We start from the raw sequence: 144,179 nt of genomic DNA, 5'->3' as shown, positions 1-144,179 counted from the left end.
CTGAGCAATTCATTTAACTGCTATTTGCCTCAATTTCCTCAGCTGTTAAAAATTATGACAGCACTTATTCCCCACAGTTGTAAAGATCAAATGAGATATTTGTTGTAGGAATTACATTTAAATCATTTGACTAAAATATATGAAGATTATAAAATAATGGTGGTCTCTGATTCAAAGTATTGCTCAAAGTCGAAATGACTTTCATAACTTTTATTTACAAAAGAGGTAGTAAGAATGAAAGCAGAGAAATACAAAAGGGTAGAAAAGATGTTAACCTATCTAACTAAATATTGCTCCCGTGCTCAACTCAACCAGGACTTGTTGACCTTCAACTGGAATTAAACTCTCTCTAGAAAACAGGAAGGGAAAGCCAGCTATCCACTCACCCAAGTTCCCTCCAAGAGGCAGGTCAAGACAAAGACTCAAGCTGAAGGTGACTCTTGAGGCCAACTTTCTTCTTTGAGCCAATCTTCTTTTTGAATCTGACCCCCTTCTTGAAGTCAACTTCCTTTTGGAGTCAACTTCCCTAGCCCCAGAAATTCAGGGCCTTTTATAGTAGCTTCTTGTCCCTTCCCCTCTTCACAAGGACCAACCACACCTTCCAAATTGCCCAGCACTCCCCAGGGGGCAGTATTTATGGGAATCACTTCTCACCTTCTGGAGAGGTTAATATTCATCGAAAGAGTTCAGAGATTCCTGGCTGATTGAGGTGTGAATTCTCATTTCCTGACTAAGTTGAAATGGTAGAGGGCTCCTCTATCTAGTGCTAAGAAGGGTGGTCAAGCTTTTGTTGATTCAATTCAAAAATAGACGAAGGAGAGTTAATCTGGTCTTCCCAATCTAGTGAGGAACTAAGTAGGGGTATTTAAGTTATTGTTAAGTCAAAATAGACAAAGGGAATGAAGGATTCCCTTTCACAAGTATAAACTCAGAATACACAAAGAGAACAAAGAATTTCCTTTTTACATTATAAAAGGACTTAGCTCTTCCCTTCTACTTTTCTTTGTGGATTGCAAGTTTAATAACTCAAAATTAGAAATCTGTGCAACCTTATGCTAAATATAGTAGTATAGTATTCATGACAATGGAGGTCCTGTCCCATTATGGTCTAGTCAGATCAAATCATAAGAATATTGTTCAGTTCTGAATACTGCATTGAGAAAAGTCACTGACAAGGTAAAACATACAGAAAAGGTAGCAGAGGTAATGAAGCAATTGAAAACTGTGCCATTCCAAGAAAAGGTTGAAGGAATTGGGAATACTGAACTTAGAGAATGGAAGATAGAGGATCACTTACAGAAGAAAGAACCTTATGGGTCATCTAGTCCAATCTAGTCCAACTCAGAAAGAAATCCCCACTATGTCTACAGAATTACTGAAATGATTTTTGCTAAAAGGCTAGTCTGACAGCACCACTGTCCTACTCAATAAACTCCATTGGCAGTTGTGAATTGATCCAACTATTCTGGATGGCAATTTGGAACTATGCCCAAAGGGTGATAAAAGACTCTCTGCCCTTTGATCCAGCCATAGCACTGCTGGATTTGTACCCCAAAGAGTTAATAAGGAAAAAGACTTGTACAAGAATATTCATAGCTGCACTCTTTGTGGTGGCCAAAAATTGGAAAATGAGGGGATGCTCTTCAATTGGGGAATGGCTGAACAAATTGTGGTATATGTTTGTGATGGAATACTCTTGTGCTCAAAGGAATAATAAAGTGGAGGAATTTCATGGGAACTGGGACAACCTCCAGGAATTGAAGTAGAATGAAAGGAGCAGAACCAGAAGAACATTGTACACAGAGACTGATATACTGTGGCACAATTGAATGTAATAGACTACACTAGCAGCAATGCAATGATCCAGGAAAATTCTGAGGGACTTATGAGAAAGAATGCTATTCACATCCAGAGAAAGAACTGTGGGAGCAGAAAGGTAAAGGAAAAACATATGATCAATCATGTGGTTTGATGGGGATATAATTGGGGATGTTGACTTTAAATGATCACTCTACTGCAAATATGAATAATATGGAAATAGGTTTTGAACAATGATACATGTAAAATCCAATGGAATTGCTCATTGACTCTGAGAGTAGAGAGGGACGAGGAGAGGGAAAGAAAATCATGTAATCACAGAAATATATTCTAAATCAACTAATTGAATTTAAAAAATAAACTCCACTGGCTCCCTATTGTTTTGGGGATCAAATGGAAACTTCTCTAGCATTAAAAACTCTTCACAGGGGGCAGCTGGGTAGCTCAGTGGATTGAGAGCCAGACCTAGAGATGGAAGGTCCTGAGTCCAAATCTGGCCTCAGACACTTCCTAGCTTTGTGACCCTGGTCAAGTCACTTAACCCATTGCCTAGCCCTTACCACTCTTCTGCCTTAGAACCAATACACAGTATTGATTCTAAGACGGCAGGTAAGAGTTTAAAAAAAAATTCTTTACAATCTGTCCCAAAACCTATATTTCCAGGTTTATGTACATTACTCTCACTCTATAGTCTAGCCAGATTGAAAGTCGTACTGTTTCCCATTCATATTATTTCAACTTTTCATCTGTCTCTTGACTATCACCCCTGCCTGAATAAAACTCCCTTCTTCCTCTTCAAAAAATTCCTTCAAGACTCAGCTCAAGCTTGCCTTTTACATGAAATCCTACCTCCTTCTTCTCAACTTCTTACTACCAGAGTGCCAAAATTGCCTTGGATTTCTTTTCTGTATATATACTATAAATGTTTATTAATGTCCATGTTACCTATTCCAATAGAACTCAAGCTTCATGAGGACAGAGATCTATTTTCTTACCAATAATCTCTTTATTGCCAAATCTAGTTCCTTTTCTCTTTTTTTTCCCATTTGAATAAGTTTATTTAGTCAATTTAGACCATTATTCCTTTGTTACAATAATCACATTATTTCCCTCCCTCCCCTCCACCCACTCTTCCCACAGCCAACACGCAATTTCATTGGGTATTACATGTGTCCTTGATCAGAACCCATTTCCATGTTGTTGTTTACACTAGGATGTTCATTTAGAGTCTACATCACCAACAATATGCCTTCCACCCATGTATTCGAGCAGTTGTTTTTCTTCTGTGTTTCTACTCCCACAGTGTTTCCTCTGAATGTGGATAGTGGTTTTTCTTGTAGATCCCTCCAAGTTGTTCAGGATGACTGCATTGCCACTAATGGAGAAGTCTATTACATTCGATTGTATCACAGTGTATTAGTCTCTGTGTACAATGTTCTCCTGGTTCTGCTCCTTTCACTTTGCATCAAATCCTGGAGGTTGTTCCAGTCCCCATGGAATTTCTCCACTTTATTATTCCTTTGAGCACAATAGTATTCCGTCACCAACAGATACCACAATTTGTTCAGCCATTCCCCAATTGAAAGGCATCCCTTTATTTTCCAATTTTTTTGCCACCACAAAGAGCGCAGTTATGAATATTCTTGTACAAGTCTTTTTCCTTATTATCTCTTTGGGGGTATAAACACAGCAGTGCTATGGCTGGATCAAAGGGCAGACAGTTTTTTAGCGCCCTTTGAGCATAGTTCCATATTGTCTAGGGTGATTTTAAATGGAATCTCTTTCTAATTCTTGCTGCTGAGATGTGTTGGAAATATATAGAAATGCTGATGACTTATGTGGGCTTATTTTGTATCCTGCAACTTTCTAAAGTTGTTGATCATTTCCACTAGCTTTTTAGTTGATTCTCTAGAATTCTTTAAGTAGATCATCATATCATCTGCAAATAGTGATAGCTTGGTCTCATTGCCTATTTTAATACCTTCAATTTCTTTTTCTTCTCTAATTGCTACTGCTAGTGTTTCTAGTACAATGTTAAATAATAGAGGTGATAATGGGCATCCTTGTTTCACTTCTGATTTATTGGGAAGGCTTCGAGTTTATGCCCAATGCAGATGATGTTTGTTGATGGTTTTATATATGCTGTTTATTATTTTTAGGAAAGGCCCTTCTATTCCTATACTTTCTTGTTGATTTTTTTCAATAGGAATGAGTGTTGTATTTTGTCAAAGGCTTTTTCTGCATCTATTGAGATAATCATGTGATTTTTGTTGGTTTGCTTGTTGATATGGTCAATTATGTGTATGGTTTTCCTAATATTAAACCATCCTTGCATTCCTGGTATAAATCCCACCTGATCATAATGAATAACCCTCATGATCACTTGCTGGAGTCTTTTTGCTAGTATTCTATTTAAGATTTTTGCATCTATGTTCATTAGAGAGATTGGTTTGTATTTTTTTTTCCTCTGTTTTTGACCTGCCTGGCTTTGAAATCAGTACCATATTTGTGTCATAAAAAGAATTTGTAGAACTCCTTCTTTGCTTATTCTGTCAAATAGTTTGTATAATATTAGGATTAGTTGTTCTTTGAATGTTTGATAAAATTCATTTGTCAATCTATCTGGTTCCAGGGATTTTTTCTTAGGGAGTTCTTTAATGGCTTGTTCAATTTCTTTTTCTGATATGGAGTTACTTAGATATTCTATTTCTTCTTCTGTTAGTCTAGGCAATTTATATTTTTGTAAATATTCGTCCATATCACCTAGATTGCTATATTTATTGCCATATAATTGAGCATAATAATTTTAAATGATTGCCTTAATTTCCCCTTCAATAGAGGTGAGGTCTTCGTTTTCATCTTGGATACTGTTAATTTGGTTTTCTTCTTTCCTTTTTTAAATTAGGTTGATCAGTACTTTGTCTATTTTATTTGTTTTTTTCAAAGTACCAGCTTCTAGTTTTATTTATTAAATCAATACTTCTTTGACTTTCAATTTTATTAATTTCTCCTTTGATTTTTAGGATCTCTAATTAAATTTTCATCTGAGGATTTTTAATTTGTTCACTTTCTAGTTTTTTTAATTTGAATGCCCAATTCATTGACCTTTGCCCTCCCTAATTTGTTAATATATGAACTCAAGGATATAAATTTCCCCCTGAGTACTGCTTTGGCTGCATCCCATAGATTTTGAAAGGATGTTTCATCATTGTCATTTTCTTCAATGAAATTATTAATTGTTTCTATGATTTGTACTTTAGCTAACTGATTTTGGAGAATCATATTATGTAGGTTCCAATTAATTTCTTATTTGCTACTCCATGTACCCTTACTAATTATTATTTTTATTGCATTATGATCTGAAAAGGTCGCATTCATTATTTATGGTTTTTTGCACTTATTTGCAATGTTTTTATGCCCTGGTACATTGTCAATCTTTGTGAATGTACCATGTGCTGCTGAAAAGGTGTATTCCCTTTTTTTTTTGTCCCTATTAATTTTTCTCCACATATCTACTAACTCTAATTTTTCTAAGATTTCATTCACTTCTCTTACCTCTTTCTTATTTATTTTTTGGTTTGATTTATCTAGTTCGGATAGAGGAAGATTCAGGTCTCCCACTAGTGTAGTTTTTCTATCTATTTCATCCTTGAGCTCCACTAGTTTCTCCTTTAGAAATTTGGATGCTATGCCATTTGGTGCATACATGTTGAGTACTATATTTCCTCATTGTCTATACTGCCTTTTATCAGGATGTAATTACCTTCCCTGTCTCTTTTAACTAGATTTATTTTTACTTTGGTTTTGTCAGATATCATGATTTTGACTCCTGCCATCAGTTGATGTCCGATACATTTTGCTCCATCCACTTACCTTTGCCCTGTGTGTGTCTACCTGCCTCATGTGTGTTTCTTGAAGAGATTTTAGTTTCTAATCCACTCTGCTATTTGCTTTCATTTTATGGGTGAGTTCATTCCATTCACATTCAGAGTTATGATAATCAGCTGTGTATTTCTTGACATTTTCATTTCCATTCCTAGTCCTATCCTTTCTTCTTTCACTATTTCCCTCTACACCAGTGTTTTTTTGAATCAGCCCCCTTATATCTCACTCTTATATATAAAATGTGTATTATATATATATATATATATATATATATATATATATATATATATATATATATGTAATCTTGACATTTCGTCCTATACAATTTATTACTATTCCATCTATGTATAATTCTTCTGGCTACACAGGTGATAATAACAATTTTTAAGAGTTATAAATATCATCTTTTCTTATAGGAATATAAATCATTTAAACTTACTGGGTCCCTTAAAATAAAAATTACCCCCCCCCTTTCTTAATTAACTTTCTGTGATTCTCTTGAGTTCTGTGTTTGCACATCAAATTTTCTATTTAAGTCCAGTCTTTTTTTTTTTTTAATGAATGCTTGGAAGTCTTCTATTTTATTAAATGACCATACTTTCCCTGGCAAGAATATAGTCAGTTTTTTTTTTTAAAACCCTTACCTTCTGTCTTATAGTCAATACTGTGTATTGGCTCCAAGACAGAAGAGTGGTAAGGACTAGGCAATGGGGGTCAAGTGACTTCCCCAGGGTCACACAGCTAGGAAGTGGCTGAGGCCAGATTTGAACCTAGGACCTCCCATCTCTAGGCCTGGCTCTCAATCCACTGAGCTACCCAGCTGCCCCCTAATATAGTCAGTTTTGCTGAGTAATTGATTCTTGGTTGTAGACCTAGTTCCCTTGCTTTCTGGAATATCATATTCCATGCCTTTTGGTCCTTCATTGTACATGCAGGCAGATCCTGTGTTATCCTAACTGTGGTTCCATGGTATCTGAATTACTTCTTAGCAGCTTGTAATCTTTTTCCTTGGTCTGGTAGTTCTTGAATTTGGCTCTAACATTCTTGGATGTTGTCAATTGAGGAAAGTACAGAAGGTGATCTGTGGATTCTTTCAATCTCCACTTTTCCCTCTTGATCTAGAATGTCAGGGTAGTTTTCTTGGATAATTTCCTGTAGAATGATATCTAGGCTTTTTCTTTAGTCATGATCTTCTGGTAGACCTCTGATTCTTAGACTGTCTCTCCTGAATCTATTTTCTAGGTCTTCCTTTTTGTGAATGAGGTGTTTCATATTTTCCTCAATTTTTTCATTCTTTTGATTTTGTTTTATAGCTTCCTGCTGCCTTGTGAAGTCATTTGCTTCTAGTTGTTGGATTCTAGTTCTTAAAGACTGAATTTCATCCCTGGATTTTTGGTCATCTTTCTTCTTCTGATCTGATTTTCTTTGTAGGTCATCTTTCATCTCCTTTGCCTCATTTTCAAGCTGGTTAATTTTGGCTTTCAAGATACTAGTTTCTGTTTTCAGATGATTTATTTTACTTTTTAAATTCTTTCCCCAGTTTTCTTCAGCCTCTCTTAATTGTTTTTTTTTAATTGTATTTTGAGTTCTTCCAAAGCCTGTGTCCAATTTGCTGGAGTTTCTGTGTTTTTGCTTGATGTTCCTTGTCCCTCCTCTGTTCCATTTGCTCTTTGTTCATTACCTGGATAGAAGCCATCAATTGTAATTTCTTTTTTCTATTTCCGTTGTTTACTCATATTCCCCCCCTTCCCCCCATTATTTCCACCCATAATTGCCTGTAGTCTTGTTCCTCTCATTATTTGCTGAATCTGTGGGTTTGGGCTGTTCTATCCTGCAGAGGCTTCTTCTCTGCTCTGCTGATTGACCAGGTTAGGCTGAAGGTATTGATAACCCTTAAGGTCAGTTCTTCCCCAGCAGCAGGACCTGAAAAGGAGCTAGGCTTCCTACCCTGTTGTCAAGATTGTAGCCTGTAGTGGTTGCAGCCTTTGCCCTTGGAACTTAATCAGCAAGGCTCTCAGAGCAGTCTGTGGGGTAAGTGTGTTGGAACTTGTGCTTCCCTGCCCTCTGAAGGCTTCTTATCTGCCCTACTGTTAAGATTAAACCAGGGAGGAGTTGATCTGCAGAGCTGAATGTGCCCTGAGGTCAAAACCTCAAGAAGGGGTATGTGTCAAGATGAAGTGTTTTGGCTGCTACTAGACTGCCTTCTTCATGCTTCTCCTCCAGCTGCCTCCCCACTGCCTGTGTTCAGCGTCCTGAGCCTGGCACAGCTGTGCCAGCAAGGTACTCCCTCTGGACTAGGGCCCTTGCCCACCCAGAGATTCCAACCACTGCTGGAAGCTCAGCACTGTAGATTGGGGAGAGGTCCTGAGACCTTCCTTCTTCCTTCCCCTTTAACCTGAGTGTTCAAGAATTCAGGCTTCGGTGGGGGGGCATACTTTTCAAGCTGAGTTCAGCAGTGGGTTTCCTAGTTCTGTCCTGTTTTTAGATTTGATTTTCTGTCCCTTCAAAACACTGTGGTTTTTTGTTTGTTTTTTTAAATCCTTACCTTCGTCTTGGAGTCCATACTGTGTATTGGCTTCAAGGCAGAAGAGTGGTAAGGGCTAGGCAATGTCGGTCAAGTGACTTTCCCAGGGTCATACAACTGGGAAGTGTCTGAGGCCAGATTTGAACCTAGGACCTCCCATCTCTAGGCCTGGCTCTCAATCCACTGAGCCACCCAGCTGCCCCCAAAACACTGTGTTTTTAATTGATGTGGAAGGGTATTCAGAGAGGTCTGGACTTTTGCTGCCTCTAAGCCACCATCTTGACTCTGCCTCTGATTGCCCTCTTTCAATACTCTCTTCTCTCCAAATTTTCCTAACATTGTTTTCTCCTGGTTATCCTTCTACCTATCTGGCCACTTTTCTATCTCCTTTGCTGGATCTTCCATTTGTCTTGCCTACTAATGATAGACATGTCCCAGAGATCTATTCTAGGCTTTGTCTTCTTCCTCTAGTCTTTTACTTGTTAACCTTTGATTCAATTGATTCATTGATTCAATCTTTATGTAGATGATTCTCAGATTCATTTGTTTAGCTTTAACATATCTCCTGATCTCCATTCTCATATCCAACTGACTACTGGATATCATCATCATCATATTGTACAAGCAATTGCAAAAGTTAAATTTAGTCTCTTAATAAAAGTATTATATTTTATGAGGTTTATTAATGATTATTAGAAATCAAGGATACAAAATAATAATCCATGTGCCTAGGGATGATTAGCCCATTCACAGCCTAATTACTACATGTTGCAATGTTTCATGTTGAGGACGAGAGAGCACCCGAAGTAGGTGTTGCAGTCAGTTTAAATACAAATTGTGTTCTTGCTCAGGTGAGGACCCAGGTGAGATTATAGGGAATTCTGGGAAGTACCAATGACTTCTGGGGATTGAAGTCTGGGGTTCAAATCTCCATTTTTACATTCCCACCTTTGATCATTATTGGGAAACCAGTTTCCCCAAAAGGATCATGAAAACATAATCAACTTAAAGATTACAAAAATTTGAGAAGAGAAAAAAAGAACAAAACCAATAATTGATAGATACATTGACAAAAAGCCAGTTAGGTGGGAAGTCCCCTTTGGCACGAAAGTATACATACAAATTAAATGTTCAATCAACCACACCCAAAGTTCATTCTTGATCTTCTTGTGCAGCTTGTGGTCTGGAGGCATCTTCATGGTGTCTTCTCCAAACAGTTCAGTTTCTGGATTCGGAGAGGTAGCATGTTCCTTAATCTAAAATTCTTCTCAAAAGGAATTTAAACTTTGAAATTTAAAATAATAATATTTTTACATTCCCCTCTTGAAGAGAGTGATTAAAAAACACAGGGATCATTTAGGGATGCATGGCTGAGTTGTGAGGTATATGAATCAATTGGCAAGAGAAATTAAAAAGACATCAGAAAAATCCAAATAAAAAAAGATAATTTCTGGATGAAATATAGACTATCAAAGTCTTATGTGTAAAAATTCTAAGTAAAGGAAAAATAAATCTATAACAGGTCCTTGAATCAGGACCCAATTAAAATGATATAAGCATTTACCCAGTCAGTAGCCAGGACTACAGAAAATTGCCACATTATGAAAATGCAGAAAAAGGACTAGATTATAGGGGCCAGATAGGAGCCAAATTTGAGATACTCGTCTAAGTATTTTCAAGAAGAGTACGGATACAAGGAAGGCCTATGTCTTAATGTATGTTAAGCATCACAACCTTGAGTCTTCACACTAGGTTCCAGTCCTTTGTATTGGCTTAGAAATGCATCAATCCTTCCTGGATTGGTTTCTTCTTTTTCTTCTTTCTTCTTTCTTCTTTCTTCTTCTTTCTTCTTCTTCTTCTTCTTCTTCTTCTTCTTCTTCTTCTTCTTCTTCTTCTTCTTCTTCTTCTTCTTCTTCTTCTTCTTCTTCTTCTTCTTCTTCTTCTTCTTCTTCTTCTTCTTCTTCTTCTTCTTCTTCTTCTTCTTCTTCTTCTTCTTCTTCTTCTTCTTCTTCTTCTTCTTCTTCTTCTACCTGTGTGCTCTCTTTGGCACTAATCAGGTTTAGCTTTGTGCTTCTTTGGCCCTGTGCAATGGCTCTTTTTGTATTATCTTATCCTGGAATCAGACAGAATCATTAAGCAATGTCCCATAATTTTTTTAAAACAATTAGTGGCATCATTTTTATAGTCTCAAGCTTTTGAGGCATGCATTGACATTATAGCAAATGTATTTTAAATTTATATTACTGCTAAATCAAAAAAGTTAAAGAAAATCTTAATACTGGTGACATGTGCTTCAAATATAAAAAGGAGAGAAAAAAACACTGAAATAGTATATTGCACATGCAAGAAAAATATAATAACAAAAGTTTTAAAATGAAAAAATAAAGCTTATAATCATTGACACACTGTGTCAGCCAAGAAAATATAGAATACAAGGCTTTCTCACCAAAAATAAGATCATTTCTTCTTCATATCTGGCCATGATCCACTGTGAATACAAGCCAATGAATTTCACAAAGTAACAGTTTTTTTAAAATAAAGAACAGTAGTACAAATATGTAGGTATCAATATCCCCAAAATTCTCAATAGTCCAGTTAATTACAAACACCACTATCATTTTTCACATAAGTTCTATATGGTATTTTTAAAAGCCTATGAACTGATGAATATTTGTCACAATTTTTACAAATGTAGCAAATATTTCAACCTTGGTAAACATATTTTTAAACAAAGTAAAACTTATTTTGGTCTAGAACATCATCATTAAATCTAGATATCATTAAAAAAATGTGGCAGAGGAGTCTAGGAAAAACTCAAACCTCTGTACTGTTTATGTTGGGTAAAGTGAGCTGAAGAGCTATAAATGAGAGATGCTCCTCTTTTGGGAGTGCTCCAGTGGTACTATATGCCCTCGGATTAACTTCCCAGCTCCTTGGTATGAGACTGTGATGTCCCATCTATTCACATTTTTATAAATGTGGGAGGTGGGGATTATAATTGTATTTCACTTCAGCTACTAAAATGGACCTTACCTTCTGTTAGAAGCGGCAGGCAAAATGACCAGAGACTGTTAAAAAAAATTCTAAAAATCATGTCTAAAGACCCCTTAAAATCAATTTGAGATATTTAGCTCATTAAATTTTCCAAAGGTTTTTATACAATTGTAACCAGTTCTAATGAAGTCTATCCATCCTCTATGTGACAATTTACAAATTCAAAAATAGAAAAAGCTATTTTTAAAAATGGGCTTACTCAATAATATTTGTTCAGTATAGTTATAGGGGGAAAGGCAACAGACTATAACAGTAGTTGAAACCCAGTACATAAAAACGATTCAGTGTAACAGAATAGTATTGAATGCATTAAAATATGAACTTAAAATCAACAAAATTAAATCTTAAACAAAACAATCAGTAAAATGCAATAAAATAGAGATTTTTTTTTATAAAACATTGGAGTCTGAAATGCCTTAAAAATATAACCTCCAGTCTCTTTAAAGTTCATTGGGTTTTTTATCCACTTAGATGCCTATTGTCAGAAGGCAGAAAATTGGTAAGGGGTAGGCAATGAGGGTTAAATGACCTGCCCAGGGCCACACTGCCAGGAAGTGTCTGAGTCTGGATTAGAACCCAGGACCTCCCGGCTCTAGATCTGGCTCTCAATCCACTGAGACACTGATCTGCCTCCCCATAGTGAAGGTGGATTTTAGGAATCTCAAATTGGGCCAAAGAATTGCAGGGAGTTGAAATTCTCTCCTGACTCTCTGAGAGAATTACAGGGAGTAAATTTAGATTCCTCGGGTACTTCCAATGATAAGGAACCATCTGGGGAGATAAATAAAAGGACCAGTGAACTCAAAAGATATCATTTTAAATATCCCATGCTTGTAACTTCTTGTTTGGAAAAGTCTCTTCCTTCTCTTCCTTCTCCCCTTCTGTGATCCCCTGCCCTTAGTCCACGTGGAGGCTAATTGTAGCCTAAAGAAAGAACACTCCCCTTTTTACCAGCTGGTTTTTGATCCTGAAGAAATTGGGTCTGCTACCAGCAGCCTGGGGCTATCTGGCACGGAGGCTGGAGATCAGCTGGGCTGGGTCTGGGTGGGTCAGGATCAGGAATGCTATCTGGGTCTGGATTGCAGGTGTGCAAAAGCAGGCAGCAGGAGTTGGGCTGGGCCGGGCAGGCAGGGCTGGGACCAGGTGAGCAATATTGAATCAAGAAAGTCCAAAGCGGATGGCTGCAGGCAGCTTGAGCTGATCAAGAGGCTTTTCTGAAAAGCCTTGGAGAAACGTGGCTTAAAAGAAATTTATCTAGGCTATCTTTTTTTTTTTAATTGAGAGTTTTTCCTCTTGTCCCATTTGGTCGCCAGACTGTAAGTTAAATTTAGTTTCTACTGATAAAATATTATATTTTATGAGGCTTATTAACAATTAGTAGAAATCAAGAATACAAAATCATGAGCCATGTGCCTAGGGCTGATTAGCCCATTCACAGCCTAATTACTACATGTTGCAATGTTTCAAGTTGAGGAAGAGAGATCAGCTGAAGTAGGTGTTGCAGCCAGCTTAAATACAAATTGTGTTCTCGCCCAGGTGGGGACCCAGGTGAGATTATAGGGAATTCTAGGACGTACCAACGACTTCTGGGGATTGAAGTCTGGGGTTCAAATCTCATTTTTGTGCAATTTTGCTAAGTGCTTTACAAATATTATTTCATTTGATCCCAACAACCTTGGGAGGTAGCTGCTATTATTATCCACATTTTACAGTTGAGGGTGTAATAGAGGTTCTTTTACTATGGCATTTTTTATGGTAAGGGAAGTGCTGGAACAATGACACTAGGAAATAAGGTTAGAGGAGAAACTGGGATTTTCACTCCTCCACCCTCACCCATTTCCTGTGTCTTTTTGTTGATTTTCACAACTCTTCAGAGAAGGTAAGTTAACAGCAACTTTTCAATAGATTGATTTCACCATATAATACTGTCAAAAGGGGATTTATTTTAAAGGAAAGAAGTTAGGGAGTTGGGGTAGGGCAGAGGGAATTTAAGGTTTCCCTAATCTATTATAAAGTTCAATATATGGAAGAAGTAAGGTTGATTTGTCCTTGAGGGGAAATTGTTAATAACTTGAAAAGGATCTTCAGAGCTATGCCCCAAACTTTTCCAAGGTTAAATTATTGGTCAGGAATTCAGAGCAGTGGCCTGCTGGCTCCTCTCTCCCAGTTCAAGAGAGCAGAAGTGAAATTTCCTATGTTGACTTTCTTAACTGTCTCCCTCACCAAATTCTTCACTGGAATCTTCCCTTCTCTCCCTGACTGACAGTCCTTCAAACTTCCATTCCTTGCAACTGCTTGCAAGTCTCTCTATTGTAATAATCAGTTCCTCACAAGGGAAAGGAGGCAGATATAGGTCAAGTACCTTGCCCAGGGTCACACAGCTAGTATATATTTGAGACGGGATTTGAACTCAGGACTTCCTGACTTCCCAGAACTCTTTATTTTAAATCCTTACCTTTTGTCTTAGAATAATACTAAGGATTTGTTCTAAGGCAAAAGAGCAGTAAGGGCCAGACAATTGGAATTAAATAACTTGCCCAGAATCACACAATTAGAAATGTCTGAGGCCATACTTGAACCCAGGTCTTTCCAACTTCAAACCTGGTGCTGTATTTCCTGAGCCACCTCACTACTCCTCAGCACTCTCATCCACTGCGACATCTAATTTCCCGTTGAACTAGGTGTCCAATAAATTTCTTAAATTTACCATATCCAAATTTTTTGAATTCATTATCACTCTCCTCCCCAAATTCTCTCCTTTTTTCTAACTTTCTTGTTATTGTCGAGGGTACCACCATTCACTCAGTCATCCAGGCTCCCAACTTAGATGCCACCCTCAGCTTCTCACTTTCTCACTCTCCTATATCCAATAAATTGTCAAATTCTGTTGTTTCTACCTTATTAATGTCTCTCCTGTATTTCCCTTTCTCCTTTGACAGTGCAATCATCCTGGTGTAGGCCCTTATTGCCCCACCCTTGGATTATCAGAACAGGCTTCTGGTTGGTCTCCCTGCCCCAAATCTTCTCCCTTTTCCAGTCTATCCTTCACTTATCTGCCAAAGTGAATTTTTCCAAGGCACAGACTTGACCATGCTGACTTTTCAGTAAGCTCCACTGGCTCCCTTTCATCTCTAGGATAAAATATAAAATCTCCTCTTACATCTGTAAAGTCCTCCATAACCTGACCTCCCTCCTACCTTTGCAGTCTTCTGCCACCTTACTCCTTCCTTGTACTCTGCAATCCAGAGATATTGACTTCCAAATAAATATAGTTTCTCGTGTACTCCATCTCACAACTCTATGTCTTGTCATTGGCTATTTCCTATGCCTGGTTCTCTTCATCTTTGCCTCCTCACTTCCTTTAAGTCTCAGGTAAAGTCCAACCTTCTGTAAGAAGCCATTCCCAGTTCTCCTTTATCTTAGTGTCTTCTCTCAGAGAATATCTTCAATTTATTCTTTCATTTATATTTTGTTTATACAGAAACGATTGCATGATGTTTCCTCCACGAGATTGAGCTTTTTGAGAGCAGGGACTCTCTCCTGCCTTTCTTTGTAGCCCTAGAACTTAGCACTGTGTCTGGCATGTAGGTGCAGAATAAGTTTTTGTTGACTTCCTGATCAACTGGTAAAAAGCTTTTGGATTAACCAGTGTGCATGATCTCATTGGTAGGTAACCCTCAAGAGAACAGTTTCATTGGGGATAATGAGGCAAAAAGCAATTTTTAATCTTGTATCCTTAACTATCCCATAAACCCCTTGATAGTAGGGGCCATTTCTGATTTTTATAAATCTCTTAGAACCTAGTACAATCCCTGGCACATAGATGCTCTAACCAATATTTTCCTTGAATGAATGATACTGAATATTGTATGTTTCGGGTTTCCTGTCAAATAGTGCATAATATTTTGTCCGCTAGATGGCATCACAATACCAAGACTTGATTCCATTTACAAAACGGTTGGACAGTCAGTCTTTAATTTCCTTATACCAACCCATCCAAGATGCTCACATCTCACTCCATGGCACTCCATTACTTACTAAACACAGACATGTACACACACAGAGTCCGAGTAATCTCTCTCCTCTCTGAATGCTGAAAATGTATTATCTGCATCACTCCTTTGATATTTACCCCAGACTACTTTGTACTATGATATATTGTATGAGCTCCTTGAAGGCAGGGACTAGAGTCTTAAACATCCTTCTATCCTCCAGTAGATGATTAAATATAGTAGGATCGTAATTATTTTGTTGATTGATTGACAAGGAGCAGTGAAGAAGCTATGTTGGGAAGGCAGCAGATTCAGAGAAGGAAAGTAAGGAGAAAGAGAAGAGGGGCAAGGGAGAGCTTTCTACCTAGAGTTTTGCTTTGTAAATTAATTTTTCAATTAAAATTAAAATTAAATTAATAATTTAATAATTATTTATTTAATTGTTTATTATTATTTTCATTAAATTTATTTTATTATTTTATTGTTTATTATTTATTTTATTTTTATTAACTTTTATTTAATGAAATTTATTAATAAAATAAAATATATTAAATAAAAATATTTAATAATAAAAATAAAATAATAATTTAATGATAAATTAAAATTAATAAAATATTATATTTTTAGAGATTTATTAATAATAATTAGAAATAAAGAATAAAAAGGTAGCAAAATAAAAAGCCACATGCCCATGGCTAATCAGTCTGTTCAAAATTCCCTCTTATCACCACCACCATGCTTGGGACAAGAAGCCAAAGAGGTGGGGACCCTCCACCCCACTGCCTAATATCTCCTATCTATAGGAAGTACTTAACGACAGCAAGTCAGTGGGTTCCTGGGATATGTAGTTTTTTGGGTAACAGATTTTCAATTATATAGCTTTCAATTTAATTCAATTTCATTCATTCATTTGTTTATTAAGTGCCTACTATGTTTGATGTGTTGTGCTTAGTGTTAGATCTTTCCATAAGTAATTGCAGTCCATATGAGCTGCCTTTCCCATAGAGTGTGAGCCTAAAATATGCAAAATATTTTGTTTATGAGTAGGTGGAGGTCTTTATTTGCTAGACAGATTGGTGAAATAATACCTAATCAGTCATTTATATCTTTTGATCCCTGGGTTTCTTCTCGCTTTTTCCCCCTCCCTCCCTTCCTTCCTTCCATCTTTCCTTCTTTACATTTGGATTCCATTATATCCTAAGGACCACCACTTTTCTTCCAGTTACATTTTCAGAGAGCAGCTTAGTTCCCCAATAGCTGATCAATGTGATGATTTAATTCCACATGGTTTTATCCACTTAGGTCAAGTACCATATGAACGGAAGAGAAGTTAGCTGAGAGTCTCTAGACTTCAATTTTGTCCCAGGCCCACCATTAACCTTTATTTTTTCCCCTCTAAATTATTTATTGTTTCTAAGGCAGAAGAGTGGTAAGAGCTAGTTAATGGGGAATGAGAGACTTTCTCAGGGTCACACAGCCACCTAGCTGTTCCCATAGATACTATTTTCAAGTGACTTAGCAGAAAGCTGGCATACTATGTGCTTTATCTTAATAGGTCCTTTTGTGTGTGCACTTTTCCCATTCAAAATCATCTTTTCTCTTGCTCAGAAACACGGAGATCTAGTTCCCTTAAAAATCTTTCCTTGTTTTACCTCTCTCTCTTGCACCCCACCTCTCTGTTCCTCAAATCTATTCCTTTTTTTAACCCCTTACTTTATGTCTTAAAATTGATATTAAGTATTATTTCCAAGGCAAAAGAGTAGAAAAGACTAGGCAATTGGGGTTATGTGACATGGCCAAAGTAACACATGTAAGAAATCTCTGAAGTCACATTTGAAGCCAGATCTTCCCATATCCAGGACTGAATTTCTATTCCCTGAGCCATGTAGGTGCCCCTAAATCTTTTTTTTTTCTTTAGAAATCTTGTTGGTTTTCCTCCCTTTCCTCTTCAATCCTAGAACCTATTGTCTGCCCTTTGGCCAGTACCTAGGGGACAATAGAGGAGAATCATTGGACTGGAATTCAGGATGTCTGGGTCCCAGTCCCACATCCTCTAATTGCTTACATTGGCTAGGATCCAGAGTGAGTCTATTGCCAATGATTAGAATTACAGAGTTGGAAGGACCTGGAAAGTTTTCCAGTCTAACCACTCTTGCCTCCCACCCCCCAAATCATAAATTTCATCCACAACATCCCTGACATTAGTAATTGAAGCCTGGAGCAGATCTAGAGAAGTGTTTTCACTGAAGGTGGTTTATTTTATTTTTGTGGTAGCTCTAAATATTGGGAATGATTTCCTTGATGTCCAGCCAAAATTTGAAACCCTTGTAATTTCCACCTATTAATTTTAGTTTTGTCCTCAAGAAGAATTACTCTTCCACACAATAAGTCTTTAAGAATTTGTCCCACCCTAAGGCTTTTCTAGGGGAAACACCCCTGGTTCCTTCAATTAACCCTTCTGTAGTATGACTTCCAGGTTCCCACCTGGATGCTTTATCCCACCAGATATGCTTTAATTTGTTAATTTTTCTAAATGTGACATCTAGACCTGAACACAACACTCCAAATGTGGCCTGACCAGGATCTGCTAAAACAGGATTATCAATAATTGTTTATTAAGGGTTTTCTGTGTGCCAGTCACTGTGCTAAACATTAAGAATACAAAGAAAATACAAAGAATACAAAGAAAAATAAACCAAAAAGCAACTTCTTGGGCTTACATGTAAAGGAAAGAAATAACATGTAAATAACTAGTTTTATACAAGGTATATACAGAGGGGGGTCTACATAGAAAAAAGGAATGGAAGAGGGGCAAGGGAAAGAGAACAGATTGCATTATATAGAGATAAATAGTGTAGGGGCAGCTAGTTGGTTCAGTGAATAGAGCATCAGGCCTGAAGATAAGAGGTCCTGGATTCAAATCTAACCTTAGACACTTCCTAGCTGTGTGACTCTGGGAAAGTCACTTAACTCCAACTGCCTAGCCCTTACTAGCTCTTCTACCTTGGAAAAGATACTTAGCTTTGAGTCTAAGACAGAAGATAAGGGCTTAAAATAAAAAAAAAATGAATGAATGAATGAATAAATAAATGCTGAACACTCTTCTCTCTCACTATCCTCTTCTCCAAGAGTGGGGCAGGGGAAAAAGAAAGGAAAAAGTATAAGAATTAGTCAACTAGCATTTTAAAGTGCCTGGTACAGTCCTTGCTTTCAAAGTGTTGACAATCTACTGTGGGGGCTAGCATTCAGTCAACTATGTATGAGCAAGATATATGCAGGATGCACTAGAGGTAATCGCAAGAGGAAAGCACTAAAATTAAGGATTGTGAAAAGTTTCTTGTAGAAGGTGGGATTTGAGACTCGAAGGACTCTAGAGAAGCTAAGAGGAAGTGATGAAGAGGAAGAGTGTGCCAAGCATGAGGGACACAGTAAAAAGGCATAAATTCAGAAGACAGAAAGTCATGTGTGAGGAACAGCATAATTAGTGCCCTTAGACCAAAGAGTATTTACAAAAGAGTAAGATGGGGGGAAAAAGTGGTTAGAGTACCAGGTCTGGAGTCTGGAAGATCTGAATTCAAATTTGGCTTCAGACCCTGGCTGTGAGACCCTGAGCAAATTACTTAACCCTTTTGCCTCAGTTTCTTCATCTGAAAAATGAGCTGGAGAAGGAAATGGCAAATCATTCCAGTATCTTTGCCAAGAAAAGCCTAAATGGGGTCACAAAGAGTCATATAGGACTGGAACCACCGAAAAACAAGATGTAAAAAGACTGGAAAGGTAGAATGAGGCCATTATGAAAGGCTTTGAAAGAGGATATCATTGAGGAAAATTACCATGAATGTGATAGAAATGAACTCACCATAAAAGAGAAGAGGGTAGTAGAAAAGCAGAACTTGATAAGGTATTTTCAAGAAATATACTTGAAACAAAGATTCACAGTTAAAATACGTTGGAGCAAAAGCTATTATGCTTCAGGTGAACTGAAAATAGTACTTATAGTAATTGTGCTTTTAGACAAGGGAATAATAAATACAAATTTAAGAGATAAATATGAAAACTGCATTGTATTTCTTTGCAAAATTGGCATTAAATTAGTATAAAACATAATAGAGATTACTAAATAGCTTCAAAATATTTAAAGGAAAATTAAATTTAATAGATGGGGGTTTCAATGTATTCTCTTTACCTCTATATAGGACAAGAGTGAAGTTATGTGCCTGGGCAGAATTTTTAGGAAAATTAGATATGACAGAAATTTGGCAATCACAGAATGGGAAGAGAAAGCATAATATATATTTCACATAAACAAATGTAGAAAATCAAAAGTATTTTTAAATGGCTTTATTTTAATCCCTTCCCCCCCCCCCATTTAAACATTATTTTATTTGGTCATTTTCAAACAATATCCCTTGGAAACAAAGATCCTTTTCTTTTCCTCCCACCGTCCCTGCCCTAGCCAACGCACAATTCCACTGGGTATCACATGTGTTCTTGATTCGAACCCATTTCCATGTTGTTGGTTTTTGCATTAGGGTGTTCATTTAGAGTCTCTCCTCATTCCTGTCCCTTCCACCCCTGTAGTCAAGTAGTTGCTTATCTTTTGTATTTTTACTCTCACCATTTGTCCTTTGCTTGTGGATAGTGTTTTTTTCTCCTGGATCCCTGCAGAATGTTCAGGGACATTGTATTGAACTAATGGAGAAGTCCATTACATTCAATTGTGCTGCAGTGTATTAGTCTCTGTGTATAATGTTTTCCTGGTTCTGCTCCTCTCACTCTGCATCACTTCCTGGAGGTTGTTCCAGTCTCCATGGAATTCCTCCACTTTATTATTCCTTTGAGCACAATAGTATTCCATCACCAACCTATACCACAATTTGTTCAGCCATTCCCCAATTGAAGGGCATCCCCTCATTTTCTAATTTTTGGCCACCACAAAGAATACAGCTATGAATATTCTTATACATGTCTTTTCCTTATTATCTCTTTGGGGTACAAACCCAGCAGTGCTATGGCTGGATCAAAGGGTCAAGTAGTAGTCTCTCGGTAACTGAGGATGACAATTGTCTTTGTGTGTTTCGGTGCACAAAGACACTTGTGCGTGAAGATTTAAGTGGAAAAGTCAATGCACAGAGACAGTCCCACTCTCTCGGTGTTGGAAGACTGGGTCCAGTGGCACGAAAAGTCGTTACACCTGGAGACTTCCTCAGCTGCATTGGATGGCCATGTTGTCTTTTGTGCTCCAACACGCCCTAAGCACTCCACAGTGCTTTGCTGCGTCGCCATCTCAGCCATTGAACCTTCTCGTTGGTTTCTTCCGCCTGTTCCACCGAAGCAGTCTTTACATGCTGGGTGAGCAAAGCCCTAGTTCACCAGGGGTCGACGACCCGATGGCTACCCTCCCAAGGTTTGGCCAGCCTGTTGAAGCTGTTGCCCGGGGTGTGGCCGCTGCTGTACGCTAGCAGCTACTGGGAGCCACAAGTGAGAGCTGGGTGTCAGGTGAGGGTCAGAGGCTGGAGAGCTGCCCTAGGAGGGCACAACAAGTCCTCCATACCAAAGATATTACTCCTCCCTGAGCACCCCATACACAGACAATTGTTTATCACCCTCCAGAATGGTTGGATCAGTTCACAACTCCACCAGCAATGAATTAGTGTCCCCACTTTGCCACATCCCCTCCAGCTTTCATTACTCTCCTTTGCTGTCATATTAGCCAATCTGCTAGGTGTGAGGTGATACCTCTGAGTTGTTTTGATTTGCATCTCTCTGATTATAAGAGATTTAGAGCACTTTTTCATGTGCTTATTAATAGTTTTGATTTCTTTGCCTGTGAACTGCCTGTTCATGTCCCTTGCCCATTTATCAATTGGAGAATGGCCTGATTTTTTGTACAATTGATTTAGCTCTTTATAAATTTGAGTAATTAGACCTTTGTCAGAGGATTTTGTTATAAAAATTGTTTCCAAATTTGTTGCTTCCCTTCTCAATTTGGTTACATTGGTTTTGTTTGTACAAAAACTTTAATTTGATGTAATTAAAATTATTGATTTTACATTTTATGATTTTTTTCTAGCTCTTGCTTGGTTTTAAAGTCTTTCCTTTCTCATAGATCAGACAAGTATACTATTCTGTGTTCACCTAATTTGCTTATAGTTTCTTTCTGTATATTCAGGTCATTCACCCATTCTGAGTTTATCTTGGTGTAGGGTGTGAGGTGTTGATATAAACCTAATCTCTCCCATACTGTCTTCCAGTTTTACCAGCAGTTTTTATCAAATACTGGGTTTTGGTCCCAAAAACTGGGATCTTTGGGCTTATCATAGACTGTCTTGCTGAGGTCATTCACCCCAAGTCTATTCCACTGATCCTCCTTTCTGTCTCTTAGCCAGTACCAAATTGTTTTGATGGCCACTGCTTTATAGTATAGTTTGAGATCTGGGACTGCAAGTCCTCCTTCCTTTGCATTTTTTTTTCATTATTTCCCTGGATGTCCTTGACCCTTTGTTCTTCCAAATGAACTTTGTTATGTTTTTTTCTAAGTCAGCAAAAAATTTTTTTGAAAGTTCAATGGGTATAGCACTAAATAGATAAATAAGCTTGGGTAGGATGGTCATTTTTATTATATTGGCTCATCCTACACATGAGCAGTTAATATTTTTCCAATTGCTCAAGTCTAGTTTTGCGTGGAGAGTGTTTTGTAGTTGTGTTCATATAGTTCCTGTGTTTTGTAGTGATTAAATAGTGGAAGACTTAAATTGTAGTAGATATAAGAGTGGATGAGTAAATTGTGACCGCAGAACATATGTTTTCACTACAGTGTCTTGTTTCAAATCAAATATAAGGTGGTCGCCAGGGAAATATTCCCAATTATGAATATACCCAAGTCAACTGGGTTTTATAGAGAATTTAATTCATACAATGAGGAATTAAAGAAAGAGAGAAAGAGAGAAAAAGGAAATAATGAGAAAGGGATAAGCTGGCCCTGGCCAGCCCTGGCCAACCCAGGCCTAAGCCCTAAGAGAAAAGATCAGTCAGTCCTTAATCACTCACCACAAGATCTGTCCAAGCAAGGATTCTAGTGACACCAGGCCAGCATCATCTCAGCTGCCTCCACCAGCTCAATTCTCAATCTGAATGTTAATGTGAATCTGAATGTCCCCAAGAGAGTCCCAAGAGAGACCCTTCAAGGCAGCCTTTCCCAGCTAACTGTTCCGAGGGAGACCCGAGAGAGACAGTCTCCTCAGAGGGAGTTCCAGCCAGAGACTGTCCCAAGAGCCTGTTTCCAGAGCTCTCTCCCAACAGCCTCCTTAGAGACTGTTTTCAAGAGACTGTTTTTTCTTTTCCTCAGATTTCTCATCTCCTTATATAGGGAATTTTCTCCTATGTCACCTCCCCTAAGTTCTTCCATCTACCAATTACAGTAGACGTTTTTCAAAGGACAGACCATTCTTAGTCCACACCTAAGATGGTGCAAATTTTTGAGTAATTCACACCAGGAAAGCTCTGAGTAAGTTTCTCAGCTCTTTGTTCCTTGTAAATTCACAAGTTGCTTGACCTTTATAGGTACTTATCTTAAGAAATTTTTGCCTTATTATAAGTATGGGTTTAAGTACTTTCATTGTTCAGAAAAGAGTTTACGACTTTAACTTCCCCTAGGGCAGACTTAAGTAGGTGAAGTAGAGTTCTCACATTCCTGATCTAAGTAGAGTTCACTGCCCAAATGGGGAATGGTCTTAATCCAATCTTATGAAGTAGGGTCTGGGAATTTTTAAGGTTCACAGTTTGTCTTGGGAGATAAATTCCTAAGTATTTTATATTGTCTAGGGTGATTTTAAATGGAATTTCTCTTTCTCATTTTTGCTGCTGAAATGGGTTGGAGACATATAGAAATGCTGATGACTTATGCGGGTTTATTTTGTATCCTGCAACTTTGCTAAAATTGTTGATTGTTTTGACTAGCATTTTGGTTGATTCTCTAGGATTCTTTAAGTAGACCATCATATCATCCACAAAGAGCGATAGCTTGGTCTCCTCATTGCCAACTTTAATACCTTCAATTTCTTTTTCTTCTCTAATTGCTACTACTAATGTTTCTAGTACAATGTTAAATAATTGAGGTGATAATGGGCATCCTTGTTTCACTCCTGATCTTATTGGGAAGGCTTCTAGTTTATCCCCATTGTAGATGATGTTTGCTGATGGTTTTAGATATATATTGTTTATTATTTTTAGGAAAGGCCCTTCTATTCCTATATTTTCTAGTGTTTTCAATAGGAATGGGTGTTGTATTTTATCAAAGGCTTTTTCTGCATCTATTGTGATTTTTGTCAGTTTGATTATTAATATGGTCAAATAGGTGGATGGTTTTCCTAATATTGAACCATCCTTGCATTCCTGGTATGAATCCTACCTGGTCATAGTGAATAACCCTTGTGATGACTTGCTGGAGTCTTTTTGCTAGTATTCTATTTAAGATTTTTGCATCTATATTCATTAAGGAGATTGGTCTATAGTTTTCTTTCTCCGTTTTTGACCTGCCTGGCTTTGCAATCAGTACCATGTTTGTGTCATAAAAGGAATTTGGTAGAACTCCCTCTTTGCTTATTATGTCAAATAGTTTGTATAGTATTGGGATTAGCTGTTCTGTGAATGTTTGATAGAATTCACTTGTGAATCCATCAGGCCCTGGGGATTTTTTCTTAGGGAGTTCTTTGATGGCCTGTTGGATTTCTTTTTCTGATATGGGTTTATTTAAGAATTCTATTTCTTCTTCTGTTAGTCTAGGCAATTTATATTTTTGTAAATATTCATCCATATCACCTAGGTTGGTACATTTATTGCCGTATAGTTGGGCAAAGTAGTTTTTAATGATTGCCTTAATTTCCTCTTCATTGGAGGTGAGGTCCCCCTTTATTTTTATCCTTTTAACATGATGTGATTGTAAACTTTTTTCTCTAGATTCCTTTTCATACTCAGAGAACTATCCTTCAAAATTAAATATGTAATATTTGTATTATTAATTAATAATAATTATATATTTTAATATTTAAAAGAGGAAGATAAAAATTTCAGCAAAACCAATCAACATGTTTTTAAAAATCTGATTGTAAAAACCTGTGGACTGCCATAACTTTGGCAAAGGATTGAAAAGTGTGTTATCTGTCTTTTTAGGAATAAGAGGTGGTCTGTACAATTTCCCAACATTTAGTTTCAACTGTTCTGTGGTTGTTTTTCATTCAATTAATTATAAGTATTGTTTATATTGTTTCCACGACTTTACTTATTTCACTTTGTATCAGTTAATATAAGCCTGTCCCACTTCTCTGTAGTTATCATTTGATATTCCATCATAATAATAATCCATTACATTCACTTAACACTATTTGTTTAGCTGTTCTTTATAAACTTTATTTCAAGTTCTTTGTGAACACAAAAAATATGGTTACAAATATTTTGGTGTATATGTAGCCTTTCTTTTTGTCAGTGACCTCCCTGAGTTATATGCCTAGCAATGTAATATCTGAATTAAAGGGAATTGATACTAACTTACATATTTTAAATTATTTCCACAATGGTTGTATCATTTAACAGTTCTACCAACAATGGATTGGTCTGCTTTTTTTCCCCTTGGTAATCTCTTCAATATTGACTATTCCTCTTTTTTTCATCTTTGTCAATTTGCCAGGTATACTGTCAAACTTTGGGATTGTTTTGATTTGCATGTATTTCATTATTTTTATATTCTTTTACATAACCATTAATGGTTTGCAAATTTTTTGATTAAACGAAAGTATTTTAAACAATAAGAGGAGATATAGGCATGTTTATAGATAGCAGTGATGGACTAAGGAGTCAAACTGAAGCAGGTAAATTGCTTTTCTTTGTATTCCCAGTGGGTAGAAAAGTGCCTTGACTTGAACTAAACAATAAATGCTTATTTCCTAACTTCTGTGAGAAAAATTTATATCTCTAAATTTGCAAAAGCAAAAGAAGGAAAAAATAGATAAATGAATTAGGTCTATTGCTAACAACAACAACAACCAAAAAAAAAAACCCTAGGAAAGCAATAAATAAACAACTCCCTTAATACCAAAATAAAAATTCTTAAAATTGAGGAAGAAATTAACAAAAAAAGCAAAAAGTCATTTAATTTATAAGTAAAACTATGAACAATTTATTAAATAAAAAGATGAAACCATTAACTAGTGTGTGTTTTTTTAAAAAAGGAAAACCAAATTACTTGTACTAAAAATAAAAAGGAAGAGCAATAACAAATAAAGAAGAAATAAAAGAAATTAGTAGAACCTACTTTGCCAAATTATATGCCAATAAAAACTGATCATGTAAATGGAATGGATGAATGTCCATAGAAACACAAAATGCCTAGATTAAAACAAGAAAAAAATAGAAAATTTAACTAAACAAATCTCGGAGAAAGAAATTGAACAAATGATAAATGAACATACAGAAATAAAACCTAGAACCAGGTAGATTTACAAACCAATTTTATCAAACATTCAAAAAACACCTAATTCCAATATAACAAGAACAATTTACAAAAATGGGAAAATAAGGGATATTATTATAATAGTTTAAACCTAAGTCATGGGGATTTTAATGTTAAGATCAAAATTAGTTTTTCTGCTAAAAGAATTATATTTTTATGAGGTTTATTAAAGATTAAGAAGTAAAGAAAATACAAAATAAGGAAAAGCATGTGCAACCTACATCTTGCCTGCCTGGTAGAGAGCCACATGTGCCCAGAAGCGGAAGCCGAGAGAGAGCGTAGACGGTAAGTCAGTTTAAATACCCCTTTTGCTCTCTACCCAGGTGAGGACCTCTGGTGAGATTTCAGGGAATTCTGGGAACTACCAAGGACCTCTGGGAATTGAAGTCCAGGGTTCAAATCTCCATTTTTACATTCCTCCATTTGATCCTTATTGGGAAAGATTTTCCCCAAAAGGATCATGAAAACATCATCAACTTAAAGATTACAATAATTTGAGGATAAGAGAACAAAACCAATAATTGATGGACACATTGACAAAAAGCCAGTTAGGGGGGCAGTCCCCTTTGGCATGAAAGTATACATACAAATAAATGTTCAATCAACCACACCCAATGTTCTTTCTTGATCTTCTCATGAAGCTTGTGGTCTGTGGAGGAATCTTCATGGTGTCTTCTCCAAACAGTTCAGTTTCTGGATTTGAAGAGGTAGTATGTTTCTTTAACCTAAAATTCTTCTTAAAAGGAATTTAAACTTTGCAATTTAAAATAATAATATTTTTATATTAGGTAACTTGATTTATAGGGATATGTTAAAGTAAAGAGCATTTGGAATATCCTTTTCCTTGTGGAGACTATGATTTTCATCTTAAAAAAAATTAGTGCTCACTCCACCATTCTTCTATCTCTAAAAGATATATCTATATAATATCAAATATTTTCAACCTAGAAATATGTTCATTTAGGAGTTCAGGTTAAAAGTCAATTTCCCTGATCACCCTGGATCAGAATTAGTCTATTCCTAAACTAGGAGTAGAGTGTGTGTGTGAATGTGTGTGGTAGCATTTAGTTTACTCTGCTAATTTAGTTTCTTGTCTTCAAACTCTTATTACACAAAAGACAATAATGGTTATCAAACATGCTTTTGTCAAAGAAAAAAGTAAAACAAATCAGACTAGTTATATAGATTAATGTAGACCAGAGGTCAGTAAACTAGGACATTTCTTTTTTGTGTAGATTCTAGGTAAGAATTATTTTTATATTTCATTTTATTTTTAAAATCCTTACTTTTGATCTTAGAGATGATACTAAGTATCTGTTAGGAAGCTGAAAAGCTATAAGGGCTAGGCAATTGGGGTTAAGTGACTTGCCTAGGATCACACAACTAGAAAGTGTTTGAAACCAGATTTGAATCCAGGATCTTATGTCTCCAAGTCTGGCTCTCTATCCATTGAGCCACTAAGCTCCCCTCTGTTTTTGCATTTTAAAATAATTTTACTGTATTTAAAAATGTGAAGAAAAAAAAAACAAAAACAAAAACCACCCATTCTGGCAGGCCTAACTGGATTTGACCTTCAAGCAGTAGTTTATTAACCTGGATTATAGAAAATAGAATACATAAGAGTAAATGGGCCCTTTGACTAGAGAGAGAAATTCACTCTGAGTGTAACCAAGTTGAAAATGATCTCACCCCAAAAGTCTGTTCTTAGTCATCTGGACTAAGGAATCCAGGGACATGTTTTCTCACATGGCTGTGGCTCTAAGGATTTTTCCTATCTACCATTCAAGGTTTATACATTGGTATAAAACTCTTTACTCTCTTCTCTGCTTTTCTCTCTAAATACTCTCCATCAATCAGGAGTCATACCTGCCTATAAATATGCACAGGATTGTCTTTCAGGTAAATGGTTGTCAAATCTACATTGTTTCTATGATACAAATTTGTTCTTTATACCTAAACTAGGGAGAGACAAAACAGAGAAAGAAAATTATCAGTCAATATGCCTAATGAATATAAAATATAAAAATAAAATATTAACAAGAAAGATTATTGTAATATTTCAAAAAGATTATATTTTATAACCAGTTTGGATTTTTACTTTTTGCAGATGAAATGATGGTTTGCTTAGGGAACCATAGATAGCCAACTAAAAACTAATTGAAACAACCAAAAACTTCAGTAAAATTGCAGTATATAAAACAACCCACATAAATTATAAGCATTTTTATATATTTATTACCAGCTAACTTAAGTAGGAAGAGATATAATGGCATTTTGAATAAAGAAATATCATTCAGAATTAGCTATTTAAAATATGTAAGATATTTGGAAATCTATCTACCAAGGCATACAGAGAAAACATGAATACTACAAAATACTTGTTAGAGTATTAAAGTCAGACCTGAATAATTTTATCACTCCTGATTGGGTGGTGCTAATATGGAAAAGTGACAATACTCCTTAAGTTAGTGAATTTATTTAGTGTGATGCCAGTCAAAGGAGTACATTATAGAGCAAGAAAAAAAAGTATATAATTTAATTTAAAGAACAGAATGTCAAGAATCTTAAAGGAAATAATGAAAATAGAAAACAGGAGTGGGGTCTAACACTGGTATGTCAAAAACTATAGTACAAAGCTATAATAAGCAAAACTATTTGATATTAATTAAAAAGTATAATTAGAATTTTGTACCCTAGGAGTCCATTTCCCAGAATCCCACTTTCATCCTCTTGTTATATCCTTATGTTTTGGAGATAAAGTTTCTGTAACCCCATCCTCTATGACCATTCTCCTAATAAATGTAGTCCAGAAAACTTCTCTTTACTCAGGATTTTTACTCTTGTTCTTTCTGTTTCCTCTCCTTCAAGTGATTATTAATAAATCATATGAAATATAATACTTGGAGTTATTGGATACTAATTTAAATCTTACATTTCAGAAGTCAATCAATAGGACAAGTGAGAAAATGAACATAGTATTTGATGAATAAAAACTGCTGGAAAAGCTTGAAAGTACTCTGGCTGAAATTAGATTTTGGCCAACAGCCCATCATATAGCAAGTTGTGCTAAAAATATATGAGATTTAAATACAAAAGGTCAAATTGTAAATTAGAGGTGCGAAGAAGGAAATTCCAACTACAACTATGGAGAAGACAAGAGCTCATGACTAAACAAAGGACAGAAATGACCACAGAAGATAAAATTATCTTTGATCACATGCAATTGAAAATATTTTGCAATTGATGAAATTAAAATAATGTAGTAATTAACTAGGAAAAAAAATCTTTGCAGAAAGTTTCTCAGATAAAATTCGTATCTGTAAGATATTTAAGGAACTGATTCAAATATATAAGAAGAATATCTTTTCCCTAATAAACAGGCTGTTTCCAAAGGAAGAAATCCAAGCAATTAACCAGCCTGTAAAAAAGAAATACTCAAAATCTCTAATAATTAGAGAATTGCAAATTTAAAAAACTCTCTAAGATGGTTGCCTGAATGGAAATAGGTAGCCAAACTCTCAGATATCCACTCCAGAAAGAGTCTAAAAATAACAGGCCAAATAATTGCTATTATTATATATTATTATTATAAATAATCCCAATTAAAAATGTTTTACATGATTGTACATGTATAATGTATATAAAATTTCTTTTTCAGAGAAGTGGGAGAGAGAGAATTTGGAGCTCAAAATGTTAAAAAAATTATTAAAATTTTTTTTATATTTGGTTGGAAATATATATCATATATATATATATATATATATATATATATATAAAAGAAAAAGAAATCCCAACAAGAAATTATCATAAGTGACTTCATCTAATTCAGAACTGCACAAAAAGTCAGCCTTAGGCAATAGGAAGAGGCCTGCCAGAAAAGTCAGTACCAGAATAGTCAAAAAAAATGAAAACTTCCCAGCAAATTTATAGATGGGCCAGAGATACTTGTAGGCTACAAAATCCAATACTGAGGGAAGGCAAGAATGGAAGGCTCCTCATGAAAAAGCCCAAGGGTGGTCTAAATCCACAGAATTATTCTTTGAGGCCACCAGGAGTTATAGCAAGTATTGTGGTTAAAGCAGCATTCAGACTAAGAAACTCCTGGCTCAAGGACTTAGCAATTCCTAGGGCTTTGGGCTGCCATAGAGGGTCCTAAAGATTCAATCATCTGAACCTCAAAGATCATAAAAACCTAAAATCTACCTACGCAGAAACTCAAGGAAGTGGAAATCAGCTCAGAGACCCAGATGATCCAGGTTAAGACCCAAGCAGTGTTGACCATATCACTCAAAAGCACAACAGGAGGTAGAGTCTTCCTTCATCTTCAGTTTTCAATTAAAAAACAAGGACTGGAGAGATGAGTAACATACAAAGACTCCAAACACTATAAAGAATTTTGTCTCCAGAGATACCCCAAAATTCAAGTTAGAAGGAAAAGGAAAATCTTTTTAACATCTCTAAGTAACATCAAAGGAAAAAATGGATCTTCCATTTTTCATTCAAAGGAAAAAAGAATGACATGAACACCTACAAGAAATCAATCAATTACTCAACAAATATTTATTAAGCACCTTTTTTTTTTGTGCCAGGTATTAGGCTAAACACTGGGGATACAAAGAAAAATCATAGTAGTTCTTGCCCTTAAGAAGCTCATATTCTAATGGGATAGATAGCATACACACAACTTTGTACATATAAAATACATACAGTATAAATGGGAGGTAATCTTAGAGGTAAGATTCTAGTAATGGGGCCAGGAACGGAGGGAGGCTCCAGAAAAGGCTTGTTTTAGACTTTGAAGGAAGCCAGGAAGCAGAAGTGAAGATTGAAAGCATTCTAGATATGAGGGACAGCCAGAAAATAAATAAAGTTGGGAGATGGAGACAACGGGAAATAGCAGAATAAAAGGTTGAAAAATTAGAATTCTAAGTTGTCTGCTATCACGAATAACTCGCTTGGAAAACAGGTCAGTGAGATATAATTTGAATCACTGGACTCTGTTAAAACTATGACCCCCAAATCAAAAACCTTGAACACCATACTTCAAGAAATTTTAAATGAAAACTGATCAGATCTATTAGAACCAGAAAACTATGTAAAAATAGAAAGAATCCATTTATCTTCAGAAGGAAACTCCAAAAGCCCCAGGAATGTCATAGCCAAAATCCAGAATTTCTATAACAAAGAAAGCATATGACGCAAGCATCCAGAGAAAAAGAGTTCAAGTACCAAGGAACCATCATCAGGGTCACCCAAGACCTGGAAGCTCCTACTATAAGTAAGAGAAACCTATGAATACAATATTCCAAAAAAGTAAAAGAAATAGGCTCACAGTCAAGAGCTAAGTATAATCCTATTAAGGGGAATATGGAATTGAGGGGTTTCAAGGATTCCTAATGAAAAAAAAAATAAGTAGGAACTTGGAAATGCAAATGCAGGATTCAAAAAACAACGTAGATGAATTTATTTGAGCAATTGGAAGGGGCCTAATAATGATGCTTGAGGGAGATAAATAATAAATATAAAGGATTGGAAGGTGAGTTGGTTTGTTTTAGATGGGAACTAAAAAGGAAGAATAATTTCTTCACCAGTGTAGAAATGGGTAAAAAAGTGATGAAACTTAAGTTATTTCTCATTATTGGTGTGTGAGAAGAAGAGTAAACAAACAAGGAGGAAGGGGTGGAGAGAGCTGGCATCAGATGAATCTCACTCTTTCCTCAACTAGACAAAGGACAATTGAAAATATACACCACACACACACACACACACATACTGAGTTTAGAAATCAATTGAAATGCATTGAAATCAATAGGGAAAAGGTTGGGGATAAGAAAGGGGGGTATTAAATGGCAAGATAATACTGAGGATGGAATAGTAGCAAGGGAAAAAAGTCTTTATTCTTATGACTAGTGGGGTTTCTGAGTAGATTAAAAGTTTTTTAAAAGAGAGAAATAATATGGAAATTGGGGGGAGTACCCATCAATTGTGAATGTCTTAACAAATTGGAATATGTGAGCACTTTTAGGCAAGAAATTGTTTTTTGCCTTTTTTAAAATATCTACAGTGCTTTACCACAGTTCCTGGCACATAGTAGGTACTTAATAAATTCTTGTTAATTGATAACTAAAACATTAGTGTACCGTAAGAAATGACAAAAGAGTCAATTTCAGAGAATCCTAGGAAGTATGAACTGATGAAAACTGAAGTGAGCAGAACCAGGAGAAAAAATTATATAATAACAATTTTGTAAAGAAAAACAATTGAAAAACTTCAGAACTTTGGTCACAGAAAGGGTCAACCTATGATGTAGTGTGCTACCCTCCTCCTGACTGAGAAATGATGGACTCGAGATTCAGAAAGAGATGTACATTTTTGGCCAGGGCCACTGTTTGGATTTGTTTTGATTGGCTATTCCTATTTATTGCAAGGATATTTTTCTTTTCTTAGTGGGAGCTGAGATGGAGGCAAGGGGCTGTTGCCATAGTGGTATTTCTTTATGCTCCAGTGTCTCCTGATTTGATGTCCTGTCTGGGGCATCTTTTGGTACTAGACCATGTGTTCCTGACCAGACACTGTCCTTGATCTTTCTGTCTGTCTCTCTAAATCACTTTGGGTTAGAAAAATTACTCTCTGTGCTTTTTTTTTTTTCATCAAAATTCAGTCTGGTGCATTTAAAAAGTCTTTGTCAAGAAGGTGTGTTGAGTGAGCTAGGCTAAAATGTTTCTCTCTCCTCTACCATCTTCCACTCTGCAACTCTGACATCTCCTCACTAGTAGACTGCTACCTAATAGTGGATAGCAGCTGGATCTGAAGTCAAGAAGACCTGAGTTCAAATCTAGCCTGAGTTACTAACTATACGACCATGGGCAAGTCACTACCACTGCCTGCCCCTATTTTCTCACTCCTAAAATAGACATAATACGTTTCAGCACATATTAGGCACTTGATAAATATTTGTTCCCTTTCTCTTCCCCCACAGTCTCCTCACTGAATTCAACTGCTAGGGCTGCTGGCAGACTCTTTTATTAACTCCATTTAGTAGCCTTTGATGTCTCTTCTAACCTTTCAAACCTCACAAGGTCATAATCTGGTCCACTTTGTTTCTGGAAACTCATTCATCCAAGATTAGGAAAGAGACAAAAGAAATAGAAGTCCTGGGTTCATAGCCAGAAATCTATTTATTCAGGACTGGGTAGGGTGAGAAGGCAGTCACAAGCCATTCTTTCTATCCTCCTTCCCCAAACTTCTTCCTGACTCCCAAACTGTTAGGGAATAGAGTGAGATTTTATTGGCCTGGATTTCTTGTATACAAATTTAGTTTTGCTTCAGCAATCAGCGAGAAGGTTGTTGTTTGTTTGTTTGTTTGTTTTTGTCACTACACAGTCAGCCAACAGAAAAGAGCCAGACTAAGTATACCCATACTTGTTCTGAAGGGAAGGAAAAGGCTCCTCCCTTACATATGCCTAGAATTAGGTTTATCAATCCTCTGTCTGGATGCTACCTGGTGGGGCATATTGTAGCTGCATTAAGAACCTATTCCTCATTGGCTAGTTCTTGAATAGCAAATGAAGGGACCAACCACAAACGCAGAGAACTAGTGATAAATGTGCTACCTACCTGAGGACGTTGAGGTTATAAACTTGAGGTGCAGAATGAGATTTATAGTTTTGAACATGACCAATGAAGGGGTTTGGTTTGCTTGACCATGCACATCTGATCTAGGAGTTATGTTTTCATTTCTTTCACTTTGGTGGGTGGGTGGGAAGGATTAGAAGACAAAATAGTGAGATTAGCTCACTAGAGGGGTACCAAAATTAAAAAAAAAAATTAACAAGTTGGAAAGGAAGGCCAGTGAATCATTTCAAAAAGTGCACAGAAAAGGATAGAAGGAAAGTCAGTAGGAAACAGATAAATAGAACAGCTTTGAAAATAATATGTTGGGGGTGCAGCTAGATGGTGGTTCAGTGTATTGAGAGTTAGGCCTAGAGTTTGCTTAGCCCTTATTACTCTTTTACACTATATTGATTCTAAGATGGAAGGTGCAAAAATTAAAATTAGATTTTAATAATAAAAATATTATATTTTAAAGATTTATTAATGATCATTAGAAAGCAAGGGATAAAGAGGATACAAAATAAAGACCATGTGCCCATGGCTAATCAGCCAGTTCAAATACCCACCTTACCACCACCAAGCTTGGGACAGGAAGTAAAGAGGTGGGACCCTCCATGTCCCCGCCTAATATCCCCTGTCTACAGGAAGTATGTAATGACAGGAAGTCAATGGGCTCCTGGCAAATGTAGTTCTTTTTTAGGGTAACAGATTTTCAATTATACAAGGTAAGGGTCTTAAAAAATGATGAACATGATGAAGACAGAGAAAGCCTGGGTAGACTTATGGGAACCCAAGAAGGCAGAGCCAGGAAAACAATATATACAATAATAATGATAACAATGTAAATAGCAAGAACAACTTCAAAATAATATAAAATGAATATTGGGAAAGAATAAAGAATAAACTTGACCCCAAAGAAGAGGTTTGAGATATTCTTATCCCACTCCAATCTCTTTATTTAACAAAATGGGGAATGTATGGGTATGGAACATTATATATGATATTGGGTTTTCTCTTAATGGTTTTGGTTAGTTTTTCTTCTTTTTTTCTCTCTTCTTCATTTTTTTCTTTTCTAAAAAATTCTTTGTTAAAAGGAATGATTATCTGGGAACTGAGAGAGGGAAAAAGTATACAGGGGATCTAGGTAATATAAAACCAAATTATATTGACAAAAATCCATTAAAAATGAAAACGTGTTGAACATCTCATGACTTTTGAGGTAGAGGCAAATTGTACATGGTGCCAGTTCATGGCTTCACCTGCCAGCTTCTGGTTCTGTTCTGCTGTGCATGTAGAAATGCTCATTTAATTTTGTGTTTGTTAAGCTCATAACAAAAAAGAAATAGGCCCTTCACCAAACTGGAGTGCATATCAGATGATGTTTGGCTTTCCTCTCCTTTGTCACAAGTGGAAATAGCCATGTCCCCCAGAGATCTTCTTGCCTTATTGCCCTAGCAACAAGCTTCTTTTTCTTTCTCTTTCTTTCTTTTTCTTTCTCTTTCTTTCTCTGTCTCTGTCTCTGTTTCTCCCCTTACCATGTATCAATTTCAAGGCAGAAGAGCAATAAGAAGCAGACTAGGCAATTGGGGTTAAGTGAATTACCTAGGGTCACACAACTAGGAAATAACTGAGGTCAGATTTGAACCCATTTCTAGGCCTGGCTCTTTATTCACTGAGTCACCTCATTGCTCCTTGCTTTCACTTGAGAATCAGCTGAAGAATAACATTCTTTCTTGTTGGTTTCTCTAAGTTTTGAAGGATGGAATTCTAATTAATCCTAATTCATTCAGAAGTTATTAACAGAGAGAAAGCTATAGCAGCAATTTGGATAACTAAGGCCCCTTGTTTCGATGATATATTACCCCCGTGTTGGGAAGTATGATCTGTTTCTCATACTCTTCATGGCTTTCTTCTTCCTATCTGGTTGGTTTATAGCATGCTTCAATGATAATTCACATTTTTTTCTCTTCCTTTTGACCTCCACTTGCTAATAATATGAATAATAGCTAACATTTATAGCACTTGGGTTTGTAAAGCACTTTGCAAATGTTATCTCATTTGGTCCTCACAACAACCCCAAGAGGTAGGTGCTTTTATTTTACAGATGAGGAAACTGAGTCAGGCAGAGAGAGGCTAAGTGGCTTCTTGCCCAGGGTCACAAAACTAGTAATTATTTGATATGGAATTTAAACTTAGATTTCCTGTCTCCTAGTTCAGTGCTCTATCCACTCTGTCACCTTGTTGTTGAGTCATTCAGTTGAGTCTGTCTCTTTGTGACCCCATTTGGGATTTTCTTAGCAAAGATTCTGCAGTAGCTTGTCATTTCCTTCTCCATTTTACAGACGAGGAACTAAGGCAAACAAGGTTAAGTGACTTGGCCAGGGTCACACAATTAGTAAGTACCTGAGGCTGGATTTGATTTCAGGTCTTCCTGACTCCATCTGGTGCTCTATCCAATGTGCCATCCAGCTGCTGACTGTGCTACCTAGATTCTTTAGATATTATTCATCATATTTCCTCCATCTGATTCCCGAATTTCTTCACATGAATATACCTTCTTAATATATCAGGCTGCTGGACCCCTCCTTTTCTGTTTTTTTTTTTCCTTTTGAATATAGTATACCTTTCTATTCTAGACATCTTAGCAAATTTCATTGCTACCTAAAAAGTCCAATTTGTTTCCTTGTGTTAGGATTTCTGGTTCATCTTATTTATGAATTCATTTTTTTTTTTGGTACTTGTATATAGCCTTTTTTTGCTACTGCTTCCTTTTTGGGTTTTATCCAAGAAAGTGTTGTTTTGCACATAGTAGGTGCTTAATGAAAATGTATTGAGTCTTGTCTCTTAACAATATTTGGATGTCTACAACTGCTTACTTTTCCCCTTCAATTCACAAACATTTAATAATTATCTACTGTTTTGAAAAGGTGATATACTGGTGCTCTAGTATTTGGTATCCCACTATCTAACATGCATTTTCTATTAGATTTAAACCTTGAGATTAAAAAAATAAAAATAAAACATGAAAATATCATAAGAAGCAGTAATTTCATTTAAGGCAAACCAAATAGGCACATTTATTTCTTTGAAAAATCAAATTTTGAAGTTCAAAATAGGCCCATCATTCTGTATTCCACAGTAGGAATTTAGTTTTCAACAATTAGGCATGGTTAGGCTATTGTTCCTGGTCCTCCCTTGTTAGGTTGCCATGTGTATCAGGGATACCTGTGCTAAAACTATCTACTAGTTATATTTCTCCATCACTTTGATTCTAGTTTTTTCTAAAAGCCAACAGAGGCTTATTTTCATGGGTTAGCCCCAGGGGGAGAGAGAGAATAGAAGACAAATAGAGGAAGGGAGGAAAGAAGTCCCTCAAAATCCCAAGACTTAGTGGGAGATACTGAGCAAGGGATAGACATCCCATGTAGTCAAGGAGGGGAGAAGCACTCAAGACAAACTCTTTTTTTTTAAACCTTACCTTCCATCTTCAAATCAGTGCTAAGTATTGGTTTCAAGGTAGGAGAATGGTAGAAGCTAGGCCCATGACAGCATGTGTGCCAGTGGTATGTGTGCCACTGATGGCACATATAGACCACTCTGTGGTCATTCATGCCAAGGACCCAGTGTGTCTGTCCTTGCAGCACAGAATTTACCAGAATTCCTAACTAGAAAGCTGAAGGAAGATGCAGCTGGGCTGCTCCCCTCCTCCTTTCCCCAGTAGGAATTAGTAAGCAGGTCTCTTCAAGATATCATCCCTTGCAGGACCAGATTGCCCCACTGCATTCAGAAGACACTGGTCTCTTAATTACCTTTGGTCTGAGTGAGACAGAAACAACTTCTATCTTTACTATCAGAAGCAAACAGTGTCTTTACTATACAAAGTATTTGGGGATTTGGGGATGTCTTTTGAGTTTGTACTTCAAAAATATTCAAAACTGTAGTTTAGTGATTTAGGAATAAGGTTTATGAACCTGAGGCTAGGCTAATAGCCTCTTCCCTGTTCTACATCTCTCTTCTCCAGTTTCTTTCAGAAGCAAACCTGAGCTTAATTTGCATTCTTCTTCCCCATACCTTTTTGGTTCCATCTGCATTCAAAGGGGTGCCTGCCCAAGAGAGAACAGGTGGGCTAGAAACTCTGGAAAACACCACAGTGGTTTGTCAATCTCCCAATCAGCTCTGTATCCAGATTAAAACCTGATTTCAACCCTTGACCATTTGCTAAAAAGGTTAATTTGAAGGATATCTGTTTCAGGAAGGTTGGAACAATAGGGCGAATATCATTTAAATTAAGGGTTATATTTTCCTATAAATAAAGAGTATTCCTATAAGTTGGGGCTTTTTTCTTCCCCCTCCTAGGTTTGAGGGGATCATAGCTCACATAATTAGAGGGGAGCAGAGTTTTTGTTCCCCTCACTTCTCCCTCTCCCTAAGTCTGACTACATCACCAGCCCCTCTGCCCAGCAGTCCAATGGAAGTTCTTTCTCCCTCCCCTGAGTGGAGTAAGGGGGACAAGGGCAGGATGCACTTGGTACTCAGTGGGTGAGGGGGCACAGAATGTGGTATCTGGGGGCCATTGGCCTGGCACTTGGTCTGGGGAGTAGGATGGGGGCAAGGTTTGGGGAACTAGGCAATGGGGGTTAAGTGACTGGCCCAGGGTCAAATAACTAGGAAATGTTTGAGGTTAGATTTGACCTCCCATTTCTAGGCCTGGTCTCTCTCATTCTTACTGGCCTGTAACCTTCACCCCTGGTCAGAAAAATACCATTCTCCCATTTTGAGTGAAGATCTTGGAAAACTGAAGACCTTAGTTTTATACAAGACAACTCTTAGAACTGTAGACTAGGGAATCAAGATGGCGGTTTAGGAGGAGCAATAGTTCAGACCTCTGAAAACCCTTCCTTACTTATCACAAACTAAATGCTCCTAGGGGACTGAAAATCAAACATAACAAGACAGAACTGGGGAACCCTCCTGCTGGACTCAATTTAAAAGGCATGGCCCCTCAAAAGCCAAAATCCAAAAACACTCAGTTTAGGGGGAAGGCAGAGGGAAGGTCCCAAGACCCCTCCATTCCCCCCCCCCCCACACACACACACTTAGAGCGCTAAGCCTCCAATGGCAGTGGAACCTCTGGGAAGGCAAAGGTGCTGGTCTGGAGGGTGTACCTTGCAGGCAGAGCTGTGCTAGGCTTAAAGCATCAAACACAGGCAGCAGGGAAGCAGATGGAGAGGGAGCAAAGAGCTGGCAGCCTGGTCATGATGGCTGAGACCCTCCATATTGCTCCAGTCTTCCAGGAGGTTTTGACCTCAGAGCACATCCAGCCCAACCCAGCTGAACTTAATCCCATCAAGAGTCTTCAGAGCTCAGGGAAGCGCAAGCTCCAACATCCCTCCCTGACTGACTGCTGGATTTTAATCCAATCAAAAGCCTCCAGAGGACAGGGAAACTCAAACTCCAACACTCCTCCCCCAGAGACTGCACTGAGAGATCTGGCAAAGCTCCAAGAGGGGAGACTGACAGAAAGCCCCCAAACCAAAAAAATGAGAGGAGCAAGAGCACAGACAAATACAGGGAGCAAAGAAGGGGTAAATATGAACAAACAACAGAAAAAGACGAAAGAAATTACAATTGCACAGACAACAAACTAAGAACAAATGGAACACAGGAGAAGGCAAACAATAAAACAGAAATCCCAGCGAACTGGATACAGGCCTTGGAAGAACTAAAAATGCAATTCAAAACACAATTAAGAGAGGCTGAAGACAACTGGGGAAAGAACTTAAAACGCAAGATAAGCCATCTGGAAACAGAAAATAGTGTCTTGAAAGCCAAAATCAACCAGCTTGAAAATGAGGCAAAGAATATGAAAGATGAGGCAAAGGAGATGAAAGATAAGGCAAAAGAGATGAGAGATGAGGTAAAGAGAATGAAAGATGACCTCCAAAGAAAATCAGACCAGAAGGAGAAGGATGACCAAAAATCCAGGGATAAAACCCAGTCTTTAGGAACCAGAATACAACAACTAGAATTAAGTGATCTCACAAGGCAGCAGGACACTATAAAGCAAAACCAAAAGAATGAAAAAATTGAGGAAAATATGAAGAATCTCATTCACAAAACAGAGGATTTAGAAAATCATTTGTGGAGAGACAATTTAAGAATCATTGGTCTACCAGAAGATCATAACAAAAGAAAAAGCCTGGACATAATGCTACAGGAAATTATTCAAGAAAATTGCCCTGATATTCTAGAACAAGAGGGAAAAGTAGAGATTGAAAGAATCCACAGATTATGTCCTGTACTTAATCCCCAACTGACAACACCCAGGAATGTTATAGCCAAATTTAAGAACCATCAGACCAAAGAAAAAAAATATTATAAGCTGCCAAGAAGAAGTCATTCAGATACCATGGAACCACAGTGTGAATTTTAAAAATCTCCATCTTGGTCTAGCACCCAAAATTGTGCACACACACACTACATGGGCATGTACTAGTCAATGACAAATCAGAAATAACTAACTGCCCACCTGGGCTGTCCTAAGCCAAGCTTGAGCCACCATTGGCACTTGTGAGGCACAGGAAGTGATGGAGAGAGCAGCCTCGGAAATTTGCTCACTTCCTGTTGACAGGGCTAGATGGGAGTTGGTGTGAGGAGCTTGGACAGGGAGGAGGCCCGCAGACAGCCAATAATCCTAACCTTTCCCCTTCTCTTACCTACCCCATTGAAAACGGAGCAAGTAGCCTAGAAACAGTAACACCAGATAATTTAGACAGAAGCTTATTTCCATTGAGGGAAGTACCCACCTTTAATAAAGAAGGGAACTTGGTGTCTGTAAGACACTATACACCTTTAAACCTGATGATTTAGAAAAATTCAAGCACAATGTTCCATCATTTGAGGCAAAACCAATATTGGTTATAAAAAAATTAGAAAATATATTCAGAAACTTTGACTCTTCTTGGTTGGATGTGGAAAATTTGTTAGATACATTTCTGACAAAGAGAGAGAAAAATAATGTCATCTCTCTAGCTAATAAGAAAAGCGGTAGAGGAGCTCACCACTGGCCAACTGTAGATCCACACTGGAACCCCAATATTACAGAGGATCACACAAAACTAGTCCTGGCCAGAGAAGCATTATTAAAAGCCATGAGAGACTTCTCTGATAGCCCTGATGCATGGGAAAAATTTGAACAGTCCCAACAGGAAATTGATGAGACCCCCTCCCACTTTATGGACAGACTTATTGATGTAGGAAGTACATATATGGACCTTGATTTGACCAGAGAAAAGGACATTAAACATATACGCAGACAATTCGTTAGGAATTGTTGTTCAGCAGTAAAAGACTACTTTGAAACTAGTTGTCCCAACTGGGAGTCTATGGACCTCGAAGAACTGAGGAAAGTAGCAGCATACGCCTATAAGAATCGTACAAAAAAGCCTGAGACACACAATACATCAGTGGCAGACTTAAAAAAAGAACTTGAAAGTATGATACAGGAACAATTGAAAAGTAAGGGAGAGACCATGGCCCCTTTGCAGGAATCCACAGATAGATCATTAACAAACCCCTTAATATGCCTCTTCTGTGGGAAGAGAGGCCATGCAACAATGGTCTATAGGAGCTGGCTACGGAAAAATGGAAATAATAACACCTTTAGGAATAATAACTATAGGAATCACAATGCCAATCAAAATGACAGTGCTCAAAATACAGAAAATGATAATACCCAAAAAATGGCCCAACAACAATATATAAGAAATGGAGCTTGACCATGCTACACTCAGGGTGAACACCCCTAACAGCGTGGAGGGTCCCAAAAACTGCCCAAGCATCTTTATGAAGGTGTGAAGGGGGGGTGAGGACCTTGGAATCAAAGAATGAAACCTTTGATTTTCCAGACCCTGGTATTTTAATGACAATAATCCTTTCGTGGTTGCCAACTGTTGTGGTAAAAATTTCACCTTTTAAGATTGTTATAATATTGAACAATGGCTGCCAAGGAATTTACTTATGAAATTCCTAAAATGAAACACTCAAGTCAGAATGGAGTTTATGGAGGTTTAATCACAATGGGAGTAGGGAAAAGGAGAGGAAGAGAAGGAGAGAGGAGAAAAGGGAAAGGGGCTACTCAACCTCTGACCAAGGCAGAGGGAGTTTAGGCCCAATGGGCCAAGGTGGAAGGAATCAGTCCTTGACTCACGTGACCAATCTGAAGGGAAGCTGTCTGCGGGCCTCCTCCCTGTCCAAGCTCCTCACACCAACTCCCGTCTAGCCCTGTCCACAGGAAGTGAGCGAATTTCCGAGGCTGCTCTCTCCGTCACTTCTTGTGCCTCACAAGTGCCAATGGTGGCTCAAGCTTGGCTTAGGACAGTCCAGGTGGGCAGTTAGTTATTTCTGATTTGTCATTGACTAGCACATGCCTGTGTAGTGTGGGTGTGCACAATTTTGGGTGCTAGACCAAGATGGAGATTTATGCTGTTTTTTGAGAACACATTGAATTACTGATTTTTCCTTATTTTTTTATTATTTCTTTTCTTTATTTTGATTAGAATATTAGATTTTTTCTAATTTCTTGTACTAAAGGTACACATAAATTAATATTAATATTTTTTCTGCAGTAATACAAGTTAATATATATATATTCTTGCTATAATGTCAATGCAAAAGCTTTAAACTATGGGAACCTGCCATTTATTGATGAAATATTATAGGACTGTGATTAATGTTTGAATCTGATTCCAGAAAATGGGGTAAAAACAAGGAGCACAGACAACCTGAATAGTGCCAAAAAAGAGCACATATGAAATACTAATGTGAGACTCGAGGTTGTGATGCTTGACATACGTTAAGTTGTAGGACTTCCTTGTATCTACACTCTTTGCGAAGTACTCATACAAGTACAAAATTTGACTATCATGCTGGCTCCCTATATCCCTGAGAATGACAAAAAATATCATACGAGGGAATGACGCTTCCCTATCAAAATAGAATTCTAGATTTTTCTTTCTTATATTATGGCAACTTCCTGTAGTCTTGGCTACAAATGGCTAAATGAAATATTACTGCATTCTGTCCTACAGACTTGTGGGATTAGAAATTACTTAACTGGACCCTAATACAGGGGCCTGTGGAAAAAAAATTTTTTTATTCTTGCTTTCTAAAAAAATTTTGTATACATAGATACATAGATTTTTTGATATTTTGATACTGATTTTGAATTCTTCTTTAATATAAATATATGTATATATAAAGGGTCTATATTTTTTCCCTTGATTTTTTCCCTTTTTCTTCTTTTGTTTTTTGTTTTATTTTCATTTTGTTTTGTTTTCCTTTTGGATTAAATCACACACCCCCACAACTAAAACTTGCATCCTCAGCTGGACTCAGTGTTTTTTCAACACTTTCTTCAGGGGGGATTGCATTTCATAAAATCTAAGAATTAAATTTTTGTTCGAGATAGATCTTCAAAGAACAAGCTTGCTAACTAACTGAATCCAGAGAATGAACTGTTTGCAGAAAGATATCTAAATCTTTTCACTACAGGAAGATCCAGAATGAACCTTGGGGTGTGGTTGATTGAACATTTTTTGAATGTACACTCTTATGCCAAAGGGGACTGCCCCCTAATTGGCTTTTGTCAATGTGCCCAGCAAAATATTGGTTTGCTGTCTTTCTCTCTCCTCTATTTCCCCATATCTACAACTATTATAGTTCTCCTCTTAGTGGGTAAAAATATTGTATAAACTTACAGATAGAATTTTTTGAGGTGCAGTACGCTTATGTTTAGTGATCAATTGGGGAGACTAGTCTCCCAATCATCATCAGGGGGATTGTGAATTTTAAAAATCTCCATCTTGGTCTAGCACCCAAAATTGTGCACACACACACTACACAGGCATGTGCTAGTCAATGACAAATCAGAAACAACTAACTGCCCACCTGGGCTGTCCTAAGCCAAGCTTGAGCCACTATTGGCACTTGTGAGGCACAGGAAGTGACGGAGAGAGCAGCCTCGGAAATTCGCTCACTTCCTGTGGACAGGGCTAGACGGGAGTTGGTGTGAGGAGCTTGGACAGGGAGGAGGCCCGCAGACAGCTTCCCTTCAGATTGGTCACGTGAGTCAAGGACTGATTCCTTCCACCTTGGCCCATTGGGCCTAAACTCCCTCTGCCTTGGTCAGAGGTTGAGTAGCCCCTTTCCCTTTTCTCCTCTCTCCTTCTCTTCTTCTCCTTTTCCCTACTCCCATTGTGATTAAACCTCCATAAACTCCATTCTGACTTGAGTGTTTCATTTTAGGAATTTCATAAGTAAATTCCTTGGCGGCCATTGTTCAATATTATAACAATCTTAAAAGGTGAAAATTTCACCACAACAACAGTGAGGATAACACAGGATCTGGCCACATCTACACTGAAGGACCGAAAGGCATGGAATATGATATTCTGGAAAGCAAGGGAACTAGGTCTACAACCAAGAATCAACTACCCAGCAAAACTGACTATATTCTTACAGGGGAAATTATGGTCATTCAACAAAATAGAAGAATTCCAAAAATTTGTAAAGAAAAGATCAGACCTGAACAGAAAATTTGATGACCAAGCACAGAAGTCAAGAGAATCATCAAAAGGTCATTAAAAAAGAGGAGAAAAGAGAAAAACAAAACAAAACAAAACAAATCACTTTTTTAAAAAGAGACTCAATAAGTTACAATGATATGTATCCCTATAAGAAAAGAGGTCATTGGTAACTCTTAAAAATTGTTATTTTCAACTGGGCAGCTAGAAGAATTATACTTAGAGGGAACAGTGACAAACTGTATAGGATGAAATGAGAAGACATAAATAGGTATATAGATATATGTATTCATAAATATATATACATGTGTATATATATATACATATATATATACAACTAGAGCTAAAAAAAGAAGTTAATACTAAAAGAAATGGGAAAAGAAACAAAAGGGGGTAAATTTATGTCACAAAGAAGCTCATGGCAGGAGGGGGGAGAACATCAATACATTGAAAGGGTAAATAGGTTGGAGATAGGAAATACTCAACTCTTACATGCATTGAAATTGACCCAAAGAGGGAAGGACAATCCAATCCACTGGGGTAGAGAATAGATTTGCGTCCTATAGGGGAGTAGAAGGGTAACAAATGGACTGGTGGGGAGGGAAGCAGTATAAGGGAGGAAGAGAGGGGGGGTAGTTTTCAAAAGACTGCAAAGAAAATAAGGTGGAGGGGGAATAAGAAGGGACGGGGGTAGAGAGGGAAGTAAAATAAGGGTGGGAACTAGTGGGACTGATTAAAAACAAACATTGTTATAAAAGGAAATAGTGAAAGAAGAAAAGGTAGGACCAGGAGTAGAATTCAAAATGCTGGGAAATACACAGCTAGTAATCATAACTCTGAATGTGAATGGAATGAACTCACTCATAAAATGCAAGTGTATAGCAGAGTGGATTAGAATCCAAAACCCTACCATATGCTGTCTACAAGAAACAAACATGAGGAAAGTAGATACGAATAGGGTGAATGTAAGAAAATGGAGCCAAATCTATTGGGCATCAACTGATAAAAAGAAGGCAGGAATCACAATTATGATATCCGACAAAGCCAAAGTAAAAATAAATCTAGTTAAAAGAGATAGGGGAGGTAATTATATCCTGATAAAAGGTAGTATAGACAATGAGGAAATATCAAAACTCAATATGTATGCACCAAATGGCATAGCATCCAGATTTCTAAAGGAGAAACTAGTGGAGCTCAAGGATGAAATAGATAGAAAAACTATACTAGTGGGAGACCTGAACCTTCCTCTATCCGAACTAGATAAATCAAACCAAAAAATAAATAAGAAAGAGGTAAGAGAAGTGAATGAAGTCTTAGAAAAATTAGAGTTAGTAGATATGTGGAGAAAAATAAATAGGGACAAAAAGGAAAAAGCCTTCTTTTCAGTAGCACATGGTACATTCACAAAAATTGACCACGCATTAGGGTATAAAAACATTGCAAACAAATGTAAAAGAACAGAAATAATAAATGCAACCTTCTCAGATCACAATGCAATGGAAATAATAATTAGTAAGAGTACATGGAGAGGTAAATAAAAAATTAATTGAAATCAAACAATATGATTCTCCAAAACCAGTTAGTTAAAGAATAAATCATAGAAACAATCAATAACTTCATTAAAGAAAACAACAATGGTGAGACATCCTTTCAAAACCTATGGGATGCAGCCAAAGCAGTACTCAGGGGGGAAATTATTATCCTTGAGTTCATATATTAACAAATTAGGGAGGGCAGAGGTCAATGAATTGGGCATGCAAATTTAAAAACTAGAAAGTGAACAAATTAAAAATCCTCAGATGAAGACTAAATTAGAGATCTTAAAAATCAAAGGGGAAATTAATAAAACTGAAAGTCAAAGAACTGTTGATTTAATAAATAAGACTAGAAGCTGGTACTTTGAAAAAACAAATAATAAAGACAAAGTACTAGTCAGTCTAATTTAAAAAAGGAAAGAAGAAAACCAAATTGACAGTATCCAAGATGAAAAGGGAGACCTCACCTCTAATGAAGATGAAATTAAGGCAATCATTAAAAACTATTATGCCCAATTATATGACAACAAATATGGCAATCTAGGTGATATGGATGAGTACTTACAAAAATATAAATTGCCTAGACTAACAGAAGAAGAAATAGAATATCTAAATAACCCCATATCAGAAAAAGAAATTGAACAAGCCATCAAAGGTCTACCTAAGAAAAAATCCCCACGTCCTGATGGATTCACAAGTGAATTCTATCAAACATTCAAAGAACAGCTAATCCCAATATTATACAAACTATTTGACAGAATAAGCAAAGCAGGAGTTCTACCAAATTCATTTTATGACACAAATATGGTACTGATTCCAAAGTCAGGCAGGTCAAAAACAGAGAAAGAAAACTATAGACCAATCTCCTTAATGAATATAGATGCAAAAATCTTAAATAGGATACTAGCAAAAAGACTCCAGCAAGTCATCACAAGGGTTATTCACTATGACCAGGTAGGATTCATACCAGGAATGCAAGGATGGTTCAATATTAGGAAAACCATCCACATATTTGACCATATTAATAATCAAACTGACAAAAATCACAATAGATGCAGAAAAAGCCTTTGATAAAATACAACACCCATTCCTATTGAAAACACTAGAAAATATAGGAATAGAAGGGCCTTTCCTAAAAATAATAAACAATATATATCTAAAACCATCAGCAAACATCATCTGCAATGGGGATAAACTAGAAGTCTTCCCAATAAGATCAGGAGTGAAACAAGGATGCCCATTATCACCTCAATTATTTAACATTGTACTAGAAACATTAGTAGTAGCAATTAGAGAAGAAAAAGAAATTGAAGGTATTAAAGTTGGCAATGAGGAGACCAAGCTATCGCTCTTTGAGGATGATATGATGATCTACTTAAAGAATCCTAGAGAATCAACCAAAAAGCTAAGTGAAATAATCAACAACTTTAGCAAAGTTGGAGGTTACAAAATAAACCCGCATAAGTCATCAGCATTTCTATATATCTCCAACCCATTTCAGCAGCAAAAATGAGAAAGAGAAATTCCATTTAAAATCATCCTAGACAATATAAAATACTTAGGAATTTATCTGCCCAGACAAACACAGGAACTATTTGAACACAACTACAAAACACTCTCCACACAATTAAAATTAGATCTAAACAATTGGAAAAACATTGATTGCTCATGGGTGGGATGAGCTAACATAATAAAAATGACAATCCTACCCAAATTAATTTACTTATTTAGTGCCATACCCATTGAACTACCAAAAATTTTTTTTACTGAATTAGAAAAAACCATAACAAAGTTCATTTGGAAGAATAAAAGATCAAGGATATCCAGGGAAATCATGAAAAAAAAAATGCAAAGGAAGGAGGACTTGCAGTCCCAGATCTCAAACTATACTATAAAGCAGTGGTCATCAAAACAATTTGGTACTGGCTAACAGAAAGGAGGATCAGTGGAATAGACTTGGAGTGAATGACCTCAGCAAGACAGCCTATGATAATCCCAAAGATCCCAGTTTTGGGGACCAAACCCCAGTATTTGATAAAAACTGCTGGTAAAATTGGAAGACAGTATGGGAGAGATTAGGTTTATATCAACACCTCACACCCTACACCAAGATAAACTCAGAATGGGTGAATGACCTGAATATAAAGAAGGAAACTGTAAGCAAATTAGGTGAACACAGAATAGTATACTTGTCTGATCTATGGGAAAGGAAAGACTTTAAAACCAAGCAAGAGCTAGAAAAAAATCACAAAATGTAAAATCAATAATTTTAATTACATCAAATTAAAAGGTTTTTGTACAAACAAAACTGATGCATCCAAAATTAGAAGGGAAAAAACAAATTGGGAAACAATCTTCATTACAAAAACCTCTGACAAAGGTCTTATTACTCAAATTTATAAAGAGCTAAATCAGTTGTACAAAAAAATCAAGCCATTCTCCAATTGATAAATGGGCAAGGGACATGAATAGGCAATTTTCAGATAAAGAAATCAAAACTATTAATCATGAAAAAGTGTTCTAAATCTCTTATAATCAGAGAAATGCAAATCAAAACCACTCTGAGGTACCATCTCATACCTAGCACATTGGCTAACATGACAGCAAAGGAAAGTAATGAATGCTGGAGGGAGTTGTGAATTGATCCAACCATTCTGGAGGGCAATTTGGAACTACGCCCAAAAGGGCGCTAAAAAAACTGTCTGCCCTTTGATCCAGCCATAGCACTGCTGGGTTTGTACCCCAAAGAGATAATAAGGAAAAAGACATGTACAAAAATATTCATAGCTGTGCTCTTTGTGGTGGCAAAAAATTGGAAAATGGGGGGATGCCCTTCCATTGGGGAATGGCTGAACACATTTTGGTATATGTTGGTGATGGAATACTATTGTGCTAAAAGGAATAATAAAGTAGAGGAATTCCATGGAGACTGGAACAACCTCCAGGAATTGATACAGAGTGAGAGGAGCAGAACCAGGAAAACACTGTACACAGAGACTGACACACTGTGGTACAATCGAATGTAATGGACTTCTCCATTAATGGCAATGCAGTGATCCTGAACAACTAGGAGGAATCTACAAGAAAAATCACTATCCACATTCAGAGGAAACACTGTGGGAGTAAAAACATGGAAGGAAAACAACTGCTTGAATACATGAGTCAAAGGGACATGGCTGGGGATGTCGACTCTAAATGAACATCCTAATGCAAACACCAACAACATGGAAATAGGTTCTGATCAAGGACACAAGTAATACCCAATGAAATTGTGCGTGGGTAATGGGAAGGGTGGATGGAGGGGAGGGAAGGAAATAATGTGATTATTGTAACCAAGGAATAATGTTCTAAATTGACTAAATAAACTAATTCAAATGAAAAAAAAAAAGAAATGTAGACTTTTAGAGTTGGAAGGAATCCCCTCACATATATATAATTTTAAAAATTATTTTTCCCAGATTATACATGTTAATGTAATTTTAAATAATTTTTTCCTGATATTTTGCAATCTATGTTTTCTCCCTTCCTTCCATCCTTCCCCTCTCCCCAAGATGGCAGATAATTTGATATAGGTTGTATCTGTGTTATCATATAAAACATAATTCCATATTTGTCACATTGTGAAAAAAGGTACTTATCACTTACACTAGAGAAAAATGCATTGAGGAAATAAAGTAAAGAATTAATGGCATGTTTCCATTTGTATTCAGACTCCCTCTGTTCCTTCTAGGTCCTTTTTTTGTCCTGTGTCTCTTGAAATTGTCCGGCATCCTTGCATTGCTGATACTAGTTAAGTCATTCACAGTTGATCACTAACTGTACATCATTGCTGTTCCTGTGTACTCTATATAAAACTGATACCAAAGCCATGAGCGCTCCAGTCCTGGAAAGTTCTGAGCTGCCTCTGAAACTAAATTAATCTGATAATTCTTTTGTCTTCACAATACCAAGTTCCTTACTCTATTTCTTCAGGAAATTGCAAGAATTGGTCATTTGTTTCAACATTGAACAGATGCTGAGTAAAAAGCAGAAATATACTTAATAATAGATCTTTTGGTTACCACCAGCTGCAGCCACATAGGACAGAGTAGCCTTTTCATGGGAAAGATCAATACTTACAACTACAGGGGCCTTAGAGATCTTTTTGCTCAATTCTCTCATTTTAACAAATGATAAAATCAAGGCCCAAGAAGGGGACAATATGATAGATAGATAGATAGATAGATAGATAGATAGATAGATAGATAGATAGATAGATAGATAGATAGCATTTGGCAGAATTTGGATTTGAACCCAAGTCTTTTGAATCTAGATTCAGTGTTCTTTCCATTGTGCATGGGATATCCATCCATTTTCCTTAGCTTTCCCAGAAGCTCAGCTCCTTTTCTGATCAGAAATTATTCTAATGATATCATTTATGCCATTCTTCATTGGAAATACACCATAAGGGGGGCAGGTAGGCAGCTTGGTGGATTGAGAACAGGCCTAGAGATAGGAGGTCCTAGGTTCAAATCTAGCCTCAGATACTTCCTAGCTATGTGACCCTGGGCAAGTCACATAACACTAACTGCCTAGCTCTTATCACTTTTTCTGTCTTGGAACCAGTACATAGTATAGATTCCAAGATAGAAGGAAGGGTTTAAAAAAAAAGAAATAAACTGAAACCTGGTCATGCCCCCTATTCTAATATGGGTTCCTTTCTTACTAGCTGTTTGACCCGAGGCAAGTCATTTAAAATCTATCTGCTTCAGTTTCCTCAGCTGTAAAATGGAGATAATAGCAGTACCTACTTTACAGGATTTTTGTGAGGACCAAATGAGATAATATTTGTAAAGTGCCTAGCACGGTGCCTGGCACTTATTTAGTACACATTCCTCTCTCTTCCTTTTTAATTAATTGTTTTTGCTCCAGATCAGTCCTCTATTTTGTCTTTTATTGGTATATTTACAAATAAAAAATGTTATTGGCCACATTTGACTATAGCCAGCAAGCAGGACTTGGATGAATCTGCAGTATCATCAGTGTGATCACTCCTTCCAAGCTGTAACCAGTCCATACCTTTTCCTCTTATGCAACTTTTGTGCATATCTTCCAGGAAATCCACCCAAGAAGGGGGTGGGTAAATGTCCATGCAGGATACTGAGGGCTTTCCTCAATCAAAACTAGTGGCCCACAGAGGCTATTTGTCATTCCTTTCTTCTTCTTCTTAACTTTCTGTTCTGGCCAAATGCCTGTCTGGGGATCTTCTTCAAGCTGCTCTCCTTATTTGATAAGGAGAAAGGTGGATGCTATCTGCACCTACTGATAAGGTCAAAACAATGGATAAGGTCAAAACAATGCTTGGCAAATCACAAACAGCTTCAAAAAGGTTCTGCTCAGAGATAAGCTGATGAGAAGGAACATCACACCTTTGTAAAGACTTTTGTGATCAATTAATTGAGGAACTAAAATTTTCCTGTTTTGCTTTGGGCAGCTCTTATGGTAGTAAAAAACCAGAAACAAAAATAGGTGCCAATTGATTGAGGAATGGCAAAACAAATTGGGTACATGGATTCAATGATTATTACTGTGCTGAAAGAAATGATGAAGACAGAGAAGCCCAGAAAGATTTATATGAACTAATACAAAGTGAAATGAGGAGGGGGCAACTGGGTGGCTCAGGGGATAGAGAGCCAGGCCTGGAGATGGGAGATCTTCTGTTTAAATCTGGCCTCAGCCACTTCCTAGCTGTGTGACCCTGGGCAAGTCACTTAACCCCAATTGCCTAGCCCTTACCATTCTTCCGCCTTGGAACCAATAATTAGTATTGATTTGAAGACAGAAAGTAAGGTTTGTTTGTTGTTTTTTTTTTTAATCTAAAAAAGCCAAATCTGTTAAAGATTTGTTAACTGCAATATCAAGATAAAATTTCCATCAAATTGACATATTTTAACATACCACTCACTCTGGGGTACTCCCTAAGTTGATGTTCACATTTATTGGTTGGGTCACAAGAGGGTGAATACCTCAGGTTCTAGTAGGTACCCTTTAGGTAACGAACTAAAGCTATAATTCACAAGCCCCCATTAGTGTGCTTCTCAATTAGCTCAAAGCAATGACACTTACTAATATGGTATAGTAAGAAGTGTCAATTCACTATCTTCCAAAGTGTCTGATGCCACCTGATTAGAGTAAAATTGAGTAAGAAAAAGACACTAGAAAGTGAGGAAGAAGCAAAGGGTATTTTAATGTATTCTCAGCAGAAGGAGCATGCATTCGAGAACCTCTCCTAAGAAGAAGAACCCATTTGATACAGAAATTAGCCAGGTTTTATTGTTTGAAAGATGAGGAATAGAAAAAAAAACAACAGATTATTGTTTGAGGGACCGGATGTAACAGCATCCTGTTCTGAACAGTAACTCCTTGGAGTGACTTTTGGAGTCAGATAATAGTTATCTTATCTGGAAATCTATGGAACCCATCCAGGTGAGATAATGATCCTCTTATCTGGAAAGGTTCCTAGGATTGTTCTCAGTCCAGGCCTAGATGGTACAGTTAGGGCAGGGTTTTACTGGTAGGACCCCATTTCTCAACCTTAGCTTATAGTCTCAAAGGATTATTATCCTGGAAAACTCCTGGGAAAATGGATACCTGAACAAAACCAACCAATTATTGAAGTCAATATTACTTTCTCAATAGTATCTACAAAACATCCCTACTATGGGGTGCACCCTCACACCAAAATACACAGAGTACATGAGAATAATGGGTGCAAATTTTGAGTACAATAATATCAAGGTACACATGAAGGGAACATATGTGGCCAAAGCTACTCACTCTGGCACCGCAAAGCCTCCAATTCCTTTCTTTCCTTATCTTCACAACCCTCACAAATCAATCTGTGTGGGTCTGATGTCTCTGGTGGATTGCTCAGCTGGATCACAGCTTTAGTACCTTGGTTCTCAATTGCTGGGGCTAGCTCTCTTGAGTGCAGAGCTGGCTCTTTTTTTCTACTATCAGCTACTCTTTTTTTTCCTTGTTAAAAAATTGTATATTGGCAGACTGAGGAGGGGTCACTAGATTCACCACAGAGCAATAACACCACACAAATTAGGAGTGATGGGAGAGATCAGGCAAAAGTTCTGGGATCTCAGCCTCTTCCTGGACTGTGAGAGATGGCTTAGAGTGTTAGAGCACACCCAGGTGGAAGACCTTGACTTTGTAGGAAACAAAGAGGGACTCACTGGCTGTAACTCCTGACTTTCCAGATGGAGTTTCTATCTTTCCAGTTTATTATCTTTAGTAAAGTAGACATCTTTGTTTCTAAGTTTATCTGGAATAGGTGTTTCTCTTCAATTGTACCTGAAACTTTCTAGGAATGTCTCTTTAACTGCTGGATAGAGCATCTTCTGTATGAGTGGTCCTGCAATATCTTCCTCCCTTCAGAAGGTGGAGTTGTTGTGGGAAAACCCACCCAAGTTTGTGACAGGATCTCACCCCAAGAATAGGAGACTCAAAACTCCAAGTTCAATCCAGAAGTATGAAACAATTTTATTTAAAGAAGAAGAGGTTTTTAAGATGGTATAATAGCCTATGGGGCTGATGGAACAGCCTTGGGGTTGATGGAGTAGGCTAAGCTGAGGGTCTGGGGGCTTGTCTCTTCCCTTTCCAGGAAAATCTCCACCTTTTCCCAGAATAGCCCACCCCTGGGCATTATGGGGTGTTACAAGCTGAAAACCTATGAAAATGTCCAAATTCAGGTAGAGGAGTGGTTTGGGATCTGACACCTATGGAATCCTAAGGACAGTAAAAATGGAATAAGGAATATGTGCAGGTCTGGGGGATTCCCTTGGACTGTCAGAGCCCTTAGTGCACATGTCCCACCTGCCATCATTTGTCAGTTACAGGGGAGGTCTCACTACCCTTCTGGAATGCTTTCCTCAAAGATGGGAATATAGGGAGGATGTAGTACAGCCGACAACCACTATAGATGATTAATAATGTCTAACAGTTCATAACTGAGGTAAATACAGAATAATATAAGTTATTAATAATACAGAACAGCACAAAGCTGGTATATAGAACAGAACAGTACAAAACCATTATGAATGATTAATAATACAGATTTTACAATTTATGTGACTAATGCTGAAACTACAGATTTTACAATGTAAGCTTAACTAGTGCTAACTAGTGAGAAATTCAAGATTTCAGAGCATGAAGGTCCCACTTCTATCATTGTCCATGTCCACCTCCATCAGAGTTGCATTCTTCCATATAATAGATCCTGCCTCAATTCTCTCAAACTGACTGAACTGTGTCTTTTAAGGGTTAGTGGGTGATGAAGGGGCTCAATGATTGTTTAGTCCATGACATTGCTCCTTTTTGATTTACTTCAGGGACTTGTTTGCACCTCATAAAGTGATCACCTGATTTAGCTGCATTTTTTTTTCTGAGACTTTTGTTGTTCAGTTGTTTTTCAGTTGTGCCAAATTCTTTGTGACCCCATTTGAAATTTTCTTGGCAGAGACAGTGGAGTGGTTTGGCATTTCCTTCTAGCTCATTTTATAGAGGAGGAAACTGAGACAAACAGGGTTAAGTGGTTTGCCCAGGGTCACACAGCTAGTAAGCATGTGAGGCCGAGACTAGGACTTCCTGTCTTGTACAGTCCAGAAGTGCACTGGTCACTCCTGGGCCTAACTCCCCTAAGTGGCTTGGAAGCTTAGACCTCCTCTATTTCTTGCCTGGGCCAATTTACCCTACCTAGGCAGCACTATTTGACCTCCCAACAACTGTCTTTAGGCAAGATAGCTTGATGGCACCCCCTCTACCCCCACTGTTCTTTCCCACACCCTAGTGTAGACACCCAATTGGTTTTAGCCCTTTTGTCGTTCAGAACTCATGAACTCAAGCAATCCACCAGCCCCCCTCTAGCAGGGACTACAGATGTATGTCACTACACTTGACTGTGGCAAATTTTTACAGTTAGTTTGACATCTCTTTGTCATTCTCTTTTTGGTGATTTGGTCTTGGTCCTATTAAAATGAAAAATATATGAGTGGGAAAAGTCAGAAAGCCTACAAACATTGATTTAAAATGTGACTCCTCCAGCAATTAGGACACAATGAAAGAAGAGTTAAAAATGTAAAAGCAAAGCACTGTTTTTATATAATAATGTGTCTCAGTTGGACTTCAGAAAAGCTGAAGGTTAGAAATGTAAACAAAGCATTCCCCTCATTGGCATATGAAAAGGCCATTAAAGACAATTATGGTTGTCTCCAGCCACTCATCTACATAATCCCCTACCAGAAATCTTGGGAAATGTCTGATCCCCATATGTAAGGGTGGGGTTCTTGACTGAGGGAACACTTCTCTGAAAAATAAAGAATTATTGAACAGGAAAGATTAGACTTTTCTCATGTGTAGGGAAGTGACAATCCTCAGAGCCAAGAGACTGGGGAAATCATTGACCAGAGGTTTCTGCCAATGCTAGACTAAGGGGTCACTGCCCTTGTTAAAAGAGAAAAATAACCATACCCCATTAAAAAAGAGCGTAGTAATATCCAGCTAAGCCAGAAATTGGAGGTAATGGAGAATATATCTACCCACAGAAGAGCAAGCCCAAGAAGTTAAGTGATCCAGCAGAGATGCCATGTTCTACCTAGTATGGCTGCAGCAGCTCAGCCAGCTGAAAGACCTTCTTTGACCAGACCAATAATGGATCATCTATTCTAGCTAAGAAGAACTTGTGAGAACACTCCAGAGAAAGAAAGTATTGGGACTCAGCTGTTCCATAGTTGTGAGTTGCCTTGGCAACATGTGTTCCCTACCCATGTGTACTATTAATTATACTTTAAGTTCCTGCCCACTCTCCACCCTTCATGGATATTTGTGTAGGGCGCAATACAGGATTTGGGAGGGATATTTTTTTATTCACTGTTTTTGCCATGCTAGTTGAGTAAAAGCCTTTTTTCTTTTTCTTTTTAAACCTTTACCTTCCATCTTAGAATCAAAACTGTATTGGTTCCAAGGCAGAAGAGTGGTAAGGGCTAGGCAGTGGGGGTTAAGTGACTTGCCCAGAGTCACACAGCTTGAAAGTACCTGAGGCCAAATTTGAACCTAGGACCTCCCTGTCTCTGGACCTGGTTCTCAATCTATTGAACCACTTAGCTCAGTGGTGGCAAAATTTTTAAAGACCCTGTGTGATGCCCTATTCCTCCCCCCCCCCAGACCTTGTGCTGTTCCCCACCCCACTCCAGACCAAATGCCAAATGAGCCCCTCTACCTTATCCCACACAGAAGAGGGAGTAAGTGCTCCCACTGGGCTGCTGGACAGAGGGGCAGGTGATACGAAAAAATTTCTTCAGGTGTGGTGGAGTGGGAGAAGGGAGGAGCACCACCTAAGTTTCTTTGCCTTTCTTTGTTCTAGTAATGACTCTGGCAGTCAATAGCATGGGTGCCCATAAAGAGGGCTTTGTGCATCTTCTTTGGCACAGGTGCCATAGGTTTGCCATCATAGACCTAGTTGCTCTAACAATGCCTTTTCTTAAAGTTAACTGAGCGAGGTCTAATTGTTAAAGGGAAGCACACCAAGGAGGGTTTGAGAGTTATAGAGTTAGGATGTCATCTCCAGGGTTTCCTCTAAGGTATGAGATAGTAGCCTACCCTTTGGGGACCCCAGCTTTAATGTCAGTATTATTTAGGAAATGAACCTAGAAGGCATGCTACATTAAAAAAAAAAAACGTTTGTCAAAAGGAAGGCTTATTGCAAGATTGTGTAATGATATGGGAGCAGAACATAGAGCAATTTTATATTGTTGAGAAATATGCCAGCTTTCTTATATCCAAGAACATTGAAGGGTATTTGAGGAAGAAATGCTATTTTTCTAAATGCTAATAATAGGATGAGGCAATTCATTTTATAACAATTTTTTTTCCTGGAGTTTATTTATTTGATATATTTTTTGAAAAGCTGTGCACTCTAAATAAAACCATACAAGATTAAAAATTCATCAAAAGCAATGGCAGCATTTATGAAAAAGAACTAAGAATAAAAAATTTGAAAGATAACATTTTTATATATTTTCCCATTTTAAAAATATCTCACTAGTCTACAAAAGCAATATTCATTCTACTTTAAAGACCTTGATATATCCAAATAAGAACAGAAAAGGAATCCATCTACCAGTAACAAATATGATATATTTGTTCTTTCTGCATTTGTTCAAAAAAAGGTCCTGGGTTCAACTCTGACCTCAGACCCTTCCCAGCTGTGTGATCTTGGGCAAGTCATTTGATCCCCATTGCCTAGCCCTTACCACTCTTCTGCCTTGGAGCCAATACACAGTATTGACTCCAAGATGGAAGGTAAGGGTTTTTAAAAAATGGTTATAGATATTATTTTACTTTAAAATTATTATTTGAATCTGGATTTCTTCTTATATTTTGGTTACAGGAAAAGAATTCATTGCTTTATTAGAGAAAGTGATGAAACTTTTACTAACTTTTATTATCTATTTGTATGAAATGGTTTTTTATGTTTATAGGGATAAATATATTTTAATTAATGGCTAATGAAATTAGGAATACTAATATAATCAATGACAGAACACTTTGTAAACTTTGCCCTGATAGACATTGTGCTAGATATAACCAATTTTAGGGATAGAGATTGGACCTGTGATTTCATCATTATGGAGAACTTCCAGGTCAATAAAGGTCAGGACCTTCTCTGAAACTTATAGTCATAAAAATTAGCTTAGGGCACTGAAAAGTTAAATGACTTGTCCTTGTACATGTCAGGGGAGAAATTTACTCTAGCTCTTCCTGGAATGGAAATAGGATCTCTATCCATTATGTTAAATAGCCTCTTGTTAGAAAATTGTCAATAGATTTAAAAAATGAAGGTCAGTGTCTATTACATTGTTTTAGTAGTGGTAGTCTCTCGGTGATCGAGAATGACTATTGTCTTTGTGCAGTTTCATCTACTGATGTACCCTCATGTGGCTTTGAAGTCCAAAGGCTGAGGCGCACAGTTTGTGGCACATGGGGCCTGGGACGCCAGTTGTTACGGGAGGTGCAGTTGTGGCCTGGTGTCGGCAGCGGCAAGACGTCAACGTCGCTCATCTTCAAAGGTGGTGGCGGCATGGTGAATGTGGGTTCGCCAGCTGCTTCTGTCAGAGGCAGCGAGTTCTAGTTGCTTTGGTGTAATGCCAGCCCACTTCAAGTTGGACTTTAGCTGATCCTTGAATCTTCTCTTTGGTCGGCCTTGTTTCCTGAGTCCAGCTGACAGTTCACCATAGAATACCTGTCTTGGTATTCGCTGTGGGTCCATGCGGATGACGTGTCCAGACCATCGGAGCTGGGTTGTGAGGACCAGGACTTCGATGCTGGTGGAGTTGGCTCTGCCGAGGACTTCCTGGTTGGTGATTTGGTCCTGCCATCGGATCCTCATGATTGACCGGAGGGAGCGTTGGTGGAATTGTTCCAGCTGTTTCATGTACTTCCGGTACAGTGTCCATGTCTCGCAACCGTACAGGAGCGAGCTGAGGACCACTGCGTTGTACACTTTGAGCTTCGTCGCAGTGCTTACACCTCTGTGTTGGAGGACTTTGGAACGCAGCCGCCCGAGTGCCTGGCTGGCCTTTTGGATCCTGGCATTAATCTTGTGGTCTAGGGACCCGTCGTTGGCGATGGTGCTGCCCAGGTACTTGAAAGTGTTGATGTTGGAAAGCTGCATGCCAGCAATAGTTATGCATGGCTGGTTAGTTGGCCATTGTTTTATTATACTTTAAAGTTGGTACATTAGTTTATTACACTTTAAAGATACCATTCTTTGTATTATTTTAAAATTGTAACAAATTCTTAATTTTATTTGAATAAATGTGAGATAAAATATTTGTGTAGACTATTTTACAAAAAAGTGGGGTTGGAGGACTGATGGTGACTTTTTGCTTATTTGTTTAAAAGGTGGGAATTACTATAATTTTTTTTTAAATAACTGGATATGTCCCATCCATTTCTAAACCCATAACCTTAATCATTTGCAAAAGGACTTTTTTCTTCCTCTTCCTTCTCCTCCCTGCATTCTCATCTTCCTCTCCCATTTCTTCCTCCTCCCATCCTTCCCCCGTCTCTTCTCCCTTCTTCATTGAAGGGGTCCACAACACAGAAAGGTTAAGGACCTCTATTCTTGTTCAACCCCTTCTTTTGACAGCTGGGGAAACTGAGACCCCGAAATGGGAAATTATTTGCCCAGTGGGTCCCATACCTAGCAAGAGACCTGGCAGGTACGCACCCAGATCTTTGCAGCTTATTGGCGTCATTCTAAGCCCCTCCCCACTCTTAGATGCTACAGTGTACACCCCTGTACAGTGCACACACGCCTGTGCCATCCCCGCGCCAACTCCACACGCTTCCCAGAGACGGGGAGCGATCTGGCCACCCCTCCAAGTAGGAAAACTCGCGCCGGGAGCTCTGGCCCTTTAAGAGGTAGGGCCGTCCCGCCTCGTTTTGGGCACGCACGCGCGCGCGCACGCGGCGGCACCCTCCCCCTCCCGCCCTGCCCTGGCGCTGCTCTAGCGGCACCTGCGGGGGCAGGCGGGGGCGCGAGCCCCGGGCGGGCGGCCGAGCGCGTAGGGCTAGGGACAGACGTGCGAGTGCAGGGGCGCACGGGTTTGGTGCGGGGGTGGTGCAGGGGCGGTGCAGGGGCAGGCTCTGCGGTGGCGAGGAGAAGCAGGAGGAGGAAAAGGAGGAGGAGGAAGGGGCCCCGCGGGTTGGTGCGGGGCTGCCCCAGCGGGCTGGAGGCCTCCCCAGCATCACCATCCGGAGCGGAGGAGCAGCGCGGCCTCAGGGGGGCAGGGGGCCCGGGGCCCCGTGGGGTGGGATCCAGACCGCCGAGGGGCTGAGCCCGGCGGTGCCAGAGCAGCCGCGGCTCAGCGGGCGAGGGTTGCTCAGCTGGGAACCGCAGCAGAGGCAGGGGCTGAGGCCCAGCGTGCAGGAGCAGGGGGGTGTGAGCCCGGGGGTGCAGGAGCAGGGTGGGGTGGGCGCGGGGGTGCAGGAGCAGGGTGCGCGCGGCGGCCGCAGGCCGAGCGCGGGGAGCAGCGCTGGCTCTACTGGAGCTCCCTGGGGGTGCGCGAGCCTGCAGCTTTGGGGCCGCTCAGGGAGCTGGCCGGCGGTTCAGGAGGTGGGCTTGGGTCCTAGGAAGCAGCACCAGGAGAAAGGGGGAGGGAGCCCTGCAGTCCAGGAACGCGGGGAGGCTGGGGCAGGTGTGCAGGAGCGGGGCGAAGGGACAGGTCTGCAAAGACAGCCGGTAGAGCAAGAAATCGGGAGCGAGCAAGGAGAGTGGTTTAGGGGGAGCCTCGGAGAGCAAGTGGAGTGGTTTGGGGGTAGCTCTTGGGAGCAGGGGGAGCCGCTTAGGAGCCCAGGCAAACAGGCAGTGCAATTTGGGGGAAGGCCACCTGAACGGTTTAGGGGGAGCTCTGGGAAACACAGAAGAGAGGAAGTGACCCAGCATATCTGGAGAGGGCTAGAGCTGCTTGGTGGGGCCCAACTGGTAGGACCCAAGGGACCTGAAGGAGAAGGTCGGCTGGGGGTGCAAGAGGTAAATTGGAGGCCGGGGGTGCAGGAGGGAGAAGTCAGATCCTCTGTCCAGGAAACTTATTTCGAGAGAAAGGGACACAGAGAGGGACAGGGCCTTCCCCAGAGTGTTGAGGCCATTTCTGAGGGGCATAGGATAAGGAAGAGAAGGCGGAGAAGGAGGTGGTAACTTTCTAGGTGTATGTGAAGGGGCCTGCTGGGGACCCCACAATGTCTCAGAGGCTGGTGGGGAGCAGAAGGGGATTGTGAGGCAGGGAGAGTTTGGACATTACAGTCCAGAAGCAGAGTGTATCCTGTTTGACCCTCTACTCTCACCATCACTTTTTGGGGAACCTGGAAGCTAGTGTGGTTGGGGACATTCCTCCCCACCTCATTCAGGGGCAAGGCAGCAGAAGGCTTCAGGTAAGGGCATTAACTGGGTATCAGTTCTAAGTTGGACACCTGGGTGGGAGTTCTTAGAGCCAATGGGAAGAAACCTATGTTCATATAAGGTCAGGGGCCTCAACTCTAACCCTGATATGTTTGGTTTCTCTCTTTACCTTTTATGACTGATCTAAGGGTGGGGTGAAAGACTTCATATTTACCTGGTGAATCTTGGACCATTCCTAGAGCAGATTTGGAGACGGCTGATGCAGACAGGCCATGTATATAATCCACAGAGCCAAGAGATGATCACAGCCCTCTCTGTTCTGTAGCTTTCATAGGAATGTATTTCACTTTCCTTCAAAGAAAAGTTGCAGCCTGGACAAAAGGACAACAGAGTATTAACCTTCTCTCCATTCCCCCACCCCCTTTCAAGGGGTCTTGTGCAGGGTATTCTCTTTTAGGTGAGGGTGGTCTTGAGTATCACTCTATACCCCAGTCTTCAGAGTTTGAAATCATTTGGCAGTAAATGAGACTCAAGACCAAGGGATTATGGGTTGAAGGAACTTCAATAATAATAATAATAATGATAATAACTCATACTTATCTAGTGCTTTTGGGTTTGCAAAGGAGATTTCTGCCTTTCCTTTATCAGGGAGAAGTAAGTCTGAACCAGCAAACACCTGGCAGCTTTAGGACTCAGTGAGGACTGGACCCTACATTCAGGGAGAGGGAAGTGAGAAGTTAAGTCCAAATGTGATTTGCTCCGAAAGCAAAAGACTTATTCTATAACCGTGCCATGTGCGCCAGAGGTGTGAATGTAGCACCTAACTTCTCTATCACCCACCCATCTCCTAGGAGAACCTCATTATTATTGACCCTGGGGGAAAAGGATGAGAAATAGGTGGAAGAGTGATGGGTGAGATGGTGAGAATCTTGTATCCAGGTGGGACTGCAGATAAGGCTCCCAGTCAGAATAATTGAATAGTTCACATTTCTCTTGTAATTTTTTAGTAAAACATTTTAAACATTTTACTATGACCCTGTGTAGGAGTTGCAGTTAATACCGAGTGTGGACTTGGAATATGGGAAGCATATAACCAATGCTTATTGATGAATTGGTTATCCTAATTTTTACATTTGAGGAAATAGACTTAATGACTTGCCTGAGATCATGTGGCTAAAAAAGTATGAGAATTTGGAATTTGAATTCAAGTCTTCCAATTTCTAAGGTCCCATACATAACCCATGCTGCCCACTTGGAGCAGGATGGAAGATCCTCTGTTTCTCAGGTTGCCAAGAGCCCTAACCTCTGCCCTCAGGGGAGCCCTGAAGCTGATTTTGCTAGAGCTAGAGGCTAACTTTTCACTAGGCTGAGCTGTGAGTATGGATTGTGGGTATTGAACCAGTATCAAGACTAGTTACCTCATCTACATGTGAGGCTTGTGCCACTAGCTTTTATCTCTCTTTGGCTCTGCTCCATCTGGAGGAGGAGGCAAGTAGACAAAAACTGGCATTTGGGGCGTCTCCTTTTGCAGCCACACCCAGGACGGGGATCTTGGAATGGAATCTCTAGCCTCCAAAGATGGAGCGTGGTGGGGAAGAAGGCTTGGAGACCTGAGTTTTTGAGCTGTTACCCCCATCTCACTGGTGGCCAGGCTCTGCCTTAGTTTTCTCCTAGGGTGTCCTTTTCCTGAACAGACCATAGAATGCAGGTCAAAAAATGCTTTCCAGCTTTCTTGCTTGAAGCATGGAGTCCCTACTCCCTGTTTAGAAACAGGATACATAATGGCCCTCTCTTTATCTTTTCAATCTTGGAGAAGATTTGTAGCCATGTTTCGTATTACTATGATTATGTTGGGATCCCTCTGCTACTTTGTCTCATATGGTGTTACTACTATAGATGAGGCTATGAGCCTGCCATGGGGCAGTCTTGATCCCTAGAAGAAGGGGAATGGGCTGCCCACAAGATCTCCTCACCATTTGTTCCCCTATAGGGTTGAGGGGCAGCCTTCTCAGCAGGCAGCTGTGCCTGAGCCGGTTAGCCTGCTCCAAACCCAAACCCGTCTGTCTGCTTCCCATCCCACGCCTGCCAGGCCATGGTTGGAGAACCGTAATTCTACAGTGATGACGTGCCACCCCCTTAGAACCCACACCCCAGAAACCTGGCTCCAGTGAGTGACCCTGCGAGGCCCCGCTGCCCTCTGCGTTGGCTGCGGGTGATACTTATAGCCATGGGGAAGGGGCCACTTGGACATAGAGGGGTTGTAAACTAGGAGCTTTCTCCAGCTCTGAGCACAGTGCCTGGTTATTAAACACAGCCCTCTGCCATCTTCTACTCTAAGAGTGAGTGTGGTATAATCTTGTTAAAGAAAAATAACTTTGAATTTGAATTTGGAATCCGAAGACCTCCAGTCTGTTACATTCAGCCTCTGTTTCCTCATCTGTAAAATCAGAGTTGGAATAGATATCTCTGAGGTTCCTAACAGTGGGGGAGGGAACTGGGGGAAAAACAAAACATTACACACTCACTCACTTTGAATTTGGTTTGTCCCCTTCCTCCTCCCCAACAAGTTGCTGGACTGGACAGGCCTCATAGCAGAGGATGAGAGGAAAGTGGAAGAAGGAAGGAAGGGTTCAGCCATGAATATGGAGTTTGGAGCTTAGAACTCAAAGGGGAAGGCCAGATATACCAAGTGGGAGTGTGTAGGCTGGGATTTTAAATGCCATCTCAGGGATGTCAGTCAATGAGTATTTAAGAAGCATTTACTCTGTGTCAGTCATTGTGCCAAGCACTGAGGATGTAAAGGATGGAAAAAAACATGTTCCTTAAGGAATTCATATTCTAATAGTAAATAACTGTGCATACAAGATAAGTACAGCATAAATGGAAGGTAGACACCAGAGATGGGAAAGCGGTAGGTTTAGAGGTCTTAGAAGGGCCTTTCCTCACCTCCCTGAAAATAGAATTTGAGCTGCCTTTTTTTTTTAACCCTTACCTTCTTTTCTACTATCAGTTTTAAGACAGAAGAGCAGCAAGGACTAGGCACTCTTGGTTAAGTGACTCTCGATCAGGGTCATAAAGCTGGGAAACATCTATGGTCAGATTTGAACCCAAGTCCTCCCAACTGTCCTTCCTAGCTGCCCCTTGTACTGAGTCTTGAAGGAAGCTGAGGGAGAGAGGAAGGGGTTCCAGGCATGGGGGGACAGGAGTGGCCTATGTGGAACTGAAAGGCAGTATGAAATACAGTAAGAATACTGAAAGGGGCAAGGTTGTGAAAGACCTTTAAATGCCAATCAGATAATAATAATAACAGGTAATAGCAATTACATAATTCTTTAAAGTTTGCTTTACATTTATTACTTCGTTTGGTCCTTTCAGCAACCTGGCAAAGGTAAGTACTATTATTATCCTCATTGAACAGAAGAGGAAACAAGCTCAAGGAGGTTATTTGAACTCAGATCTTCTGAATTTCAAATCCTGACTATCTATTGTGTCACCTAGGTAGTAGGGAGCCACAGAAGTTTTCTTGAGTGGAGTGATGACATGGTTAGACCTGTACTTCAGGAAAATTACCTTGACAGCTGAATGGAGAATGGACTTGAGGCAGGATACTAATCAGGAAGCTATTTCAGTAGTCCAGGTGATGAGCATTGATGAGCAAGCGCTTGGACTATCTGGGATCAAGCATGGTGGTAGCTGTATAGTAGAGAGGAGAAGATGCAGGAGCAGTGGTTGTCTAGAATTTTGAGGGATTTGTATCTTTATGAGCTATTACCTGCTCCTCCATATTCTCCACTGTCTCAAGACTCCATTTCCTCTGGTATTGGTTGTGGCCTCTTCGTCTACCATTGAGGAGAAAGGAGAAAGTGCATGGGTAAGGTCTATAGTAAAGCTAGTTAGTATTCTTCTCTTATTAGTGTCAGTTTTTGGTGATGGGGATATGTTATTGGTTGGCTGTGTTGGTATTGTTCAATTGTATACTATTTGTGACCCCATTTGGGTTTTCTTGACAAAGATTCTGGATTGGCTTTGATTTCCTTTTCCAGCTCTTTTTACAGATGAAGAAACTGAGGCAGACAGGATTAAGTGACTTAGAGTCACAGAGCTACTAAGTATCTGAGGCTGGATTTGAAAACAGAAAGGTGTTTTCCTGATTCTAAGCCCAGCACTCTATTCACTGCATCATCTGGCTGCTGGTGTATATGCTAGAGTTGACTAAATTAAGAAATAAAACAAAACATTTAGCTGTCTAAGATAGAACTTCCTACAATGAATCTCTATTAGAATTTTCTTTGAAATATATTTATGTTCCACAGAGTGCTACATTTCTTTTTCTTTCTTTTTTTTAAAAGCTTGCAGTTAGGGAAAAGGAAAGTGTATATATATATATATATACACACACACACACACACACACAGAGTTATGTGTAATGTCATTTTCAATCCTGTCTGACTTTTTGTGACCCCTTTTAGGGTTTCCTGGCAAAAATGCTTGTTGTTTGCCATTTCCTTCTCCAGCTCATTTTACAGATGAGGAAACTGAGATGAACAGGGTTAAGTGACTTGCCCAGGGTCACAAAACTATTAAGTGTCTGAGGCTAGATTTGAACACAGACAGATGAGACTTCCTGATTCCAGGCCTAGCCACCTAGCTGCCCTGCTGCATCTATTTCTTTTCTTTTTTTTTTTAAACCCTTACCTTCTGTCTTAGAATCACTACTATGTATTGGTTCCAAGGCAGAAAAGTGGTAAGGGCTAGGCAATAAGGGTCAAGTGACTTGCCCAGGGTCACACAGCTTGAAAGTACCTGAGGCCAGATTTGAACCTAGGACCTCCCTTCTCTAGACCTGGCTTTCAATTCACTGAGCCACCCTGCTGCTCCCTGCCACATTTATTTCTAAGCTGGATATCAGTTAATTTTAAAATCAGACGAGAATGTAAAAAGAACTCTGGAATAATGCCTTTAATAATGATTACTAATCATAGCACATAATTATATTGTGTTTAAGGTTTATAAAGTACTTTTCTTCACTGAAGCCTTTGAAGTAGTTTGAGCAATGCAAGTATTGTTATCCATTAATGGAGGAGAAAACTGAGGTCCAGCTGACTTACCCAGGATTACAAATTACAAATAGCTAATAGGTTTCAGAGTTGGTGCTCATATCTAGTGTCTTGGATTTCCTAAAAGCAAGACCACATCCTTTTAGTCAGCTATATGGTGCAGTGGATAGAGTGCCTGGAATTGAGAAGATCTGAGTTCAAATTAGAACTCAGACGTCTATTAGCCATATGCTGCTGGACAAGTCACTTAGTCCCATTTGCCTCAGTTTTCTCAACTGTAAAATGGGAATAATAATATCTACCCACACAGAGTTGTGAGGATTAAATGAGATAATATTTATAAAAGCACTTTGCAGACCTTAAACCACATTTTAAGACTCATTAGCAATTATGTGGAGGACTGAAGAAAGAAATCGAGCATAATGAAAGAATCTTGAACTAAGTTTCAAAAGTCTTGGCCTGCCCTTATAGGTACTTTTTTTGGGGAAAGAGTAAAAGATTGCTTTCCTTCTTTCTTCCATAGACTGGAGTTATAGAGGGAACCCCCCCCCCCCAACATAAGTAATATACAAATAGGCATCATGGGAATTTATGACATGGGAACCATCTGGATTAACCTACTTTTCCAGAATTATTTCATACTACTTCCTTTATGAATTCTATATTCCAGCCAAACTGGGCTACTATCTATTCTTTGAACTCTGAGCATTTCCATCTCTTACTTCTGTACCTCAATAAGATCATTCTCCATGCCTGGAATTTTCTCCCACCTCATCTCTGCATTTTAGAATCTTTCAAGGCATCTTTTCTACATGGAGTACCACCTCCTTCATCCCCAGAGATGGCTTCCCTAGACAGGACCCAGGTAGAACCATACTGACTGTACCTAGACCCTTGGTACCTGGGTTGAACATAGAGTCCAAGGGTAGGGAAAGGTCTGGACCTTAGAGAAGGAGACCATATTTCTGCTAGATTTATAACTCCATAACTCCTCTCCCTTCCCTCCTTGACAGTCCCTCTCTTCCCCCACTTCACTCTGAGGACTCTGGCCTCAACAATGGGTCTTTTTAGCCCAGATCTCTGGCTGGGAATAGAGAAGAGTGAATATGGGCAGAGGCTGACTGGGGCTAATCTCTGCGATTCTCTCTGCCTGGTTTTGGAAAAGTTCTGAGGCTGGGGAAGGGAGCCAGGAGGTAGGGTTTTTTGCATTCAGTAATATTCTTTCTACCTTTGTATGGCCCCTTCTGAACTGCAGTTTCCTTCATGGGAAACGTGAATAATTGCAGGATGTACTGGAACTCTAGTACTCTATTTAAAAAAATTTTTTAAACCCTTACCTTCTGTCTTGGAACCAATTGGTTCCAAGGCAGAAGGAGTGGTAAGGGCTAGGCAATGGGGGTTAAGTGACTTACCCAGGGTCACATAGCTTGAAAGTACCTGAGGCCAGATTTGGACCTAGGACCTCCCATCTTTAGGCCTGACTCTCAATCCACTGAGCTACCCAGCTACCTGCTCTGGTACTCTTTAAATTGTCTCCCCTCCCTGCCTTTCTGGTGGAAGGCAGGAAGATATTCTGGAAAGTCCTCAACAAGCTTTGTTAGCATGGTTGTGGAACTTCATAAGATTATATAATTAGATTATATATAATATGTATTATATATATGTTAAGATTATATATTTAGAGCCAGATGGAACATAAAAGTTTATCTAATTCCCCCCCCTCCCCATTTTACCAAACTTAAAACCTGGATGATAAGTGACTTCTTTAAGGTCACCCAGAGAGTGACAAAGACAAGATTTGAATTCATATCCTCTTGACTCCAAATACAGGCTTTCTCCCTCCATTCTACCAAGCTGAATGTTTAATAGTTTTTTGGGGCAGTGTGCAAAGGGGCTTCTTCCAAGAATATTTTTTTGTCATTGAGAAATATCCCTCCCCCTAGATAGAAACAATGTGAACACTGGCTACCGACTTACTTAGTAGCCTATAGCTATAGGGTATAGGTGAAACAGTTTCAAATCTCTTGTATATGTAGGTAGGAGTTGTGAATTCTATTGGGGGGTTTTGTCTCCTAGGGGAGAGCTTCTTGGTAGCTGCTGCTTATGTGGATCTTCCCTCCTCTCTGGAGAGAACAGCTTCTGCCTAGAGTGCCTTGATAGAGTGAGGAGGGAACGGGACCCTTGGTCCAACCGATGTCTGCCACAGGGAGCCAATTTGGACAACTCTTTGCTTCTTCCGTACCAAACCTTAATGTCCCTCCTCCGTTTACCAAGTCACCTCTTGGGGGTGGTGTCTGGTGTCCTTAGGTGACAAGTGGTAAGGATAGTGGCATGGGGGCAGGAGAGGGGCCTTTGGATTATTCTCCCTTCCTGTAACCATGGCAGGGGCTGAGAGACTGGCTTCATTAAATGGATGCTGGAACCCTAAGAGATTTGTTCTAGAGAGGGAGCCTTCTTTAGGCTTGGGATAGGAATAGCAAAGTTACAGTTGGTACTCCCAAGGGGTCCTCCTTTCTCCTTGTCCTATGAAGACTCTGGCTTTTCTGGATTAAAAATAAAGAAGGGTTTGGTGGAGGGGGAGGGGATCCCCGAGGCCTACTGGACTTGGACCTAGTTAATCACTTTTTGCAACGAGAACCCTGAAAAGGTGCCAGGAGCTCTCAGAGTAAAGGTAAATCTCTCCTCTCCTATAATCACTCATTTGTTCTTGTACAGGACTATTGGATTCCTAGAATCCTGAGCTTCTAGAACTGGAAGAGGTCTTATAGCTTTTCTAGTCCAACCCCAGCATTTTACAGATGAGCAAATTGAGGCTTCAAGGGGTAAGACTAGCTTCGTGACTTAACTAAGGTCACAAATAGCGAGTGATGACAGGAAACTTGGATTTCCTGACTTGAAGTTCTGTTCACACCACACATAGCATATTGCCTCTGTTTGGATGGCATAACTGTCTACCACTTCCTCTCACTCTCCTCTAAACCATATTACAGAAGGGAGTATAGAATGAGAGCCCAGGATTTTGTAACATATTATAATCTTGGTTCTGTATCAAGCATAAACTGGTCCTCAGAGCACCTGGAGGATGTGTTAGGAAAGCCTTGTGAGTTCTCATGCTGCCCCTGGGGTTTGTCATAGAAGGGGCTAAAGGTGTCTGTCTGTTTATCTGTCTGTGTGTCTCTTCAAATCTGACCCCCCCCCCCCCCATCCCAGCTATTCAGCCTGTTGCCTGTCTCCACCCCCAGATCTCTGTGTCATTTGAATTATGATGTCAGTGTTCAGGGCTGTTCGGGAGAACAGCAAGGAGTTAGTTCCCTCCCTGGCACTCAGTGCGGGAGGGGAATCAGATGGGTCTGAGAATCCAGAAACTAGCTGTCCAGCACCCTTCTGCTTTCTGCTCTGAAGTCCAGAGGAGGTGAGTGAGGCTCCAGGAGGGTGTGGGTTTTGCTACCAATTTTTTTCAAGGAATCAGAACCCAGGGAAGGCTCTCCTAATGTTGTTAGCTCTCAACAAGGGATCTGGTCCAGACTTGGGCACATGTTATTCTTCAAGGCCCAGGGGTGAGATGGTAGAAATTAGACTGGTTTATAGGCCAGAGTTGGCATATATTCCCTAAATTATGGTTGGTTGTTTTGAAAATTCTTCATGTCCGGAAATTGCCTGGCTCGGCTACTTCTCTGTGTGGATTTGACACTTTAGTGCTGCTTTTGGAGGGGATGGGTCAAGATCCCAGGCCCGAGTCACTCTCTTTCTGGGGGGGTATGGAGCTAGAAGGGGCCTAGGTGTGGAAGGGGAGGGAGGGGCTGTTTTCACTTCCTGCCAAAGATCATCTGGGTACTTGAGAGATCCTACAGTTGGGGGATTGGTGGAGGAGGAACATGGATCATTTGGGTGGCACTTGATTTTAGTCACCACTTTCTGCCAGTCAGAGGAGGAGGGAGATAGGTCTGGTTTTCTTTAGACATTGTAAGAATTCCTAGTAAAGTGTCCTTGGAATAATTTCTTCACGGAGCTATCTTAGCTGTGTTGCAAGAGAGGAGCAAAAGTACAAAACTTTAGCCTGAAGGTCATGATGGGACCTGGGATTGCTGGGCACTTATTTTCCTCCATCCAATTGGCCTTGGGCTCCATGTGGGGGAAGATAAAGAAAGAAAAGAGATGAATACTGAGAGCCTCTTCTTCCCCTCTTATCTCGATCTTTCCCCAGTAAGGCTCTCTTTGAGATTTTCTCAGGGACAAAGATAGGATTGAGGCTTTCTTTGGACAGTAAGGAGGAAGGAAGAGGGAGGCAAGAATGGACTACCAGAATAAACCAGGATATATCTCGTATGTGCCAATCTAAGACTGACTTTGATGTCACCATCACAGCCCCAAATACCTGGTGAGGAGTCAGTGGATGCTTCAGATGCCAGGAGAATGAGAGGGTGTGTGGTGGTGGTGGTGGTTTGGGGCCCTCAGGGATGAAGAGAGGAGGAGTCTTGGGAAGAGGACTTCTTTAATGCAGCAGTAACCCTGGGGTCCACCTGAGTAAAGCAGCAGCTTCTAGAGGAGTAGGTGGGACCTATGCCAAGCTGAGGTGAAGCCTAGGTAGGATAGGGGCAGGGTTATCCTATGGATTCTCTACTTGTCCCTTCCTCCCCCTTCCCTCCCTGGCAATTCTATCCATAGGCCTCTGTTATGCCCTTTGCTCCTAACCTGCTTCAAGTAGACAGGGACAATGGGCTCCCTGGTGAGAAGGTGAAGCATATGGCTTTGGGAGCTTTGTAAAAGGAGGAAGTTGGAACTGGATGTGAGCACAGATAGCAATCTTGAGGGTATAGGGTAGAGGCTTTGCTTCACTCTGCTTGGGTGAACAGTGGCCATTTATAAGAAGAATCTCCCAGAACCCTGAATTCAAGTGCCACCCCTCCTTGGGGGAGGAGAACGCCTTGTGAAGAAAATAAGCTGGAATATTCTGAACCAAATTCTGGTGGGGGACAAAAGGAAAGGAAGGGTTGAACACTGAGGGAGAGGTGACCTAGAGGAATTCTAGGACCTTACCCTTAAGGGAGGGGAGATGGCACTAGAGACGTCTTTATACCAGATGGTAGTTGGTATCCCCAAGACCAAATTGAGCCCTCATTCATAGAAGGCCTTTAATCCCTGAAGTTTTGGTAAGGTCCTGCAGATGGGGGCTTTTGTGAAGCAGGGGAAAGGGGCTGTGGCTGTGGGGTTCCCTGTCTTAGAGGCAAGAATTCCTTACCTGTACAGATTTGGGGGGAAGTGTATCTATGAACTTGAATTGGGAAAAAAAATCTACATCTTTATTTTTTGATAACCCTTCCTTTGTTTAATCATGTTATGTGTTTCCAAGCATTATTCTAAGCAGCCATACTTTCACCAGTCTGCCAAGAGTCCCCTTTACATATAAAAAGGCTGAGGAGCCTTTGTCTTAGAGGGTCCTTTGGCTTCTGTGGGCCTTGCCCCCCTCCAAGTCTCTGCCTCTCCCCTCTTCCTAAGCTGAGAGCAGTGGGGGAGGGCCCATTGGTCTGGATAGGAGCATGAGCACTGCTAAGGCTGTGTCGCCAGCAGCCAAATGGAAGCTGGGAACGAGGTTAGGAGGAGGGGACAGACAGGACGGGGAGGAAGCGAATCCAGGTGGGCTGGGCATCGGACAGCAGCCCTGCTGCTTGCCAGGAGTGCTGCCTCCTTCCCAGATGGGTGGTGGGATTTGGGGCCTGAAGGTGAGAAGGGGAAAGAGGGATAAAGGAGAGAGAGAAAATAGCAGCCTTTAGCACTCCCTCAGAGGTGAAGCCCTTTGAGTCCTTGACTGAGCTCTTTTGGGGATCGCTGCTTATTTAGGGGTAATCTGGGAGATAGGGATAGTGTTTGGGGGGAGAAAAAGCCGTGGGGTCAGGGTCCTACCTGCAGGGGAGCTTTGGGCAATGAAGACGCTACTGGCTGGGGAGGGAGAATGAAGAGAAGAGGATCCGGACTGCCCAGGCCAGCCGATAGCAGGCTTCTGCTATCATTAATGGCCCTCCCCGGATCTTGGCATTAGAAGCTTGAACCTTCCCTGCTATTTGGGCACCCCTGGGAATAAGCCTATCTGTGGAGGGTTGGCTAATGTGGAAGAGGATTGGGAGGTATACCCTGACGGTGGGGGAGGAGGGAGGGGATGAGAGAAATGGGCAGAATCTAGCATGCATCATGCCCTTTACCTCCCCTCCCTTGTCCCCACCTTTCCCATGGGCCATGTAGACAGGTGGAGGCAGCACATCTGTAACCCTCAGAAATGAGAAAACAGGCCTGCTTTGGTGGTGGTAGGGCGGTCCTGAGGGTTTCAGAGGGGAAGATAAGCAAGACTGTATGGGGGAGGGAGCTAGGTGTTCCTGCACCGCCCTGGTTCGACACTTGGTGGGGGTAGCTGCTTTTGTTACCTTGCAGCCCTCCGCCGCAGACCCAGGGTTCCACGGAGGCCCATTTGGGAGGGCATCTCTTCTATCCTGGCTGGGCTTTAACTCGAAGGTGCTTGAAGCTCTTCTCCCATCGGAGAATTCTGGGTTCGTGCTTTTCCTCAGAGCCTGCAGGGGGCAGCGGCCACTTGGAGAAAGTAGAGGGACCGCAGAGCTTGTATGGAAAATGGAGGCAGGGGGTTGCGGTGGAATTCCAAGATGATTCGCCACCCCAGGAAATGCCTCAGAGAAGGATATCAGGAGGTAGCAGTGAAGGACCTGGAGTCACTCCCACCTCTCCTAGGTGTTAGCAAGCCAAGCTGGTCTCTGCGCTAGAACTGACTAACTCTTTCTTGAGCAGCCTGTCCATCCCTAACGTTGACCTAGAAATCTCTAGTTGAGTACAAACTGGCCAGCTTTGGAGGGCCAGATTAGGAGTTGGCAGACTTTTTGCTGGAGGAGTGATCCACCAGCCTCGTCCCTTCATCCCTCCCACCTCCCATCCCCACCAGTGCTCAGTCTGACCCAGAGTAAATGTGTGCTTTGAGGGCTAAACTGGGACCAAAAGAAGCGTGAGTGGTGATTTAGTGGGGGAGCCAGCCAAGAGGAACTTTCCCAAGATGGATGGAGCTGAGGAAAAGAACGTCCGAAGAGAAGCCCCAGAAAGAGAGGACCTCAGATCCAGACGCCTTCCCTCCCAGCTTCTAGAATACCCAGCCAGCTGGTGGCCCGTCCAGCTGTTAACCAGCTGGGCTAGGACAAGGGAGTTGTGTGTTCCATTCAAGAGGGGCTCCCTGGGTCTGACGGAGGGGGGTTGGAGAGCTCTTCCTACAGCTGTCAGGTGTGTCTGGGGGGAGTTGAATTGGGGGTGGGAGCCGCTCTTAGTCCCTTGTCTGAGCTGGCTAGAGGAGGGAGGAGGTTGAGAAGGCAGCCAGAAGCCTGAGGGTGTTTGGGCTATGAAATTAGGTGGGGGGTTGTAGCAGGAGTGACCAGACAGGGTATGTGTGGTAGGGGGATTAGGGTGTTTGTACAGCTTATCCTGGCTGGTTTTGTGAGGGAGTCTGGGTGAGCTAAAGGCAGGGTTTCCCTCTTGAGGAGGGGAAGGAGAAGTCCCTATGTTCCCCCACCCCCACCTCTTCTCTTGACTAGGCTGTCCCAGCTCTGCCTCCTGGCTGGCTGCCAACCCCCTATTTCCGTCGGGCACCAGGGCAACAGGGACACATGGGGTCTGAGCCAGGAGCCATACAACTGAGCTTGGAGGCAAAGGGGATGGAAGAAGGGTCTCCAAGGAGCCTGCCTTAAGGAAAGGGGAAAGGGGCATTACCTGAACCTGGTAGCCTTGGAAAGGGGCTATGGAGTTCTCTGTCTCTGGGCTAGTTACCTATTGGACTGAAAGATTCAGTTTCTTCGGGGCCCAACACTGCCCCCTACCAACTTGTCCCCACCCCCATCTAAGGGGTTGTCTGGATGAGTGGGGGCTGGGATGGGAGGCAGGAGACAGGGGGCCTTGTATACAGTGAGAGAGGGAGTGGGGGCATGGGTGACTGGGAAATCCAAAGGAAGCCCATACTCCCCCCCATTCCCACCGCCCTCTTGGCTACAGTTCAGAAAGGTCTTTTTTTTCAGCCAATGCCAGAGCTACTCAGTCTGGGAGGGGAGCTACAGAGGAGCAAGGGTTGGAGCTGTGATTACTGAACTAGGCAGTGGGTGAGACCGAGCGAGACCCAGGCAGAGAGCCTGTGGATAGCCAGCTGACCAGCCCTCTTTCCCAGACAGCTCTGGAAGAGTCCTGAAGCAGGAACAGGGAAGGAAGCAGCACACCCACCCTTCTGTGAAGTGGCTTTTGGAGAGTGGGAATGTTGGGAGCCTTTGAGACAGAACCCCCAGTTGCCTTGCCTTTGGTGGGGAGCCCTGGCCTTGGGGGCCAGGAGGCTCCCACATCTTACAGCTCTTACCAACTCAGGGTCCTGAAGTTCCAGTGACCTTTTCATATAGTACTTTTTTTTTTGAGGGTGACGGGGTTAGGGCCAGCCTCAGAGATGCTTCGCCGGTTTCCTGGTCTAGAGTTTTCCTTCCCTTTCCTGACCCGGCTTCGACTTCGCCTTTACACAGTGAGTGAGTGGGGAGACAGCAGGGAATGTGGGAGGCTACTTGCTAATAATGCCTAAACTTTGGGTGGGTGGACAAGAAAGAAGGACTTGGGTTCTAGGGTCAATTTTGTGGGGGAATGAGGACTTTGATCTCAGGGATTTCTTGCCCTCAATCCTAACCCCTGTCTCCTATCCAGAACTTGTTTTCCTCAGTGGTCAGGTAGGGAGTTGGAGTGGGAGGATATTATTAGAAAGAGATATAGATCATAGGGGTGTCTGTATGTGACTTCTGAGATCTCATGAAAGTGATAGGTTTTAGGGACTACACTTTCTCTTCTAAAATTCTGGGTTTTTTTTTCCTTCTCTTTCTTCCACATACAAATTCCTCACGATATTATGAAGACATAATTTCTTTTTTTTTTTTAAAACCCTTATGTTCTGTCTTAATATCAATGCTAAGACAAGAAGATTGTCAAGGGTCAGGCAATTGCAGTTAGTGACTTGCCCGGGATCACACAGCTCGAAAGTGTCTAGGAAGATTTTAGATTTGAACCCATGTCCTCCTAACACTAGACCTGGTGCTCTTATCCACTGTACTACCTTGTTGGCCCTCCTTCTGGGCTATCTTGTGGTGTTCCCTTAGTTTCATCAAGCTTCAAGGGAGCCTTGAACTGTCTTCCTTTAAGACTCTTAATATAACCTTCTTCTGGAAGCTTTTCCAAGTCCCCCACCCCGCCCCCCATTGCTAGTGCTTCTTTGAGATTACCTTGTCTATCTATCTTGCATATACATAGTTGTTTGCGTGTTGTCTCCCCTTTAGTGAGCACTTGGAGGGCAGAAATGGTGTTTTTGCTAATCTTTGTATCTCCAGAGCTTTGTACAGTGCCTTTTACATAGTAATTGATCGGTAAATGCTGACTGATTGAAAATAGCATCTTCTTTGGCCTCTGACCAAGACTTTGTAGACTTTCTCAGCAGCTGCTATCTTCCTTCCTTCTTCCCTCTATCCCCAAAGAGAACTACATTGTCCGAGACTGTGGGAACAGGGAGGTGGCAAGCCTTGGAGGGCTTTGCTGTTCCAGCTGGGAAAGAGGAGGGGTGTTGTGTCTGTTTGCAGCTGGGAACATGGCAAACCTAGGGAGAGATTTGACCAGGGGAGTCCAGCTATTCCCTAATAGCTTTACAATGAGAAGCATACAGTGAGGATGGAAGCACCGGCTATTACAGAGTCAAGGAATGTCAAAGCTGAAAGAGAGTTTAGAGATTACCTCATCAATGCCCTGGTTTGAGGAGAGAAAACTGAGGATAGTACTTGGAAATGTAGTGATGATTCTTCTCAAATGTTTTATGGGTACCATTTGCTCATTTATATTAACCATTTCCCAATATAGCGAACTCCTCCCTCCCCAGAACAAAGAAAAAATTAAGCAAAGTCAACTGATAGTGTATGCAACATTTCACCCCACTAATACTCCCTCTCTCTACTGAAAGAAGTATGTTTCGTCTCTTCTGGAGATCAAAGGTGGGCTATGGCAATGAATCTGATTTCAGATACCTTTTAGTGGTTTTCTTTTTAGGATTGCATACTTAGTTTATTTAGTAGTGTTTATTATCTAATATACAACTCAGTGAAGTAATTTAATATATAATATGGGTAATATGTAATTTACATGTGTTTCATAAATGATTTAGCATTGGTTCATATAATTAGTATTGTCTTACCTCTGCTGTCTTTGCTTTGTATAAGTATATACAGATCTTTCCATGGATCCAAGAGTTTGTTTTGTTCTTTGCTTATAACCCGATAATTTTCCATTTTATTTATATATCTTAGTTTATTCAGCTATTCCTCAATCAATGAATGTCTGGTTTGTTTCCAGGTTTGTTTTGCTTTGCTATCAAGAAAGGGATGCTGTGAAGATTTGGATGTATATGAGACCTTTCTGTCTTTTGCTCTCCTCAGGGTACTTCTGTGTCCAATAGTGAGAGGGCTGGGTCAGAGTCTAAAAATTTTAAAGTTACTTTTCAAGGTGCACATCATAATTGGAATGCAAAGCCAAATATCTTTGCTATTATTCCAAGATTTTTTATTGTATCAGAGAGGGATAGTGTTGCTGGGAAGGTTAGGAGTTAGTAAGGGAGACCAGTTCAGAGTTGGTGGACATGGGGCCAGGTTCATTCATAGACCTGCAGAAGTGACATGATCCTCATATATATATATATACATGGGTTATTTCTAGTAAGCTCTGATGCATGCAAAGTGCTTTGTAAATCTTAAAGTGTCATATTAAGGTCAGTTATCATTATTGTCAAGCAGTCAGTACTTGACTAAGAAATAGACAGTTAAAGGACAAAGCCAGGACTAAAAAAACGTATGATCCTATTGACTGATTTTTCTCTTCGTAACCCTAATCATGCACATGGGTTATACTGATATTCTTGGCTTAGGGATTGGGTTGGCTTTCCTAAACGTATTCCCCTATTCCTCCATCTGGTGCAAGAAATATTATTCTTGGGATAGAGTGAGAAGGAGTCTTAGGAGAGTATAATTCCTTTGTAGCAGAGAGCTAACCTTCCTCTCACTGAAAATCAGTGACTTGCTCCTTTTCTGCTGTGGGGACGCTGAGAAGATTCTCTGAACAATGAAGAACCAGCCAGGAAATCAGACCTCTCTCCTACTCCCATAAACCTGGCTTGGGTCTTCTAGGTTCTGTGCAGGGAGGATGATGCTTGAGGAATTTGGAGAGTTGGCAGTCCATGAAAGACAAAATTGGTGGTGAGATAGGAAATTGCCCTTCTTACAACACTGGGATTGGGATTTCTTAGTCAGGGTTACTTAGCTTATCTTGGAGGGTTACTTATCTTATCTTGGAGGAAACTAGGAAGATAGATGAATTCTCTCAAAAAACTGTTGGGTTCTAGGGTGTGGAGGTGAGGGGTGATCTGTAGCCCTCCCACTCCACACGTAGTGCTTCTAACATTTAGGCCTGGTTTTGTCCCTTAACTGCCCATTCAGTGTTGCCAGGGTGTTGCTAAAGGGAGAAGAGTAGGGAGAGAATCCTTCCTATTCTTCCTAATCCTCTTTCTTCTTGAGCCTCAATTGGTCCTGATTTTCCCCACCCCTTCTCTCCTCATAGAGGCTGGAAGGAAGCAGTATGCAGGCAGAAGAGGGCACTGGTTGGTTGCTTGAGCTACTGGCCGAGGTTCAGTTGCAGCAGTATTTCCTTCGTCTTCGAGATGACCTCAACATCACCCGCCTGTCCCACTTCGAGTATGTCAAGAATGAAGACCTGGAGAAGATTGGCATGGGCCGACCTGGTATGTAGGGGTGCTGCTCTTTGATCTTGACCTTGGCTTATTTTCCATTCTGGTCACATTCCCCATCTGCCCTCAGGACTGGCCTTTTTTCAGCCTGGTTTCCCTCTATTTACTGTTAGGAGCTGGCAAAAGATCATGGTATCCCAGAGGAAAACTACATGGCTGGGAACTCAGAACTCTCCTGGAGAGACTAGATTCTTGGACTGGCTTATTCAACAAGCAATCAAACACTTATTTAGCAACCTTCTGTGTAGCAGGCCCTGGTTGGGCACTAGGATACAGCGAAGACAGACGTGAAAGTGCCTGCCTTCACGGGGCTTCCATTCTAACAAGGGACTAGAATGTCCCTTTCCTCCATTGCTAACACCCTGGTACAGGCACTTCCCTCTCACAATTGGAGTATTACAGTGGTCTTCTTGGTTGTTCTCCCCTTTTCAAGTCTCTCCACACTGGTCTGTGGACTGCTCAGGTGTCATATGGATCTTGCAAAGGCTCAGGTCACCCCCCATCCCCCAATGCCCCATCCATTAATCTCCAATGGCTCCCTCTTCCCTCAAAGATCAAATAGAAATCTTCTCTTTGGCTTTTAAAGCCCTTCATAACCTGGCCCTTTCCTACCTTTCCAGTCTTCATAGACTGTTCTCTGCCGTGCTCCTTGCTGTCCCTTGCACAAGACACTATCGCCTGACTGCATTTTCCTTGGCTGTCCCCTATTCGTGGAGTGCTCTCCCTCCTATCTCTACCACCTAGGCTTCCCTGGTTTCCTTTAAGTGTCAGATAAAATTCCACCTTGTACGGAAAACCCTTCGCAATCCCTGTAAAAATTCCCTCTGTTGATTATTGTCAGCGTCTTGCCCTCCTCTGCCTGCATACAGCTTCCCTTCCAGCTTCTGTGTGTGTGTGTGTGTGTGTGGGGATCTCAGGATCAAGGAAGGCTCCAAAAGAAAGAGGGAAGGACTCTCTCCCTACCCTTCTCTCTCCAGCAGTGACCTGGCAACACTACATGGCCAGTGAGGGGACAAAGCCAGAACTAAGTGGGTGCACACAGATCATTGGCATGGCATCTCTAAGACTCCTGAGCCCCTTGGGGTTGTTGTGTTGCTTTTTTGGCCTCTCTTTGCATCGCCAGCACTTAGCATAACTCCTAGTTCATAGTAGGCACTTAGTAAAATACTTACTGACCAGGGGAAATAGCCTCTCTGCTCGGGGTGAGGGACTTGGGGGGGAAGAATCACAGAAGTGAAAGAGACTTAGATTATCATGTCCAGCCCATACTTTAGTAGGTATATGACCGATTAAGCAGCCTGTAACTGACTTAGAGCAGCCTTGGGGTAATAGAGTATTTTATATAAGATGGCGGCTGCAGTCAGACTAGCTACTAGTTCCGTCTGCAGGAGCAATCTCCTCGTTGCCCAAGACATTAGGAAGTTTTTGTGCTTAAATCAGGTCCCATCAAGGGATCATCCAGCCTACACTTGAAGGCTGCTTGGCAAAGGAACCCATTATCTTTCAAGGACATACATTGTATCTAGGATAGCTTTCATTGTGAGCATGCTTTTCCTTCAAGTTGAAGCGTGCTGCTTTGCAACTTCCTGCCGTCTCCTTGTTCTACCTCTGTCCTCTTGAGGCAGATTGCCTCTTTTCATATAGCTTGCAAGTGCTTAATAAATGGCTATTGAATTGAATCTAAGAGAATAAGTCATCCCTTTTCCACCTGGGAGCCTTCCAGATTTTTCGCACCAAGCTTGGTTCCTTTGCACATAATAGGTGCCTAGTTGATATTTGTTGATAACTTTGGTTTGAGGTGAATGTTTTTGCTTTGCAAAACTAGAAACTCAGTATGAGGCATATGTGTTGTCCAGGATAGGGTGGTCTTGGTCAATTAAAAGATATGGCTTATATTTGCCTCTTTCATACTCTGCCTTTATTAAGTGTGATATAATTATACTGTTCTTTATTCAGGCTCTTGGAAGGTTTTAGGGTCCTGTGCGCACGTGCGCCGGGGCACGCATGCCTGTGTCTGGGATTTGAGAAGTGTAGAAGTTAAGAGCAGTTGTGTACTCGGGGCTGACTCTGGTGCAGGAAGGGGAAGGAGAGCCAATTGATAATCCTTCAGACTAATAGCAACTCTCCCTGATCCTGGGAAGAGGACATGTTGGTGGCCTCCAGCCTGAGGGCAAGAGAAAATGAGTCCTAGTGCTTTGCTTGGCATAGGTGCAGGGGGTTGTTGAGTCACTGCTCTAGGTAATTGGATTGAAGGTGTGTTGTCCTCAGGATATCCCCCAGGAGGGAGATTTTTAAAAAACAGATTCCTAATTTAGCTTTTTATTTGAAAAAAGATTTGCTTCTTTGTCTTAAAAGTGAAGTGAAAGAAATGTAAAACTTGAGTTATACAGATTTAATTGACATAATAGTATTATTGTTATTATTAAGTTAGGGAGCATAGATTGAGCACTAGTATTTAAGTCAGGAGGTCTGGGTTCTAATTCCGATCTTGCTTTTTACTAGACTTGGTGATTTTAGTCAGATCACTTAACCTATGTCTCCTATTCTTTAGATACTCTCCTCCATCTTCCACACATATATACACACCTTATTTTTATTGATAATTTTTGTTTTATATCATTTTTGTTTCTGAATATATCCCCCCTCACTGCCCTACACTGCCCTACCCATTGAGCCATACTTTGTAACAAAGATTTTAAAAAGGAGTTTAAAAATAAAAATCCCAATCAGAGGTTGATTTTATCTAACAGCATATTCACTACTTCACATTCATGCTCTCCTACACATCAGAGACATCTCCTACACATCTCCTACACATCAGAGACAGAGATGCATTTTCTCCACTTTTCTTTGGTGCTAACCTTGGTCATTTTAACTTTTAAAGTGGTTAGCTTCATTTTTTTGGGTGGGGGGGTTCTATTTGTTATACCTTGTTGTTTGTTTTCCTCTTCTGTAAAATTATTGATGATTATTTCTGCCATCATTCTTTGTTATTCTTTATAATACAAAACAGCTTCCAAGGGGAAACAAATAAATATTTGGGCCCAAATCATCCCTTCAGAGGTCTTTGGTGGCTTCACTGCAGTCCTGGGGGGTGGGAATCTCAGTCTTCTCTCATTCCTTTCCTTTGCTATTTTTTATTATGCATAGTAATGTTTCTATGGATATATAGGATACCCAAAGACCTCACTAATCTTGCTTTGCTGCTTCTGAGTCGGAGGAGAAGAGGGGTAGAGAAAGTCCAATTTCCTCCTTTCTCCCCCTGCCATCCCTTGGCGTATATATACCCATTGACATTGGTGGTGACTCTCTACAGGCCAGCGGCGGCTGTGGGAGGCCGTGAAACGAAGAAAAGCCATGTGTAAGCGAAAGTCCTGGATGAGCAAGGTGAGTGGATTGGCCTGTGGCAGGGGTGTGTCGGAGGGAAGAGCAAGGTCCCTAGGCATGACCTCACACTCTCCGTGTCCCAGTAGCAAGAGCCAGTCAGTCAAGTGTAGTGGGAACCATATGACCCCTGGGTAAAAGACCTCTTGTGTACCCCTTTCCCATCTTCGATCCCAAGAATCTAGGGAATTTCCACTACTATTTTTCTTAAAGACAGCTTCTTTTGTGCCTTCATTCTTTTCTAGTCTCTGGGGAAATCTTCTGCCTTAAGTAAATCTATCCCTTTTAACTACCTCTTTCCCATGGTCTCCCTCCCCTACCACCATCTTAGCTGAATTTAGAATTCATTCATTCCTGGGTCCTTTGCTTAGTGTCCTAAAAGACACTGAGAAAGGAAGTTTGTGTAGACCTGTTCTCAGCTCTTAGCAAAGTCTCTGGCCTTCTCTCCCTATCTCTGTCCGGTGGGCCCTATCCCAGAGGGCAGGGGTGGCATCAGGGGTGCTTTTCCTGGATTTGGCAATAGCAATTTCCTGGATGGCCCTACAGCAAAGGACCCACTTGAGAGCCTGATAAGGGGCAGCTGCACTGGGCCACGTGGTCTCCTTTGGTGGATGCTACTCTGGCCCTCTGCCCAGGCTGAAGGGAGAAAGGGAGGGGGTAGAGGAGAGAAGTGAGAAGAATAGAAGAGGAGAGAGGGTTGTGTGAAAAATGAAATAGTGAGGGCTAGGCCCAAGTCCTAGACTAAAGAGAGAAACCAGAAACTAGGACTAAGGGAGAATGCTATCATAGATGCTGGGATTTGAGTGGCTTTAGTGCCAGTGGCCTTGCCAATCTCAAGGAGGTCTTACTGGGCCAGTGTGGGATGGGGAACTAATGGCAGGGTAATGGGGTGGGTTGCTGCAGAGGAAGGAATTTTATCAGCCTAAACATGGGGATGTACCAGCTGGTGTAATTCATAAGCAGGAAAGGGGTGATTAGAGCTGTTTTGCCAGGATTCCATTTTATTTTCTTGGCTGGGAGTATATTTTCCCTTTTACCTGGTTGCTTTCCTGAAGATTCAGTCCATAGGCACCTCTATCTAACCTTGCCTCTCCTTTACTTCTCTTCCCAAACCACATTTTATCTTTATGCTCTTCTCTGAGTCTCTTTCTTATCTCCAAGATAAAATCTCAGCCCCATTAGACTGACCTGAGTGTTTCCAACCCTGCATTGCACCTCCTAGCCCCACCATACATACATACATTCACACATTCTCTCTCTCTGATTCTCTGTCTCTGTCTCTGTCTCTCTCTTGTCTGTCTCTCTGTCTCTCTCTGTCTCTCTGTCTCTCTCTGTCTCTGTTTCTTTCTCTCTGTCTGTCTCTGTCTCTGTCTCTCTGTCTCTGTCTTTGTCTCTCTGTCTCTCTCTGTCTGTCTCTGTCTCTCTCTCTCTGTCTCTCTGTCTTTGTCTCTCTGTCTCTGTCTGTCTCTCTGTCTCTGTCTTTGTCTCTCTGTCTCTATCTCTCTGTCTCTGTCTCTCTCTTGTCTGTCTGTCTCTCTGACTCTCTGTCTCTGTCTCTGTCTCTCTCTGTCTCTCTCTCTCTCTCTCTCTCTCTCTCTCTCCCAACCTCCTCCAAAACTAAAATTATCTTCTCCCCTGGGCAGGACGGGACAGAGTGACTCCCTGGGGAGGGGGCTGGAGATAGGCAGCACCAAGTGGCTATCAGAGGGAAGAAGCCAAAGCTAAAATTAGAAGGGGAGGTAGGGAGGGCCCCTCACTGCTTGAGAAGGGGTTAGGGTCAAGGGAGGCCCCGGTGTCTTTCCTGGCTCTGATTCCATGCAGGGATGGCATAAACAAGGAGCTGCAGATAGGAGACAGCTCAGTGCCTGCAAAGTGGCTGGGAAAGGGGGTAGGGAGCTGTTCTGGACTTCATGGACTATTCCATTAGTTCTGGACTTCATGGACTATTCCATAAACCAGAGCCAACTTCAAACCTTGGTCTAGACTGTGTCCTCTTACTTCTCTGACTCCCTTTCTTCCCTGTTTCCAGGTTTTCAGTGGCAAGCGCTTAGATGCAGAATTCTCCACTCCTCAGTCACAGAATACCTTCAGAAAGACGTCACCCATTCCAGGGATCTCAGTCGGGGAGGGGTCTCTGCAGAGCCTTACTTGTCTCATCGGGGAGAAAGACCTGAATTTATTTGAGAAGCTAGGAGATGGCTCCTTTGGAGTTGTTCGCAGAGGGGAGTGGGATGCTCCCTCAGGAAAGAAGGTGAGCTGGAGTTGCCTTCTAGATTTCCTGGGAAGATCAGAGAGAAGAGGAAAAGAGGAATGGGAACAGAGGGCTGTTAACTTGGAATCCATGGACATTTGTACATTACAGAGGATTGATGAACTTGGAAGGAAAAAAAATTATATCTTTATTTCAATATAACTAGTTTCCTTTGTAGTCCTATTCTGAAGAGTCCATAGACTTTCAGACTGCAGAGGGTTCCATCACACACAAAAAAGTTAAGAGCTTTGGATTAAAACAAATGTCTTGGTTATACCTAGGGCCGAACAGGAATGGTAGAGAAGACCCTGGAGTAGAAGTTGAGGGCAGGATTATCCTCATGATGACTCACCACCCCTTTCTCTGAAAAGAGTATATTCGCCTTCTACCTGCTGCACAATGAACTGAGGATAACAGGATCGGGGAAAGTCAGGAATTGGTGACTTTGGGGGACTTTGCTTAGGTTCAGCTAGACTTGTTTAACATTTAAACTCGAAGATTCCCAGAGAGCTAACTGTGAGACTGATGGCCACCCAGGGATGTTCAAGGCTGTCGACTTCCCTGAGACCCTATGAGCAGATACTAGTGTGGCCCTCCTACCTGTCTGACTCACAAGAATTGAGGTCCCTGAGATGATCAAAGTAAAAATCACTGATCTAAGGCCCTTCTTCTAGTTGTAGAATTTCTGGGAAGAGGTGGAATTTCAGAACTGAAACCGTAGAGATCATCCAGCACTAGCCCTTTCATTTTTTTTTAAATCTTTACCTTCCATCTTGGAATCAATACTGTGTATTAATTACAAGGCAGAATAGCAGTAAGGGCTAGGCAGTGGGTGTCAAGTGACTTATAGCTAGGAAGTGTCTGAGGACAGATTTGAACCCAGGACCTATTACCTGGAGCTTGCCCTGTTACTGCCTACTGAGGCCCCACAGGCACCCCATAATATCTCTCTCTCCAACAGGTGAGTGTGGCTGTCAAATGCCTGAAGCCGGATGTCCTGAGTCAGCCTGAGGCCATGGACGACTTCATCCGGGAGGTCAATGCGATGCATTCCTTGGACCATCGAAATCTAATCCGTCTCTATGGGGTAGTCCTCACTCCCCCCATGAAAATGGTGAGTGGGTCCTGGTTGGGGTATGGGGGAGGAGAAACATGGGCCAGAGAAGATGGAAGGCCTCTATCTTCTCCCAGCCTTCTACTAGCCAGTGTGGTATGGAATTATCTTCCTTTTCCTCCCCATCTTCCATTCTTAGAAGGACAAGAGCACCAACTGCCCCTTCTCCCCCACGGTGATGCTACAGTTCTATAGTAGAGAGTGGGAAGGCAAGGGCAATGTAGAAAACAGGCTGATGGTGATTCCGTCTTCCAGAATAATACAGTGTATGATCCCAAGGAGCCCAGCTGGATTTTCCCTTCTGGTTGCTCTCCGAATTTCTCTGTAGGACTCTCCCACACCCCTTTTTGAGGCAGGGAAATGTCCCCATCGCCTCCATGGGAATGCGGAGGCCTTGAGTTTGCCATCTTGATGTTTCTAATCTAGATGTCCCTGAATTTGCTGAAGGAAGGAAGGAAGGAAGGGACATTTATTAAGCACTTACTATCTAAGTATTGTATTAGGTTCTGGAGATATAAACAGAAAAGATTAAATAATCCCTAAGCTCAAGAAATTCACACTCTAATGAAGAAAAATTCTGAGCAGACCTTGCTGGTGATCTCTGACTGAGACTGAGGAGATGGGGAAGGGGAAATCCTAGACTTCAAATTGGAAAGGACTTCAGAAGCCAACTTGAACCGCTTGTTGGTCTGTATAGATGAGGAAACTGAGGCCCAGTCGTCAGGGAGTCCTGGTGGGGGTGGCTGTGGGGTTGAGGGCAGGATTCTTTCCCTGACTTCTGCCTCCCCTTGCTCCTCTGACGGCTCCAGGTTACAGAGCTAGCTCCTCTGGGATCTCTGCTGGACCGTCTGCGCAAACACCAGGGCCATTTCCTCCTGGGGACGTTGAGCCGCTATGCCGTGCAGGTGGCAGAGGGAATGGGCTATTTAGAGTCCAAGCGCTTCATTCACCGAGACCTGGCTGCCCGGAACCTGCTACTGGCCACCCGAGACCTGGTCAAGATTGGGGACTTCGGACTGATGAGGGCCCTGCCCCAGAATGATGATCATTATGTCATGCAAGAGCACCGGAAGGTTCCCTTTGCCTGGTGAGGGCGAAAGCTGGGAAACCATGGCTCTGAGCTGCCCTTTTCCCGTGCTGCATCCCTTTAAATTCTCCCTGTCCCCTTTCTGCTTGTCCATTATAGCCCTGGGTCCTGCTTGACTGCTCTTGGCGCCACTCTAAGACTGTCCTGCCTGCCTTTCTAGACATCTGGGTAGCAGACGAGAGAGTGCTGGACTTGGAATTATTAAGACTTGAGTTCAAATCTTATCTCAGACACTTCATAGCTGGGTGACCCTGAGCAATTTAGATAACTACTCTCAGCCTCAGTTTCCTCATTTGCAAATGGAGATAATAATAGCATCTATCTCTCAGGACTATTAGGCTCAAATGAGATAATACATGTAAAGCATTTTGTCAAACTTAAAGCATAATCTAAATGCTACTCATGATAACAATTGTATATTCTATTTCATATATTTATATTATATAAAGTATTTTTTTCTAAATAGAGCATATATTAAGTACTGTGCTAAATGCTGGGTTATGAACATTAAGTAGTATTATTATTTCTCCCCTTTGCATGTCCTCCACATAGGCCCGGCCCTATATCTACCCTGGACTGACCTGATCCAATCCCCCAACCCACCTGGAAAGACCTAGTCTAGGATAGCAATATTCCAAAGTAATCATTTACCCCATCTTGGGCCTCTGCTCGCCAGAGAGGACCATAGGAACTTGCCCTCCCTAATCTGGAGCAGGATTCTAGCCCTACCTCTGTCGTCAAGAGATACAGCAGCAGGTACTCTTCATGTGGCAGAGTGCAAGGCAAGTACCCATAGTGTATCTTCTTGGGCTCCCACACTATGGGTTATTTTTCGGTTCTTCTCCTACCAAAAAAAAATTAAGATTTCAGGATACATCACCTGGGGCCTGCTCATCCATGAAGGGCCCCTCCCAAAGGGGACTATAGTGATTTGGGGGTGAGGCAAAAATAGTTGTGGTTCATTAGTCTCAGTTCTTCAGGCTTTTTTTAGCTCTCCTCTCTACAGTGATGTGTCACGCCCCAGGGCCCTGCCCCCAAACCTTCACAACTGAAAAAACTTTTTTAAAGAATTAATTTATTTATTTAGACTATTTTCCCATGGTTACATGATTCATGATTTTTCCCACCCCTCTTTCCCCCCACTCCCAGAGCTGACAAGCAGTTCCACTGGGTTATACATGTATTATCGTTCAAAACCTATTTCCATATTATTCATATTTGCAGTAGAGAGATCCTTTAACATCAAAACCCCAATCATATCCCCGTCAAACCATGTGATTGATCCTATGTTTTCCCTTTGCATTTCTGCTCCCACAGTTCTTTCTCTGGATGTGCATAACGTTCTTTCTCATAAGTTCCTTTGGATTGTCCTGGATCATTGCATCGCTGCTAGTAGAGAAGTTCATTATGTTCAATTGTGCCACAATGTATTAGTCTCTGTGTACCACATTCTCCTGGATCTGCTCCTTTCCTTTTGCATCAATTCCTAGAGGTCTTTCCACATAACTAAAAATATGACTGTCATCTTTCTCTAACCCTTTTATCCCATTCCTTTGTTTTTTATTTTATATCCCATTCCTTTGTTTTTTATTTTATATCCCATTCCTTTGTTTTTTATTTTATATCCCATTCCTTTGTTTTTTATTTTATATCCCATTCCTTTGTTTTTTATTTTATATCCCATTCCTTTGTTTTTTATTTTATATCCCATTCCTTTGTTTTTTATTTTATATCCCATTCCTTTGTTTTTTATTTTATATCCCATTCCTTTGAACAGCTCCTCCCCCTACCTTTGAGTACCGACACATTTGACTTCTTTTCCCCAGCCTCTGGGACCCTGATTTAAGAAGACTGTCAGGCCACCTTCTTGTACTGTTCTCACTCATAGTTAGTGCTGGTGAGGAAGATGAGATACTCTAGGCAGCTTATGTAGTAAAGCTGTTAACCTTTTCTTGCCTGGGCTCTACCTTCCACCAGGTGTGCCCCAGAGAGCCTCAAGACCCGGACTTTCTCCCATGCCAGTGACACCTGGATGTTTGGCGTGACCCTATGGGAGATGTTTACTTATGGCCAAGAGCCCTGGATTGGCCTCAATGGAAGCCAGGTGAGAGTCTGAGTTGGTTGTGTTCCACTCTGCCTTCCCACCGTCATAAGATGGAACTAAGTTAATTCTGCTAGTTAACCAAACTCCCTATCTAGTTTTCCAGGGTTCAATGCCTGGATATTGAGCAAGGGGTTTAGAGTAGGGACACCAGATTCATTGGCAGCAGACATCTTTTAAATAATAATTTTTAAAAATTGATAAGCACCTCCTGTGTGCTGGACACTTTGCTAAGTGCTAGGGATACAAATATACAAAAATGCAAAAGATAGTTCCTGCCTTCAAGAAGCTTACACTAATGAGGGCACAACAGGCACAAAAATGATACAAAGCAAACTATACTTGGGATAAATGGGAAGTCATTAGCAGAGGGAAGGCCCTGGAATGAAGAGAAAATAGCAACTAGGACTATATGTGCTTTTTTCCCTTCCCATCTGTTCCTCGCTATATATCTGAGGGGTCTTAGTATTCTTCAGGTAGGGATTAGCTGATCATGGAGGGTTTGTAGTTGGCTACTTCTCCCAAGCCTTATAACCCATGCCTGGATTGATTCTGACCCTAAAGGATTCAGGTTTCACTTCATTAAAAAGGGGGATGATCACGTTAGTCCTCTGTTGGGAGATGGGGTGCAGAGATTTTGGGGAAGAAGGGGTCTCTAATTGCACCCAGACTGTGGCCTTCCCTCTCTCAGATCTTACACAAGATTGACAAAGAGGGAGAGAGGCTGCCTCGACCCGAAGACTGTCCCCGAGATATTTACAACGTCATGGTCCAGTGCTGGGCCCACAAACCCGAGGACAGGCCTACCTTTGTAGCCTTACGAGACTTCTTATTGGAGGTAAGGAGCCTGGGAGCCTGGAATCTGACCCTGGGGCAAGAGAAGCTGAGGGAACTTTGGGAACAGGGGATGGGGGAACGTGGGGGAGGAGGCTGGCACTGGGAGGGTATTCTCTGCTGAAGCTCTGAGGGAAGGCTGAGTGGCGGAGCTAACCTTGACCACTGTTCTCTCCCTACCCTCTCCCACAGGCTCAGCCCACAGACATGCGGGCCCTTCAGGACTTTGAGGAGCCTGACAAGTTGCATATTCAGATGAATGATGTCATCACTGTCATTGAGGGAAGGTATGGGTGGAGGGGGCCTCTGAGCTAGCTCACCTTTGGGTGGGTGGGTGTGAGCATGTTGGTGAAGGCTACAGGAGCACCAGCTCTGCTCCTGGGCTGAGGTCTGTGTGAAGGGACACAGGAGTTAGGACTCAAAAAAAATTCCAGCCTTCTTAGTCCTTGTCTGGGTTAGACGCTGTGGGGGACAAGCCCAGAGAGCAAAAGAATAAGAATTCTACTCTTTCACCCTTCATCATTAATTACATAGAGAAGCTCATCGCTCTAGAGCTGGAAGGATAAATCTCAGAAGCCATCCAAGTTCAGCCGTCTCATTTTAGAGATAAGGAGTGGAGGGCCAGAAAGGTTATTGCCCAAAGTGACATAAATGGCGGGTGGCAAAGCTGAGGCTTGAACCCCAATCCTCTGATTCCCGAGCCTGTGTTCTTTCTTCATTTGTCACACTGATTTCTAAAGAAATTAAGCATTGGAAGCCTCCAGCTCCTCTTCTACCCATTGGAGTCCCCTCTCCATCATCCCATCACCAGCATCCATAAGCATTTATTAAGAGCCTACCATGGCGGGAAGCTGGGTAGCTCAGTGGATAGAGATCCAGATCCAGAGACGGGAGGTCCTGGGTTCAAATCTGACCTCAGACACTTCCCAGCTGGGTGACCCTGGGCAAGTCACTTGACCCCCATTGCCTAGCCCTTACCTCTCTTCTGCCTTGGAACCAATACACAGTATTGACTCCAAGATGGAAGATAAGGGTTTAAAAAAAAAGAAAAGAAAAAAGAGCCTACCATGTTCTAGGCACTATGCTAAGGGCTTGGGATACCAAGAAAGAGCTCTCATGTTAATGGAGGAGACAACATGTCAATAACTATGCAGGGTGAAGGGCCCAGCACGTTGGGGGCAGGCGGAGTGGCCTGGACAAGGCTTCTTGCAGAGTTGAGCCTTGAAGGAAGCCAGGAGGCAGAGATGAGAGAGAATGGAATGGCACCCCGTCAGTGAGTGGAGGAGCAGTAAAAGTATACGAAGTTTGGACTGCTGCATGTTGCAATGAATAGAGCCCTGGGCCGAGTCGGGAAGACTCACGTTCAAACCTAGCCTCATACTGACTAGCTCTATGACCCTGTTTCCCTCAGTTTCTTTCTCTATAAGATGAGCTAGAGAAGGAACTGGCAAACCCCTCCAGTGTCCTTGCCAAGAAAACCCCATACAGGGTCGTGAAGAGTCAGATGTGACTGAACAACAAAACAGTGTAAGGAGTTTGCAAAGGTAGGAAAGGGCCAAGCTGTTACGGGCTTTAAAAGTCCTACACATCCCTGACAAATGATTTTTCAGCTTCTCGTGGAATACTTTGCACCAAGGGGGGGGGGGGTCACAGGGCTTTCTGTTTCCTTTCTGGACAGTTTGAATTGCTACGAAAAGCTATTGAGTGGCAGCTAATAGTTCAGCAGGTGGAATACAGGACCTGCATTAGAAAGACTGGCCTCAGACACTCACTGTGCTACTCTGGACTGTCAGCCTTAGTTTCCTCCTCTATAAAATGGGGATAATCATAGTACCTACCTCCCAGAGTTGTGAGGATGAAATGAAATCATATTTGTACAATGCTTTGTACAATTTGTACAATGTAGCACATTATTCTCAGGAGATTCTTTATTCTCCCAGACTCTTAAGCCTTTGCCAGTTTTCTCAGTTCCAGGTTGTCACTGTGTACCTAAGGGCCAGACTGTCATTTATTGGGGATGGGAGAAAACAAGGCACAAGAATTGATTGGGGCTGGCCCCATGGCCACATTGGCAAGAGCTCTGTCCTGCTCAAAGTTTCCCTCACTTCTGGACATAGTATTTGGAGACAGTGGGAAGAAGGTTGGTTTTGGAGTGAGATTTGAATCTTCATCTCCAGCATCCCATTTAACATCTATGTATTATGCTTAGGCAAGTCCCTTAGATTCCTGCCCATAGTTTTCTGGACATGGTGGCCTCTGAGATCCCTTCCATCTCTAAATCTGTGGTCCTATGACTTGCCTCGATTCTCAACCCTCCTAACCTCAGCACCCAGAAATCGGCAGCATCCTTTACCTGCTGGCCTCTCCCTAATCCCTTCCTGTTCATCCCCACTGATCCCCTCCCGAATCTGTCTGGTGGTCCGTTTTCAGAGAGATCTGCTCCCCCAGTACAACTGGAACTCTTCATTGCTTTCTCTTTCATTCTCACCATCTTGCACATATAAATTCACCGGACTTCTCTCTGATTTCCCAGTTCAGTGCCCTCCCAGGGAATAGATGAGTCTTCCCTTCATTCATTCCCTTCCACCCACACACACCATCTCCATCATTCCCACCCCTGAGGCTTCCAGGCTAGGCCCTCCCTATTCCTGACCCTGGGTAACTGCTGCCGCTCCACCCCCCACGTGCCTCTGCCTCCAGGTACCTCCTGAGTCACCAGCTTCTTTTCCCTCCAGCCCCAGCCAGGCAAGCATATGTACTGAAGGAGATGGCCCCACCTGCTGTTATCTGATACCTTAGAAGGTGGAACTGGTTCGGGCAGGGGCAGGGGTAGGGGCAGGTTCAGAGTTGAGAAGAGAGGTGAGGCAGGAAAATCCCCCTTAGGACTCTCTTCCCTATTCCTCTCCCTCCCACTTCCCAACCCCCCCCCCCCATGTTTTCTTTCTTTAAAAAAAAAACCCTTCCCTTCTGTCTTAATTAATACTATTAATTAGAAAAGTTAATGCTGTGTATTATTTCTAAGAGCCAGTAAGGGCTAAGGAATGGAGATTATGTGACCTGCCCAGGGTCACACAGCTAGGAAGTATCTGAGATCAGAATTGAATCTAGGACCTCCAGGCCTGGCTTTTTATCCACACAGCAACTAAGCTGCCTCCACTTTCCTCCCATCCATGCTACTTGTGTCACAGGGATGAAAACCTCCCCAAATGTGATCTCATGGGGTCTCTGGGGAGAATTAAAAGGAAGAGACAGCCAGAGCCTTCTGGGGCATTGGGTAGGGAGGAATTGTCTGGATGCCCACAGAGTGATGCTGCTTCATGCAGGAACTCGTGTGTCTGGGATCTCCTGGATTTTTGAGATTTCCTCATCAGGGCTGTGGGAGGAAGAGGCTGCAGCTGCTGAGCTCCTCCTCCAGAAGAATGGCTTCAATAATACCTGCCCAACTGGAGCTTTGCTGTTTCTGGGGTGTTCTCGGGATGTCTGTGGGATTCTCAGCATCAGATGATGGTTACTATAGATGGATGGATGAATTTCTAGTAGAGGGAGACAAGAAAAGAGACATAGAGAGAAGCACTGGGAGCCCAGAGGAAGAGGAGAAGCAGTGGAAATGTGTCCAGGGAGTAGCTATCAAAGGAAAGAAATAGGGAATGGGGTGAGTAGGGATTGGGTATAGGTGTGGATAAAGAGTTAGATTCCAGAGGGGGTCCTGAGCTGCCATTGCCATTGTGATGATGCAGTTTTTACATTGGGATATATCTGGTTCAGAATTATGAAACCGTGAACTTGACCAAAAAGCTTGAATTCAGATGATACAGATGTCGAGAAGAAACCCCTTGTCCTCTAGCTATGCTAACAATGACTTCTGTGTGGTTTGATCATCACCCTAAGAGGATTGAGGGATTTTCTTCACCCTGAGCTACCTCTGATCTAAAATGCGCCCCATAATACCAAACTACCCATTGCTATTTCTTCCTGGATTCATTCCAGCCCTCTTTCTGTTTGGGAGGTTCTAAGACTTAAGTCATGGTGCTGGACTGGGAAATGGTAGTTTTAAATGTTCTCTCTCCTTCAGTTGTGGATTTTTAGTTATTTTTAGTTTCTGGGCCAGGAATGTTGTGGATGGATTCCCCGGGTTTAGGTGTCAGCTCACCTGCCCATGGCTTTATTGAGATCGAACTAGAGGGGACCTCAGAGGTCATCTAGGCCATTACTCCTATTTTACCGATGAAGAAACTGATGCCCAAGGCCTTTAAGTCAGAGTGCTCTCCTTTCTTCTCCATCCACATGCCAGACAAGTCCTAGAGACGGAGAAGACCTCAGACTTACCTGATCCTCTTTTATGGACAGTTTTAAATGTTTTCCTCTTATTTCATCCTCTGCTCATCCCATACAGTGCAACCAGTTGCTTTAGATGTACTCCTCCTCTCCTTCGAGTCCCCCTTTCTCAGCTTTGCCTCCCAGATGTGAGTCAGGGTCATCATCCTCTGTCAGCTGCCCCAGGGCAAGAGGGAGGTCTGGGTACAGGGGCCCAGCCTGCCAACCATTCCCCAGGGGGTGACTCAGAGTCTTTGTGTGCTTTTGGGGCCTGGCTCTCTCTGTCACTGCCGGAACAGCAGGGGTGGAGGTAGGGGGTGGGGTGGGGGGGCTGGGAGGCCGCTCCCTCCTGGGAGGGCAGTTGTGGGATCACTCTGCTCCACCCTTCCTGCTTCTCCGGGCAGCTCCAGCTGCCTTTGCTGCTGCCTGGCAGCCTACGGCGTGGGCTCCAGGCTTTCCAGGGAGCCACCAACACTGGCCAGGACACAAAGCTCCTTGCATTTAGCTCCTGGATCCTATCAGACAGTGGGAGGTGAAGGGGACTGAGGCCAGAGCAGCCAGTGAGACCATTCTCTTTGTTTGTATGGGATTCTCTAGGCATCTGACTCTTGATCCAGTTTGGTTGTTATATATGTATGTTCTTTGCCTCCGCCACAGCTCATTGTTAATGGCTTTTCTCTGTCCTTGGTACTGTCTGTTCCTGGGTCTGTTCTTGTCTTTCAGCTTCTTTGGGAGGGAGGCAGGAACTGAGGGTGGGGTAGCTGTTTCCCTTTGGGGTCTTTTTCTGGTGCCCTGCATTGTAATTGGGGATGCTCGAAGCCCCAGGACCCAAGTGTGCCTTCAAGATACAGTTTTTCATGGGTTAGGAATTGTTGGCAGAGACATAGAGGAAGGATAGAATCAGACAAAAAGACGATTATCTTTCCAGTTGAATCTGTGTGTGAGTAGATGGGCATTGGGAAGCAGGGACCATTTGGGGGTGGAGAAGACTTTGTTGGGTAGGGCCTTGGGACGTAAAAGCATAAGAGTTGGGGAGGTGGGGTGGGGGTAGCTAGGTGGCTCTGTGGATTGAGAGCCAGGCCTTGGGTGGGTCCTGGGTTCAAATATGGCCTCAGATACTTCCTAGTTGGGCGCCCCTGCACAAGTTACTTAACCCCTTTTGCCGAGCCCTTACCAGTCTGTATTGATTCTAAGATGGAAGGTAAGGAATAAAAAAAATGTTGGAAGTAGTGACTGTGGGGTCTATCGGGATATGAGAGAGACACAGAGAGAGAATGTAAAGGAAGATACATTTGTGTAGTCAACCCTGATACTGGAGAAGTGAAGGGTCATACACAGTGTGTCCATTCCTTGGCTGGCAAGAGCGTGGTGGTCCTTGGCCTCTTGTCAGCCCGTGCCTCAGTTTCCCCTATTTGAAGCTGCCTCTGGGCCTGTCTCTACCCTAGGATTCTGAAAGGTATGGGATTGAAGTGGGGGTGGTGAGAGACTCTTAGTTAGGTGGGAGGTACGGGGCCATCTTCTTACTCATTTAGGGACTCTTATCATCTTCTCTGCACTGGCAAGGCTTGGCTGGTAGGGCTGGCTCTTCAGTTGCCATGGAAACAGATGGCTGAGCCCCACAGCCAGGCCTCCTCAGGGCAGTGCTGCCCCACTTAACAGGTGGGGGAGGAGGGGTAAGTGAGTGACTGGAAGGACCGGAGATAGTGGACTGTGGGAAGAGACTCTGCTAATGGGGTCTTGTGGGAGTTTGATTCTACACTTCTTTATTCATCAGGATCCTCTGTTCCACCGAACTCTAGAGAACCCAGTGAGCAATATGAAGGAAAAGGCTCGAATTTGTATCACTGTTTGAGGCCTAGAAAGACCTTCCAGTCCAGGGGCCTGAAAATAGAACCCCACCCCACCCCCAGGGCCAGCGGGCCAGGTAGTGCCTGCCTCCCTCATTCTTGTCCTCCTGTGGCTGGGGTGGAGAGGGGGACAGAGCAGGGAAGGGTTGGCCTTTGGGGCGCGCCACCGATGGCCAGAAAAGGGAGGAAACCTGGCCGCCAGTTGTTGGAGTTGGGGTTGTCTGTTTCTGAGGAGGGGAGGAAGAAGGAGACAAAGAAAGAAAAGGAAGTATTGAGAGTTTGATGGGGCAGGGCCAGGCCTTCGGGGCTGGCAGAGGTCGGGAAGGGTGGGGAGAAGGGGACACAAAGGACCTGGACAAGTGGAACAGCGCTCATGTTTTAACCCAGGAAGGAGCCTGACATCTCTCTCATCTCCTCGGCCTCCAAAAAAACCCACGAGGCTCTTGTTTGGTTTGGGGTTTTTTTTTTGGCTTCCTTCCATTTCTCACATGTGTTAATGAATAACTCTGAGGTGGTGTAGACAGGGTCAAACTTCCAGGTGACTCATTGGCCTCAGGAGGAGAAATGGGCCCCAGGAGTGGGGGTGGGGAGGAATAAGAGAGGTCTCAGTCCCCAGGGGCTGGCAAAGTACACATGGGGGGTGGCGGCATGGGAAAAGACAGAGGAAAGTCTGTGGGCTTCTCAGAAACATTCCTGCCTCACCCTTGGTTTTCATGTGGCAATCCTCTGGCTCTGGAGCACGATGGGGTGGTCTCTCCCCTGCCTGTGGGAAGCTTTTTATTTTAGGATAGGGGGTGTCACCGGCTCCCTTTGTCCTTTCTTATTCTCCCACCCTGAGGACTGGAGTGTTCATCATAGGGTGGTGATGTCTAGGGATTCAAGATGAGACTGGGGGGAAAGCTAGCTTGTTTCTTCTAAGGCATCTAGTGTGATAGAGCCCAGCCTTTGGACTTGGAACCTGTGGGCTGCATCCTATTGCTTACGTCCCAGTGTGACCTTGGGCAAGTCACTTGGCCTGAGTCTCAGTTTTTTCATCCTTAAAATGGGCAAAGGGGTAGGTAATACCTACCCTACTTCTTCCTAAGGGCATTGAATATCAAGTAAAAAAAAGCATTTGGACATTTAAAAAATATAATGAATGTTAAGTTCTGCCTACTCTAGTGCTATCTGGGCTAATCCTGGAGTGCCGCCCCTGGGTTATGATAGGGTTTCTGGACTTGATTTTGTTCTTATGGGAATAGGTTGTTCTTGGGAGTACTTCTGTGGCTATGGGGGCATTCCATTTACAGGTATTTGGAGGCAGGAGGACTGGCTTTACAACCAGTCCTTGGACAAATCACTGTTTTGGGACTCAGTTACTTGTAAAATTGGGGACGGGGGCATGCTGTCGAACTAGGTGATTTAAGGCCTTTTTTAGCTGGTCTCCGATACTTCCTCGCTTAATAAATGCTTGGGTCCATCCCCCTCCCCCCGCCCATTACACTACATCACATTAATTTCCCATCCAACAGAGGAATTCCTTAAAAAAGGAGGCATAAGATCCCTGGAAAAGCCACCTAACCACATTTGCCTGGCTCTTGCCTTTTTGTCTTAGACGTGTTACTTGTACAGGAAGCAAGGGTTTAAAGGAGTGAGGGGAATGGAGAAAAAGGGTTTTTCCCAAAGAAATGCATGTCTTGGCATTACTGTTACCAGTCACTGCTGGTCCCCAGGTTGGAGAGTCAGAGTGAGAACTTCTAAGTCCTTGCTTTCCTCTCCAAATTCACATAAACAAATCCCCTGGCCTTCCTTGGGGCGTCCAACCTTAACAGTTCTGGCTAGAGAAATCTTTAGGTGATAGTTTAGTTAGGTAGATAGTGTGGTAGAAGAGCCTGCAGCAGGGAAGATCTAAGTTCAAATCTAGCTTCAGGCCAGATTACTAATCGTGCAATCCTGGGCAAATCACTTAGCTACTGCCTCAGCTCCTTAAGTTTAAAATAGTGATAATCATAGCCCTGCCTTCTAGAGTCCTGAGGTTCACATGAGATCGCATTCGTAAAGCATTTAGCTCAACGTATGGTACATGTGTTTTTCCGTTGTGTCTGACTCTTGGCAAAGATACTGGAATAGTTTGCCATTTCTTTTCCAGCTCATTTTACAACTGGATAAACTGAGGCAAACGGAGTGAAGTGACTTGCCCAGGGTCACACAACTAGTGAGTGTCTGATGCCAGATTTGAACTCAAGAAAATGGCTACGGGTCAGGGGCTCTATCCACTGCACCACCTAGTTGCATTAATAGAATAGCCTCAACAGAAGGGAGGTAAAAGGTTTGCTAATATTTGCTGCGGTCTGACTTTTCTCACCTGGAATACTGTTATCAGGTCTTTGCACTGTATTTTTAATTTATCCGTTGAGTGATCTATCGGGATAGCAGGGGGAGAGGGTGAAGTTCTAGCAGTGATGTTGCATAGTGATTAAATGAAGATCTCAGGATGTCGGGCTGGGTGAGGAGCGGACTTGGGCTTGTGGGCGCCATGGCTGTCTGAAAGTGGTCATGGGGAAAGCAGGCAGTTCCATTTGTTCTCTTTGGTCCCCTTAGAGTAGATGTTTGGTAATCCAGGAAGTTGGCTTTTGGCTCAGTATAAAGAGCTTTCTAGAAACCAGTCTGGTCCCCCCAAAAGGGGAATGGTAATGAACTCTCTGTCATTGGAGGCATTCAGACAGAGCCTGGGTGGCTAGTTATCAGGGATGCCTCCTCTGTTGGATGAGAAATTAGTCTAATATAATGTAATGGGGAGGGACCCAAGCATTTATTAAGTACCTTGTAGATACAGTTAGCAAGGTGGCACAGTGAATAGAGTGTGGGGCCTGGAGTCAGGAAGACCTGAGTCTAATAGAGCATCAGACCCAACTGCATGACCCTGGACAAGCCACTTGATTCTGTTTGCCTCCGTTTCCTTAGCTATAAAATGAACTGGAGAAGGAAATGACAATCCATTCCTGTATCTTTGCAAAGAAAACTCCAAATGGGGTCACAAAGAACCAGACAGGACTGACATGATTGAACAACAACATTCACTTTACACTTTGCTAATTGCTTTACAAATGTGGTCTCATTTGATCCTCACAACCACCCTGGAAGGGAGGTGCTATTATCCCCATTTTACAGCTGAGGAAACTGAGGCAGATAGAGGTGAAGTGACTTGCCCAGAGTTGCAGAGTAAATTGTCTGAGGCTAGATGAATGCTCAGGTCTTCCTAACTCCAGGCACTCTATCCACCGAGTTGCCAAGCGGGAAGAATCCTCAATTTGAAATCAAGAGAGCTAGGTTTAAATCCCAGCCCCGTCGCTTAGCCAGCTCTGTGATCTCTGGCAAGTCATTGAACTTTACCAGATCTCAATATGCCTAATGACAGTCGATCCAAGTGTCTTCTGGCTTTCTGTCAAGCATGCTGTGGCCTGTGAGATCTCATCAGACTTTGAGATGACGTCCTTCTGATTTCTGAACTCTCTACTCTGCCTGAGCCTCTCCAGTTTGAGTTTGACAGAGGATGGGGGAGTGGGAGTAGCCCCTACGAGGAAAGCCAGAGGAATCTTGCTTATTTTTTTAAAGCAAGTTATTCTTCTCTGACTCCAACTCAAGTTAGAATAAAATAAAAATCTTAAGCAGCTTTTTCATGACCCAGGAATAAGGTCAAAGTAGGCCACCCCTATCCAGGGAAAGGGAGAGAAGAGAGGGCGTTCGAGTGAGTTTGTGTAGGGGGTAGTGTGCGTCTTGGCTTTCCTTCTGAGCCTGTGGCTAGAGGGAGAAAGGCCGGGGAGTCGGTCCACAGCCCCGTGCCAGTGCCTGACCCGCACATATACCTTGAGTCTGACAAACTAGGCAGAATCCCCCAGTTGTCCCTTGGTTTTTTACCATCTCGCTTTGGGCTTGACAGGGCGGAGAATTACTGGTGGCGTGGGCAGAATACGAGGACGCTGTGTGTGGGGCCCTTCCCGAGAAACGCAGTGACCTCGGTGGCAGGGCTGTCAGCCCATGACATCAGCCAGCCCCTCCAGAACAGCTTCATCCATACCGGCCATGGCGACAGTGACCCCCGACACTGCTGGGGATTCCCAGACAAGATCGATGAGTGAGTACCAGCCTGGAGATGCACTGTGGAGGGGATTGGGACTGGCCTGCATTTATGGGTACTTGTAGGCTTCATTGTCCAGGTCCTTTTCGGGGATTAGGTCAGCTAAGGACCAGCTCCCCTAGGTGCCCCTCCTCTCTTCCTCCCCCCGTATCTTTCTTCGTCGTGTCCCCCTCCACTTCCTGACCCCGCTTCACAGCCCCTTGCTCATGTCTCTCTTCTCCTTTCCTCCTCTAGTTTTCATTGCTCACCAAGGGAGAGGAATGCTGGCGGCCCCTCCATTAAGCTCAAGAGAAGGAGGGATTGTGGGGGGGAGAGAATGGCCATACAGCTAGTGTAGTCCTGGGGGAAGGATGGGACAGCTGAGAGGCTCTGCCCACCTTTGCCCCTTTCTTTCCAGAGTTTCTCTCATTCTGCTTTCCTTAGGATTGCATCGCATTTCTTTAACCCCTTACGTTCTGTCTTCGTAACAAACCTAGGGTGGAAGGGCAAGTGACTTCCCCGGGGTCGCACAAGTAGAAGGCTCTGAGGCCAGATTGGAGCCCAGCTCCTTCCTCCTGACTCTGGTCCTGCTCTTCTCTCCACGGCGCCCCTCATCATTTCCTTTTGATGCTGCTCAATTCCAGACAACAGAAGCCCTCCCGTACTCGGGCTCTGGTGGAGTACTGGAGGACCCTGGCTTTGTCCAAGACCTCTGTCCGTCTGAGAGGGGGCCAGAGTCAGTAAGAGAAGATAGACGTGGATTAAGCACGTCCTGGATGGCCTGTCAGAGCCATCTGGGCTGTGCTCCGACTCCCTCACGGGTCATCCACCCCCTCCTTTCACATAGGAGAACTGGAAGAGAAAGTGAGTGACCAGCCAAGGTTCACTCAGCTAGGAAGGAGCAGAGCTCGGAGTTCATCCCAGATCCTCTGAATCCCAATCCAGCCGTCTTTCCGTGGTCCTGCCCTGGCTTCATCATCTTTGGGTGCTGTGCTTCTGGGTCCTTTCTGAGAGCCGACCTCTAGGAGGTGCGGGAGGCACAGGGTAGAAAGGACTGGAAGAACTGCAAAGAGGGGGCACAGTGCCCCACTGCAGTAGTGCCCTCTGCCCTGTGCCTCATGTGGCGTGGCATGACAGGGTGGACCCAGCCCCATTCCTTAGGGCCTTAATCAGCCTTCGTGACTAAGGCCCAGATACTGACAGGCACAGACTGAAGTAGGAGGGCAGGGGAGAAGGCACACTGGCCCCCTGCCCCCTTGTTCCAGCTCTTATCTCTTAGCCATGGAATCTTAGCTTGTCAGAAAAGGAAGAGCGAGACCCTAGAAATAGTCTAGTCTGGGAGCAGCTGGGTGGCTCAGGGATAGAGAGCCAGACTTAGACATGGGAGGTCTTGGGTTCAAATCTGGCCTCATACACTTCCTACCTGTGTGACCCTGGATAAGACCACTCTTCTGCCGTGGAACCAATGCATAGTAGTGATTTTAAGATGGAAGGTAAGAGTTTTATTGTGTGTTTGTTTTGAAGTCTAGTATCACCCCCTCTTACAGCTGAGGAGACTGAGGCATAGAGAGGAGAGGAAAGTAGCCTGTCAGAGACCACATCGTTGGTGTTGGAGCCAGTGTTAGAACCCACATCTCTCTTTACTGTAAAAGTTCCTAACCTGGTTCATGAACTCGGGGATTTTTGTATTTAGTATGTTGGTGAACCATATTTCCATAGAATTGGTTTCCCTTGTAATCCTGCAGACTCTATGTTACGCATTTTAAAGCAGGATTCATTGGCAGATTGCCCAGATTGCCAGAGGTGTCCTACACATAAAAAAGATGCATAACCCCTGTGTTCCTGGGCCTGGGAGAGACGCATCCTGCTTCTTCCCCTTTTGGTCTGCATGCTTTGCAGCGGCTGCTGTCTCCTTGGATGCTTCCCCGTGTCCCCGTTCTTGCCCATCCCACCAGGGGAAGAGCGAGGAGCAAAGCTTCCCCTGGTCTGCTTCTGCTCACAAACACGCCGCTCTGGTTTTCTCTACAGATTGTATCTGGGAAACCCGATGGATCCTCCCGACCTGCTAGCGGTGGAGCTGAGCACCTCCCGCCCCACGCAGCTCCTAGGAAGGGTCAAAAGTAAGAGTCCGCCCCTCCCCAGGATGCCCCCTCCCCGCTCCACCCCCCGGGGCTTTGAATAGGAAGGAGTGGGCAGCCTCTTCCTAAGGACGCCTCCATGCTGTTGGCTTGGCTCAGGGCTGGGGTGAAAGCAGCAGGTGGGTCAGCTTTGGCCCTGATCCCCCCAACTACAAGTGGGGCACCTGGTGTTGGCTCTTCTTGTATCCGCCAGTGGTGGGCATCATTTGGACATGGCCCTGGATTATCCCTGGACTTGCTGCTGGCCCCTCCCCCATGCTCCGTGCCCCTCCTCCCCTCACTAGCTTAGCACTAGGGCTTCATTCCCTGGCTCTCCGCCCTAGCTAAGGCTCCTTGTCCGGCACTAGCCTCCTGCTCGTCTCCCTCTGGGAGCGACTCTGCCCCTCGCCTCTCCAGATGCATGTTAGCCAGTTTCATTTCCTGCTCACCTTTTGCCATCCCCTCTTTCCCCTTCTCTTCCCTATTTCTTCCCTTTCCCTTCTTTTCTCTTCCTGCCTCTTTTCTACCTTCTCACCTCTCCCCTTTCTTCTTCTCTCCCTCCCTCCCTCCTCCATCTCTTTCCCCTCTCTGCCTCTCCTTCAAAAACCTGCTTCTTGGTCCCTCTCTCCTCTCTTCTCTGTCTCCTCTCTTCTCTCTCCTATTTCTCCTTTTTCTCTCCCTGTCTCTTCTTTCTCCTCTCCCTTCCTCACCTTCCTCATCTCTCCTCCTCCTTTTCTGCCTTCCCCTCTCTTCTATGTCCCCATCTCTCCCCATCTCCCCTCTCTCTTCCTCACTTTTCCCCCTCTCCTTTCCTCCTTTGACTCTTCTTTCTCTCCTCCTCTCTCCCTTCTTCTCTGTCTCTTCTTTTCTCTCTCCTCCTCTCTTCATTCTTCTTTCCTTCCAATCTCTGTCTTCTTTTTCCCCCTCCTCCCTTATGTCTCCCATCTCCTGCCTCTGCCCTGTCCCTGTGGCCTCTCTTCCAGGGGAGCCTCCGCCTCGCCCGCCTCAGCCTGCCATCTTCGCTCAGAGTAAGTGGGGCCGTTCTCGTCCTCGATGCCCTGGGCCCTGCCCCTGTCCCCTCTGTTCTCTCATAACTCCTCTCCTTCTTGAAGGTACACAGCAGGGGCTGAAATGGGGGGAGGGAGTGTGCTGTGAGCTTCCCGCCACCCTCCCCTGGCATGACCCGGCCTCTTCGGACTCTTGGTGCTTGGCATCCTCCTCTCTGAGAAGCTCATCTCCTGCCTGCCTCCCTTAAACCTCAGGCCGAGGTGCCAAAGACCTGCAGTCTGTTCTCATGAACAAAGCTCCACCCCAGAGTAGGGGTGCTGTTTCCTTTCGCTGCCATTTCCCCTGGGAGCCCCCGCAATGCTGATTGTCCCTCCCACCCGGCACTAACTCGTGTGGGGTGTGTGGGCGGGCCAGGAGATGGGGATGCTGGGAAACAGGAGCGGGCCACAGCTCTGGAGAGAGATCTCCTATGGGGCGAGGATGCGGTCAGAAGTAGCCGAGGGTGGCTCTGCCCTTCCATGCTGGGACGCGGGTGGGGCCTGGGTTGGCTGGCGTGGGTTAGGTTCTGCCCCTTAGGGGAGAGGGAGGCCGCTTGGGTTTTCCTCTCGCTACCCTAAGAAACATCAGCGCTGAATCTTGACAGCCCCTTCCCGGGGAACCCCCTTCCCCTCTGTCCCACAGAGCCTACCTACGACCCCGTCAGCGACGAGCAGGACCCGCTGGCCACCGACCTCAAGCGTCTCTGTCTTCGGAAGCCGGGCCTCCCCAGGGGCCTGTGGCTGGTCAAGCCCTCCGCCCGAGTGCCGGGCACCAAGACGGGCCGGGCCGGGGCTGAAGTGTCCCTCATTGACTTTGGTGACGAGCTCGCGGCGCCGTACCCCAAGCCCAGCGCCCCCTCCCTCGCCCAGCTGGCCATGGACGCCTGCTCGCTGCTGGACAAAACGCCCCCGCAGAGCCCCACGCGGGCGCTTCCTCGGCCCCTGCACCCCACGCCTGTGGTCGACTGGGATACCCGCCCGCTGCCCCCGCCGCCAGCCTACGATGACGTGGCCCAGGATGAAGATGACTTCGAGGTGTGCTCCATCAACAGCACCCTGGTTGGGGCCAGAACCCCCGAGGGGCCTCCCCACGGAGAGACCAACTACGCCTTCGTGCCTGAGGCTGGGCGGCCCCCTCCACCCCTGGAAGACAATTTGTTCCTCCCGCCCCAAGGAGGGACCAAACCCCCTAACTCCCTGCAGACTGCGGAAATCTTCCAGGCTCTGCAGCAGGAGTGCATGCGCCAGCTGCAGGTGCCATCCTCGTCTCTGGCCTCCTCTCCGAGCCCCGGCGTAGCTGGAGAAGACAAGCCCCAGGTTCCCCCCCGAGTGCCAATCCCACCTCGGCCCACACGACAGCGAAGCGAGTTGGGCTGCCGCTCGGGGGAACTGTCTCCAGCTTCGGGGGGTGAAGAGGAGCCCGGACGGTGGAGGGGGGCGGCCCCACCCCCTCAGATCCCCCCGAGGGAGCCCTTCTCTCCCCAGGGCTCCCGGACCCCCAGCCCCTTGGCACTGTCTGGCGGATCTCCCTTGCCCCCTCGGCTTTCCAGCTCCCCGGGGAAGGCCATGCCCACCACGCAGAGCTTTGGCTCTGACCCCAAGTATGCCACACCCCAAGTGATCCAGGCCCCCGGCCCTCGGACGGGGCCCTGCATCCTGCCGATCGTCCGAGATGGCAAGAAGATCAGCAACACGCATTATTACCTGCTTCCGGAGCGGCCCCCCTACCTGGAGAGATACCAGCGGTTCTTGCAGGAGGCGCAGAGCCCCGAGGAAGAGCCTCCCTCCATCCCCGTCCCTCTGCTGCTGCCGCCCCCCAACACGCCGGCCCCCACGGCCCCCACTGCTACCGTGAGGCCCATGCCCCAGGCCACCCTTGACCCTAAGGCCAACTTCTCAGCCAACAATAGCAACGCAGGGGCCCGCGCCCCATCCTTGAGGGCCTCCGCCCGTCTGGTGAAGGGCTGCCCAGGGGACGGGCTGGAGGCTGGGCGGCCCACAGACAAGATTCAGATGGTGAGTCCCGGGCGCGACACGGTCGGGGGAGCGGGGCCTTTCAGGGACGCTTGGAGCAGGGGCCCCTCAGAATTGGCGCCCAGCCCCGTGAGCCGTCCTGACGGAGAGTGGTGGGGGTGTGCCCAGGTCCAGGCCATGGTGCATGGGGTGACCACAGAGGAGTGCCAGGCGGCCTTGCAGAACCACAACTGGAGCATTCCGAGGGCTGTGCAGTATCTGAAGGTACCGTCCCTCGCCCCGCCCGCCTCCCAAGAGCCTGCGGAGGCTGCCTCTCCTCCGCTCCTCTGACTAGTACGCCGCCCGCTGTGCCCCGGCCAATGCCCTCTTTGCTCTTCCCCTCCTCACCCTCCCACAGGTGGAGCAACTCTTTGGCCTGGGTCTGCGGCCAAGGCAGGAGTGCCATAAGGTGCTGGAGATGTTTGATTGGAACCTGGAGCAGGCTGGCTGCCACCTGCTAGATTCCTGTGGTCCCGCCCACCAGAAGTACGTGTTCCTCTCCTGGTCGGCCCCTCTTCTCCCTGCCTTCTCCGCCCGGCCCCATGGACCCCCGGGAGCCGGGCCCTTCAGGCCCAGGGACCCAACGTTCCCCAGAGGCTAGCGCGCCTCCCCAGGCTCAGGGAGCACCCCGGCCAGCAGCCAGGCCCCAAGCCGAGGTGTGAGGGCAGAAAGCCCTGGGAGGGGGAGAGGTGGACCCCGAGGGTAAGGCAGCCCTCGGCGGTGATCTCTCCCAAGCATGCAACCCCTCTCTTCTTGCAGGCGCTGATGGCAGGTCTGGGGAGCCGGAGAGCCTCACTTAAGGGGGGGTCCTGTTAGTCTGCCTGAAGGATCGTTTGAGCCTGCCCTGCATGGCGGGGCCAGGGAGGGGCCGGGGGCACCTGCTGCTACCTTCTCTCCCCCCCCCCCCTTCTTCAGCTAGGCAGAGAGGATCCAGAAGGAGCGGGAGACTCGGAGGAGGCTGCCCTTTCCCAGTGCTAGTTGTAGCCATTCCATCCATCTGCTTCTCCCAGGGCCGCTGCAGAGGGACAGCCGAGGAGGAACATGGGGAAGGGGGGGAGGCCCGGGAGGACGAGGGACGGCCCAGGCCCGAGCGCCCCCTTCCCTCCTGCCTCTGCCTCGCTTCCCTCTAGGGACCAGATTCTAGGGCAGCCCCGAGCTGTCTGCTTGTGTCTGTGGCCTTTCCTCAGCGGGGGAGTGAGGGCAGGCGGGAGAGCCAGATGCTTTGCTCCCCCCGCTGGAGCTCTTTCTGGGCAGGGGCAGGCCTGGCTGTCCGGGGAGCGAGCTCTCAGGATACAGACCCCACTGGATGTTCCTCCTGGGTGGAGGTCACTCGAGGTCGAGAATTTCAGGATGTTGGAGGCAGGGAGGATGTAAGGCCCATTTCAGGGCGGGGACGGAGCCCCAGGATGTGCAGAAGGGAACCAATGCCCCGGCAGCTAACTTGGAGACCAGCGCTCCCATCCGCCCCACTGCTGTTCTGTTTTCCCCAACCACCTCTGTTGCCAAAGTTGCTGCTGTTGTCCTGCCTCCACACATCTGCTTCTTCCAGAGAAATAAAGTTAGTTTCTATTTTACATTACTGAGGTGTCCGTGCGGTGTCTTTGCCTCCTAGGCAGCAGGGAGAACTTGGCATAAGCCCTCTATGCCATGCCCAGCCCAGCCATCGTCTTCTGCCTATTTAGGCTCTTAAAAATGGTTCTTTTCCCCCCTAAATCTTTATTTTCCATCTTAGAATCAATTCTGTGTATTCCAAGGGCTAGGCAATTGGGGTTAAGTGACCTGTCCAGGGTCACACAGGATTTGAACCCAGGACCTCCCATCTCTAGGTTAATTTCTCAATTCACTGAGTCACCTGGCTGCCTCCTCCCCAGACTCTTGATGCTATATGACTCACCGTGGAGAAAGGGTGAACCTAAGGGATCTCATTCTATGGCTTTCCAATAGGCGATAGAACTGGAAGATGGTGGTGGTCTGTTGATTGATGAAGGGACTTGGCCCAGACAAGGGAAGCCCCCCCCCATCCCCGGGGGTAAAAGTGTTGGGGGAGACATTGAGAAAGTATCTGGAAAGGTTCACTACTAGAGTCCCAGCCCAAAGGACCCCCTACAGTGGAGGAGACACACAGGGCCCACAGAACAGTCCCAAGTGTAGCCTCAACCCTGTATAATTGGGAAATAGCGAACAAAATCAATTCAACAAAACACTGACTATACTTCATTTAAAATCAAAGATGTTACGCAGTCCTCAGGGATCCCAGTCTATGGGGTGGTGGCCCCTATTTACATTTGAGTCTGACACTTCTGACAGGGATGAGCTCCAGGTGTTGGTACTGCAAGACCTTTACACTTAGCCAGAGTTCACGGCTTTCAGCCTGGACAGCAGTAGAATCAACATGGAAAAGAAAGAAGACTTGGGTTCAGGTCTCTCAACCAGGCCACTAAACTTGTTGTGTGACCTCAGGAAAAGACACTCAACCTTTCCAGGTCTCAGTTTCCATCAGCTACTTTATATATATGTAATATATATATATATGATGTAGAAATATAGATAAAAATACATAATTTATATATATAAAATGTAAAAATCCCTGCCACAGTGCAAAAAATATTTGAATGTTTCCTTCATGAATCTGTGGTCTCCTTGCTACAGGCACTGCCCATCAAGGTAGGTTCTCACTCATCCTCTACTCATCCTATACATCATGTCCTTCTACACATCCTCCACAGGTCTACCAGAAGTTGTTGAGGCTTTCCTCTTGTGGCTTTCAGCATGGCTGCCCATCCACCAGCTGTGCCTTCCTCTTCATCCATGAGTGAATTCTTGGATTGTTCTTTTACACCGCTTCTTGCCTCAGATTCCTCTGGGACAATCTGCTTATTCACACCCAGCATGCATCTCACCGGTGCCCTTTAGATGACTCACAACTTGGATTCTTGGGAGGTTGTGCTGCTCGGTGATTCACTGCTTTTTAGCATCCTTGGAAGAACATTGGTGTCTAACAGATGGCTTTCAGAGAGGCTCACTGAGTGCAAATGACTCAAATATGAGGTGGCAATGGAGGGGTGGCTTGGCTGGGCTGGGAGGGGGGGGCCTTTCAGTTACTAAGCCCATCAATATTAGTAACCTCTCATGATGTCATCATCCCCTTCTCCCAAATAGAGGGATTGAGGTAGAAGAGACGTCTGGAATGGAGCCATCATAATTGTTGACTAAGCTCCATGCCTATCCCAGTAAGAGCCAGACTTCATCTACTCACCATTTGGTGCTCACTGTGAGGATATAGTGGAAAGAATTCTGGATTTAAAAATGAGGAGAGATCTGAATTAAAATCCTGCCTCTGCTGTTTACTAGTGGTGTGACCATACTTCTACTTGAACTACTCTAAGCCTTGGTTTCCTTGTCTGAGATCATTTGTGAACCTTAATATGTAATATTAATGTTAGCTCTTATTTTATGAATCCAGGGGTTTTCTCAGGTATTCTGAAATCCCCAAATGATATACCAGCATGGGGATTTCATTACTTTAGGAAGCAGCAAAGAGGATGAGGGGAGTCCCAAAGAGACTTTGGGTTCAAATACTACCTCTAATACTGACTGCAGAAGCCTAGGGAAATGACTTAAGCTCTCCATGTGCTTTTGAGAGCTGAACCTGTGGTCTCCCAAAGTGGAAAGTCCTTCTGAGTAGGTGGAGCGGTCAGGCAAATAAGAGATGAGTGCTTAGACTTGTGCTTAGGCATCACTCAGCATTCTACCATTGCACGGGGTTTGTTTATTATATAGCTTCAGTGAGCACATGCTTTTCTGGCACACAATCATCTTTCAATATACATGTTTACATAGAACCTAACAACAGACGTGAAGCCTAAGGAGAAAGTCAACAAAACATTGTTGCTAAGTGCAGAGTCAGAGGGTAGAATCAACATGGCACAGATTTGCCAGAAGTTTTTATGCCTAGAAAAAAGGGTCTTATCTAAGTGGTTACATAAGAATCCTTAGGTTTAATTTTTTAAGTGGGATCTCCTGATAATATTCTGGGGAGACAGAGTGGGACATCTGTATTAACCATGCAAGCATGTTGTTCTCATCTATTTTTCCTGGGGCTAAGTAAGAATAATAATCATAGCAATCCTAATAATAAGGGAATGTTAATAAGGAAAGTCACTTAGGGGGGGTTTCAGTGGATGTTTCCATCCTTCCTGGGGGCTGCTTTGCAGTCCCCGGTTTCCATGTGTGACTGTGTCAAACAGTGTAGTCTTTAATGTCTCCCAGCAATGCACCATGGGCAATTTCTTAGATCTTATCTATGAAGTCATCAGGGAGGTGTAGGGCATGCCCCACACTTCTTCATCTTGTAAAAATGCGTCAGAAAACACAGACTCTTGGTCTGGAGTCTGATTGTAAGGGTAAGAGGGTAAAGAAAAAAGAGGTGTAGATTATAGAATGGGGAAGTCAGTTACCATAATGGCAACTAAAGGGGTCAGTTATTAGGGTTTATGTATGGGAGATTTCTGAACCCGGGGAGAAAGGCTTAGGGATGAAGAAAGCTTTGAGGTGGGTTGTCTCAATCTGGGGTGATGAATAGTTTTGAGAACCTTGTATAAATTTCCAGGGGAAATTTAAATCTCTAAAATCCTGATTTTGGATCAGCAAAGCCTGAGTTTCAGGGCTTGGTCCCTCTGGGTCCAAGGTACCAGGTAAAATTACAGGCCCTGAATTTACCCTCACTTCCAAGAACTCCCTAAATTGTCCCTTTTCCTCAAGAAAATGCTCATGTGAGCTGCAAAAAAAAAAAAAAACAGGTCTCTTAGAACCCAATGAACATAATGAAATCTACTGACAATCCCATTAATTCAATTTGGCTAGTAAGTTCCTTGAGGTCAAGAACTATTTTTGTATTTTTATCCTCAGTGCCTGGTACCTAATGGGTGCTTTTTTTGAGGGGGGAGAGGGAGAGGTTCTTTTTATATGTGTGATCATTTCTTTTTAGCATTCATTTAAAAAGTATTTTGAATTCTCTTCATCTCCACCCCCACCTCCTGAGAAGGCAAGAAATGCACCATTAGTTATACCTGTGAAATCATGCAAAATTTTATTTCCATACTAGCCATGTTGCGAAAAAGAAATCAAGAAAAATAAAATGAAAAAAATATATAACTCAATTGCACTAAGAACTCATCAATTCTCTTTGGAGGAGGATAGCATTTTCCCATCATAAGCCCTTTTGGAATTGTCTTAGACCAGTGATTGCTAAGAATAGTTGTCATTCACAGATGATTATCATACAGTATTGCTGTCACAACGTATAGGGTTCTTCTGGTTCTGCTCACTTCATTTTGCATTAGTTCATTTAAGTCTTCCAAGGTTCTTCTGAAACCTTCTTGCTTGTCATTTCTTGTAGCACAATAGTATTCTATCAGAATCATATGCTGCATTTTATTGAGCATTCCCCAATTGATGTCATCAAATCCTCTCAATTTCCCATTCTCTGGCACCGCAAAAAGAGTTGTTATAAATATTTTTTGTACATATAGGTTCTTTTCCTTTTCCTTTGATCTCTTTGAGATATAGGCCTAGTAGAGAGTGGTATTGCTAGGTCAAAGGGTATGCACAATTTTATAGCCCACTGGACATAATTCCAAATTGCCCTCCAGAATGGTTGGATCAGTTCACAACTCCACCAACAATGCATCAGTGTTCCAGTTTTCCCACATTCCCTCCAACATTTGTCATTTTCTTTTTCTGTCATATTAGCTAATCTGATAGGTATGATATGGTGTGGAAAGGAAAACTAAAGCAAGTTCTGAACTTTCTGCCACTGAGTTGGAACCAACAGCATTTGGAATGTTAGAGAGAAGATATTAACAAGACTGACAGTTAGTGGGGGAAGGGACAACTGGGAGTGGCAGTTGGTCTTGTGACTAGCACTTCCTTCCTGGCCCTGGAAACTGGAAAATGGCCTCTTTCCCTGTCTCTGGATAGAAGTGCCTCTATCCTTGAATTTCCCAACTGTGTGCTCTACCTGGATCCCTGTGATCAGACAAAAGGACTTAAGGGAAGCAATTTGGACTGTAAGGTGGGTCTTGTAAACCTCAAAATTTCTCAGACTTATGAATGTTAGGGGTTTCCCCCATTGGGGAATCTTCTACTTAAAAAAATTCCCTAGCAGATGGTGAGAACTCTACTTGAGTGTGGGGGCTCCTAGCTATGGGAGTGTCCCTGCTCCACCCTACTTAAGACTGCTTTAGGACAGAAAACAGCTTGCTAAACAATGAAAGTACTTTGATCCATGCTTATGGAAGGGACAGGAATTTCCTTGAGTCATGACTGTTTTAGAATTGATACAATGGGATACTAAGTGCCTATAAAGGTGGGGCAACTTGTAAACTACTTAAACCTAAAAGGGTGATAACTTATTCAGAGGTTTTTTCTAATGAAATTTGTTGACACAGCAGCATTTTTTCCTGACTTACTAAAGAGATTAAAACTACTCAGCTGTGAATTCAAAATGGGTGGTCCTTTAGAAACATCTACAGTGATTGGTAGATGTAAGGACTTAGGGGAGGTGACAGAGAAATTTTTGCCCTTAAAAATAAGAGCTTGGATCTCATTCAGGAAAATCTCGATTTCTGACTCTCATTCTGAAGGACAGCTCCTTGAGGAACTCCTCTGAGGGGCTCTGTCCCTCTGGGGTAGGAGCTCTGGAGGCTCTTGAGAGAGGCCCTTTGAAACAATCTCTGGCTGGAAGACCCTTTGAGGAAGGACGCTGGCCTGGTGTCGCTAGTATCCTTGTTTAGTCAGACCTTGTGGTGAGTGTTAAAAAACTGACTGATTTCTCTTTTAAGACTCAGGTCTAGGCCATATTGGCTTGAGGCCCTTCCTTTCTTACTCTCTCTCTCTCTTTCTTTGATTACTCATTTGTATTGTTAATTAAAATCTCTATAAAACCCAATTGACTTGGGTATTTGAATAATTGGGAATATTTCCCTGGCAACCACCTTATATTTGATTTTAAAACCCAAGACACTGTAGTGAAACATATTTCTGCAGTCAAATTTACTCACCCTCTCTTATATCTATCACAATTTATATCTTCCACTATTTTAATCACTACAGTTTAAGACCTCAACCATTTTAAATCTCACAGTCTTTAGGGGTATCAGCCCAAAGAGACAGGCCCAACCAGCTCTGAAGGTCCGAACTTTCTTCCTCTTGCTGTCTACTGCTAAGACTTTGAATTTAAGAAAACTAGCACAGATTAGCATAGACAGGAATAAAAGAGACCCTCCACCAGCCTGTGAGGCCTGGCCTCAGCTCAAAAGCTGAGAGAGACTCAGACCTCATCTAGGGAAATCCCTCTTCCCTGATACCTCTCCAATCCAAACTTGTTATTAAAATTTATCTTTATTTGAATATCACAGTCAGATAAGAGGACTAACATTTCAGGGGACATAGAGGGAGCTGAACCTCAGGACAGCCAGTCAACTATAAACGATCCTTATTGGACCCCTGCTGGGTGACCTAAGTGGAGGGAGGCTTGTCCCTCAGGAGGGTCCATGCTTACCTGCTTTGGGGTATCTTCAACATCAATCCATAGAGAAGACATCCCCTCAGGCTATCATAAGTGGCCCACTTCTTGGGAACCCCATTTTTCAAAAATAGCCTCTTGGCAGGGGGTATCTCTCTCCTTTTACCTCAACGGCAGCCATATTCCCTCTCTCCCTTCAACTCCTCCCTTCCCTATCCCCTGTTCAATCAATCCCACCCTTTTTCTCAATAAATATTACAATGGTCCCTCAGAATTATTTTAATTTGCATTTCTCATAATAGTTTTTTTTAATCCTTGCCTTCTGTCCTATAAATAAAACAAATTTTGATTCTAAGGTGGAAGAGGGTTAGGCAATTGGGGTTAAGTGACTTACACAGGATCACAATGCTAGGCAGTATTTGAGGTCAGATTTGAACCCAGCTCCTTCCAACTCCAGGCCTGGTACAACATCTACTGTGCTTTCTAGCTGCCTCTCATAATAATTTCTTAATAAAATGCTTATTGATTGACTAGTGGAGTGATCTGGATTTCTAGTATTCTGTACAATTGTCCTCAGAAATTATTGAAAGTTCTGAAAATCTCGGTATCTCCATAAGTAGTCACTGATTGAACCAATCTATTTGTTCAACAAACATTGAATAATTCCTACTATGGGTAATGTATTGGTTTTTTATTGTCATGCAAAACACTTCCATATGGGTCATTGAAAGAGCAAACTCATAAAAATCCAAAACCCTCAAATAAAGCCAAAGATACACTGATGTGAAAGATAATTCCAATAGATCTTTCTCTGGAGGTGGATAGCATTCCCTGTCATAAGTTTTTCAGGATCGTCCCAGATCATTTCAGGCAATGTATTGTTAGACGCTGCCCTCAAGGAATGGCCTAGGTCTATGGGGTTAATTCCAAAGATTGGAAAGGTGATAAAGCCCTTCTTCCCTTTACCTAACAGCAACAAATGTTTTCTTTTTTCTTGTAAATTTTTTTTTTATTTCTGAATTTTTAATATCATATTCACATCCCAAATATTTTTTACCTTTCTCACTTTCTTCCCCTTCTGCATAGAGCCAGCTTTTACAAGTATAAAAAAAGGAGGGAAAAAGAGATTCAATCAAATTAATGAACAAAACTGTCTAATAGCATTCCATAATCTTAGCTTCCCATCTTTGCAACAAAAAAAGGGGGGAAGGTGAATATTTTCATCTCTCTTTGGGGGCCATTTGGTCATTTTAATTATGTGAAATTTTTTTGTTTTGTTGTTTGTTCCATTTAAGTTGTTGTAGTCATTGGTTCTGCTTTCTTCACTCTGCATCAGCATGTGCTGTCTTCCCACGCTTCTCTGCATAGTGTATTAGGTGGTTGTTTCTTTCAATGGATTATGGTAATGTAAACTTGCTGGACAAGCCTACAGACCAATGAGGTAATAAGGAATCAGACTCTACCTCCCTCCTCTCTTCCTCCCACTTCAGTTTGTCTCTTCAGTTGGTGTCAAACTGGGATTAAGACAGAGTAAGTTAACTGGAAATCTGATAGACAGCTCACTCTCTAAATTTGTAAGAAAGGGGTTTAATGAAGGAAGGAAGGGTAAGGGGAATTTGAATAGGAAAGTGGGTTGGGGATCTTCCCTAATATATATAATTAAATAAGTAAGAAAAAATATATATAGTCTTTGAGAGGGATGTTCTTGTCAACTTTGAAAGGTCTTCAGAGTCAAAACTACAGTATCTCATGGAGGAAATTAGTAACCAAAGTCAGGAAAATCCTCAGCTCCTTAACCCAATGGTCTCAGGAAAAGGAGTCCGAGAGAAGCCGTTTGTGTGATCCTCTTTTAACTGACTTTTCCCAGGTCACATTCTTCCCTGGAATTCTTCGGTGATGGATGGCTCTCCACAGTTCTATTCATTGCATGAGTTTCTTCAGGTTTCCTGGAGTCTTCTTGTCTTACAATAGATGCATCCAAAAGGGTAGCTATATGGTAAATATGGCTTCTATGCCATTGAAATATCAAAGCAATACCCAATGCACAGCCCTCATATCTTCTAGTGAAGTTTATTGAAGGACATTATAGGCAAGTGGTTCTCAGATAGATAGCAAACAAAGAGAATGTAAAACTGACCAGGACCCCTATGTGGGTGCTTCCAGATAGGGCAAGCATGCTTTTCTGAGCTTGGGCAGAATTCCTAGACCACTACTTTTAGATACAAGCCCCAACACCTCTCTTAGGGCCACAGGAAACGTTTTGGGCAGCAATGACATTTGAGGTTCGATTGCTCTTGCTTCTAGGTAGAAAAAGTTCCAACATCACAATGGTAGCACAGCTTTTGGATTGTCCTGAGAATTAAAAGTGGTGACTGGCCAGTGGACCGAATTGCTGAACCCATGGACCATCTTGTATTATGATTGGTCCTTTAGTAAACTTGTCTTGACACACCTTTGGGACTGCTATCTGAGTGGAAACCTGTGATGGACGTAGCCAGTATTCTGCACTCAGGAACCTTAGGGATAATAATGCTTCCAGCTCATCCTGGGGAGCGAACCCCCAGGAGGCTCAGGCTGGCAACTTCTCCTGAGGTCACATCTAAGAAAAACCCAAAACAGAAAGTTCTTGTCTCCAAAGTCCTTGGCACTGTCAAATGGTTCAACATCAGAAAGTGGTAACTTTATCAGTGGAAATGGCATTAAAGGAAAGGCATCTACTTCGATGCTGCTGGCAGCACAGGGACCCTAAAGACCAGCAGACCTTTCCATCTAACTGGGAACGAAAACTTTGCATGTGTGTATCTCTCACTCGTTGGAATGTGAGCTCCTTCAGACCCAGGAGAACATTGTACACAGAGACTGATACACTGTGGCACAATTGAATGTAATGGACTTCTCCATTAGTGGCATTGCAGTGATTCAGGAGGGATCTATGAGAAAGAACACTATCCACATCCAGAGAAAGAACTGTGGGAGTAGAAACAAGGAAGAAAAAACTGCCTGATCACATGGGTCGAGGGGATATGGCTGGGGATGTTGACTCTAAATGATCATCCTAGTGCAAACACCAACAACATGGAAATAGGTTCTGATCAAGGACACATGTAATACCCAGTGGAATTGCATGTGGGCTACAGGAAAGGTGGGTGGAGGGGAGGGAGGGAAATAATGTGATTATTGTAACCAAGGAATAATGTTCCAAATTGACTAAATTAATTAATTAAAAAAAAATAGAATGTGAACTCCTTGAAAGCAGGGGATTGCTTTTTCTCTTTGTATCCTCAGGACTTTGCATAGAAGCACTTAATACATGGATTTTTATTCATTAGCTTTCATAATTAGCTGAAGGATGAGATATGAGATATAGATATAATTTCAGTGACCTTGGAAGGTGGCCATTTTCTCTGATTAGGCAGTCGTAATAATCAGCCTGAGAATGACCTTGAAAGATGTTCTTGTTATCCTAAAATGGGTGTTGGAGGGGGTGGGGAAGGGCTGGAAGCAAAGCTTTTTATAAAAGCTTCAAAGAAAAATCTTCTATTTCTAGCATGTGAACAAAAAAGAGTAAATAAATTAAAATAACTAACATTTATATGGGGTTACTGTGTATCAAGCACTTTGCAATTATGATTTCATTTGATCCTCACAACAACCCTGGGAGGAAGGTGCTATTATTATCTCTGTTTTATATATGAAAAACTAAGGCAGATCAAGGCTAGCTGTCTTGTCCTAGGCAGCTGTCTGAATTCAAATTTGAACCCCGTCCCTGACTCCAAGCCCAGCACAGCACTCTAGCCACTGTGCTACCTAACTGTCCTAAATAAACTGTGTTTTCCTTGTTGTTCAGTAGAGTCTGCCTCTTTGTGACCCTACTTAGAATTTTGTCATTTCCTTTTCCAGCTCATTTTTTTAACAGATGAGAAAACTAAAACAAACAGGGTTAAATGACTTGCCCAAAATCAAACAGCTAGTAAGTATCTGAGGCCCAATTTGAAGGATCTCGAGTCTGGCATTCTATCTACTGGGACACCTACCTACCATAAATAAAATATACTTTATACCTGCTTATTCTAGTTAGGAAAGGTGTCTCCCCAAATAAAGAATGCACTTGAAGTTTTAGCATCATCCTCATCAAAATAAATTGTTGGTGTTACTATTAATAATGGTAATAAAGGGGGCAGCTGGGTAGCTCAGTGGATTGAGAGCCAGGCCTAGAGAAGGGATGTCCTGGGTTCAAATCCAGCCTCAGACACTTCTTAGCTGTGTGACCCTGGGCAAGTCACTTCATCCCCATTGCCTAGCTCTTACCACTCTTCTGCCTTGGAACCAATGCATAGTATTGATTCTAAGACAGAAAGTGAGGGTTTAAAAAAATTTTTTTAATAATAATAATAATAATGGTAACAAAAACAAAAAAATTGATCTATCATTTAACCTAACTTCTACAGGTAGAGTTCACACATCAGTAGCACCGTGAGTTGTTTAATGGGTCACAATAGTCAAAATACAATAGCCAATCATGGGGTGTGTAGTCAAGTGGGCAAATAAGACACAAAACTGGTTAAATATGTCAGAATTCTCAAAGGACCTATAATTTCATCACTCAGGATGATTCTATTTCTTGAGAATTCCATTTCCTCCTAGGGAAGTTGCCCAAGATAGCCAGAAGCTGTGACTCACCCAGAGTCACCCAGCTAGTAAGTGTCAGAGGTGGGATTTGGAATCCAGGTCCTCCTGACTCCAGCATTCTAGCCCCACTTCCTCTCATAACTTTAATCTACATGACAGCCAGGCGCTGATGAACATGGACAATGAGTCCCCTTAAATGGTTCCAGGTATTTGAATTCTCACGATTCCAAGTTGTAATTATGTAAAATATAGTCATTGATTCTGGCTTAATGGGAATATGCAGTGTGAGCTAGAAGAATCCAACCACTTCAAAAAGATTCTATTTTCACTAATGCAGACCTAATTGTATTACGTGACAGAGTTGGGACCTGAGAGGTGTCTTGCCAATTGGGGTGGAGGAAGAAATCAAGAGACCCCTTTGAGCTGGGTTTCAAAGCTATGAGTCAGTTTCATAATAAAAATAGATTTCACGAACTATTTAGAGTCAGCAAAGATGAAAGAATACAGGTGAAAGAGATGATTACTTAGAAATGGGTCCATCCTAACACATATTATGTGCATCTCTGGTGTTTGCCTCTTTGTTCCTCTGCAGTCCCAATTATTAGCATTCTATGAAAACTCTCCAATGCCTCATTGTGAATTCTTGAATTCGTCGAGCACAGACTTCCGCAGGAAGTGGAAAAGCCACTAGGTGATGAATTATTTGGCCACCGGAACCCCCAAATGATCCTCCAGTCTCATGCAGCCCCTTTTGCTTCCGTAGTGATCATGGGAGAATGGAGGAAGAGGAGATGAGGTGATAAGAAGAATTACAGTTTTTCAACCTTTTCTAAACAAATTTAGACCTCTAAGTGGGAGATCCCTCCTTGTTCTGTGAAATGAAACTGTAATCGTAACAGACAGAAAACAGCTGGTTGTATGATGTGGGAGTCACTTCTGGATCAGCTCTCAGTGTGCAGTCAGAGCATCGGATTATTAGAGCAAAGACTGAAATGCACACAAAATGAGTAAAGGATAAATGCCTAACCTGGCCTGTTTGAGTCAATGAATGGGGGGCAGCTGGGTGACTCAGGGGATTGAGAGCCAGGCCTAGAGATGGGAGGTCCTGGGTTCAAATCTGGCCTCAGACACTTCCAAGCTGTGTGACTCTGGGCAAGTCACTTAACCCCCATTGCCTACCCCTTACCACTCTTCTGCCTTGGAATGAATACACAGTATTGATTCCAAGATGGAAGGTAAGGGTTAAAAAAAAAAAGAGTCAATGAATGTCTATAAAAGGAAGTGGTAATCACAAAAAGCTTGGTGGAGAACAAGTTGGGCCAGACTTAACCTTGCTTCCTTTTTTTTACAGGAATACCACTCTGGTGGAGCAAGAGAATGCTGTTTCACCAGATTTTTTTTAAAACCCTTACCTTTTGTCTTAGTATCAATTCTAAGATAGAAGAGCAGTAAGGGCTGGGATACATGTGATTTGAACTCAGGACTTCCCATCTCCAGGTCTGGCTCTCACTGTGCTGAGCCGTCCAGCTGCCCCTGCCCACCAGGTTTAATCCTTGGGCCATCCACATGAGAGTCGTTCAGATTTGTGAGGTCAGCTACCATTCCCCTCCCTTTCTGACTCTTCCCCAGGCTAAACTTATGGAAACAGGGTGGCAATATGGTTCTGTGCTTTAGGAATCCTCTTAGAAATGTACCTGGTACTTGAACCCAGAATGGAGTAACACTGAGATTAAACAGTGCCTGGACCAGGATAAACTCTGGTCAAGTTTGGACACACATGATTCTTGGACCAGAGTTGCTTTTTCAGCCACAATCCCCACCTCCTCTCCTTTGAAAGAGGAAGGTCCCTTCAAGGTAGCCCAGCCCACATGGAATAGCTTCCCAGTTCCAGCTGTCACATCCCTGACATTTTGGGAGACTCTGGGGCAAAAGGGATTTCAAGGAGCAGCAGCTGCGACTGCTCAGGCCCATTATGAGATGGCTAAATTCAGTCTCTGTGTATCCTTAAATAAATCCTACAAAAGCAAACCAATTGTGAGTTCTGTCCAGCAGACCACAGGAATCTTCTAAACCTAGTAAGAATGTAAGAGGCACAGAATCAGGATTTAAAAAGACCTCACAAGTTTCAGTCAAATCAAACAGGGTGAATGTTTTTAAAACCCTTACCTTCTGCCTTAGAACCAAAACCAAGTATGGGTTCTAAGACAGAAGAACAGTAAGGACTAGATAATTGGGTTTAAGTGACTTGCCCAGGGTACTACTGACGTAAATACTTAAGTGACTTAAAAATGACTTAAAAAAAAAAAGGTCCTATTGACCCCAGGTCTGACACTCCATCCACTGTGCCACCTAGGGTGAAATTTAATAGGGATAAATATAAAGTCTTACCCATTGGTTCAAAAAATTAACTTTAAAAGTACAACATGAGTAGGGATAGCTAGGAGTTCACCTGAAAAAAAGACATAGATCACAGCATGGTATGGTGGCTAAGAAGGTGAATGTGGTCTTAGGCAGCATCAAAAAAGTTATGGAGGCCAGGAATAAGGAAGCAATGTCATTGTGCCCTACCTTGGTCCAACTGGTATATGCTACAGTACCTCGTTTTAGAAAGAATGGTGGTAAGCTGGAGAAAATCAAGAAGGTGGTAGCCATGATAGTGAAGGCCAAGAGGTCACCTTGAAGGGAATCAGCTAAAGAAATGAAAGGTGTTTAGTATGGAGAAGAGTCAGGAGGACCAAGACAGCTGTCTTCAAGAATCTGAAGGGCTGCCATATAGACCAGGATTCAACTTGTTCTATATAGAAGCAATGGGTCAACTCTGTGAAAAGTCAAATCTAGACTTAATATGAGGAAACTCTTACTAACATAGAGCCACCCCAAAGAACAAAGGATGATCTCTGAAATAACAGGTTCTCCCTCCCTTCAGGTCTTCAGGCGAAGATTCAATGACCATTTCTTAAGTTTTTTGTTTTATTTTATTTCTTTATTTTTTAAACCCTTACCTTCCATCTTGTAATCAATACTGTATATTGGCTCTAAGGCAGAAGAGTGGTAAGGGCTAGGCAATGGGGGTTAAGTGACTTGCCCAGGATCAGACAGCTGGGAAGTAGCTGAGGCCAGATTTGAAGCCAGAATTTCCCGTCTCTAGGCCTGGCTCTCAATCCACTGAGCTTCCTTGCTGACCCCTAAATTAACTTTTACAAAGAGATATTTACTGAGAAGATATAGCAATATTTGAGCAGTTTCTCACATTGAGAGCTCAGTCTTCTCTACATCCTCAATCTCTAAAGTCACTTAAAGTGGTGACTACCCATAAATTATGGCAGCTCGGTGATGCCATAGAGTATTGGGCCTGAAGTCAGGAAGACTCATCTTCCTGGGTTCAAATCTGGCCTCAGACACTTGCTATGTGACCCTGGGCAAGTCACTTCACCCTGTTGGCTTTGGTTTCCTTATCTATAAAATGAACTGGAGAAAGAAATGTCAAACCACTATAGTATCCTTGCCAAGAAAACCCTAAATGGGGTCACAAGGAGTCTGAAACGACTAACAACAAGAAATGTCCACCAAGTTTGGTTCCAGGGATTGTGAAACTGGTGAATAAGCCGTTCTCTTATCTGAAGGACACAGTGAATTGATGCCAGGTTGATTGATTGCTGGGCTGAGTCAGGTAAGTCATTCCTTTGGGCTAGTTCCTCACTGGACTTGGCTGCTGCAGATAAAAGCAGACTCTGCTATGGATTCCCATGAGTTTTCTAACCTTTTGACACTCACAAGGTTGTAATCTAGGCCATTCCATCCATGATATTCCTTTATTGAAGCTGGGAAAAAATAAACAAAAAAGGGACAGAAAAAACATAGGTGTCTTGGTGACTCAGAAGAAGTAAGTGTTTCCCATCTGAAGACTTACAGGCTTTCTTCCTTCACACTTGAAAGTCGCAGACAACAATGGAGAATTCATCCATTTGTACCTTTTAAAAATATATGTTTATTACATAAAAATTCCTGGGTATCTTCCTCTATCTCCCCTTCCACACACTAAAGAAGACATCATTTGACAACAACAACAAAAAAGATAAGTATATGCAAAACCATGCCTTGCTTATTTCTATTTACAGTTCTTTCTCTGGAGGTATTCATTTATAAGTCATTCTTTGAACAATATTTCTGTTGCTCTATATAATGTTTTCTTGGTTCTGCTCATTTCACTCTTCAAAATTTCACATGGGTCTTTCCATGTTGATTCTTTCTTTAATTAGCCTGTTTATCATTTTCTTATCATAATCATATGCCATAATTTGTTTAGTCATCTCCCAATGGATGGACATCCCCTCAATTTCCAGTTCTTTGCCATCACAGAGAGCTGCTAGAAATATTTTAGAACGTAGGGGTTCTTTTCTTTTTTCCCAGATCACCTTAGAAAACAACCTAATAGTATACTTAGGTCCATCTCAGTAGACAGTCAAAAAGCTTTCCATCACCACCCAATAGTAAAAGGCTACTTATCCATGCTCTGAAATGGGGCAGGACTTCCCCATCACACATCATCACACACTTCTAACAGGAACGCCAAGTCTCTTTTCAGATTGCCAGCTTGTGCTGTGCATGCTTCAAAGACTGAGTCCGCATTGGCCAACCCACCCATTGCATTCTTCCCTGCATTTAAAAAAATTCCTGTCCTTGATTAAGTTGGCTAGGGTGCATTTGAACATACTGTCCATTTCTCCAATCCACAACAGTCGTCTGGGTCCTAGAGAGGCATATGGATTGTCATTTGGTCCTCCACTGGTACAGGAAAAAGTCTCAAAGCAATCAACATGGCACAGATCTCATATAGTCTGGCATCTACAGGACATAATTGCTCCCAAATACAGACCTATGCTGAATGAACAGACAAAGGATATTTGACAATGTTTATCAGAGATTACTGCTTGCTTAGGTCTAGCAAGAGTCTGTCTTGGTCTTTCCCAAGCCAAAAACAATAAAGAGAAAGGCAAAGAAAATCCAGCTTCTCGACTTAGGGACTTGGTCCCTGAAGAGCTTTCCAGCTCCCTGAAGGGAAATAGGACCTGGGGTTCTTTGGGTCATCCCCTAATCCTCAGTTAAGTAACCAAATCAGTTCACCTTGGTGCTTTTGTACATACTTTCATTTGGGTACTGAGTGCTACAACTGAATAGTTCTGGGTCCTAGGAAGGACCCTCTTTTCTCTTGCAAAAGGACCAACCTCTGTTCTGGACCCACAAACACAAACTAGGTTTCTGTTCTCTGGGCCCTTGCAAGAGCATAGGGTCCCAATATTTTATTTAGGATCCTTGTAACACACAGGGAATTCAATTAGAGTTTTAGACAAAATCTCTAGGTATCCCTTTCGCTGCATATTGACAGTCACACAACTGACATGAAAGGTGAATAGAATACAAGATTTGACTTAATTTGTATTATTTGTTGACTATAAAAACTTTGGATTTGAAAATGGAGGAATTCCATGGGAACTAGAATGACCTCCAGGAATTGATGCAGAGCAAAAGGAACAGAACCCAGAGAACATTGTACACGGAGACTGATACACTGTGGTACAATCCAACGTAATGGACTTCTCCATTAGTGGCAATGCAGTGATCCTAAACAACTAGGAGGAATCTACGAGAAAGAACACTATTCACATCCAGAGGAAGAACTGTGGAAATAGAAACACAGAAGAAAAACAACTGCTTGATCACATGGGTTGAGGGGATATGGCTGGGGATGTAGACTCTAAATGAACATCCTAATGCAAGCACCAACAACATGGAAATAGATTCTGTCTTGGGAAAGTCCTTTAATCTTGTTGGGTCTTAATTTCCTCATTTAAAAAATAAGAATGTTGTATTAAATAACTTTTAAGGTCTCTTCCAACTCTAAATCTATAATCCTATGGATGAATGTAGGGGGAAGAAAGTGGGTAAAGAATGCTTATTGTGCAAACTATGATTATATGTTTATAGATATATACATAAAGATATAAATACTTCTGTTGGTATATACACACACATGCTTAGAGTGGCATATATTATATGGTTGGGTAGATAATTATATTAGATTGTAAGGTCCTTGAGGGCAAGAACCGTCTTTTGTCCCTTTTTGTATCTTCAATAATTAGCACAGTGCCTGCTACATAGTAGATGCTTACCGATTGACTGACTAACTGGATGGTCCATTGAGCTAGCCCATTAGTACATATATCTTAGATAGATGCTACAGATGGACAATAAGAAAGGACTAGAAATGAACAGAAGCAAGAGAACTAGCTAGATTTCACCTGAGAAATTGCTTAACACTTTCAACAACCCTAGTCTACTACCTGAAACCAAACCCACCTTTTTAATCTCCAAATATGGGGCAGCTAGGTGGCATGAGGATAAAGCCATCAGGCATGGAGTTAGGAAGACCTGAGTTCAAATCCAGCCTCAGACCCTTATTAGCTGTATGACCTGGATGAATCACTTAGCTTCTGTTTTTCTCAACTGTAAGATGGGGATAATAATAGCACCTATCTCCCAGAATTGTTATAAGGATCAAATGAGATAATAATTGTAAAGTATTTGGCACAATGCCTGGCACATAGTAGGTAATAGAAATATTTGCTATTATTATTATTATTATTTACTTCCAGTGATGTTATTTCTGTCTCTGAATCAAGAATTAAGACTTAAGAATTAAGGGTGGGTCACCTAAAGAGCAGTGGAGAGATGTGATAGGCTTAAGCATATGTCCAATTAAGTGCCATAAATGGCATCAAAATATCACATATATAGAACTAATAAAAAGAAAGGGGGCCCAGCATGTAACAACAGTAATGGATATCTGGTGAGTATCAACCTACCATTAAGTGACTTAAAGGAAGGCCCCCATTGGGGGGGGAACCCCAGTGTCAAATGCTTCAAAAAGATCACATATGAGAAATGAGGGTTCAGCTAGGTGGCACAGAGGATTGAGTGCCTGACTAGAAGTCAGGAAGACTCATCTTCCTGAGTTCAAACCTGGCCTCAGATACTTACTAGCTGTGTGACCCTGGGAAAGTCATTTAACCCCATTTGCCTCAGTTTTCTCATCTGTAAAATGAGCTGGAGAAGGAAATGGCAAGGCAATCCAATATCTTGGCCAAGAAAATCCCAAATGGGGACACAGTCAGACAAGACAAAAATGCTTGAACAACAACAAATGAGAACTGAGAGAAGGCCATTAGATTTGGCCATAAAAAGGTCTCTGGAGAGAGCAATTTCATAATAAGATTGAAGGCCAGATTGCAAGAGGTTTAGAAGAGAGAAAGGTTTTTTCAAGAAGAAAAATTGAGCTCTAAAAGATGGAAATAGAGATATAAGCAATAGCTGGGGGCAATGGTTGAATTTGTTTGTTTTTCTGGGATAGAGGAAAATGGGACCATGTGTTTAGCCAACAAAAAGGGAGCCAGGAAATAAGGAGAGGCAGAGGAGTATTACATTGAAACAAAGAAACTGAGTGACATCCGGACAAACAATTTATTTAGCAGTGCATGCTCTTGCAAAAACAAACCAAGTTCAAACCAAGTTCTTGGTGGCCAAGAACCCAGAACTTTAGTTTTTCACAGTTTGGAGAGAAGGAAAAGCAAGATGAAAGGGTTAAGACATCTGGTTTCTTCAGTTAGTTAGAGATGAGTTTTGGGGTTCCTTCCAGGACTGCAATTCAGAGATTTGGGTTTGAAAATCATGATCAGAGTGATTTCAGCCACTTTGTTGATACTGCCAAGAATTTTGATTTCAGGAAATTGCTGCTATGAATAGAATGTCTCTTGGTGTGGAAGATGCTGGTAGGGGATCTGTTACACCTGGATGGACAATGGGCTGGTCTTGGATCCTGGTGGCCAAGCCAGAGCATTTTCTACAACGGCTTCCCTTCATTTTTCAGAACTTCTCAGAGTTTACCCCTGAGCCCAACAATAAGTCCTCCCTGGTAAGAAAGAAAAAATTAAGCAAAATGGACACAGTCCCTGTAGCTGAGAAAGCAATCAATATTTTGCATCCATAGTCCTCCACCTCTCTGTTCAAAAGAAGGTGTTTATGCATCTCTTGATAATCCATTGCTTAACTTTTTCTTTTGTTTTAGTGAGTTTTATTTCATATTATTGTTGACTACAAAGTAGTTAAAGGTAGCAGGCACTGCAGAGAGTTCTGGGTCTGGAGTCAGGGAGACATGAGTTCAAACCCAGCTTTTGACATGTACTAGCTGTATGACCTTGGGCAATTCACCTAACTTCTGTCTGCCTCAGTTTCCTTAGATGATAACACCCACCCTCATAAGATTATTGTGAGAATCAACTGAGAGAGTACTAAAAAAGGGCTCAGCCCAGAGCCTGGGATGCAGTCATAATTTGGAGTCAGTCACAGTGTTCAAATCTTGCCTTGGTATGTGAACCAGGGCAAGTCATTTATTGTCTTTGGGCCTCAGTTTACTCATCCATAAAATGATGTCCTTTGCTTAATAAATGCTTGAGATCTTCCCTCCCTATTTCTCTTTGTTCTGCTTCATTCTGTATCAGTTCATACAAATATTTCTAAATTTCTCTGCCCTTCTCACATTTCTTTTTTAAAAATTATTTTATTTTTCCCCATGGTTACATGATTCTTGTTGTCTCCCTCCCCCCCCTCCTGGAGTTGACAAGCAATTCCACTGGGCTACACATCACATTTCTCATTTCTTTTGGTGCGATGATATTCGAATACATTCATATGCTGTGGTTTGTTCATCCATTCCCCACTCGATAAGACTGTGAGGGCTGGTTTTGTCCAGAATTCTTCTTTCTAGGGGGCCACATTACAGGATCACGCTGCCCAAGAACCTCCCGCCCCTTCACTGTCTTTGACACTGGGGTTCAGGAGCTCAAAATACTGTCAGAAAGCTGTGGTTCAGGAGCCCCACCACTAAGACCATTTGTGTGGCTCCCCTTGTGGCTGTTGTGGCTCCTCTGCCAGCCTTATCCAAGGCTGTGGCCAGGGCTGGGAGCTTCCAGATCTCTTCTGCAGGGCCACATGGGTGCAAAGTGGGCTTTTGGCCCAGAGACACCAGGGGTAGCGACTGAGGGGAGAATCATGCCTGCTCCCCCTCCCTAAGCCTGCCAGGATCCAGATCACTCTTTGCTTTTACTTCTACTGATCTTTCATGATTTCACTGGAAAAAGAGGAAAGGAAGAGCCATCCCTCTGCATGATGACCCCCCTGCTTCCCCCTGCTTTACTTACACTTATTTTAAAACTTAAAAAATGTCAATGAACAAAACAAATCTATTTTTTCAATCCTTCCCTCTCCTTTTCCTCTGGGCAAAAAGAAAAATGTATGTAACAAATGTGCATAGTTAAGCAAAACTAATCACACATCAACCATGTTTAAAAAATAGTTCTAGAAATCTGTTTCACTCTGCACCCTAAGCCCATCGGGTCCTTTCTGCCTTTCGAAACAATGCTTTAAAATTCTGAACTTAACCAACACTAGAAAAGACAAACACGTCTATATATACAAAGTAAATAGAAAAAGAAGATTGCACGTGGAACTCTATCTATATTATGTAAAGTTTGCTTTTCTTTTAACCACATAATAAACTCAAATGTTAGAGGAGGCAGCTGGGTGGCCCAGTGTATTGAGACCAGACCTAGAGATGGGAAGTCCTGGGTTCAAATCTGGCCTCAGACACTTCCTAGCTGTGTGACCCTGGGCAAGTCACTTAATCCCCATTGCCTAGCCTTTATAGTTCTTCTGCCTTGGAACCAACACACAGAACTGATTCTAAGAGGGAAGGGAAGAGTTAGAAAAAAAATTTATTTCTGCTGTTGTTCCACTCTAAAATGTTGCCACCAGCAATAAGGCACCTGATTTCCCCAGTTTACAAGCATTTATCATCTGCCAGACATTATTCTGCTAGGGGAAGATTACTGTGCTAGCCACCAAAGTCACAGAACCCTGGAGTTGGAAGCAATCTCAGAGGCTAGCTCATTCAACTCATTCATGAAAGGAATTATTTTTATAACATGCTCAAAAAGTAGTAGAAAGTTCACTGACTTTGGAATCAGAATCATGGGTTCGAATCCTAACCCTGACTCTTATCTTACTTTTGTAAATTTTTTTTCAATTTACAAGCATTTTTCCCTCCTTTAAACTTCTTCCCATCCCACAAGTAAAAATAAAAATGTGTCCCTCATAATAAACATTCATGGTCAAATCAAACACATTCCCTTATTGTCCAAAAATCTGTGTTTCATGCTACATATTTAATCCATCAAGTCTCCATCAGAAGGTAGCAGCTCTGCAATGATGGTGGGCCACTGATCAGAGTTCTTAAGTCTTGTAAAGGTATTCCCTAACACATCTGCACCACTTCATATGTGAAATGAACATTGAATTTCTTACTTCTCAATGACTGGGAAAGGAAATGGAGGGAGAGAGAATTTGATGCTGAAATTAAAGTAAAATGGACTTTTTTAAAAATTAAGTTTTTCCTTTTTACAGTGTTGTTGTTAGAGTGGACAGTCAAAACATCCCACTCGCTTAATCACTGAGTGGGAGGTCAGTGACCCATGTGTGCGATAGTGGGTGATGAATCAGAATCGACTGACTGCCTTCTGGGTAGTCCTAGAGCAGAGCATCAACTGTGATTGGTAGATGTAAAATTAGGGAAAGACACAGGAAGTGACGCAAGAGAAAATGTCTTTAAAAGGGAGTGACAACTTCCTGAAGGAATGCAGTTCAATTCTTCATGCTTTAGAGTTGAGGCTGGTGAAGAGGGGCAGAAGGATCTGCTTACTGAACTTGAGACCCTTTTCCTTTACACTGACACGTGGTGAGTGAAAAGCTGACTCTTAACTGCTGGATATTCAGAAGAGACTAACTTCAGAAGAGACTTATCCTCTTGAGTGATATCCCCTGCATCCGCAAGGCCTTGGCTATAAGGGCCAAGGCCCCCTCTAGTTAAGAACTAACTCTCCCTGCCCAAGGGCTGGGAGTAAATTACTTAGTGCTCAGGCTAGATATCTTACCTTATCCTCTCTCTGATTTCTTACTTCACTCTTTCTACATTTTGTAAATAAATTGTAAATAAAATCTCTTTGGAATTAATTAAATTCCTGGTGACCATACTCTTAAATAATCAAGTCCAACCCTTTTAAAATTAACCCCATTTGTCGCTTACAAAAGGTAAGAGTGTTGAGCTTGGAATGTTGAACTTGAGGTCATGAGACCTCCTTTCAAATTCCTCATCTTCCTCTTACTACCTTTGTGACCTTAGGCAAGACTCTTCTGGGCCTCAGAGACATCATCTGTAAAATGAGGGGACTGGACTAGGTCAGAGATGTCAAACACTGGGCTGAGGGCCACAGTTTGCAACACTCCAGAGTGCTGCCAGAACCAGATTAAAATGCAATTGAGAAATATTTAGCAAAATAAATATAAGAACAGAGATAATTTTAATATGTGGTTTTCTAAATCAATATGCAGCAGTAGCAGGGATTTTTATGTACAGCTTAGTGGCTCCCATTTCTATTTGAGTTTGACACCACTGGACCATTTAAAGTCTTTAAAGTCTTTTTTCTGCTCTAAACCCATGATCCTAAGTGTTACTCATAAACTTCTGAGCTTGGAGTCAGGAAGACCTGAGTACAAACCCAGCCTCACTCATTAGCAGTGTGACCCTGGGCAAGTCACTTAGCCTCTGATTAACTCTGTTTCCTCAACTATAAAATGGATATAATAATAGCACTTGCCTCTCAGAGTTGCTGTAAGCATCAGATGAAATAATTATAAAGGGCTTAGTATATATATAAATACACACTCATATATAAATGGCACAGGGTCTCGCACAAAGTAAACACTATATATAAATGCAAGCTATTATTATCTCAGGAGTTGTTAGGGAGGCAGACTCACCAAAGGATCCTTTCCAATGAAGCCGGGGAAATCAATAGTACTGGTTGACTAGTGACAGAAGATATACCTCTTGCTCAGCTCCAATGGGGTCTTGATCAGGGGAGCCATTGTTCAATTTGATGAGCTCCTTCAGTCAACTTAATTCGGTCAGAAGGACATCTTCCTTACAGGTAGACATGCACCTTGGTACTTTACTGGATTCAGCCTCAAAAATTGAGGGGTGTACACCTATCTATGTAGCCCCCCCTTCTGTGGTTTAAAGATGGAACTGTGAAATGGTTCCCCTCTTTCCCCCCTTTTCTTTTCCCTCAATTTCTCTCCCTTGGCTTTCTAGACTGGAGCAGAGCATGGTGTGGGGGAAGGAGTCATCTCCTTTTTCCTACCCAAGAACTGGAAATTGGTCACTTGTAGGAGAAACAAATGGCAAGTAACCAAGCTTGTCCAGGTAAGCCTAAGAAGGGAGACTTGGGATTCTTTATCCTTTTCTGGGCATAGATCAGAAACTGGTCATCCTGAGAATGGGAATTTCCAGTCTGAAGAGTTACCTCATGGGTAATCCTTATGTAGCTTCTGTAGCCTCTAGACTCACCTTTTCAGCCCACTATTGGGTTGGGTTCTCAGAGGAAGAGTAGCTGTAACTCCCGTAAGGTTCTGGGAGCACATCTGAGGAGTTGGGATGTTTTTCTAATTCTCTTGGCTCAGGCCCCTGTTCGGGTATTAATATTATTTGCCAATGGCTAGTGCCCCAATATCATTAAATCAATGAACATTTATTATGTCATAACAAAGAGACATTTACTGAGACCATATATCAAGAATCCAAATATAAAAATACATCCACCCCGAACCAGAGCATATTCTCCCCTCTCTCCTTTCCTACCTCAATCTCTAGGCTCAGACTTAAACCATATTAAAGAGAAATGAGGGGGCAGCTGGGTAGCACAGTGGATTGAGAGCCAGGCCCAAAGACCAGAGGTCCTGGGTTCAAATGTGACCTCAGACACTTCCTAGCTGTGTGACCCTGGCCAAGTCATTGCCTAGTCCTTATCACTTTTCTGCTTTTGAACCTATATACAGTATTGATTCCATGAAGGAAGGTAAGCATTTGGAAAAAAAAAAGGAAGCGAGAAATAAATCCTCACAACTCAATTTGCTTCTGAGCTCAACATAGCTGATGAATGAGTTGCTCCCTGGCTTCTGAGACGTGGAATCTTCCTTTTCAGATCACTCCAATACGGGCTGGACCAAGCAGATGGCTCTTGAGGGGTTGAGGTGATTGGGGCTGCTGGCAAATTCCCCCAGTTCTTTAGACCTTTCTAACTTTACCTTATAAGGGCATCTTATTTCCAACTTTCTTTCACTGAACTGAAGTAGCATAGGCTTCTGACTGAGAGTATCTATACAAGTCTTATTACTCATTTGACTTTTTTTAAAACCTTTACCTTCTGTCTTGGAATCAATATTGAGTATTGGTTTGTTCCAAGGTAGAAGAGCAGTAAGGAGTAGGCAATAGGGCAATGACTTGCCCAGGGTCACATAGCTAAGCAGTCTCCACTGTGTTACCCAACTGTCCCTACTCATTTTATTTTTGAACTTAAGAGAACTAAAAAAAAAAAAAATAGGACATTAATTTACTTGATGAAAACAGAAGCTTTCAATTTTGTACTTGTATCTCCATTACCTAGCACAATGCTTGACACACAGTAGGAACTTATTAACTGTGTAATGATTGATTAGTTAAAAGAATTTTCAAGCTGGGGCATTTCCTCAAATTAGGCAGTGGCACCTACTGGCCAAGTGGATCATTACATCTTACTTTACACAAAAGGAGGAATTCCTTGGAGTAATAAATCAATAAATCAATTCATTGGGGGGCAGTGCCTAGAGATGGGAGGTCCTGGATTCAAATTTGACCTCAGACACTTCTTAGCTATATGACCCTGGGCAAGTCACTTAACCCCATTGCCTAGCCCCTACTGCTCTTCTGCCTTGGAACCAAAACCTAGGATTGATTCTAAGATGGAAGATAGCTCAGCACGTGTATAATTTTACTAAGGTGGTAAAATATCTGAGCTCAAAGGATCTAAGGTTTAGTCATCGTTGGATGGAAGGGTGGGGAGTGGAGAAAGTTTCCTGGATGTGACAATTCTCTTCACCAACACAGATCACAACTTGTAAATAACTTAGTAGATAAATCTTGGGCAGTTGCCTGAGGCCCAGAGAATTTACTCATGCAAACGTGCCATTGCTCTACTTCCTAATACCTAAGGTGGTATTCATTTTTCCACCAATCATGTTACATTGAGAATATATACCTTACTTTTCACCTCCATTCATCACTTCCCTGCCAAGAGGTAGGAACCATACTTCATGATCATTCTTCTGAAGTTGTGGTGGCTATCATTATAAGAGGATCTTTTCTTTTTGGAATGTCATCTGCATATTTTGGATGGCCAAGATGGCAGAATGAGAAGTCAATCACAAGGGAAACTCTCACTTCCATATTCCCTTTGAAAACAGCAATAGATATGCCAGAAGGAAGTAAAACTCCCAGAAATCCTCAAAAAGAAGCATAGTAAAAGCTGTAAGAAGGCTACCAGCTTTAAATTTATGATCTTGAGGACCATGGGGGGAGGGAGGAAGAAGGATTAAGAAGAAAAACAAGGAAAGACACCAGATGTAGTAAATGTGTCGAAATAGCCCTGATAACAACAGAAGAGATAAGACAACAAATTCCTCAAAGCCCAATAAAATGGACCATCAACAGACCCCAGAGGCTAAGATAAATGGAATTGGCAAAAAATTATTAGGGGCAATAAAGATATGAGTCTATTTGAATGAATCTTGATATATCATGATTGTGAAACTCAATAGACCACATCAGCACTTCCTTGTAAGTACCAGGACTATTGGGATATTCCTCCTGAGGCAGAAAAAGGGAAGTTGTCTCCCATAAGCCCTTCAATGATGCAAATAGTCTAATTCCAAGAACCTGAAGCATGATTTCCTTTATGTATTCATTGACTAGGACAGAAATGGTGGCTTTATGAGTATTCTTGGAAAAGAAGTGGAAGAGAGGATTTGTTCTGTCTTTTATCTTCCTTGTCAACGCCTTTGAGCTGTTTTTAAAAAAAGAAAGAATGATGAGTTAAGATTTGGCCATAACTACAGAGCCTTAAGCACCATTACCCCCAAATCTACATCCTTTACCCTTGTTACCCAACTGGATGAACTAGTTGGCAGGACCATTCTATTCACCATCATAGAACTCCGGGAGGCACACAACAAAGTCCAGATATGAATGGAAGGCAACTTTCCAGATCCAGCAGAGCTAGTTTAGGTCATTTGAGTTGCGAAATGCCCTACAATTTTTTGGAACTTCATGAATTCAGAGTTTCAAGACTAGCTGAACCAGGGAAATGATGGCTTGTCTCCATGATACTCTCACCTACTTTTAAGCCCAAGCCCAATACCTTGAACTGATCTCAAGGTGACTACCTTCTGGTCTTTTCTCCAGGTCTAGATACTTGCCAAATTTGAGAAATTTCCTTTTAAGGAGGAAATGGAATTGGGGGGGGGGACATAATACTTTGGGGTTTGAAGGTGGGGGAGACTGGATCAATCCAAGGTGGAGACTATCCTGAGAGAAGTGACTCCTTCCCTCATGAAAGATCTACAGAGGTTCTTCAGATTTACAGGACTCATCTGACTTTATTTCTGGATTCCCCATATCAATAGCAGCCCCAGAACACTTTCCCAGGAGACAATAGAGATGTGAGGTGCAAAACAACTCAGCAAGCTAGTTTACCTCAGTCTGTCTCTTGATATGCAAGGGCATTGACTATAGGGGCAACATTCTCAAAGACCATAACCAATCAATTGATCAACCAACCAAGCAGTAAACCCCTATTCTGCAGCAGGAACTGTGCTAAGTGTTGAAGGTTCAGAAATAAAACAAAAACATTACCTTATAATCTAATGGGGGAGAATTTATCTATGCACTCCCGTGTAATGTATGTACACACCTACATGATACATACATACATAATACCCTCCTTCTGCATCCTGGCTCTTTCAACAAGCTGATCAAAGAAATCTGGATGGAGGGAAATTCATTCTGGAAGAAATTGTTGCTCGCACTCAAAGCCACATTGGAGGTCTGTGGCACAGACTGAGAGGAGGTCAGAGAACCTCAGTACTTCCAGATTGTCTAGTGTCTCTATTGGCAATGCCACACCAGGGAGTGGTTTTGTGTGTTTGTTTTTTAAAGCAAGTTCATCTTCAGCAACAGTTCCATTCCCAGACATTACATTCTCTAATCGTTGTAGAGAAAACTTGAATTTAAAAAAAATTGTATTTGTATTATCTGTTTCCCACTATATTTCTTCCCCTGCCTCCTACCTCCAGGAACCATCAATTATAATAAAAAAAATTTTTTTACAGTGGGGAAATAGAAGGAAATAAGCATTAAAAGAAATCTTATCTTCTGTCCACAATGAATATCAGTTCCAAAGCAAAAGAGCATTAAGGGCTAGGCAAATGGGGTTAAGTGACTTGAACAGGATCACACAACTGGGAAGTATCTGAGGTCAAATTCGAACCCAGGACCTTCTGTCTTTGGACCTGGCGCTCAATCCACCGATATTCAACTCACTGCCCCTGAAACAAGCATTTCTATAAACACCCACGATGGGTCAGGTACTGAGCTAAGGACTTTACAAACATGATCTCGTTTGATTTTCACAGACTTTCGAGGTGTCATCACTCTCATGCTGCACTTGAGGAAACTAAGGAAAACGTTCTGACACTGTGCGCTGCCTTCCACACTTATGGTTCCTCCTCTTCCTGCTGCTGTGACAAAGCTATGGCATCCCCTGGTCTGCTCAGTCATGAGAAGTCTGCTCCGGGCCCCCCCGCCCCCCCCCCCCCGCCCCCCAGATGTTGGCCTGAGCAGCTCAGTGGCCCTAAGAGGTCCTTGTACGGAGTGTCAACTTGGCGGCACTCGTCCCCACCCAGAGAAGCAGCGCAGAACCAAGATGCCTAGAAGCCGATGCAGCTGTCTGGGTTCCAAGCGGGCGGCGTGCTGCTTGCGTCGGAGGAGGGATGGGCCTCGCGCCAGTTCTTGCAGGTCCCTTCATGCCTCGGAGTCCCTCTCTCTAGGCGCTACTCTGTCTCTGCTCCAACAGGCTGCGGTAGGGGGCCTCGTGAAGACCGTCCGTGAAGTCACCAGGTTTTGGCTCTGGTGACTAAGGCACCGCGTCAGCAGGAACGTTCAGGTTGTGAAGGTTCAAGGCTGTGCCCTGGTCAGACACAGAAGAGATTATTGCAATGCTTAGGGCTGCCACCGGCGGCAGTAATGAGACTATGTCCCAAGGGTTTCCAGTGGGAATCTCCTGAGGCATCTTTATTCCCCCTCCTAAACCTTTTCTTTGTCTTAGTAGCAACTCTAACAGAAGGGTAAGGGCCAGGCAAATGGGGTTAAATGACTTGTCCAGGGCGGCACAGCTAGGAAGCATCTGGGACTAGATTTGAACCCAGGACCTCCCAATTCCAAGCCTGGTGCTCTCTCCCTCTGAATCACCTACATGCCTCTCTCTTGTTACATCTTGCCAGGGAAAGATATCCTGACTCACTTTCACTCTTCCACAGGACCTCCCACCATGGCTGAGTCTACTTGCCATAAGGATATGTAAATAATAGACTCGAATACAGGACTACAATCCCCACAAGCCTTTGCTCCACTTCCCCAAAATGCTTTGTAATCTCACGGGAATTCTGAGGTGGGCCGAGATCGAGGAAGGATTTAAGCTGGTGGCAAAGGTCTTGTCTGGGCTCTTGGACTTCCGTTTTGGGGCAGGCCTGGCTTCTTTTTCATAATGTAGGTGAGGTTGTGTCTAGGCTTCTCTATGGCCTGGACGTGTGTCTCTTATCCTGTATTTTCTTTAATCCTTAATCTTCAATAAACCTCTAAAAATATATAATACTCCTTGCAGAGAGAAACTAATTTCTACCTGCCTCAGTCGCCCGCCTCCCCTCAATTTTAACTGTTACAGATATATTTTGGCTACTTGGTATTCCGCCTTATGTAACCTCAGCTGGGATCTCCGATTTCTCTTCCCTTCTGGATCTGTGGAATTCATGGCTCTCCACCTAAAGAATCTCCTTTCTGTCGAATACTGTCCAGTTCACTGAAGACAGGGGCACTGAAGCCTGCGACGGTGTCTCCCATGCCATGTCCCCCATCATTTTAATTGGGGCCATCCTAGTGCCCATCACAGAACTGGTTTATAATGAGTGGGTCTGCAATCCTCTGGTGTTTCCCCATTGCTCTCGCCCAGGGCACTGCGTGGGCAGTTGGACGACACTCCAGCTGACTTGAGCCAGACCCCATGACCAACGAAGTGCCCTGAAATGTTGTCATTGCACCCCCGGACAGTGAGAATGTGGAGACTATGTCCGGCTGCAGTCGCTTGTCTCCAGCCACGCTGATCTTCTCTGCACCTGACAGAAAGCCCCAGTCTTCTCCCTGAAGGGGCTGCCCTCCTCACCACGGTCCACCGTTGGCTCACTTCCAAGCCAAAGTGCACCCTCTGAGACCTCACCCACCCCTGCTAACTGCAGCTGGGCTGGGCAAGAATAATTCATAGCTCAGGATATCCTTGATCTCCTGCGGTTTGCTAATCAACTGCTAAGCACTTATGAAATATTCATGAGATTCCCGGCACTGTGCTAAGTTCTGGGAAGAAAAAGAAAAAGAAAAACCAATCCAGCTCTCAAAGAGCTGAGCTTATCGTCTAATGGGAGACATAGTGTGTGCGCGTGTGCGTGTATCACTTTTTAAAGTTCCTCGGAGAAACACTTTTTGATCATTGTTTTCTGACATTTTAGGATTCCCATTTTCTCCCTCCTTTCCCCCTTCCAAGATGGTAAATAGTCCAATCTGAGTTATATCAGTGCATTCATGCAATACCTATTTCCAGATTGCTTATATCATGATATAAAACATATCACAACACAATTAAAAAAACTCATAAAGGAAATAAAGTGGAAGATGGCAGACTTTGATCTGCAATCAGGCTCCAACAGTTCTTTCTTTGGCTGTGGTTGGCATTTTTCATTATGAGTCCCTTGTGGGTTATCTTGGAGACTTGCCTTGTTGATAATGATTTAGTCCTTCATGGCTGATCATCATGTAATATTTCTGTTACTGTATACAGTGTTTGGTTCTTCTCACTTCGTTTTGTATCAGTTCACATAAGTCTTTCCAGGTTTTTCTGAACTCATGATGGGATATATATATATATATATATATATATATATATATATATATATATATATATATATAAACGGGCATCTAGAAGATCTATTCAGAGTAGATAGAAGGTAATCTTAGTGGGGTACCATTGACCACTGGGGGTTAGAAGGAGAAATCTCCTGCCATAAACTTTTCTACACACCAGAAGGCACAAGGAAAAAAATAAAGACAGGGCAGTGAGGTGGCTCAGTGGATAGAACTCCAGACCTGGAGTCGCAAGGATCAGGGTTCAAATCTGGCCTCAGACACATCCTAGCTGTGTGACCCTGGGCAAGTCGCTTAAACCCACTTGTCTAGCTCTTGCCCTTCTGTTTTAGAGATTCATGTTTCTCATAGTTGTCCCATTTTCCTTTGCATATGGAAATGTTAATAATAAAAATAGAAAAAAATAAAAACAAGTTGACAATTGACCAGACTCCTTCAGGCACTTCCAGCTGAGGAGCTTATCATATCCACAGGCCTGGGGAGTTTCTCTTTTTCCATCCTGGTTCTCAGTGCCAATGCGTACCCCTGTCCCCATCTGAGCATCACAGGCTAAATCTTTGACAGCAACACAAGTTGAGGCTGGATTGCTCTTTCCCATCTAAAGAAAAAAACCCTCCATTTCTGGTGTCACTCCTGATTTTAAAAGTTTAATTTTTCAAGTCCTGAGAACTTACAAGCCGTAGCTAGGTACAATGCATGCACTTGAGGTAGTGGTCAGTTTTGTCTGCATGCTAATTGGTCCAAGCCCAGGGGCTTTGCCCTGCCACTCATGGTTGGTATTAGGGCAAGTCGGCAGCCTCACACATAATCAGCTGCTTGTTGGCATCTGTAGGGGGAGAGGCGAAGGGGTTTCTGGGATGGGAGGGAGGGATAAGAAGGCAGGGAGCTGTGATGGGCTTGTAATAAATAACTTAAAGATGATAAAGTAACATTGGGTCTTGCTGGTTTCCTTAGAAGGGGCAGCCAGCTCAGTCTGGGGAACTAATAAATGTCCTGAGAATGATCTCAACAGAAATTGGTTATAATAAAATGTGTGTTGGGTAGCTAGGTAGTAGCATAATGCACAGAGTGCTGGGCATGAATTCAGGAGTTCAAATTTTGTAGCTGTGTGACCCTGGGTGAGTCATTTCACCTTGTTTGCCTCATTTTCCTCATTTGCCAAATGAGCCAGAGAAGAATGGCAAACCATTCCAGTATCTTTGCCAAGAAAACCCCAAATGGGATCATAAAAAGTTGGACATGGGCGGGCAGCTAGGTGGCTCAGTGGATTGAGAGTCAGGCCTAGAGATGGGAGGTCCTGGGTTCAAATATGACCTCAGACACTTCCCAGCTGTGTGACCCTGGGCAAGTCACTTAACCCCCATTGCCTAGCCCTCATCACTCTTCTGCCTTGGAGCCAATACAGTATTGACTTCAAGACGGAAGGTAAAAAAAAAAAAGTTGGACATGACTGAGCTACAACACTGTGGTTAGGGTAGAAAGGCAGGGCCATAAAACTTTTGGCAAAATTTAGAAGAAAAGAAACAAAATCTCTTGCCTTTTTGACATGCACTTTTGAATTATGCCTCAGAGAAAACCACCAACTCTTCATGTGCAAGCCAAAAGGATCACAGTAAGCCATATTTACTACGAAGAAGGGTTTTTTCCTACTTAGGAAGAGTCTCCCGAAATAGGGAGCATTTTAATAGGCAATCAATGATAATAATAATGACAACAGTAAAACTGGTTGGATCTTCCACAGCCTGATTTCTAAGGTAGGAATTCACACATCATAATGCTTGAACTATGGGATATAAAAGTTAAAATAAGTTCTATATTCACACACACACACCACCCAAGAAACAAGACTATAGGAAATCATCTAAGCCTCTAATCTGCAGAACTCTTGCCTACCTGCATGGGTAGAGGGAATTTCCACACTAGGAATGAAATTACAAGTCTGAACTAAAAACAGAAACCAACAACTATGTCATTGTACTGAAAGACAAACAAAGGGAAATATGCCAGTATTTTTTTTAATCACCCAAAACCTGGTAGTCATGTAAAATGATATAGAATTACAGATGTACCACTCATTAGATGAAAAACTATCATACACATGTACAATTCAACAGGAAAACTCTCTTGTCAGGAGAATGCAAAGATGGGCCTAAACCCCAGACTAAAATGCTGTTACTAAAAAAATAAAGGAAAGCACCTGTTGGCTCTGATTAGCCAAACAGGACAAGCTGAAGCTTGTACAAGCTTTTAAAAGGTCCAAGTTACTTAAAATAGTGAGTCTATTAGCTTTCTTTAAAGCAGGGGTTCTTAATCTCTTTTTGTGCCCTGAATACATTCTCAGAATGAAATTGTTAAATGCATAAAATAAAATATGCAGGATGACAAAGAAGTCACTTCTATTGAAATATACACACATGTTGATGTATATTTATGGAAATAGGTGCATGTGTGCAGGCACATTTTCATATTTTTTAAAATAATTTTTATTTTATTTTAATAATTTAATCATTAGGTAGAAAATATTTAATGACATTAATGTATCACATGTATGTTTATATAATTACATATGTATCTATTTGTATATGAGCCATGTTATATGTACATATAATATATTTATATTTTGCAACCCAAAAGAGTAGAGAAAAAACAGAAAGTGGAGATTCACCATTGCTCCAGACACAATTCAGTCACTCCCTGATAGATTCTTTTAATAAGTGCTGAATCGTAAACCAGGGAAAGGAAAAGCCCCACCACCACCACCACCACCACGAGGAGGTTTAGATTCCATTTCCTGTCAAGAAAACTGCTGTTGTGATAGCTGCTTCCATCCTTTCTATCCAATTTTATTTCCTCATGTCCCTCTCCAGAGGAATTTAAAAACTGCCCCACAAAAGCTCCCCCACCCCAGTTCCAATTCCTCTATTAAAATCTCTGAATCTTTAGCAATTTAGATTTCCTCTTAAGGCAGACAGTTTAAGCTTTGCCAGAAGGACTGTTACAAATATTTGATGAATGAATTATTGGACAAATGGATGTATGTATGGATAGATAGATGGATGGATGGATGGATGGATGGATGGATGGATTTATGACGCTTCAAGAGAAGGGACATTTTCTCTCAATAAGATCAAGGTCTGATGGTGTGTGAAGGCTGAGGAAGAACGAGAGACAGCTACTAAGCTCCTTTGTCATAGCAGTAAATGAGAAATTTGGGACATATTGGAGGCTGAAATGTTGGTCTACAAGGAAAAGAAAAAAGGAGTGAAGAGTTTGTGACCAAAACTCTACTGTGCACATAGACTAGATGTGCAGTATGTATCCATCTGGGAACCTACACAAACCCTTGGGCACAGACTCGTGCTCCCCACAAAACTTGGAACTGACTAAAAGATGTACTTTGTTCCCCAAATAACATTTATCCACCGCACAAGGGTCTGGTAGCATAAGCACACATGTCCAGAGTTGAATAGGCCTGATGTCAGCCTGAAAGGATGAAAGGAGGCAGGCATTAATTGAATAAAAAGGAAAATAGTAAAGGATCCCTGTCTCAGAACTGACTTTACATTTTTCAGGTCATGATTCTCCCTCTGTATACATCAGATAAATATTTAAATTTGATAAATATTTAACAACCAGTTCTCTAGAACAGAGGAATTTATTCATGATGTAATTTTAAGTTTAGTGAATTAATAATATTTTCTCCATCACTTTTTGAAGTTTGGGCAATCATCAAAATAATAAATCAACTTTGATTTGTAGCGTTCTCCCCATTTCTTAGATATAAATGATCACACTGAAAATTTGACAGTGGGCTGGCTGGCTCTAGAGAGCCATGGGAGCTAGTTCTATGGATGGTTAGATGGATGAATGGATGGTTGGATAAATGACTAGATAGATGGATGAATGGATGGTTGGAAAGATGAATGGATAGATAAATGAATGGGTAGATGAACTAATGGATGGATGGATGATTTTTCATCAGCATTTAAAGGAAGGACATTTTCTCCCAGTAAGGCTAAAGTCTGGTACATGTACTTCTGGTATACTTCTGACAATACTCATATGAATGTAAGTTTTTGTTTTCCTATTCATTCTACTACTTATATAGCTTTATTTAGAATGTTTAATACAGTCACATTTAATGGTATGAGAGTTAAGTTTTATATTTTTCTCCATTTTTGTCTCTAGTGTATGTGTGTATTTATATATATATGTGGGGGAAGAGAGAGAGAGAGAGAGAGAGAGAGAGAGAGAGAGAGAGAGAGAGAGAGAGAGAGAGAGAGAGAGAGAGAGAGAGAGAGAAGGTGAGTGATATAGTAGATAAGAATATAAGAATGCAGGGTTTGAAATTAGGAAGACTCATCTTCCTAAGTTCAAATATGGCCTCAGATATTTACTAGCTATGTGACCTTGGGCAAGTCACTTAACCTGCTTGCCTCATTTCCTTAACTATAAAATAAGCTGGAGAAGGAAATGGCAAACCATTTCAGTATCTCTGTCAAGAAAATGACAAATGCACACCTAGCAGATTGGCCAATATGACAGTAAAGGAAAATAATAAATATTGGAGGGATTGTGGCAAAGTCGGGACATTAATGCATTGCTGGTGGAGTTGTGAATTGATCCAATCATTCTGGAAGGCAATTTGGAACTATGCCCAAAGGGAGCTAAGAGACTGTCTGCCCTTTGATCCAGCCATGGCACTGCTGGGGTTGTACCCCAAAGAGATAATAAGGAAAAAGACTTGTACAAGAATATTCATAGCTACACTCTTTGTGGTGGCCAAAAATTGGAAAATGAGGGGTTGCCCTTCAATGGGGGAATGGCTGAACAAATTGTGGTATCTGTTGGTGATGGAATACTATTGTGCTCAAAGAAATAATAAAGTGGAGGAATTCCATGGAGACTGGAACAACCTACAGGAAGTGATTCAGAGCTAGAGGAGCAGAACCAGTAGAACATTGTATACAGCGACTGATATGCTGTGGCACAATCGAATATAAGGGACATTTGTACTAGTAGCAATGCAATGATCCAGAACTATTCAGAGGGACATATGAGAAAGAACGCTATCCACATGCAGAGGAAGAATTGTGGGAAAAGAAAAAACTTGGGGAGTAGAACACAGAAGAAAGCCAAATGACTTATTATCTGTTTATACAGATATATGATTTGGGGTTTTGGTTTTAAAAGATCGCTCTATTGCAAAAATGAATAATATAGAAAAAGGTATAAGTTTGGATAACATTTGAATAACCCAGTGGAAGTGCTTATTGGATCCAGGAGAGGGAGGGTAAAAGGGAGGGAAAGAAAATGAAATATGTAAACATGGAAAATATTTTTAAAAATAAAAATTAAATGAGTTAAAAAAAGAAAATCACAAATGGGGTCACAAAGAGTTGGACATGACTGAAAATGAACAATAACATTTTTTAAAAGCATTTTTCCCCTTCCTATCTTTACGTCTTTTTTCATTTTCATTGAAAAATTTCAATAAGTTTTACCATATCTACTTTGATGTAACTCTCTTCCCATAAACTCTTTTGCCTTCTCTCCATCCCTACCTTATCTTTGTTACTCCTTTCCCTAGTTTGGGAGTTTTATATATTATTAATTTATTGCTTTTATTTGTTTAGCTATTTCTTCTCTTTTCCCTTCCCAAGTGATGAGATCAAAATTCCTCCTTCAAATTCTTTTGTTTTAAAGGATTTTCTCTGTCCTTTTTAAAAAAAGAATTATCCTCTTCATTAATTCCCTTCCCTTTCAATCTATTCTGAAATTTTATTCTTACACTTATTATTATTTACACCTACTAGCTTTGTGATTGTAAGAGATTCATTTACCCACTTGGTGTCTCAGTTTCCTTATCTGTAAAATAAAAACAGTAACTATCATTTATGTGGTGCTTTAAGGATTGCATGTGTACTTTGAATATGTTAACTCATTTAATTGTTGCAGCTGTGGAAGGTAGGTGCTATTATTATCACCATTTTACAGATGGGGAAACTAAGGCACAGAGTAGTTAAATGATTTATTCCCATGGCCACATAGTCAGGAAGTATCTGAGGTGGAATTTGAATAAAACATGTATGGAGTTCATGCAAAGTAATCAAGGGGCTGGGAAGTGGCCAGAAGGAAAGATTTCTGGAAGTGAAGGTGGAAGGGAGAGAGGTATTCTAAAAGGTGGGAGTGATAGGAAGCATATTCCAGGTCTTAAGGAAAGCCTATACAAAGGCTTGGGGATGGGAGATGAATGTCAAGTATGGAAACAGTAGGTAGGCCAGTTTGATTAGACATATAATGAATGAGAGAAAATCATTTGACATGAATCTGGAAAGACAGGTTGAAGCCAGACTGTGAGAGGCTTTAAATGCCCAACAGGGGAGATTGTACCTTTTATTAGAGGCAATAGGAAGCCAATGAAGTTTCTTGAGCAGGGGAGTGACTTTAATAACATTAATTTGGCAGCTGGGTGGAAGACAGATTAAAGATATACAATTGACTAAAATGTCTATAAACTTGTAAAGGGAGGAAGTGGAAATTATATTTGTTTTTCACTAGCCTCTAATTGAAATTTCGTATCTTCTTCTATTAATGAATTAAAAAAAAAGCATCATTCTGAGGAAGAGGTTCATAGGCTTCAACAGACTGCCAAAAGAGTTCAGAAGAGTTGGACCCAATTGAAATGACTGAATAGCAATAAAAGTAGCAATAGCATTCACTGGACCTGGATTCAAATCCTTCCTCTGACATTTACGACCTGTAATAGGAGCCATTATATCTCCCTGGGTCTTAGTTTCCTTCTATATAATGAAGGCATTCTGGGGATTCTCTGGACTCTGAGATCCCTCCCAGGTCTAGAGCTTTGATCTCAAGGACTCTCTAACAACAGAACATGTTGCTTTGGAGGTCTGTATTCTTACTTCTAAAAGCCTTCAGGCTCCTAGAAGGTGGACCTGTTGGGGCTGTAGAAGAAGGATTTCTGCTTCTAGTAAGAGTTAGAGTAGTCAGTTTTCCAGATCCCTTCTAGCTCCAAAGTGTCCATCTACACTTTACCAGGCAAGGGGCAGGACCTGCTGGGGGATGTGAGCCTAGGGAAGATTTAAAGATGAGTAAGAAGGGGCAGGCAGCTGGTGGCTCAGTGGGTAGAGTGCCAGCCCAGAGACTGGAGATCCAGGGTTCAAATTTGACCTTAGACACTTCCCAGCTGTGTGGACCCTGTCACCCCCATTGCCTATCCCTTACTGCCCTTCTGCCTTGGAACCAATACATAGTATCAATTCAAAGATGGAAGGTAAGGGTTAAAATAAAAGGGTAAATAAGACTCATTTCCTGCCTTAAAGGTAAGACAAGTGTGTAAATCTTATCTCTTGGAGGGGAGATAAGATATGAACCCCAATAGCAACTAAACCGGCAGAAAGATAAGGGCTGGGTAAAAAAATGTGGAGAGAGAGGGAAGGAGGGAAGGACCATATCCTTTAGAAGAGATTAGGAAGGACTTCATCCGAGATTTTAGGTTCAGAAAATGGGTTGGAGGTAGATGTGTGGAGGTGGGAGAAGGCTCAGTAGGGAAGAGGTAAGGAGGCAGAAAATTATAGGGAGGGACAGTTAGGTAGCATAAGGGATAGAGTACCTGGAGGCAGGAGAATTCAAAAGTGATCTCAGACACTGCCAAGCTGTGTGACCCTGGGCAAGTCACTTAACCCCCATTGCCTAGTTAGTATTAATTCTAAGACCAAAGATAAGGGGGTGGAGGGGGGGAAGGGAGGGAGGGAAGAAGAAAGAAGGAAAGTATGAAATGAACTGGAAAGGGAAGGGAAGGGGAGTGAGAAGAGAGGAAGTAGAGGCATTATTGTAGATGGTTCTCTCTTATAGAGTGATAGCTAGCTGGAAGAGTTGAATCAAGTGAGAGTTAAGGAGAGTGAGTACCTCAGAGAGTTTGTAAGCATCAGCTATTTGGTCAGTTGGGTTTCGACAACAGTTACCATTTTTGGAGTTTGTATAATATGTATCTTCAATGTCTTAAAGTTATTTAGTGTTTCTCTTTTTTCAGATTTAAGTAATCCGTAAATTGCTACTTTTGTTTCGTTTAATCTGGGTTTAGGCAATGAAGTTATTTCTTCCAGTTCCATTTATATGAGGCACACGCATAAGCTAGATTTGAGGAAATTGTTGTCAAGAAATAAAAGTCCTTGTTTGTCAACTGGTAAGATCCCTTTCCAATTTGATTATGATGTAATGCATTTGGCCCCACAGTGCACCTGAAGGACCCTAAACCCTAAGGACCATTGAGTCTTGCCATCCAACCTACTGCTGAACCCTCCTTTAAGGATTGTCTCTTCCAATTAGAATGGAAGGTCCTTAAGAGTAGGGACTATCTCCCTTTTCTATTTGTATCCCCAGAGCTTACTACAAAGCCTATAGGCTTTGACATATAAGTGCAAAATAAGTTATTTTCATATTGATATGATTCCATTCATATTGATGTATACTAAATGTCTCCAAGTATTTAGTTCATTTTATGCACATTCATCGTTTGCCTGCCTTAGTGATCAATGCCTTTGTAAAAATTAAAATAAGGTAAACTAAGGCACAAAGTTCTGAGCATGATCAATTTATTGGTAAGGTGTGAATTTACCAGTTAATAGGATCTCAGCTTTCCTAGCAAGCTAAGACCCTAAATGAAGGGGGGGGGGGGAAGGAGTTCTCTTTTATGGGTTTCAGGAAGTACGGAACAAGGAACAGGACTTTGTTGAAAAGAAACAAGTTATAATTGGTTACAAGAACTCAACATCATGAATGGTGAAAACAACATGTTGGCTGCAGAACTGAGGCAAAAGAGACTATATGATTGTTGGAAATTAGGAATGAGGGGCTAGCAATAATTCCCTCCTTCCTTCCTGTGACTAAAAAATGTTCATTGTTTGAGTCTACCTGCAAGGTCAGAGATAGTGGACCAGACATACTTGGAGGATCATTTAATGTATATAGATACTGGACCAAACTCCCTGGTGTCCACTTACAACCCTCAAAAATATCAGATCTCCCTGAGGCAAGAATAGAACAGTGATCAGCAGGGAGAACTGGATTTCTAAACTTAACTCATTGTAAGACAGCTGAATTTCTGAGCTAAGTTCAGAGACAAGGAACCATGTATGACTCAAATTATAACAGGACAGAATGAATTAATTGTAAATAGAATCAATTAAAAATAATACAGAAACAATTTCAA

General features: G+C 42.2%; 1 protein-coding gene across 28 annotated transcripts; it reads left to right on the top strand.

The window, feature by feature from the left end:
• The first annotated feature begins 59,975 nt into the window (after positions 1 to 59,975).
• Positions 59,976 to 105,144, top strand: TNK2 (tyrosine kinase non receptor 2). Of its 28 annotated transcripts, none has more exons than XM_016433522.2 (16): positions 59,976 to 60,093; positions 77,175 to 77,355; positions 80,678 to 80,748; positions 82,775 to 82,996; positions 83,958 to 84,110; positions 84,920 to 85,197; positions 87,175 to 87,301; positions 87,990 to 88,136; positions 88,325 to 88,419; positions 98,213 to 98,407; positions 100,418 to 100,509; positions 101,490 to 101,534; positions 102,196 to 103,568; positions 103,695 to 103,790; positions 103,924 to 104,051; positions 104,325 to 105,144. In XM_016433522.2, exons 2-16 carry the CDS (start codon positions 77,193 to 77,195, stop codon positions 104,329 to 104,331), a joined length of 3,192 nt encoding a protein of 1,063 aa, XP_016289008.2. In that variant the 5' UTR covers positions 59,976 to 60,093; positions 77,175 to 77,192; the 3' UTR covers positions 104,332 to 105,144. The 28 variants fall into 28 exon arrangements, with proteins under 28 accessions (XP_016289008.2, XP_056653132.1, XP_056653134.1 ...); XM_056797154.1 differs by having other exon boundaries at positions 101,490 to 101,618; XM_056797161.1 differs by lacking the exon at positions 59,976 to 60,093 and adding an exon at positions 69,936 to 71,236.
• The last annotated feature ends 39,035 nt before the right edge of the window (positions 105,145 to 144,179 follow it).

Source organism: Monodelphis domestica, chromosome 4 (genome assembly GCF_027887165.1).
Source record: "Monodelphis domestica isolate mMonDom1 chromosome 4, mMonDom1.pri, whole genome shotgun sequence".
In the NCBI taxonomy this organism is placed as follows: domain Eukaryota; kingdom Metazoa; phylum Chordata; class Mammalia; order Didelphimorphia; family Didelphidae; genus Monodelphis; species Monodelphis domestica.
The sequence above is the reverse complement of the archived record's forward strand: the minus strand, read 5'-3'. Positions and strand labels throughout refer to the sequence as shown.

Coding starts and splice junctions, on each gene's coding strand:
- TNK2 (XM_056797157.1), top strand. CDS start 71,054: ATGAGCACTGCTAAGGCTGTGTCGCCAGCAGCCAAATGGAAGCTGGGA. Junction 101,619..102,195: donor AACTCCTCTCCTTCTTGAAG/GTACACAGCAGG, acceptor TCTGTCCCACAG/AGCCTACCTACGACCCCGTC. Junction 103,791..103,923: donor GGGCTGTGCAGTATCTGAAG/GTACCGTCCCTC, acceptor ACCCTCCCACAG/GTGGAGCAACTCTTTGGCCT.